The sequence below is a fragment of the Anguilla rostrata genome, chromosome 1 (assembly GCF_018555375.3).
Source record: "Anguilla rostrata isolate EN2019 chromosome 1, ASM1855537v3, whole genome shotgun sequence".
NCBI classification, from domain to species: domain Eukaryota; kingdom Metazoa; phylum Chordata; class Actinopteri; order Anguilliformes; family Anguillidae; genus Anguilla; species Anguilla rostrata.
This window is the reverse complement of record NC_057933.1, coordinates 83714281-83836004: the sequence shown is the minus strand read 5'-3', so window position 1 is coordinate 83836004 and position 121724 is coordinate 83714281. Positions and strand designations below refer to the sequence as shown.

At 47.6% G+C, this 121724-nt stretch overlaps 9 protein-coding genes across 25 annotated transcripts in view; 5 read left to right on the top strand and 4 right to left on the bottom strand.

Annotated features, from left to right (window-relative positions):
* The first annotated feature begins 7997 nt into the window (after positions 1-7997).
* On the top strand, positions 7998-26824 carry pabpc4 (poly(A) binding protein, cytoplasmic 4 (inducible form)). Its single transcript, XM_064323840.1, has 16 exons — positions 7998-8789; positions 13859-14052; positions 14285-14400; positions 16255-16394; positions 17001-17095; positions 17493-17540; positions 17871-17930; positions 18171-18266; positions 18697-18966; positions 21656-21746; positions 22055-22177; positions 23334-23464; positions 23928-24018; positions 24844-24974; positions 26231-26368; positions 26788-26824. The coding sequence occupies exons 1-15, from the start codon at positions 8594-8596 to the stop codon at positions 26330-26332; spliced, it is 1884 nt and encodes a 627-aa protein (XP_064179910.1). The 5' UTR covers positions 7998-8593; the 3' UTR covers positions 26333-26368; positions 26788-26824.
* Positions 26825-27693: 869 nt separating this feature from the next.
* LOC135241157 (homeobox-containing protein 1-like) lies at positions 27694-44169 on the bottom strand. Of its 4 annotated transcripts, none has more exons than XM_064311317.1 (10): positions 43687-43981; positions 43183-43293; positions 40059-40452; positions 39220-39305; positions 37841-37951; positions 37098-37284; positions 35518-35600; positions 34302-34397; positions 32230-32360; positions 27694-31789 (listed from the first exon to the last, which is right to left on the bottom strand). In XM_064311317.1, the coding sequence occupies exons 1-10, from the start codon at positions 43949-43951 to the stop codon at positions 31649-31651; spliced, it is 1605 nt and encodes a 534-aa protein (XP_064167387.1). In that variant the 5' UTR covers positions 43952-43981; the 3' UTR covers positions 27694-31648. The 4 variants fall into 4 exon arrangements, with proteins under 4 accessions (XP_064167387.1, XP_064167408.1, XP_064167394.1 ...); XM_064311338.1 differs by having other exon boundaries at positions 43183-43346; positions 43687-43965; XM_064311324.1 differs by lacking the exon at positions 43183-43293 and having other exon boundaries at positions 43687-43978.
* Positions 44170-44840: 671 nt separating this feature from the next.
* Positions 44841-48788, top strand: gjb10 (gap junction protein beta 10). Of its 2 annotated transcripts, none has more exons than XM_064311605.1 (2): positions 44841-45000; positions 46474-48788. In XM_064311605.1, exon 2 carries the CDS (start codon positions 46634-46636, stop codon positions 47480-47482), a length of 849 nt encoding a protein of 282 aa, XP_064167675.1. In that variant the 5' UTR covers positions 44841-45000; positions 46474-46633; the 3' UTR covers positions 47483-48788. The 2 variants fall into 2 exon arrangements, with proteins under 2 accessions (XP_064167675.1, XP_064167684.1); XM_064311614.1 differs by having other exon boundaries at positions 44870-45000; positions 46524-48788.
* A 6584-nt stretch (positions 48789-55372) lies between these two features.
* Positions 55373-63707, top strand: gjb3 (gap junction protein beta 3). 5 transcript variants are annotated; one of them, XM_064311663.1, is made up of 3 exons: positions 55373-55528; positions 61125-63304; positions 63440-63707. In XM_064311663.1, exon 2 carries the CDS (start codon positions 61231-61233, stop codon positions 62047-62049), a length of 819 nt encoding a protein of 272 aa, XP_064167733.1. In that variant the 5' UTR covers positions 55373-55528; positions 61125-61230; the 3' UTR covers positions 62050-63304; positions 63440-63707. The 5 variants fall into 5 exon arrangements, with proteins under 5 accessions (XP_064167733.1, XP_064167714.1, XP_064167695.1 ...); XM_064311644.1 differs by having other exon boundaries at positions 63436-63707; XM_064311625.1 differs by having other exon boundaries at positions 63428-63707.
* A 6251-nt stretch (positions 63708-69958) lies between these two features.
* Positions 69959-75320, bottom strand: zpcx (zona pellucida protein C). Of its 2 annotated transcripts, none has more exons than XM_064311267.1 (9): positions 74649-75320; positions 73848-73963; positions 73651-73685; positions 73381-73558; positions 72863-72971; positions 72503-72588; positions 71835-71920; positions 70461-71448; positions 69959-70099 (listed from the first exon to the last, which is right to left on the bottom strand). In XM_064311267.1, exons 1-9 carry the CDS (start codon positions 75210-75212, stop codon positions 70078-70080), a joined length of 2184 nt encoding a protein of 727 aa, XP_064167337.1. In that variant the 5' UTR covers positions 75213-75320; the 3' UTR covers positions 69959-70077. The 2 variants fall into 2 exon arrangements, with proteins under 2 accessions (XP_064167337.1, XP_064167335.1); XM_064311265.1 differs by having other exon boundaries at positions 73651-73757; positions 74649-75315.
* Positions 75321-76057: 737 nt separating this feature from the next.
* On the top strand, positions 76058-85866 carry LOC135241388 (keratinocyte-associated protein 3-like). Of its 2 annotated transcripts, none has more exons than XM_064311723.1 (6): positions 76058-76155; positions 79312-79508; positions 81168-81227; positions 82856-83047; positions 84183-84326; positions 84422-85866. In XM_064311723.1, exons 2-6 carry the CDS (start codon positions 79350-79352, stop codon positions 84554-84556), a joined length of 690 nt encoding a protein of 229 aa, XP_064167793.1. In that variant the 5' UTR covers positions 76058-76155; positions 79312-79349; the 3' UTR covers positions 84557-85866. The 2 variants fall into 2 exon arrangements, with proteins under 2 accessions (XP_064167793.1, XP_064167784.1); XM_064311714.1 differs by lacking the exon at positions 76058-76155 and adding an exon at positions 76168-76573.
* Positions 85867-87886: 2020 nt separating this feature from the next.
* On the bottom strand, positions 87887-98505 carry LOC135241402 (hippocalcin-like protein 1). 4 transcript variants are annotated; one of them, XM_064311756.1, is made up of 5 exons: positions 98410-98505; positions 90070-90185; positions 89598-89879; positions 89062-89167; positions 87887-88136 (listed from the first exon to the last, which is right to left on the bottom strand). In XM_064311756.1, exons 2-5 carry the CDS (start codon positions 90163-90165, stop codon positions 88039-88041), a joined length of 582 nt encoding a protein of 193 aa, XP_064167826.1. In that variant the 5' UTR covers positions 90166-90185; positions 98410-98505; the 3' UTR covers positions 87887-88038. The 4 variants fall into 4 exon arrangements, with proteins under 4 accessions (XP_064167826.1, XP_064167817.1, XP_064167837.1 ...); XM_064311747.1 differs by having other exon boundaries at positions 98230-98478; XM_064311767.1 differs by lacking the exon at positions 98410-98505 and adding an exon at positions 97349-97439.
* A 13001-nt stretch (positions 98506-111506) lies between these two features.
* Positions 111507-116644, bottom strand: LOC135241270 (ribonucleoside-diphosphate reductase subunit M2-like). The gene is made up of 10 exons (XM_064311508.1): positions 116085-116644; positions 115891-115974; positions 115712-115744; positions 115109-115249; positions 114536-114652; positions 114082-114215; positions 113654-113748; positions 113320-113453; positions 112520-112738; positions 111507-112230 (listed from the first exon to the last, which is right to left on the bottom strand). The coding sequence occupies exons 1-10, from the start codon at positions 116160-116162 to the stop codon at positions 112078-112080; spliced, it is 1188 nt and encodes a 395-aa protein (XP_064167578.1). The 5' UTR covers positions 116163-116644; the 3' UTR covers positions 111507-112077.
* Positions 116645-118307: 1663 nt separating this feature from the next.
* LOC135241247 (uncharacterized) overlaps positions 118308-121724 on the top strand; it is a 7575-nt gene continuing 4158 nt past the window's right edge. The window contains exons 1-4 of one of the 4 annotated variants that reach the window (XM_064311480.1): positions 118308-118527; positions 119321-119378; positions 119803-120174; positions 120698-120985. In XM_064311480.1, coding sequence (XP_064167550.1) covers positions 119327-119378; positions 119803-120174; positions 120698-120985 — 712 coding nt within the window. In that variant the 5' untranslated portion in view covers positions 118308-118527; positions 119321-119326. The other 3 variants (XM_064311496.1, XM_064311471.1, XM_064311488.1) reach the window with 3 other exon arrangements.

Below are 121724 nucleotides of genomic sequence, written 5' to 3'. Positions count from 1 at the left end.
GTTATTATAATGTACACATATATTTCTATGTATGTAAAAGTTATATTTAAAATAAATTTGAGATATCATGGCACAGTGCAGTCAGGTCACATTATGCACTCAAGAAGGTAATATGTTGCAGTTATACACCATGCCAGTTTAGTAAATGTCCATTTATCTATATTTTCATACACTCGCACATTAAACCACTGTAAAATGTTCACACTCATAGATGAAACCACTGTAAAGTTTTCATACACTTGTAGATTAAACCACTGTAAAGTTCTCATACACTCTTAACCACTGTAAAGTTTTCATACACTCGTAGATTAAACCACTGTAAAGTTCTCATACACTCTTAACCACTGTAAAGTTTTCATACACTCGTAGATTAAACCACTGTAAAGTTCTCATACACTCTTAACCACTGTAAAGTTTTCATACACCGTAGATTAAACCACTGTAAAGTTCTCATACACTCTTAACCACTGTAAAGTTTTCATACACACGGAGATTAAACCACTGTAAAGTTTTCATACACTCTTAGATTAAACCACTGTAAAGTTCTCATATACTCTTAACCATTGTAAAGTTTTCATACACTCTTAGAGTAAACCACGGTCACGTTCTCATACACTCATAGATTGAGTCATTGTAAATTTGTAAGTATGACTGAGCTAATTAAATAAAGGCCTTTGGGAGAAACAGATGGTTGGTGGGTGAGCAGATCGGTGGGCACACAGGAAGAAAGAAATGACCACAGATTTAACTTTGTGTTTTAACTGCATTTCTATACAGGAGCTCCACAGCAATGCACACACAAACACACAATCACAAATACACACACAGTCACACACACACACAAACACACAGTCACAAACACACACACAGGCACAAATACACACACAGTCACACACACATACACACAAACACAGTCACAAATACACACACAGTCACACACACACACACACACACAGTCAAAATACACACACACACACAAAAATACAACACAGTCACACACAAACACACACAGTCACACACACACACACACACACAGACACACAAACACACAATCACAAATACACACACACACACACACAGTCACAAATACACACACAGTCACACACACACACACAGTCAAAAATACACACACAGTCAAACACACACACACGCACACACACAAACACACAATCACAAATACACACACACACAAACACACAATCACAAATACACACAGTCACACACACACACACACAGTCACAAATACACACACAGTCACACACACACATACAGTCACAAATACACACACAGTCACACACACACACGCACACACACACACAAACACACAATCACAAATACACACACACAATCACAAATACACACACAGACACACACAGTCACAAACACAAACACACAATCACAAATACACACACACACAAACACACAATCACAAATACACACAGTCACACACACACACAGTCACAAATACACACAAACACACAATCACAAATACACACAGTCACACACACACACACAGTCACAAATACACACACACACACAAACATACTCATAAATACATACACTCACAAATACACAAACACATAGTCGTCAGACTTGAACTACAGGCCTAGCCTAGAGCAGCCACTATCCAGAGATGCCTAAAGGAAAATGTATTCATCAGTCAAACTGCACACAGTGAAACGCACATCAGAGGTGGGAGATCACACAGCTCTCCCAGGATCAGGGTACACCGAGCCAGAGAGTTCTCTGTAGAACAGCCACAGACACACCAGAGCTTCCACAGTCTGAGCAGCATGTAGTCACCGTGCACTTTCCAAACCCTGCACTCTCCTCCTCCGGCATCGACCAATCAGCTTACAGCAGAAAACCAGCCCAGAACAGCAGCCGGAGCCGGCTCATTGGGTGACTCCACTGCACTGCTTTACCCTAATTACAACCAATGGCCCTTCCTGATTATAGCCTAGCCACCATGCTAATCTGAAGGCTTGGATTTTACCCCCGAGTATGTGCTTAATTATAGAATAATTAGAGACCCTTTTCCTGCCTAGAGCTGCAATTTCGGTCGTTCCTGTGCTCTGTGCTCAACAACTTCCACCGAAAAAGAACCTGCAGTAAGTTTAACTCAAAGGCTACTTTTCTCATAACAGCATTGCCCCTGAAAGCCCCACAAGCTTTGTTTCATGGATAAGGTGCTTCAATCGGGTTCGAGGTGATGTGCAGTGGAATCAGTTTTACCCGCAACCTGTTCTTTAAAAGCAGTTCTGTGGGTGTTGTGGGCGAGTTCTGGACCCGTCCTGCTTTAAAAGCAGTTCAAAAAAGTTCTGGACTGGTTTCCGCAGCCCAAGAAAATGACCTGTTTCTCAGGTACAGGTGGATACACACCTGCTCCTCAGCACACCTGCCTGGCATCACCTGTGCCTGTTCCTGTTGGGTGGCAGTGTAGTGTAATGTTTTGGGAACCAGATTTGTGACTCATAATCCCAGATTCCCAGGTTGTACCCTTGAGCAAGGTACTTCACCTGCACTGCCTCAGTGCAGATCCAGCTGTATAATGTAAAAAATGCTGTGTGAGTTGGTTAAGAGCGTCTTCTGAATGCCTGTAATGTGATGTGTCTCAGGTACAGGTGCTTATACACCTGCCCCTCATCTCACCTGCTCCGTGCCTTCACACTGACACTTCTGCCTCCCTGAAGCTCAACCAACCCAATTTGATGCATCTAATGAATATTCATTAAGGGGGCGGGGTCAAAGACAATATAGCGCCAATGGATGTTCTGTGCTGTAATACAGCACTGGAAACTGGAATCCCAGCTGGGGCATGTCTGTGTGGAGCTTGCATGTTCTCCCTTATATATGAATACATGCTCATGGTAGATAGTACTGTCACTTCACAGCAAAAGGTCATGGGTTTGAATCGCATCCAGGGCTTGGTGGTGCGGAGATTGCATGTTCTCCCTGTGTCCACCTGGGTTTCCTCCCACAGTCCAAATACATGCAGGTTAGACTATTACACTTAATTACACTATAATACTATTAGACTATTAAACGGTAAATTACACTTAGGTGTGAGTGTGTGAGTGAGTGGTGTGTGCACCCTGTGATGGACTGGTGGGCAGTCTAGGGTGTATTCAGCCTCACTTAATACACTAGCCTCTGGAAACTAACATCGCCGTCTAAAGACCCTGCCTACAGCTGGCACATCCTTTTCTCTGCACCTCTGACCGTATCTGGAGACCTAAATGATGATTTAATGTAGACCGAACTATGCAAGCCAGTACGCTTCACAATGCGACCACCAGAGGGCAATAGATATACGAAAAGTTCTAAAACTGATCGTTTGAAACACAAGTTTTCTTAACTGCAATAATCAGCAGGCTACTTTTTCATGATGACTGTACTGAAGGGTGGCAGTGTAATTTTATGGTCAGGGAATATGATTTTATACTTCCAATCTTAGTTTGATTCCTGGCAGGGAACAGTGCTGTTGCACCCTTAAGAAAAGCACACAACCTGAAGTGCTTCAGTAAAAATACCCAGAGATACTGATTTTCTGTAGAAAGAATGTAAACTGTGCAAGTCACTTTGGGCAGGAACATCAGCTACATGCTGAAATATAAACGAGAAGAGCCTTATAGGAGCTTGATTAAGTTAATTAAATTAAATACAATTTACATGCAGTGCAGTCATTAGAGCAATGCAGTGACAACAAAAGAATATCAGCTCCACACACTTAAGCATACATACAGTATTTGTGAATGTGTCCATTTACAGTAAATTCAGCAAGCTTGCTGTACACGGTGTGATAGACTTACTGACCGCTGAGGAGCATCAGTTACAAAAAAAAATCTGGTGCGTTCCTATGTTCCTAACCTCCACCCGGGACCGGACTCTGTGCGCCGCTGCAGCCAGGCTCGGGGATGACGAGTGCATTCTAACGCCGTTAGCTCTTTTAAAACTCAGCTAAAAACCTGACTGCAAAGGACGGCCGAGAACATTGTTTGATTTAATAAAGAGTGGCTATGGTTTCTCTCTCCTGGTTCCCTGTAGATATTACATGTATTGCTTTGCTCGTGTTATTTTATTTATGTTGTGTTTGCTGTGTTCTGCATTGTTCATTTGAATGTATCGTACAGCGCTTTGAGCGTGGGAAAAACACTTCACACATAAATTGTGTTATTACCATTATCATTATGAATTATAGGTACCCTACTCTTATTTATTTATTTATTTGGTTGGGGGGGCTTAAACCGGAAGTTGTTAATGGTGCGTCAGTAACATTTGTCCGTTTCAAGGCGGCAATGTTAACGTTCAATCATTCGTACATAGGTGGTATGTTTACCAATAGCTAAAAGTATAAATAAATTGTCTAGAGTCTTCGTAATTTTTTTCTATTTTGGATTAATCTGATGCAAGCCATTGCTGGACACACAGAACACCCGTGGACGAGTTTGCTTTACATCGCTTCATTTTAGTTTTAGGTAAATTATGTTCCCGCTGGTCAGGTTGCTAACACTATGCTAGCTATAGACTATGTAAATGAATTACGTCAGTTTGGTTATTTGTGCGGTAACGAAAAAATTGCTTAAGAAGGAAATTACACGGCGGTGTAGTTCAGTTATTAGGATTATCGGTGTTAAAGGATAAGCGATGTCGTCTAGTACATTAGCTTATTTGTTGACTAGCTAGCCCGTTAGTGTCCCCCGAGTGTCGCAAAACGTTGCCAGTTGGAATATTGAATGATTTGCCTGAATTAGCTAATGTTCCGTAGTTATCTTCTGGTTGTTGCAGTGTGCAGTGCAGTGTTCCTGTCTGTATTCGGCGTGTCCTGGTATTTCGTTGTAGGGTTTGCTGATAATTCTCTTTCTGGATTTCCTTTAGGGATAATGATTAAGATATATCTGTGTAAAGAGAGAGTATTTCTATAGTGGTAGCTATTTGTTTTTGTTACAGTACTAATTCGTGATTTGATTATAAATTGGCCTACTGTGCCTTCTTGGAGATATCACACCTATGTATTCCTAAGAGTAACACCGATGTTCTCCACTTTTGTAAGTCACTCTGGATACAAAAGCAGGCATTTGAAAGAAGAATAAAACATTGGGATGACTGTCTCTCCCCTGTTTGCAGTTGAACATAAAACAGTTAGTATAACTTAACGCGCTGAAAGATGGAGATTAAAAGGCGGAATTGTGGTCTGTCCGGGATGAGGAGGGTGAAACCGCCGCATGCGCCGTTTACAAACAGGAAGCGCTGGGCTCGGGAAAATGTTTGTTTGTTTTTCGAGAGCAGTCCTTGGGTGCAGTCCGAGCTTCACACCGATAATTACAATCAGACAATTACAATCAATTACCCTTCAGAATGGGAGACTTTGGAACAGTGAGCCAGCAGTCCCATAATGCAACGCTCCACTGTGTTTGTAAACAACGGCTTCAGCCTTTGAAATGCAGTTAAAAATATTAAAGTAGTACTTAAGAAATTTTGAAACAGGGACTCTAAATAGATAGGTCCGCATGCCCTGTCTGCATTTGAGTTGATGTTTTTTTTTCAGAGTTGTTTCCCTCTAAGTCTTGGTTCATCGCCGACCCAGATATCCAACTCTGAGTGTCCTGGAGACGTGGCACGGAAACGGCGTCATTTTTCACATCTTTGTTTCACTGGTACAGGAGACGCTGGCAAGGTCTCTGAGTCTGAGGAGTGTGCCCCCCCCCCCCCCCCCCCCCCCCCCTTGTGATGAGGAGGAGTGGTACGGCCCCATAACCCAGGACCTGTCTGCATCTGCAGAAGACTCCAATGGCAGTGTGGAAGGATCCAACACCGGGGACGGGACGGGGGGTGTGGGGGGATCTGTGCGCTCACGATGGAATGGAGACCCGCCCCCTGCGTGGGGATGTGGGAAGCTCCGCCCAGGAAGGATGTGTCTCCACGTCTGCCTCCTGCGCGTGACGGATATTATCCAAGCTGACGGCTTGCTGCCGATGGATCCACTGCGGGAGCGGGGGCGGGGGGGGGTTAGGGTACTGATGGGCGCACGGGCTGGCGGGTCAACGGCGGGTCCATGCGGGTGAAACGCCGTACGCCTGCACTGACCTCGGTAAGGCCCTGCCGACTGCTTTGTTGCCCATGGCGACACAGCGGCGCATCCGCGCGGGAGGGAAAGGCTCACACCCGGAGCAAAGCGCTCAGCTGCACGGTGTTCAGCTGCGCAGTGTTGTGCACGCAGTTTTCAGCTGCGCAGTGTTGTGCACGCTGTGTTCAGCTGCACGGTGTTCAGCTGCGCAGTGTTGTGCACGCTGTGTTCAGCTGCACGGTGTTCAGCTGCGCAGTGTTGTGCACGCTGTGTTCAGCTGCACGGTGTTCAGCTGCGCAGTGTTGTGCACGCTGTGTTCAGCTGCACGGTGTTCAGCTGCGCAGTGTTGTGCACGCTGTGTTCAGCTGCACGGTGTTCAGCTGCGCAGTGTTGTGCACGCTGTGTTCAGCTGCGCAGTGTTCTGCACACTGTGTTCAGCTGCAGGGTGTTCAGCACGCTGTGTTCTGCTGCGTGGTGTGCACACGGTGTTCAGCTGCGCAGTGTTCAGCTGTGCGGTGCTCAGCATGCAGGGTTCAGCTGCGCAGTATTCAGCACGTGGTGTTCAGCATGCGGTGTTCAGCTGCGTAGTGTTGTGCACGCTGTGTTCAGCTGCGCGGTGTTCAGCTTCCCAGCCCTGTTCCTGGAGATCGTGGACCTCTTGTGTGATTGCTTCAGGTGAGATTTTAAAGGTGCTGTACAAAGTTTAAAGTTTATGAACTCATGAATGTGTAGGTGTCACATCAGAAAAAAACTGTAGGACAATTAGTGAGAGTGTAGATTTATTTGTTATGAATGATAAAATAAAAAAGGTTTTAATTGTTTTTCAATATCGGCATATTATGCCAGTGCTCCTCCCTTGTTGCTTTTGGCCATTATTTTGGCCGTTCATCTTCTTCATATCCGTGCGTTGAGTGTCTTTATTCCTCAGGAGAGACGCAGGGCGTTTCCAGGACACCCCTGTCTTCTGTGCGTGGAGAACGGGGCTGGGACAGGCTGTGGGGAGAGCCCCCCCCCCCCATGTGGTGGACGGGACATCCATGGGGTTTGCAGGGGGGTTTTGGACCAGCAGGAAAGTGTGTAGTGAGAAATGCTTTGTGAATTGGGCTGTTCAGATGAACCAGACTGGGTTTGATGTTTACAGTGAAACCCAGGCCGTGACAGGGGGAATAAACACGTTTAAAACATGTCATGGCTGCCCTTTTCCCTGTTTCCTTTATGTTCTTGGTATTTATTTTAAATCACGTTTTTCTCCCTTAACTTTGTTATTTCATTCTTGTCTTGGGAGTGAACGTGCTTGTTGAGTGTTTCTGTGTTTCCCGCTCTTTGGTAACGGATCTCGTTTGAATTCTGTGACGTCTCCGTTTCTCTCACAGTCAGGCTTCATTTATTCCCAGTCATCCTCTTTTTAATGTCCTACAAATAGGTTTTTACCCCATGTTCTTATTTTGGCCATTTATAAACTGGAAAATGACATTTTAAATGTAAGACCTTTTTTTAAAAAAAAGACAAATTAAGACATTGGTTGAATTAACTCAGAAAGTAGGCTACATAAATTGCTATATAAAATAACAACAGAAATAAGCCGATATAAATGAAACAACCAACAGTAATTACCTGTTTTAACGTAGTGTCTATGATGCCTTAACACACACACACACACATAGTATAAAATATGGCTGCGCACGATTATGGCTGACTACACCTATCATAATTAGTCTCGCGCTATTTCCCGTCGCACGGGTTACTTTCCCGGGACGCGTGTTTTAAAGCGCACCCAGATGTCGCTATAGCGGCTTCGGCAGGGTAGTTGTGACAGTACAGTGCTCGCTCTTCCCTTTTCTGCCGCGTGCTCCATGCTTTTTTTATCCCGAGTTTGACCCTAGTTACTGTTTCCTCTCTGGTCTGTGTATAAAGTCCCCATGCGTTCCCCATGCAGTCTCTTTCCCTTACCGCAAAACAGCAGTGAGTGCCTCACTCACCGTCCTTTCACAACTCAAAAAAAGAAAAAATAAATAAAAAAACACAAAATATACAAAAATCTTTATAAAAAATAATTAAGTAGCGGAACATCAACACGAGAAAACTACAAATTAAAAAAATATATATAAAAATCGTAAATACTGATTTTTTTTTATTTAAATTTTTCTTTTCTTTTTTAAGAAAACGGAAGGCCTCGGGCTTATCTAGCCTGAAGTTTTTTAAGACAAAATATAAAAACAAATATTAAAAAAAAGAAGAAAACTTGGAAAAACCAGGAGTTCTTGGAAACAATTGGGATTCCACATCACTTCCACGCTGTTACACTGGCTGTCAGTTGTCCTGCCATTTTAAGTTGACAGGTCCTGTAAAAGTTTTGCAGAATACCGGACCGTGTGGGCAGAGACGAATAATCTCTGTAATAACAGAGCGGCATACGTTACGTTATCTAAATACCCCATAAATTCGGAAGCTAGGTGATTGCGCTACTGGACATTTCGCAGCTCGTCGTTCACGACGCGTTTCGCCCATACGTTTCACGCCCGAGAAATGAACACAGCGACAGCGGGCAGTTATCCGATGGCTTCCCTCTACGTTGGCGACCTGCACCCCGATATAACCGAGGCAATGCTGTACGAGAAATTCAGCCCGGCCGGTCCCGTTCTGTCCATTCGGGTCTGTCGCGACATGATCACCCGACGATCCTTGGGTTACGCCTATGTTAACTTTCAGCAACCCGCCGACGGTAAGTCTCATAAAAACGAATTCCCGTTATGTGTGTGCGCACGTCTGGGACGGTATCAACGGGATTATTTAAATACCATTGCCGTGTCCGTGAACAGCGTTTCCCCCAAACGTGTCGTTCGTTGCAGTGCTTTGCAGTGTTTAGCCAGAGAGAATCCAGCACACCGGCTTTTTTTCCTCTCCAAAAGACCATGTGCCTCGCAAGCTGTAGGTAACGGTTTTTTCCGTACAGGACTGTTTCTAATGTCTATCGTCACCTGGGTCACGTTGATGAATCAGCAAGCCAGCTGATGGAATTGATTTTGAAACGAAAAGGCTCTTCACTTTTTGATAGTGCACCTCTGCTGCAACAGCTACACCCCTCCGAATGAGAATGACCTCATTCCGTAGCAGGCAGAATATATCGGGCTCGACGGTGGCTTAGATCAGGGTCAGTGTGGGGAACGAGTCCTGCGTTTTGAGAAGGGGACAGTTTTTTGGGGAATCTAGCCGTGTTCTTCCTGTTCAGTGCATTGCTCCTGGATTTTTCGCTGTGATTGGCTGAGAGTTCCAGCCTTAGCGAGGTTCCACACTCTCACCCTTGAAGTGTAGTAACACATGACTTGTGTGGCCATGTCTCTATCCGCCTGATATGATACTCACTAGCATGACAACCTCTCTCTCTCTCTCTCTCTCTCTCTCTCTCTCTCTCAGACACACTCATACACACACACACACTCATTCACTCTTCCACACAGTCGCACACACACAGTCTTAAACACACCTGCATGCACACACACTCTCTCTCACACACACACATACACGCGCGCACACACACACAGACACACAGGACAAGGCAGTGGACCTGTTCCCAAAGCAACATCTTACAGAAGTCACAGAAGCTAACAAAAAATTAATCTCGCTTCCACAGTCACGTAGCTTTTGTATTTGAAACAGACGTTTTGACGCAGTATGTCCGGCAGTCCTCCACACTGTCCACTCAGTTGGGCAGTGCGTGTGGATGCCTGAATCCTCAGTCGGGTGCGTTTGCAGCCCCTCTGTCTTCTCCCTCTCATAGGTAGGACTCCCCTCATTTGGATCCTCCCGAATATCAGCACCATGGGAGCGGGACGGGTTCTGCTCCACATTACTAACCCATAACCCAAACTGACCCATTTTCCACTTCTATTTTAAGGGGTACCAAGGGGACAGACTCTCAGCTTATTTCAGTCCCTCTGTCTGTCTCTCTGTCTCTCTATTCTTCTTTCTTTCATCTGTCTTTCATCCCTCCTCACTCTCTTCATCTCCCACAACACTTTACTCTTTCCCTCTCTCTCCTGCAACTCTCTCTCCCTGTTCATCAGAGTAAAACAGGAGAGGTGTCCTCCTTGCAAACACGAACACTGATCAAAGCACGGCTCGGTTCTCCCTGTTCCTTGCCCTGGTCCTCCTCGTGCTGATTCTTCCCCGGTGGTTTGACCCACTGACGCGATGGTGGTGACATCCTGTTATTGTAATGGCTGACTCATGCATAATCACCATCCTGGATGCACTTACCTCTTCCTATATAGAATCCATTGACAAAGTACGGAGAAGGGCAACTAATGGGGTTCCATGTGGGAAATGTAAAAGTTAAGTAGAAAATCTTTAACAAATGTTTAGCCAAAAAAGACTTGTATAGGGGGAGTTTTTTTTATTAATGAAAGAGGCAAAATGAAGAACAAAATATATTTATGAAACAAGGGGGTGTTGAACGGCCTGTTCTCCTCATTATGGATTCTTATGTTCTTGTGTTCTAGATGGGCTGAATGGCCTGTTCTCCTCAATATGTATTCTTATGTTCTTGTGTTCTAGATGGGCTGAATGGCATGTTCTTCCCCACTTAAATGTTCTTACAGTTATGTTACTTTTAATTGAAATTCGGATCAAGGGTGTGTAGACATAGTGGTTGAGCCATAGCTGCAAAATCTCCATATCTCCACTGTGCAGTGAATAACTGAACTGCATACGCACAGAGGGCACAAAGGCTCTGTTGTCTCTGTGGTAAAGAGCAACAACAGGTGTCAAAGCACCAGCGTGGCTGTTTCTCCAAGCGTGCAGCGTGCGGTCTCGCCTTCTGCCGGGCTAGGGGTGTCGGGTAAAAATCCCAGACAACTGTTGGGGGTCCTCGCAGGGTGATGGTGATATTGCAGCAGTGTGTAGTTATGTGACATCACAGCAGTAGAGCGCTGCCATAGCGACCGGGCTGGCTGGATCAGGTGACTGTGATGTCACCTCAGTTTGAGCCTCATTGTGTGGAGAGTCTCTTACGCACGTGGTTCCCAGAACTTTCCAGAATGTATCCTACTTTTCCAAGAATTTCCAAAGTGTTCAGAGTGTCCTAATGTTCCTTCCGACTCCCTGAGTATTCACATTAAGCGTATTTCCCTGTTCAGGATGACAAATTTTTCAGCGTACAAATTTTGTAACGTTCAATACATCTGGAACTCTAGGAGAGTTGGTGTCAATTAATGAATTTAATTTAATCAACTGAAAATAGCTCAGTAAAGTTGGTATAAGGATTGTCCTCTTCCTTTAATTGATTTAATTTCAATTTCTTATGAGAGTTCACTGAATTAAAATTGAATTCATCCCAACTGTGGTATCTTTTGGGACAGGATTTTATGTTATTGATGTGTCATATTGTTATTGAAGGGCAGGATCAAAAGCCATTTCCTCTCAGTTTCAGAGTTCAGTCACTTAATTTCCCACAATGTATCTAATTTCCCATGATGCTCCTCACTGACTTGTGACTGATGGTGAGCATGTGTATGAGAGGCTCTGCAGTACTGACATGCTGTGTGTGTGTGCGTGCGTGCGTGTGTGTGTGTGTAGTGGTGTGCGTGTGCGTGTGTGTGTGCGAGTGTGTGTGTGTGTGTGTGTGTGTGTGTGTGCTGTGTGTGTGTGTGGCGTGGGTCGTGCGGTGCGTGTGCGTGTGGTGTGTGGTGTGGTGTGCGTGTGCGTGTGTGTGTGTGAGTGTGTGTGTGTGTGTGTGTGTGTGTCTCCTCCCCGGCTTTGTAAACAGCGTGCCTTACGGAGTAAAACATTACCTGGCAGCTGCTCTAACTCTGGCCTGCCCTCGACCATGTGGCCTTGAGAACAGCCTGTGATTGGCTCCTGTGAGCTATCCTATTACAAATGTGACAGATCCTGGGAACACAGCCTCTGCACTGTGGTGTGAGTATGTGTGAGTGTGTGTGTGTGGGTGTGTGTGTGTGCATGTGTGTGTCTGTGTGTGTGTTTGTGTGTGTGAGTATATGTGTGCGTGAGTGTGTGTGTGCGTGTATGTTTACTGCATGCCACTCAGCTGCGCATCCCAGCTGCGCATTTGTAAACAGCTGCCGGTGCTCATCTGCTTGGTTCCTGTCCGAATGCATCCACCCCCCACACAGGCAGTGCAGAAATTTCAAACCACCACCCATGCCAGCACATACCTTTCAGGACCCCTCTCTGCTAAATATAGAACCCTGTCAGGGCTGGCCAGGGACTGCCTGTCCATAAAAAACTCTGCCTGCAGTTTTACTGCCGGTCACTGTTTTTGGATGAGCAGGGAGGCCCCAGAAATCTCCCTGATCGAGTTGCATCCCCGGATTTCACAGGACCTGCTTTGTGTTTTTATTTGTGTGGTGTGTGTTCGGTGGCCTGGAGAGAGGTCTGGTTTGTGAAACAGTCAGAGTGGTGAGGCAGACCGCCTCTCTGACAGAGAGGTCGTTCCTGTGCGCTCTCTGACAGAGAGATCGTGAGGACAGTCAGCGCCAGTGTGCTTTCTCTCCTGTTCTGTCCTCCCTAGCGCCCGTTCCAAACTCCCCCAGGTCCTCACACGACTCAGGCCCGGTCACCACCTGCAGGTCCCCCTCAGAACATTCTGGAAGGGACCGTGTGGGGTGATGGGGCACCCATTGTGCGCCCGTTTGTGAAGCACAATCGCCAAGCGCGAACACGCTGATGTCAGCAAACGGCCACACTCTCTGTTCTGTTTACTGTTCCCTTTGTGTGTGTGTGTGTGTGTGTGAGTGTGTGTGTATTTGTGAGTGTGTTTGTGAGTGTGACTGTGTGAATGTGTGTGTGTGTGAGTGTGTGTGTGTGTGAGATGCGTGATTCAATTTTTGCTTTTTTCAGATAACTAGCCATATCAGTCAGTACAAAAGTTAGATCAATAGAATTAAATCAGTGTTTAAATTCTGGGTCTGGATGATATTTTAAACTCAGTCCATTTACAGTAGGTAATTATAGTTCCAACCCAGAGGGTTGATAGGTGCAAATAAATATGGTAAGTAAATTCTTGATTCAATAAATAAATACATAAATAATGCTTATAAATCAGGGCTTGGATGATTTTCCTTAGTCAGTGGATCTATCGCTCCTACAATGAAATAGCACTGCAGGTTTATTGAATGTCTGTTTTGACTGCAGTTAGTTGTGAGACCCGGGACTTGGCATTTTCGCTGGTCTTTGCCTAAACATTCAGGTATGCACTTTTGTTGAATTACAGCCATACTGCTAATGTGGTATGTGCAGCAGTATCAGTCCAGAGAGAGTTCTGAGGGGTGCAAGACTTTCAGGAACATGGGTGGAGCCATCTGCCAAAGTTGTCCAATCAGCTGTCGCCTTGTATTTCTGTGTGTAATTTTCTCTGTGTGTGGGTGGTGCTCTGATCTGGGGGTGTGGGTCAGGTAGGCCCCGCACACCTGGCTGTCCCCTCTCCACTCATGGATTCTGCCTCCTGATTGGACAGTGAGGTTTCATGAGTGGTCATAACAGGGTGGAAGAAATTTTCACTTTCACTTTTTTTGTTGAAGAAATCAAAATGTTTCGCTCTCCACAGTAAAACATAAGGGTCTGTATTCATAAGAGCCTCAGAATGGAATGGCTGCTGATCTATTATCAGGGTTCCCACATCCAAACCTTGTCTATTATTAGCGAAAGGTCAACGTAGAAGTTCTAATCTGAGATTCTGTATCAATGCCGGCTGAATGCTGATTAGAATCTGTGAGTAATCCCTTGCTTATGGAAGACCCCCCTCATGTTCCAATCGCGAACTCTGCCTGCCAGCTGAACGAGCTCTGGACACCATGAATTTCGACGTGGTGAAGGGCAAGCCCATCCGGATCATGTGGTCCCAGAGGGACCCCTCGCTCAGGAAATCCGGGGTGGGGAACGTCTTCATCAAAAACCTGGACAAGTCCATCGACAACAAGGCCCTCTACGACACCTTCTCTGCCTTCGGGAACATCCTGTCCTGCAAGGTAGGGCTTTGAGTGTGTGTGTGTGTGTGTGTCTGTGTACACACACGTGTATGGATTTAGGGTGCAGAGGCAATAGGTGTATGGTGACTGTGATTTAGCAGAGGGGGTCAAAGGCTTTTTGCAGGTTTTTGTAACTTCCTGTGTCCCAATACAAGACATTCTTAACAATCTCACCTTCAGACCGATCTGTTGGGATGCTCTGGCCTAATCCCTCTCTCTCGCCCCGGGACAGGTGGTGTGTGACGAAAACGGGTCGAAGGGGTACGCCTTTGTGCACTTCGAGACACAGGATGCAGCGGACCGCGCCATCGAGAAGATGAACGGCATGCTGCTGAACGACCGCAAGGTGTGAGTGTCCTGGCACAGAGAAGCCCCGAGTCTGCGCTACTGCGGCTAACGTGCTCGCTAAGCACTAAGGGAGGCCTGAGTCTGCGCTACTGTGGCTAACGTGCTCGCTAAGCACTAAGGGAGGCCTGAGTCTGTGCTACTGCGGCTAACATACTCGCTAAGCACGAAGACAGGCCTGAGTCTGCGCTACTGCAGCTAACGTGTGCTAAGCGCTAAGACAGGCCAGGCTCTGTGTTACTGCAGCTAACGTGCCTGCTAAGCACTAAGGCAGGCCTGAGTCTGTGTTACTGCAGCTAACATGTGCTAAGCGCTAAGACAGGCCTGAGTCTGTGTTACTGCGGCTAACGTGTGCTAAGCGCTAAGACAGGCCTGAGTCTGCGCTACTGCAGCTAACATGCGCTATGCGCTAAGGCAAGCCTGAGTCTGCCCTACTGCAGCTAACGTGCGCTAAGCGCTACGACAGGCCTGAGTCTGCGCCACTGCAGCTAACGTGCGCTAGGCGCTAAGACAGGCCTGAGTCTGTGTTACTGCAGCTAACGTGCTCACGAAGCGCTAAGACAGGCCTGAGTCTGCCCTACTGCAGCTAACATGTTAGCTAACTGCTAAGGCAGGCCTAAGTCTGTGATATAGCTAACGTGCGCTAAGCACTAAGACAGGGCAGAGTATGTTCATTGTACTGGGGGTAATCCATCTGTTCATTTCTCTAAGAAAGATTGGGTTTGATCCTAAATGATGATGTTGAAGAATGATGATGGTGTTGGTGGTGATCGGGAGTCAGGCCAGGAAGAGAGGTTACAGTACTGACCAACAGTCAGGCCAGGGAGTGAGGTCATAGTACTGACTAGCAGTCAGGCCAGGGAGTGAGGTCATAGTACTGACCAGCAGTCAGGCCAGGGAGTGGGGTCATAGTACTGACCAGCAGTCAGGCCAGGGAGTGAGGTCATAGTACTGACCAGCAGTCAGGCCAGGGAGTGAGGTCATAGTACTGACCAGCAGTCATGCCAGGGAGTGAGGTCATAGTACTGACCAGCAGTCAGGCCAGGGAGTGAGGTCATAGTACTGACCAGCAGTCAGGCCAGGGAGTGAGGTCATAGTACTGACCAGCAGTCAGGCCAGGGAGTGAGGTCATAGTACTGACCAGCAGTCAGGCCAGGGAGTGAGGTCATAGTACTGACCAGCAGTCAGGCCAGGGAGTGAGGTCATAGTACTGACCAGCAGTCAGGCCAGGGAGTGGGGTTATAGTACTGACCAGCAGTCAGGCCAGGGAGTGAGGTTATAGTACTGACCAGCAGTCAGGCCAGGGAGTGAGGTCATAGTACTGACCAGCAGTCAGGCCAGGGAGTGAGGTCATAGTACTGACCAGCAGTGACGCAGTGCGCTAGTTGCTCGTTTTTGTGACTGAGCATGTGCAGTAATACGCTGGGTATGGTGTGTGTTTCCGTGCTGTTGTCACTATCTTCTGGTTCCTGATGTGGTGTTTTTGTTTGGTTTCGTTTTTTGGTGTTTGTAGACAGGCACTTTTCTGTTTACAATTATCTGTGCGTTTCATCCATACGGCCAAAGGTTTCTTTATTCCTCCTCGTCCTCCTCCTCCTCCCAGAAGTCTGTTCTTCCAACTGAATCAAATGTTTTTGTTTTTTTCCTGTGCTTAGATGCCATAGAAGGAGGTAGAGTATGGAGTCACTGTGTGATGTTTCCCTCGCTGTCACTCACTAGCATCTACATCCTGAATAAGACCCGCCCCCAGGTTTAAATTTAAGGACAAGGGGGAGACAGGTGCACAGTCCCCCCACTGTTCCTGCACTGGAACCTTTGAGATGAGTCACATGGGGTCCTCTGGTTCCTGAAACACAGGTTTGTGGGGCGTTTCAAATCTCGGAAGGAGCGGGAGGCTGAACTGGGAGCCAAAGCAAAGGAGTTCACCAACGTCTACATCAAGAACTTCGGCGAGGACATGGACGATGACAGGCTCAAGGAACTCTTTGACAAGTACGGTAAGGGCTCCAAAAACACCTCCCTCTCTTTCAAAAACACTGCTCTCTCTTTCAAAAACACCTCTCTCTCTCTTTCAGAAACACCTCTCTCTCTTTCAGAAACACCTCCCTCTCTTTCAAAATCACCTCTCTCTCTTCCAAAAACACCTCTGTCCTGTTAAATAAGCACCTCTCTCCTTTTTAGATACACTTCTGTCCCTTTGAATCAGTTCTTAGTCACTTTGGCTTAGGCGCATTTGCCTAATGATTACATTTTAAACTCACTTTATTTAATTTAATTGTTTAACCTTTATTTAAGCAGCAAGTCTGAAAATCTCTTTTCTGAGGGAGACCCGGCCAGGAAAGTGACCATGCAGTGCAGTTAAAACACGACTGGCCAGACATACACACTGTATCAAATCAAAATTCAGTGTGACACACATACAAGCAGCACAGCATGTTACAGAGATCATTGGCTGATCTGAGCTTTACTCTCACATAGGCACAGTGAAACGTGTGTTTCAGTGTGTGTGTGTGTGTTTTGAGTGTTGAATGTAATGTACTGCAGCGCCATTACCTGTGGGAAAAACTGGACTCTCTCCCCTCTCTGACCCCCCCCCCCCACAGGTAAAACTCTCAGCGTGAAAGTGATGACGGACCCCACGGGGAAGTCGCGCGGCTTCGGTTTCGTCAGCTATGAGAAGCACGAAGACGCCAACAAGGTGTGGCACCCAGAATGCATGAGGAAAGGATGTGGCACCTGTGATTGGTCAACGAGGCTTTAAAAATCATATGCTGTCAATCGCTAACATAGAAACCAAACAGGCTGATCCAGAGTGGTGATTGGTCCAAATCAGCGGGTCACACAGGGATGACACACAGCTAGCTCCACCCATTTCGCGGCTGGTGACACCTCAATTATCACTAAGCACACTCCAAACATTTAAAGGCCTGAGCCAGGTGTGTGAGCTAATCCAGGTGTGTGAGCAGAGCCAGGTGTGTGAGCTGATCCAGGTGTGTGAGCTGAGCCAGGTGTGTGTGTCTGTTATGAGAATTTACTCAATTGTTGGCCAATCCATGCTTGCATCTGTAATGGTGTGTGTGTGTGTGTGTGTACAGGCGGTGGAGAAGATGAACGGTACAGAGCTGACCCAGGTGTGTGTGTGTGTGTGTGTGTGTGCAGGCGGTGGAGGAGATGAACAGTACAGAGCTGACCCAGGTGTGTGTGTGTGTGTGTGTGTGTGTGTGCAGGCGGTGGAGGAGATGAACAGTGACAGTAGGCCCTCGATGACCCAGGTGTGTGTGTGTGTGTGTGTGTGTGTGTGTGTGGTGTGTGCAGAGGAGATAATACAGAGTGACCCAGGTGGTGTGGTGTGTTTTGGAGGCGGAGGAGATGACAGACAGAGTACGGGGGGGGGCAGGTGATGAACGGGAAGGTGGTGTGTGTGTCAGGGGAAGCCGCCCCCATCAGCGTAGAGCGAATAAATGGGCGGCGAGGCGGGAGGCATCAAGAGGAAGTTTGAGCAGCTCAAGCAGGAGCGAATCAGCAGATACCAGGTCAGCAAGCCCCGCCCACATTTTCATACCACTGCTCCTCATTGGTCCACGTAAACTGACACTGCATGCAGTTTAAGCACTGGTCATGTATGACATGACGATGCTTCCGTGTATTATAGTGTAGGGGGGCTTGAGATATGTGTGTGTGTGTGTGTGCACGTGTGTTTGTTCGTGTGTGAGTGTGAGTGCGCATGTGAGAGGACCATGTTGTTTTCTTATGCTTTTATATCCTGGACCCAGGGTGTGAATCTCTACATAAAGAACTTGGATGACACCATCGATGATGAAAAACTGCGCAAGGAATTCTCTCCTTTTGGCTCCATAACCAGTGCCAAAGTAAGACCATCTCACCAAATCACCAACCCTCCAACTCACTAACTTACCAAATTGACAAATCTCCAACTCACTAACTCACCAAATCACAAACTCTCCTACTCACTAGCTCACCAACTCACTAACTGAGCAAATCACCAAATCTCCATTCACTAACTCACCATCCCTCCAACTGACTAACTCACCAAATGAACAACTCTCCAACTCACTAACTCATCAACCCACCAACCTTCCAACTCAGTCACTCACCAAATCACCAACTCTCTCTAATTTTAAAACTCTTCAGCTCGCAGACTCATAAACTCGCGAGTTAATCAGGTCACCTTTAGAAATCCGAGGCAGTGTCTCCTCTCAGCAGCAGTGCCCGTACCCGCTGCAGGATAAATGCACTGACCGTAATGGGTGTGGCGCTGTGCGGTTTCCGTGGTGACAGGTGATGCTGGAGGAGGGCCGTTCGAAGGGCTTTGGCTTTGTGTGCTTCTCGTCGCCGGAGGAGGCCACCAAGGCGGTGACGGAGATGAACGGGCGCATCGTGGGCTCCAAGCCGCTGTACGTGGCGCTGGCGCAGCGCAAGGAGGAGCGCAAGGCCCACCTGACCAACCAGTACATGCAGCGCATCGCTGGCATGCGCGCAGTGCCCGCCAACGCCATCATCAACCAGTTCCAGCCGCCCGGCGGCTACTTCATGCCCGCCGTGCCACAGGTGAGCCGCAGGACAGGAGCCGAGCGTGCGCCAACTCACCGCCGCCAGCACTCACACGGTTCCAGCTCCACTGCTAGCGATGCTAATGTCTGTCTCAGCCTGAGTCACTGTTAGCGATGCTAATGTCTGTCTCAGCCTGAGTCACTGCTAGCGATGCTAATGTCTGTCTCAGCCTGAGTCACTGTTAGCGATGCTAATGTGTGTCTGTCTCAGCCTGAGTCACTGTTAGCGATGCTAATGTCTGTCTCAGCCTGAGTCACTGCTAGCGATGCTAATGTCTGTCTCAGCCTGAGTCACTGCTAGCAATGCTAATGTCTGTCTGTCTCAGCCTGAGTCACTGCTAGCGATGCTAATGTCTGTCTCAGCCTGCGTCACTGCTAGCGATGCTAATGTCTGTCTCAACCTGAGTCACTGCTAGCGATGCTAATGTCTGTCTCAGCCTGAGTCGCTGTTAGCGATGCTAATGTCTGTCTCAGCCTGAGTCACTGCTAGCGATGCTAATGTCTGTCTCAGTCTGAGTCACTGTTAGCGATGCTAATGTCTGTCTCAGCCTGAGTCACTGCTAGCAAAGCTAATGTGTGTCTGTCTCAGCCGGAGTCACTGCTAGCGATGCTAATGTCTGTCTGTCTCAGCCTGAGTCACTGCTAGCGATGCTAATGTCTGTCTGTCTCAGCCTGAGTCACTGCTAGCGATGCTAATGTCTGTCTGTCTCAGCCTGAGTCACTGCTAGCGATGCTAATGTCTGTCTCAGCCTGCGTCACTATTAGCGATGCTAATGTCTGTCTCAGCCTGAGTCACTATTAGCGATGCTAATGTGTGTCTGTCTCAGCCTGAGTCACTGCTAGCGATGCTAATGTCTGTCTCTGCCTGAGTCACTGTTAGCGATGCTAATGTCTGTCTCAGCCTGAGTCGTTGTTAGCGATGCTAATGTCTGTCTCAGCCTGAGTCACTGCTAGCGATGCTAATGTCTGTCTCAGCCTGAGTCACTGCTAGCGATGCTAATGTCTGTCTCAGCCTGAGTCACTGTTAGCGATGCTAATGTCTGTCTCAGCCTGAGTCACTGCTAGCGATGCTAATGTCTGTCTCAGCCTGAGTCACTGCTAGCGATGCTAATGTCTGTCTCAGCCTGAGTCACTGCTAGCGATGCTAATGTCTGTCTCAGCCTGAGTCACTGCTAGCGATGCTAATGTCTGTCTCAGCCTGAGTCACTGCTAGCGATGCTAATGTCTGTCTCAGCCTGAGTCACTGCTAGCAATGCTAATGTCTGTCTGTCTCAGCCTGAGTCACTGCTAGCGATGCTAATGTCTGTCTCAGCCTGCGTCACTGCTAGCGATGCTAATGTCTGTCTCAACCTGAGTCACTGCTAGCGATGCTAATGTCTGTCTCAGCCTGAGTCGCTGTTAGCGATGCTAATGTCTGTCTCAGCCTGAGTCACTGCTAGCGATGCTAATGTCTGTCTCAGCCTGAGTCACTGTTAGCGATGCTAATGTCTGTCTCAGCCTGAGTCACTGCTAGCAAAGCTAATGTGTGTCTGTCTCAGCCGGAGTCACTGCTAGCGATGCTAATGTCTGTCTCAGCCTGAGTCACTGCTAGCAAAGCTAATGTGTGTCTGTCTCAGCCGGAGTCACTGCTAGCGATGCTAATGTCTGTCTGTCTCAGCCTGAGTCACTGCTAGCGATGCTAATGTCTGTCTGTCTCAGCCTGAGTCACTGCTAGCGATGCTAATGTCTGTCTGTCTCAGCCTGAGTCACTGCTAGCGATGCTAATGTCTGTCTCAGCCTGCGTCACTATTAGCGATGCTAATGTCTGTCTCAGCCTGAGTCACTATTAGCGATGCTAATGTGTGTCTGTCTCAGCCTGAGTCACTGCTAGCGATGCTAATGTCTGTCTCTGCCTGAGTCACTGTTAGCGATGCTAATGTCTGTCTCAGCCTGAGTCGTTGTTAGCGATGCTAATGTCTGTCTCAGCCTGAGTCACTGCTAGCGATGCTAATGTCTGTCTCAGCCTGAGTCACTGCTAGCGATGCTAATGTCTGTCTCAGCCTGAGTCACTGTTAGCGATGCTAATGTCTGTCTCAGCCTGAGTCACTGCTAGCAATACTAATGTTTGTCTCAGCCTGAGTCACTGTTAGCGATGCTAATGTCTGTCTCAGCCTGAGTCGCTGTTAGCGATGCTAATGTCTGTCTCAGCCTGAGTCACTATTAGCGATGCTAATGTGTGTCTGTCTCAGCCTGAGTCACTGCTAGCGATGCTAATGTCTGTCTCAGCCTGAGTCACTGTTAGCGATGCTAATGTCTGTCTCAGCCTGAGGCGCTGTTAGCGATGCTAATGTGTGTCTCAGCCTGAGTCACTGCTAGCGATGCTGATGTCTGTCTCAGCCTGAGTCACTGCTAGCGATGCTAATGTCTGTCTCAGCCTGAGTCACTGCTAGCGATGCTAATGTGTGTCTGTCTCAGCCTGAATCACTGTTAGCAATGCTAATGTATGTCTGTCTCAGCCTGAGTCACTGTTAGTGATGCTAATGTGTGTCTGTCTCAGCCTGAGTTAGCGATGCTAACAGGGCTCTCAATCTGAGTCACAGTTTAATGATGCTAACAGATCTCTTTGGCTGAGCCACTGTTAGCAATGCTAACGAGGCTCTTTGCCTGAGTTTCTCCTCAGGATGCTAACTGGTGTTTCTCTTTGGCAGGCCCAGAACAGAACGACGTACTACGCACCGAACCAGCTGGCCCAGATGCGGCCAAACCCTCGCTGGCAGCAGCAAGGGGGTCGGGCACAAGGTGAGGAGTCTTTTTGATGGGGTTCCCATGGTCCCCAAAAATACTCAGACATTTTCAACCTGGATGGTCCAATGTCTTTATAAAGTCTTTGGAAATATCCCAGCTGATGTCTTGTATTCAATCAACATTTGTCCTTAATTTACAAGAAAACCCAATGAGTTTTCTTCACAAACTGGCTTTCGTGAGTTAGTTTTAGTGATGACTGAACTCACCAGTAAGTCTTGGTGATGGGGAAAACTTGGGCTTCTGTTCTGTTCAAGAGCACTGGCCTGTGAGCTCTTTCCCATCATGCACCACTCCCTCTCCAGGTGGGTTCCAGGGGATGCCCAACTCCCTGCGCCAGCCTGGTCCTCGTGCCAACCTGAGACACCTCGCCCCCAATGCCAACACACAAGGGCCCCGGGGCTTGACCTCGGGGGCGCAGAGAGTGGGTAAGAAAGTGGGGTACACAGAGTGGGTAAGGAAGTGGGGTACACAGAGTGGGTAAGGAAGTGGGGTACACAGAGTGGGTAAGGAAGTGGGGTACACAGAGTGGGTAAGGAAGTGGGGTACACAGAGTGGGTAAGAGTGGGATACAGAGAGAGAGTAAGGAAGTGGGGTACACGGAGTGGGTAAGGGAGTGGGGTACACGGAGTGGGTAAGGAAGTGAAGTACACAGAGTGGGTAAGGAAGTGGAGTACACAAAGTGGGTAAAACAGTGGGGTACACAACCTGGGTAAGGAGGTGGGGCACAGAGAGAGGATAAGAAAGTGGGGTACACAGAGTGGGTAGGAAATTGGGGCACAGAGAGGGGGTAAGGAGGTGGGGCACAGAGAGAGGGTAAGAAAGTGGGGTACAGAGTGGGTAAGAGTGGGATACAGAGAGTGGGTAAGAAAGTGGGGTACAGAGAGTGGGTAAGAAGGTGGGATATAGTGGGTATGTTGGAAAGATGGGTGCAGGACCATCTACCATTACTTTCTTCTGTAAATATCCGGTTGTGTAAATGGATGATACCTAAATGTGATCTCTCCTGACTTTGGAATTGAATGTCATGTACTATGTGTATAATACAGAGACCATTACATTACTTTTCATTTAAGCCTTAAATGCAAGTGGATGTTCTAATTATTGGAATCACTTGTGTTTTGGGTTAAGTATTTAGTGCGAGTGAATGTTGTAGCGTTGGGTTAGGGTTAGTTTTGACTTGTGTTTTGGGTTAAGTACTTAGTGTGAGTGAATGTTGTAGGTATAGCTTTGACTTGTGTTTTGGGTTAAGTACTCAGTGTGAGTGAATGTTGTAGCATTGGGTTAGGGTTAGAGTTAGTTTTGACTTGTGTTTTTGGTTAAGTACTCAGTGTGAGTGAACATTGCAGATATAGTTTTGACTTGTGTTTTGGGTTAAGTACTCAGTGAGAGTGAATGTTGTAGGTATAGCTTTGACTTGTGTTTTGGGTTAAGTACTCAGTGAGAGTGAATGTTGTAGGTATAGCTTTGACTTGTGTTTTGGGTTAAGTACTCAGTGAGAGTGAACGTTGTAGGTATAGGTTTGACTTGTGTTTTGGGTTAAGTGCTGAATGTGGGGGTACAGACTGCTCTTTCTGTTTGCAGGTGGCGGTCAGTCTCTGGGGCCACGCCCCTCCATGGGGGTCCCCACCCCCCGAGCTATGCCCCCCTACAAATACGCCACCACCGTGCGCAACACCCAGCCTCAGGTGGTGCAGCCAATCGCACTGCAGCAGGTAAACCGGCCCCCGCAAACCCACAAATACACCCAGCGCTGGCAGCCTGTGGCAGGCTTCAGTGTCAGAGTTAATTTTGACACAGTGTCAGTGTTAATATGGACTCTCAGTGTTAGTGTCAGTGTTGACTCTCAGTATCAGTGTTAATATTAACTCAGTGTCAGTGTTATATTGACTCTCTCAGTGTCAGTGTTATATTGAATCTCTCAGTGTCAGTGTTATATTGACTCTCTCAGTGTTATATTGACTCTCTCAGAGTCAGTGTTATATTGACTCTCTAAGTGCCAGTGTTATATTGATTGTCTCAGTGTCAGTGTTATATTGACTCTCAGAGTCAGTGTTATATTGACTCTCTAAGTGTCAGTGTTATATTGACTCTCTCAGAGTCAGTGTTATATTGACTCTCTCAGTGTCAGTGTTATATTGACTCTCTCAGTGTTAATACTGACGCTCTGTCTCTCAGGCCCAGCCTGCTGTCCATGTGCAGGGGCAGGAGCCCCTGACTGCCTCCATGCTGGCGGCAGCCCCGCCCCAGGAGCAGAAACAGATGCTCGGTGAGTGGAGGAACAGTCGGTGACAGACATGTTGAACAGCCAATCACAGATAGACGGGTGGAACCTATCATTTATTGATGGATGGAATCAGCCAATGAGAGATCTGTAGAATGGCACAAGGGAGCTGAGTGGAACGTTGTGGCTTACGTTAATGTGCAGTTATTTGCCTGCCACGAAACACACACTTTAACACAAAAGCAGTGTCCCCGCTTGGTTCTGGTTGTGAAAACCAAAGCATAAAATTTTAAATAAAAGGAGATGATTGGCTGCCTGTAGTACTGATCATAAATGCAGCCATATCCAATAGGCCATGACTCCATACATGGAGAACTGTTAAAAATAAATACAGACCCTGCTGCAGTCTCTGGGGAGGACAGGCCATCTCTGCCAAGTACACGGCTATGACTGAAGCCTGGGCTGCACTGAATGGAGAGCTCAGTAACAAACTACAATTACAGGTCACATGCTTGGACAAAAAGAGCAGACCTGGGTGGCAAATGCTTTATTTGAACAGCTTTAACCCTTTAGAGACACCAGTGTAATTCCTGCAGATTTCAGTGTTTTATTTGCATGATCTTACAGGGCAACCAAAACAAGGATGACAATTTTTTTTCACTTTCTGTCATTCTCCTCTCTCCCTCCTTCACTCTTCCTCCACCCCTCTCTCTCCCCCTCCCTCCCTCTCTCTCTCCCTCTCACCCCCCCTCCCTCTCCCTCTCTCCCTCACCCCCCCTCTCCCTCTCTCCCCCTCCCTCCCCCTCTCCCTCCCCCCCTCTCTGTCTCTCCCCCCCTCCCTCCTCCTCTCTCTCTCTCTCTCTCTCTCAGGGGAGCGTCTGTTCCCCCTGATTCAGGCCATGCACCCCAGCCTTGCAGGGAAGATCACCGGCATGCTGCTGGAGATCGACAACTCAGAGCTGCTGCACATGCTGGAGTCCCATGAGTCTCTGCGCTCCAAGGTCTGTGCGCTAACGTGCTGCGCCGCTGCTAACATGCTGCGGCTAACGGACTGCACCGCCGCTAACGTGCTCCAGCTAACGTGCTGCGCCACTGCTAATGTGCTGCAGCTAACATGCAGTGCCGCTGCTAATGTGCTGCACTGCCACTAACATGCTGCGGCTAACGTTCTGCGCCGCTGCTGACGTGCTCCAGCTAACGTGCTGCACCACCGCTAACGTGCTGCGGCTAATGTGCTGCACTGCTGCTAACGTGCTCCAGCTAATGGGCTGCACCGCCACTAACTGTGGGACCTGCACTGGTGTATTCGCCTCTTCACCGCCAATCAGTCAGGCTGACTGCTGTTATTGACATAGAGTATATAATATGTAGAGACAGCGACAATAGAAATCTATGGGGAGTACATCAGAACCAGAAAGTATAATTGTTTTACTCAACAGACATGCTCAGTTGTGTCCCCTAAATCACGTGTACAACGAGGATAGCGCAGACATTGGCTAAAATAAATAATCATTTAAAAATTTAATATCTTTGTGTGGTAGGAAAAAAATATTTTACCTCGTAAAAAACAATAAGTGATTTTTCTTTCTGTATAATGCACATTAATATTTAACTGGAAGTATTTTATTTCTGCTGTCAAAAATGAATGGAGCCCAATGGGGAAACTTGATTTTTGAGCAAAAACATAGATATCAGCAGGGGGCGACATTACATCTGGCGCTGAGGTTGAGAACTGAAAGCTAGGCCCTTCACCCCCTTCAACCCTGCCCTGACCTTTAACCCTCTCATCTCCTGTCCTGACTGTTCCCCTCTACCCTGACCTTTCACTGCCTGCCCTATCTCCTGACTTTTAACCTTTCACCTTTGACACTCCCCTGACCTTTAACCTCTGCCTCAGCCTTCAACCTCTGCCCCTCCCCTGATCTTTAACCCCCCCGTGCCCTGACCTTTAATCCTCTCCTCTGCTGTCCTGACTGTTCCCTCCTGCCCTGACCTTTAACCCTCTCCTCTGCTGTGCTGACTGTTCCCTCCTGCCCTGACCTTTAACCCTCTCCTCTGCTGTCCTGACTGTTCCCTCCTGCCCTGACCTTTAACCCTCTCCTCTGCTGTCCTGACTGTTCCCTCCTGCCCTGACCTTTAACCCTCTCCTCTGCTGTCCTGACTGTTCCCTCCTGCCCTGACCTTTAACCCCACCCCGTACTCACCCCTTTCACCCCCGCCCTGACCTTTAACCCCAGTCTGTGTGTGTGGTTTCCAGGTTGAGGAGGCCGTTGCCGTGCTACAGGCCCACCAGGCCAAGAAAGACGCCACTCAGAAAGTAGGGGTCATCGCCACAGCGACGGCCGCCGCCACGTCTTGACCTGAGCAGAGACCCTGACGACCTCAAAGAAAACAAGTAACTTTTACACCCACAGCTTATAACCACAGCTTATATCTGCTTTTACATCCACTCTGCTTATAACCACAGTTTATAACCACAGCTTATATCTGCTTTTACACCCACAGCTTATAACCACAGTTTATAACCACAGCTTATATCTGCTTTTACACCCACAGCTTATAACCACAGTTTATAACCACAGCTTATATCTGCTTTTACACCCACAGCTTATAACCACAGTTTATAACCACAGCTTATATCTGATTTTACACCCACAGCTTATAACCACAGCTTACATCTGCATTTACTAATTATAATTAGAGTTTTTTTTGTAGGCTGTGCTTATGTATGAGCTGTTTGTCGTGCATTCTCTTTCAAATACAAATGATATTGTTTTAGGGATTTGAATATTTTTTATTTTTGTGTGTGTTTAGGGTTGCAGGAGCTGAAGAGTCTGGAGAGAATCGCACCCAGCACGCCTCAGAGCCCTCTCGCAACCATGCAACACACACACAACACACACACACACACACACACACACACACACACACCACACACACACACACACACCTCACACACTGCACACACACACACACCACACACACACACACACACACACACACCACACACCACACACAACTACAGCACTGCACACACACACGCTCACACGCCACCTGCACACACAACACACACACACCACCAAGCACCACACACGCTCACAGGCACCTGCACAACACACACACACAACACACTACACACAGCACACACACACCACAGCACCACACACACACACACACACACCACAGCACACACAGCTCACAGGCACCTGCACACACAACACACACACACACTACACACATGCACACACACACGCTCACAGGCACCTGCACACACAACACACACACACACTACACACATGCACACACACACGCTCACAGGCACCTGCACACACAACACACACACACACACAGCAACACACAGCTCCGCATCACCACCACACACCACCGCTCACAGGCACCTACACAACCACACACACACACACACACCACACACACACATACACACAACACACACCACACCCTACACACCACAGCACTACACACGCACAGCACACACACACACACACTACGCACATGCACACACACACACACACAAGGCATACTTGAAAATAAATTTTTTAAAAGTATAATTACAGTTCTTTGAAATTATATTTTAGTACTGTAATAATTTATCAAAAATAATATATTGAAAACAGCACACAGAGATAGGGTTTATTTCACAATATGAGCTCTTCTTTGTGGTCAGGCCAGATCCTTTTTTTCTATTAGAAAATATAACTCTTCTCTTTTCATTTATTTTGTTTGGAAGTTGTGAGTGACTGGTGCTTTGATTGGGACTGTTGAATTCCTCCATCCAAAAAAATAACTTTGGGTGATGTGGCTCTCTCAATAAAGGAATAAAATAATTAAATCAATTATTTGTGTATTTATTTCCAATTCACATGTCACTTCAGCAGTCAACACACAACAGTGTGGAGTAGTGATCAGAGCAGCAGTGTGGAGCTGTGATCAGAGCAGCAGTGTGGAGCAGTGATCAGAGCAACAGTGTGGAGCAGTGATCAGAGCAGCAGTGTGAAGCAGTGATTGGAGCAGCAGTGTGGAGCAGTGATCAGAGCAGCAGTGATCGGAGCAGCAGTATGGAGCAGTGATCAGAGCAGCGGTGTGGAGCAGTGATCAGAGCAGCAGTGTGGAGCAGTGATCAGAGCAGCAGAGTGGAGCAGTGATTGGAGCAGCAGTGTGGAGCAGCGGTCACAGCAGCAGTGTGGAGCAGTGGTCAGAGCAGCAGTGTGGAGCAGTAGTCAAAGCAGCAGTGTGGAGCAATGATCAGAGCAGCAGTGTGGAGCAGTGATCAGAGCAACAGTGTGGAGCAGTGGTCAGAGCAGCAGTGTGGAGCAGTGATCAGAGCAGCAGTGTGGAACAGTGATCAGAGCAACAGTGTGGAGCAGTGGTCAGAGCAGCAGTGTGGAGCAGTGATCAGAGCAGCAGAGTGGAGCAGTGATTGGAGCAGCAGTATGGAGCAGTGATCAGAGCAGCAGAGTGGAGCAGTGATCAGAGCAGCAGTGTGGAGCAGTGATTGGAGCAGCAGTATGCAGCAGTGATCAGAGCAGCAGTGTGGAGCAGTGGTCAGAGCAGCAGTATGGAGCAGTGATCAGAGCAGCGGTGTGGAGCAGTGGTCAGAGCAGCAGTGTGGAGCAGTGATCAGAGTAGCAGTGTGAAGCAGTGGTCAGAGCAGCAGGGTGGTGGAGGTACATGAAATGGCTATGAAATATAACTTGGGTACTGACTGGGTAAGATGCACACCCAGTATGTGACTGAACACCAGTCAGCACACAGCACATGCGGTTAGCCTGCACAATCACAGTGCTAAAATACCAGTTGTAACGGTGACAGCAGTGGCTTGCATGGACAGTGCACGTAAAGGATGTATCTCAGGGACAGGAGCTGTACAGCTGGGACTGCACCCAGCACAGATGTGTAGTGGTGCAGATAATTAGAAGTGTTGTAATGTTAATTAAACTGCACTGTGACTAGATGACCTGGCACTGAGAGTGGGAATTAATTAGTCTACAAAAGCGGGCCAAGACTAAACAAGCAGGGTTGAAATTTTGATTATGTGACGTGGCGCACATTATTTACGCGATTAGGTTTACCATGACATGCACAATTTTACTGTAATCATTTACAATAAAACTCAGCACATATTCCATATATTTTTCTGTAGTTTCAGACTAAAATGGCCGTTCGCTGGTTAAGTAGCCTATGTTTTACAAGCAGTCCATTAGTTAAACTGGAAACTCATCCATTTACAAGCACGCGCATAACAACGGTAATGACTCGGCTGGAAATTATACAGAAACTTGTGCACTTTTTAAGACAAACCTAACAACTAAGTATAAACATATCCATTATGAACTGTAATTTTTCATCAGCTGTTTAAAACAATTCAAAAGATGTCTTCTTCCATGAGATTATTTTTTTGTTATTTGACACTTTGATGTGACACAAGGTTTATACGACCACATTTTCTTCAGATGAAAAGATGAAAAAAGACGGCCAAGTTACATTAAATAATTTAGGAAACATTTGGGTAGTATTGCTTTTTAGTAGCGTTTGTTTAATCTGTGTGAGCTAAGATAGCTGATATTGTTTATTGTAACTTGGTCTCATTTTGATATCAATATGTTCAACGGCAAGACTAGATTGTGCAAGTTTTAATTATAGACTTATAGACAGTGCTGTATGTGCGTTTGTAACTTAGAAACGTACGTTGAAAACGTTTTCGGCTGAGATCTAAAGAGAGCTGATGCGCATCATCGCAAATGTTTCGCAAGTTTAAATATTGTATGGCGTTTGTTTATCACTTAAAGTTTCGATGTCCTCATCCTCTGTCGCAACTCGCAACTTTTGAGTCCAGTACCGAAGGCGGATCTGGCCGGGAGTCAAACTCTATGAATCAAAAGCTAAAGGTAACGGGCAAAATGGCAGCTTCTACGACCGTGTTTCGGGATCCCGACGGCGATAGATCTGTCTCACAACAAGCTGGAGCCAACGTAGGTACTTAGTGTTGATAACGTGCACTGGGGACGCCGTGTTACTCTACATTAAAAATAAAACGTTCTTAGTACGCGGGTGCTTCGTTATTTTGTCGGTGTTGTAACAAGAAGCGCATTTAAATCATTCGCGTGAGCAGCTGCGTATCTAACATGTCAATTGGCTATTCAACAAAAAACACCGGCAATTTACCCTGTTACCTACAATTGTAATTTGGTTATAACGCTGTTGCCATTATTTGGTTATCGATACAGATGTGTAGGCTACGTAGTTAGGAAGCAAAGATGGTGGTAGTTGAGAGAAAATGTACACTATTTAGATTAGATTATTTAGACATAGATTCTAATAATACCCGATAGTTGTCTGTAATATGACGCGACCAAGGAGCGTTTAAATCCTGATTTAACATCGCCAGTCAATCCTGCTCATTGCATCGGTTAATTTGTTCTTTACCTGGTCATATTAGCCAGTGAAGCCGCCCAGCGAGCGAATTATAAAAAAAATGTTTCGGTAACTAATCCTGTAAACATAATTACAAGCATAAAAGTAAAATGCAATTAACACAATTATTTCGTGGGTATTTTACCAAAGGCACATACACGTTTTGTCCTAATTGTGGTTCTCTCAAGGTGGTAGCAAATGCCAATAGCTAACTTTAGCTAGCCAGTCATCTGCAACTTTAAAAAACGCTTGTTGTTTGAGTTAATGGCACCACCTAGCGGTGCTGCTCGGGATCGCACGTAGTATGGATTGTTGATTTGTTAATTAATTGAAGACTTCAGCGATGATGCGTTTGTTTCGCCGTCTAAAGTATTAATGCATGATTCATTTCAGACGGTCTTCTCATCTACTGACAAAAATGCGCATGCGCCTCGGTGTCTATCATAATTTCTGATAGATTGCAACCACAGTTACGGTTTTAACACAAATAGGCGTACCTAAGTCACTTATGCTAATTTTGTGGTCCAATCTTCAGCAGTCGTCCATCAACTAATGTTACCATTGGTAAATAGCAACGATAATAATTTATTCTGCTCTAGAGATTACCACAGTTTACCAGAGATTCAGTACTTTCTTCAAGTAGCGCTTACATTTATTGATAGTCGATCCATTTGACCACGATGTCCAGGTGTATATAGGAATGAGAACATAAAAGTTGCAGGGAGAAAAGTCCATTGCATATGATACATATTCTCTCAACTCTCACACCCACAAGAGAGAGAAAAACAACAACTTCATTTCGCTCCTTTTAAATCCTGTCCTGCAGGGTCATCTCTCCCAGAATGCATCACTTCAGTCATCTGGCCACGACCATGTTTGTCATGAATCAGTTAAATAAAGCTGTTAATGTAATAACAGGTCAAAATAAAAGTCTTTAGCTGAGGTAGGGGGAGGGAAATCTTCACTCTTCAATTTCAGGGCTTTAAGGGTGATTTTTCCATCCTTCCATCTGGAGTCATGTGTTACTATATCATCAGAGTGCACTAAATGTGGATTACTATGCAACAGTTGTCTATTGGGGTTACTATTATAAATATGTACAATTGCCTCCTTGCCACTAGGGGGCGCACCATAGGAATCCCTGGAGTAATTGTCCGTCCCACAGTCTTCTCCCTGGAGACGTCAGCATCACAGCCTCCGCCGGGCAGATTCATTCACGCCCCCGAGCCCCGCCCCCCATGCGTCACTCCTCGTCGGCAGCTTCCGTTTTCAGTTCGTCCGGCTTCTGATTGGCCAGGTGTGGGGTGGGGCTGGGGAGAGTCATCACCACGGCAGCCAGTGAGGTCACGTCCTGCTCAGGGTCTTTCCTGGTGCACACTTCCTCCTGCTCGCAATGGGGAAACATGTCCTGCTTCTAAATAATCACATATCTTTAACAATCTTAAAACACTGGAAGAACTCTGCAATGCCTGTGCACTCACACACGTGCACAGGCACACACACACACGCACACACACACATTCCTGTGCTGGCCTCATAACCTTCACAAACACACACACGGAACAGTTAACCATCAGAATGAATAATCGTGTAGATAAATACTTGTGTGTCTTCAGGGCTGTTGACAAGCATATAATTAACAGCATATAATTATATATATAATTATATATATTAAGAGCGTTAACAGCATATAATCCAGAATTCAGCCTGTTCATATCTCAACATAATCCCACCCCCCTGTGACTGACTATAATCCAGCATTCAGCCTGTTCATATCTCAACATAATCCCGCCCCCCTGTGATTGACATGTCAGCCAGTGTCACCTGATAGAGGGTGGTCTGGCGGAGATCTCCGCCCATCTGCTCCGTCAGCTCCGGAGGCTCCGCCTCCTCTCCGTTTGAGTGACAGCTGGGGCTCTGCACCTCAATCCCGTGGCTCTCCAGGATAGCAGCCTCTGAGGAAAGAGATCGAATCTGCACACACTCATCCCCCTTTCTACTCATCCCCTTTCCACTCATCCCCCTTTCTACTCATCCCCTTTCCACTCATCCCCTTTCCACTCATCCCCCTTTCCACTCATCCCCCTTTCTGCTTATCCCCCTCTTTACTCATCCCCTTTCCACTCATCCCCTCTCCACTCATCCCCTTTCCGCTCATCCCCCTTTCTTCTCATCCCCCTCTTTACTCATCCCCTTTCTGCTCATCCCCCTCTCCACTCATCCCCCTCTCCACTCATCTCCCTCTTTACTCACCCCCTCTTTACTCATCCCCTTTCCACTCATCCCTCTTCACTCTGTCTTTGTCTTTCTTCTCTAGATGGGGGAGACATAGCTCAGGAGGTAAGAGCGGTTGTCTGGCAGTCGGAGGGTTACCGGTTCGATCAATTGTAAAGCGCTTTGGATAAAAAATATAAATAAATGCAGTCCATTTACCATCTTATCTCCCCCCAGCACAGCCATCACACCTCACCACAGGAGCAGCACCTCAATACTTCATCTTCATCACTACCATTGCCATCATCATTACCATCATCAAGCTGTTATGAAAAAAATGCTCCTGCTCTTTGGCAAAATAGTTTCCTTCTGGAAGTTTTGAGGATGATCTGAAGTCATCTGACTTTTTCCCACCCCCTTATCAATTGTACCCAAACTGTTATTATTATTATTTCTTTTAATTTTCCAAACTTTTATTTTGATTGAACTGTCCCTCCATCCCCATCTCCATCCATCCACACCCCCTCCAATCAGAGTGAGCAGGTTAAAATACTCTACACCTCCTCCAAACCTCCTCCAATCAGAGCGAGCAGGTTAAGATTCTGCTGCTCCTGTTGTTCAGTTGACGCAGCGCGCACTGGTGGGGGAAGGGGGGGGGTTCCGGTACGTGCGCTGAGCAGCCCCCCCCCTGTCTGAATGCAGCGCTTACAGTTTGGCTGTTTCCTGTAAGGCGAGTTCTTCAATAACAACAACAGCCCTTAACTAATTACACTGCGTGCACTCAGTTATGTTGATAACAATCGCTCAGCGTTAGGAAGCGAACCGGGCCTGAATCCCTACCCCTCCCAAACACGCAGGTTTGCCTGCTTCCCGAGGCCTGTGGGCGCGGTCCCTGAGCGCACCTGGCTCAGTATGTTTCAACTGTAACCACACGAGGCTCCATTAAAATACAGTTCCTGACGTGACACAACTGACATTTTCACAGATATTCTCAACAGAACTCAACAAACTTGTTTCTTTTTTACTTTTTGTTGGGTAGCACGTTTTGAGATTTTACTGGCCATCTAAACATGTATTCGCCACAGACATAATGTATGTGTGCATGAATATACTTATGTCTGCATGCATGCATTTGTGTGTGTGTGTGTGTGTACTGTACATAGGTCAAAGTACAGGCCAAAAGTAGGCCACTTGTGGTTTTCTAAAAAACCTTAGGTAGAGAAGAATTCTGTTAATATATGTGCATTTTTTGAACAACAAACCAAAGGATAACATTTTTTCCCATTTCTACCTACAATAACACAAAAAGATGAGTTGTACTTTGAAATATTTCTTGCAACTTTAGTGCCTATTTTACTTGCACTTACTTACTAAAGGTATTAAGCTACCTGGGGTTTTTTTTAAAACTTACGGAAGGTAAGATTTCACGCTATTTAATTACCCCTCCACCTCCCTTCAACCACCCTTTTGCAAAATTATTGAATAGACTAATAATCAAATTGTCATGAAAGCCAAAACAGGCTATTTCGAGGAAAGCCATGTTCAAGATAACTTTTATGCAAAGCTCATCTTTCTGTGTTAGGTGGAAACTGAAGAAAATGTTTGTGCTTTTTGTCTGTTACTCGGTAAATGTGCAGATGTTACCTGAACTCTTCTCTAAGGTTTTTCAGGTGGGGTCTCACCTATGTTAGCCCGCCTTTTCATGTCCTTCCTGCGATTGGCGAACCAGTTGTACACCTTCAGTGCCGTGACACGCTCAAACTCGGACAGCTTGCACCCTAGAGCGACGTGACAACACACACCACGTCTGCATAACTGACAAACTGTGTCTGCATAACTGACACACTTTTCAACAGATCAGCATAACTCACATAACACACATTTATACAAACACAAATCAATCATCAGTGCTCTGCACAACAGTCAAGGGAACTCCCCTGGTTAGGAAACAAGCCTTGTAACTTGTAGGTTTGATTCCAAGGTGGGGCATTGCCGTTGCACCCTTGAGCAATTTACTCAACCTGAATCTCTTCCATAAATAGACTTGTTTATCACTTAACTCTGCTACGTCTAACACCATATGCTCAAACCCTTCTGCTACCTAACCCTGCAAGTGATTTCTTGGAATGCTTTTTCAAAATTCCAAGTAGAGTGCTTAAGAACTCCACCGCTTTCAGTTACCAGTAGTAAGGGTTTTTCACACTGCACTTAACCCTGGGCTAAATGCATTCCGGAACTGTTTTAACCCTGGGCTAAATGCATTCTGGAACTGTTTTAACCCTGGGCTAAATGCATTCTGGAACTGTTTTAACCCTGGGCTAAATGCATTCTGGAACTGTTTTAACCCTGGACTAAATGCATTCTGGAACTGTTTTAACCCTGGGCTAAATGCATTCTGGAACTGTTTTAACCCTGGGATAAATGCATTCTGGAACTGTTTTAACCCTGGGCTAAATGCATTCCGGAACTGTTTTAACCCTGGACTAAATGCATTCTGGAACTGTTTTAACACTGAGCTAAATGCATTCTGGAACTGTTTTAACCCTGGACTAAATGCATTCTGGAACTGTTTTAACCCTGGGGCTGACTGGGCTCTTAACCCTTTGTTACCAGACGTTGCACACAGGCAAGTTCCAAAGTGGGCTAACCCCGACATTAGCCTAGGGTTAGCGGGCCCTGCTCCAGGGCGGGGTTATCCCTGAATTTTCGGGGCCCCCCCTGTATGCAGGGGCTGACTGTTGACAGTGTGAATCGAGGTCCGAATAAACGATGAGCTCCAGCATCGTATTTCTGTACTACTCTAGTCACAGCGCTAATTCTGGTGAAATCGTTCCGTTTAAATAATGAAAACTAGTCAGCTAACGTTAGCTAAATAATAATAATAATAATAATAATAACCTGGCTTCTGGATCACGCAGTTGCAAGCGTTGGCGATCTCCTCCCGCTTGGCTTCGTCAGGATACTGGTTCTCCATGAAGAAGCTGAAACACGTTTAATGATGAGAGCAGATCAGCACCTCCACTAGGCCTGTCAATCACCCTGCTGACCAATGAGCACCCAGCCTGTCAATCACCCTGCTGTCCAATGAGCACCCAGCCTGTCAATCACCCTGCTGTCCAATGAGCACCCAGCCTGTCAATCACCCTGCTGTCCAATGAGCACCCAGCCTGTCAATCACCCTGCTGTCCAATGAGCACCCAGCCTGTCAATCACCCTGCTGTCCAATGAGCACCCAGCCTGTCAATCACCCTGCTGCCCAATGAGCACCCAGCCTGTCAATCACCCTGCTGTCCAATGAGCACCCAGCCTGTCAATCACCCTGCTGCCCAATGAGCACCCAGCCTGTCAATCACCCTGCTGTCCAATGAGCACCCAGCCTGTCAATCACCCTGCTGTCCAATGAGCACCCAGCCTGTCAATCACCCTGCTGTCCAATGAGCACCCAGCCTGTCAATCACCCTGCTGCCCAATGAGCACCCAGCCTGTCAATCACCCTGCTGTCCAATGAGCACCCAGCCTGTCAATCACCCTGCTGCCCAATGAGAACCCAGCCTGTCAATCACCCTGCTGCCCAATGAGCACCCAGCCTGTCAATCACCCTGCTGACCAATGAGCACCCAGCCTGTCAATCACCCTGCTGCCCAATGAGCACCCAGCCTGTCAATCACCCTGCTGACCAATGAGCACCCAGCCTGTCAATCACCCTGCTGCCCAATGAGCACCCAGCCTGTCAATCACCCTGCTGACCAATGAGCACCCAGCCTGTCAATCACCCTGCTGACCAATGAGCACCCAGCCTGTCAATCACCCTGCTGCCCAATGAGCACCCAACCTGTCAATCACCCTGCTGACCAATGAGCACCCAGCCTGTCAATCACCCTGCTGCCCAATGAGCACCCAGCCTGTCAATCACCCTGCTGCCCAATGAGCACCCAGCCTGTCAATCACCCTGCTGCCCAATGAGCACCCAGCCTGTCAATCACCCTGCTGCCCAATGAGCACCCAGCCTGTCAATCACCCTGCTGCCCTATGAGCACCCAGCCTGTCAATCACCCTGCTGCCCAATGAGAACCCAGCCTGTCAATCACCCTGCTGCCCAATGAGCACCCAGCCTGTCAATCACCCTGCTGCCGAATGAGCACCCAGCCTGTCAAGGACCCAGCACTGCATCCCTGGTCCTGATCAGTCTCTCTGCCACTTACTAATGGCTGCTAAACTCCAAACATCATTTACTCACATTCACACACAAAATCATTAAACTCCATTTATGAGGTCCACAGTTTACTGTACGGTAAATGTGTGGTTAATACAGTGCCTGTTACCCAACACTGTTGCAGAAAGGGCTATGATTGGCCTACACCATTGAGAGGAAGCTGTGATTGGCTTATACAGTTACAGAGAAGGATGTGATTGGCCTACCCGGTTGCACAGGTTGTGATTGGACAGCACAGTTGCAGGGAGGGCAGTGATTGGCTCACCCCTCCATGATTGACAGGCACTCCTTCCTCCAGGTGAAGCGGCTGCCTCTGCGCAGCCTCATAGCTCCGCCCCCAGGTGCCACTCCTGCCCCGCCCACAGGCAGCACGGCCCCGCCTCCCCCAGGGCTGATGCTGGCCCTCCAGTCCGGCTCCTCTTTCACAAGAGGCCGCAGTGACAACGTGGCTCCTGCAGGGGGCAGTAACGAGAAGGCTCCTTACACAATAAAGCTCAAAACATCCCCAACATGATCGCTTAGAGTGGGCTGCATTTTTTTACTGGCACTGTTATACCGATCTGATTAGAGACCACACATGAATGATTCTATATGCATTTAACCCCTGGACTACAAGTAAGCAAAAGCAATTTTCACAACATTCAGAGCAAGAATGTTCTTGGTTTTCTTTAAAAATTTCCCAGGATCTGCTGGACTGCTTTAAAATTTAGAAAATATGTAATATGTAATATGTCTGACCAAGGGCTGTTGGGCAACTTAATGGCTTATGACAAGAAGAGAACAAAAATCAGTATTTAAGTCGGGTCTAAACATTAGACTTAAGTCTGGATTTATCTTACGGAGCAGGTTCCCTCTCACTAGTGATAGTGAGTATGCCACAGACTCCCCTGTGTGGGCGGGGCCTGTAAAGCTCACCTGTTGGGGCGGGGCCTGTGTGAGAGCTCACCTGTGTGGGCGGGGCCTGTGTGAGGGCTCACCTGTGTGGGCGGGGCCTGTGTGAGGGCTCACCTGGGCTGCTCCGCTCCAGCAGGTACCAGCGGTAGAAGGCCCTGCGCTTGGAGTCGCTCATCTCCAGCCCCTGCTGCAGGAGCCACTGGGAGATGTAGCTCTGACTGATCCCTGGAGAAATCCCCCCCCCCCCCCAAAAAAAACACCAGGCCCCCGCAGGCAGGGGAGAGGCCAGGGGGTCAGGGGTCAGAGAAGAGGAGTAGAAAGGGGAGTAAAAAAACACACCTTAAGATTAGGATGTAAAGGGAGTATTGTTCTTGTTTTGGAAAATATATTCTGATCACTAAAATGCATTAAAACCCATTAAAATGCAAACATTAGTCAAGGTTCACACAAAAAGCCAATAACGAATCAGCAGCGTGTGCCGCAGACGTCCTCGTGCGTCTCCCTGAGCTCTTCAGAGCAGAAGAGCCTGAGAGACGGAGGCGTGCACAGGGGCAGCGCAGGGGGAGCGCAGGGGGAGCGCAGGGGCAGCGCAGGGGGAGCGCAGGGGGAGCGCAGGGGCAGCGCAGGGGAGCGCAGGGGCAGCGCAGGGGAGCGCAGGGCAGCGCAGGAGGGGAGCGCAGGGGAGCGCAGGGAGGCAGGGGAGCGCAGGGGAGCGCAGGGGCAGCGCAGGGGCGAGCGCAGGGGGAGCGCAGGGGGAGCGCAGGGGGCAGCGCAGGGGAGGCAGGGGAGCGCAGGGGAGCGCAGGGGGAGCGCAGGGGGCAGCGCAGGGGGAGTGCAGGGGGAGCGCAGGGGCAGCGCAGGAGCAGCGCAGGGGGCAGCGCAGGGGCAGCGCGAGGGGGGGGAGCGCAGGGGAGCGCAGGGGAGCGCAGGGGCAGCGCAGGGGCTGAGCGCAGGGGCAGCGCAGGGGAGCGCAGGGGGCAAGCGCAGGGGGAGCGCAGGGGGCAGCGCAGGGGGAGCGCAGGGGGACGCAGGGGGAGCGCAGGGGGAGCGCAGGGGAGCGCAGGGGAGCGCGGGGGAGCGCAGGGGAGCGCAGGGGAGCGCAGGGGGCAGGAGCGCAGGGGGAGCGCAGGGAGCGCAGGGGCGAGCGCAGGGAGCGCAGGGGAGCGCAGGGGGAGCGCAGGGGAGCGCAGGGGAGCGCAGGGGCAGCGCAGGGGAGCGCAGGGGCAGCGCAGGGGAGCGCAGGGGCAGCGCAGGGGCAGCGCAGGGGCAGCGCAGGGGAGCGCAGGGGGAGCGCAGGGGGAGCGCTGAGACGCTAGTGGAGGCGTGTGCAGGGGAGCGCTGAGACGCTAGTGGAGGCGTGTGCAGGGGAGCGCTGAGACGCTAGTGGAGGCGTGTGCAGGGGAGCGCTGAGACACTAGCGCAGACAGAGCGACGCCGCTACATTCCATCCGTGGGCGGAGCCGGCCCACACAGGTGTGTCACACACAGCTCACCTGTCACCTGCCCAACGATCGCCTGCGAGATCCTCCTGTTGTTCAGAAACACCTTGATCTCCTCCTTCACCATGTGGCTGTCCCGTCTGGAATCACACACACACGCACACACACACACAGACACGCACGCGCACACACACACACACACACGCAAGCACACGTTCACACACACACACGCGCGCGCACGCACACACAGACACGCACACACACGCGCACGCACGCACACACACACGCGAACACACACACACACACGCACACACACACATGCACACACACACACACACAGACACGCACACACGCACACACACATGCAAGCACACGTTCACACAGACATGCACGCACACACATACACACACACACAATCAGACAAAGTTACACACACAAAAACAGACAAGCATGCACACACATATAACCCCTCCCATTTCAAACACAGAAGCACACCTGTACACACCAGCACACGTGCATATTACTCAGTTCTGTGTTTATTTAAATTACTTGTGGTCTTTATGAGCACTTTCTAAGAGGCTTTTTGTGTGGTTGCTTTTCAACTTGTTTCATTTTTTACAGCTGTCTGTAATTTTTTGAATGAATATTTCTATGGTATGACCACATTGCTGGACCACAGAGAAGAGCCACCTTGGCGATTAATATTTCTATGGTATGACCACATTGCTGGACCACAGAGAAGAGCCACCTTGGCGATTAATATTTCTATGGTATGACGACATTGCTAGACCACAGAGAAGAGCCACCCTAGTGATGTATATTTCTATGGTATGACCACATTGCTGGACCACAGAGAACAGCCACTTTGGTGATTAATATTTCTATGGTATTACCTCATGTACTCCTCCACTTTCTCCTCCACGTCCCAGTCCTCCTCTGCCAGGTCATAACAGAACGACCTCTGACCTCCGCTGACGGGGTAGAGGGGCGGGGGGGAGGCCTCATAGCTGTTGCTAGGTGACGGCGAGGCGTCCAGGCTGGGGGTCTGAGTAGTGGCGGAGGTGAGGGACGAGGAGGAGGAGAGGGAGGAGGAGGACTGGGCGTTGGCGGGGGTGGGGGCGGGGCCCGTCGCGGGGGCGGGGCTTGGAATGGGGTCCAGCCTCTCCAGGGACTCGAGGGCGTGGACGATCTGCGGTTTGGACATCCCCGACAGACGCAGCCGCTGCAGCAGGTCGATCTGCTCGATGGTGTAGCGAGGCTCCACGTCACAGTACTCCATCCTGGCATCTGAAGTGTTAACACAGAGCTCAGGGGTCAGGGGTCAGGGGTGAACTCAACCACAGACTCTATAGAGCAGTAGGCCTCAGCTCTGGTCCTGGAGAGCCACAGGTTTTGCTGGCTCTGTATTTTCACTAGAGTGACCATATCCTGTTAGAAAGAGGACGGGGTGGGTGGGCATTATGAGGATAATACATATATATGGTCATATACAGTCTATGAAATGAGCAAAACCTAACTGGCCACTGGAATTTAGAAATCCCGCCTGGATGGATATTTTCAGTCCCAAAAATAAGAAATGGCCAGTAAAATGAGGACGCCTGCTCGGCCTAGCGTTCACCTGAAATTCTGCAACTAGATCAGAGAAAAAAAAAAAATAAGGAGTGAGGTAAATTTGTGAGGCTCGATCTGCTTTAATTGATCAACTAAGAGCTGAGTAAGAAGGGCTGCATCTGAATCAGCACACTTGCCTACTACTGAGTACACAAGTTTTTATACTTCTCGTGTGCCACTTGTGTACTCAATAGTAGGCGAGTGTGCTGATTGGGACCCGGCCCGGCCCCCTGCTGTAGGGTCCTGGGGGCGCCTCGGGCCTCCCGGGGCTGTAGCACAGTGCCGAACAGCCTCTGCCCCAGTACGGCACGGGCTCCCGCCCCTTCATCAAGAACTTCCTGAAAACGTAGCAGGCAGGAATGTTCTGGCCCCTGGCGAGAAGACAAAATTTAACGTTCAGCGCCTTTGGAATACAATGGCTCCAGCACAAGGAGTGTACGAGGCCAATCAAAAGATCAGCTTTGTAACCGTCGCTTTGCAGACGTTTACCGGTTCTGTCTCTCTACCACTGAAGCTGAAGCATTCTGATTGGACGTATTTATAAAATATTCATTAGAGATTAGCTCTACACACAGTCCAGAATGTTCCAGCTCCTACAGGCCTTCAGCAATAAAGACAAAAAGGGAGGAAGAGAACAAGTTTTACTTTTTTATCGGATGAGGTGGTTGTCCTTGAATCAGAATAAAAAACCAGCACCCACACCCGCCCTTTTCGGCGCTGGGCTAGAACCCCTGCACCAACACCGTCCCTCCTCAGATGAGACTGGGCACCCCTGCTCCATATGAATACTGACTGACTGCGATCACGCTCTGTAGGCTCTAAGGCACGCAGGCAGGCCTGAATCCTGTCCGTGGGGACACAGCCAGGGGACACACCCGTCCCGTCAAATGGACCATAACCACATCACGCCCGTTTTTATGAGGAGCAGACCGCCCCGGGGTGGGCGGGGCAGAGGCACAGTCGGGTCAAAAGGTCCCCCTCCCTAAAAGACGGTCCGTGGAGCTCTCATTTCCTCTACAGCCCTCCGGAACGCTGGAACATTCTGATGGAATTTCAGAGCCTTCCTGTGTTATTGCCCTGTTGCTATGGGTGTGGGAGTAAACAGCCCCCCCGAAAGCCCACGGAATGGAGAGCACGTTTTGAGGAGGATGTTCCTCTCTCGGCTTTTGGGCAGCTCGGGCGGCCTGAGAAGCTCGCTCCGCATGTGAAGGCCTGCCGCCCTTAGCCTCGCAGGTCTGGGAACGCCGGTTATCCTACTGAAACCTGCCAGAGAAGAAGTTTGAGTATTTTCATTTTAATTTTATGACATAACACAAGCGTCTTGGATGAGAAAAAAAACATGTCACAGTGAAAATATGAGCAGTAATATGATTGTTTTTATTTGTGTTGCACGTTGCTTGCAGTGCAGGTTTCAGCACGCTGCGGCAGAGCGTACGCTTCCTGAGATTAGGACCAGACTCGTGTTCCCAGCAGAGGACAAACGCGAATGGGCATTTCCTGGGAGGTTAATAACTCAGACGCACGCACACGTTCCACTCCACTGGAGATGATTCAGGATTAAAAGCCTCTGCTAACGGAGTGCCACAGCAGTGTAGCGGGACAGACTGGACTCTGCCACTGCAGGCTCAAGCCAAGACTCAGCGAAGCCCCCCCTGTGGCGGAACGCCATTGGTGGGGTCCCATCAGGTGGGGGGGGGGGATTTAAGTCACCCAGGGACTGGCAGGTAACAGTTGCTTTAGGTTCCCTCAATGCTACATGCCAGAGAACCTCTTCTCCAATCAGCACTAGATCTCTCCTGTAGTACTGTGTGTGGCATGTAGGGGGTAAAATAGTCACTGGGTCTCCGGTGGTATTGTGTGCGGCTTGTAGGGTGTAAAATAGTCACTGGCTCTCCTGCAGTACTGTGCATAGTCTGTAGGGAGTAAAACAGCCACAACATGTACAGTCTCAGGGTGTCACCCAGACCTGTGCCCTCTCAGGTGATGCTCTTGATTCACCTGAAGGACAGACAGTTGTGGCACTCGCTGTGAAATGTAACATGTGCATGATGGTAATCTTTCAATAAGAACCCATAGATTATGAATAGTAATATAGGTTTGATTTGGTTCTGAGTGTTCGTTCTCTCCTTGGGCTCTTTTAAGAAATGCATTCTGGGTATTCAGGAAAAACAGAGGCTTTTGGACCTAAATCACTGATGGGCCAAGGATGCCCAGAAAAAAACATTAATGAGAACCTTGATGAATGCGGAGAGGAACAGGGAGTTCTGTAGAAGCACCATCTGCAGATGCATGTCACAAAGTCTTTTAAGGACAACCATCCTCACACACACACAATAAATATATAACCAACGTGATAACCGCGTTAAACGTCTCACTGTAGCGCTATTTCACAAAGCAGATCAGTACCTAACGGCGCGCCAGGCAGCTGGGGAGACTGTACACCCGTCAGAAGAGGTTCCGAGCTGGGAGCTATGGGCGGAAGGCACCACTGTCGCATGGCTCGCGGAGGCTGAGGAGCTTAATGACACACAGGGAGAGCATCCTAAGAGAGCGCGACGGTGCAGATAATTCTGAAAAATATAATTAAACACAAAACATTAAAAACAAGCATAGCTTACTCTGCCAAATGCAGTATGCCAATAAACGCCACTATGCTAAAAATAAATTTAAAATGTCGCGGAGGATTTTTATCAATATTATTCGGAGACACGTTCCTATCGTAATCAGATAGACCACGCGCCTACCCCCTCCCTTCTGCAGTGGCAACAATACCCAGCAGCTGCTGTCCGCGCACGCGACGGGAGATAGGAAGCCTTGTCCACCCCTAGTAACGTGCACACAGCCGTCAGTCTTCTCGGCTCGCTTAATGATCAAGCGAGGGGAAATAACGGGACTGTCGCCTTCGCTTACCTCCCAGTGCGGTAGCCGCAGATTGACTGACAGAGTGCGGCAGACGAGGTGATGCGAGCGTCGCTCTCCCCCCGTCTCGCCCGCCCGTGCACGGCGCGCTGCCTCGCGGTGATGCGGGCGTCGCCGCGGACGTCCCCGGGCTTCCTCGCAGCCAAGTGAAGGTGACAGCGGGGTCACTGTCTGCCGCGATGCTGGCGCGCGCAGGAAATGGTACCGAAACGGTACTGGAGCCGATCTCTGGCATCGACCTCTGACCCCATCGCATCGCGGGTTGATGCAGGAAGTAATCGTTATTAGACCAAGAGGGAAAATCAAACGCGGTACTCAGAACTACTGCCAAATAAATAATGTAGTATTTTTTTAATGGTTCAGCGTGGGAATTAATAAAGAGGTTTATAATTATATGTTGTGTGAATAACAATGCAAACAATACTTCTAATAATTACAAAACCAATACTTAATGACTTTATTATTATTATTATTATTATTATTATTATTATTATTATTATTATTATTATTATTATTATTATTATTATCCAATATCTACACACGTATGACCTGTACATTTTCATTGTTTGATGTAATATTGCAATTACTACAATGTCTGCTTAGCAATTAAATGGCTTTTCCACAGTAACATTTACCCTGTTTACCATGGTGTTCTGTGTACTTTTTAGCCTCTGTGAAACTTGTTAGCCTGGGTGAAATATACCCAGGACATTATTGGGATTTTAAAGTAATATGGAAATGAAATGTATACAAAAATACTTAATATATAGCTATTATTTGTATCTTAATTATAAACATGTAAGTAATACATCTGGTTAATGGTTGCCATTGCTTGATGATATTTAACAATAAAAGGGTCATTCATTTTTATAAGAAACACAAATACAATCACAAAACAAGAACCAAATTTACACTGGTTTAGTCACTGGTTATGAAATACATCTCTCAGAAATGTCAATGTTCTTCCTTTATTAAAACTAGAACGGGTCAGTTCGACCCAACCCAAACAAGGGTTAAGCTATTTTGATACAGGACAGGTTGTGCGGCAGTGGCACAGTAAGAACGGTGCCACCTCCCTGACACACCTTTCGGCAGGTTGCACAGTTCCGATTCGCATGATTATCCAAACAGAGGGGCGTGCGAACCAGCCTTGCCCTCCCCCTTCCCCGCGGTTCAGAAAAAAAAACAGCACTGTTCGCCAATCTGGAAAAAGGAATGGAGCTTTTCTCTCTCTCCCGGAGCTACGAACGCATTCACTTCTAGCAACATCGCTGCGCTCTCGCAAAGTAATAAACATCTGTATTCGTAAGTGTTTCAATATAATATATAATAGAATTGTATCTTATTTTATGTGTAATGTATATAAATAAAAGAATGTAAAGAGATCTAAAAGTTCATCCAGAGCGTGCGTGAACGTAGCGATCATGTCTGTATTCAGCACGGACTTATTTCGTACAGTACGGGTGTATTCTTGTGATGAATGTATAACGAATGCACACTGGTTGTAGATAATCGTTGATTGCACAGGTACACGTTATTTTTCGCGTAGTGTGAATTAAGTTGAAGCGTACCGTGCTATAGCCACTTGCTTCCATTTATGATCTCTTCATACCGCAGAAATTACATAAACAAGTTTTGTAATTAAATACACGCGTGGCGAACAGGTTTGCTTGTGACACAAAAACGTATTGCTGAAAATTACTTCTGTTATTTGAGTTATTTCAGTGTGTTTACTTTAACGTTATTGTAAGTATTTTGAAATAACCCCAAAGTCATTTGGAAAACAAGAAATAAGATTACCTTGTTAATTCAACATAATGTACTTTTAAAATATAAACATCGCTTGTACTATATTAATCTAATCTTAATAGAAACTCTAACCTTATCGTGGTACATTCGGAATGCGTGTTGACTCCGCTTATAACATAAGATAATATACAATGGCATGTGCAAACCGGCTTTGTGCAGTGTAAGTGTTGGATTTACGTTATAGCGAGAATGTCGTATTTCCGCGATAGTTGCGACAGAACCTCCTGAACCTGTTCAGATGTGTTGGTATTTTGTAACGCTTCTTTTGTGTGTGATTTTGTGATTGCGCACGAAACTGCCGTCCACATGCCCGTAGCCTGGCTCAGCTTTTAGAAACGTCTGCCGTGAAACCATTTTGACCTAAAACCCAGCTGAATTTTTATATTGTCTAGGTAACATCAGTAACGTGAGTTAGCTTCTATTCCAACCCGATTAACCCCGGTGAAATGAGTAATGGTTTCTTGTAATTTCCTTAAATAATGTAATGACAAAAATAACCGAAATTGGTGCTAATTGTATGGTATAAAAACGAGTAGGAACAATTTTTCCTGGTAGAATCGTTGTTTTGATAGCATTAACGACCAGAGGTTTTTGCTTAACAACAGCGCAAATAGAACTACCAAACAGAGTTTTGCCTGACAACGATAAAATGATATGCCCAAACAGCCGCGGAAGAATGTTTTAATTTCAGCTGATTAAGTCGATGGTATATGTACTTAGGAACCTGTGATTCGATCTTGGGGGTTGCAGGTTTGACTCCCAGATGGGGCACTGCATTTAACCCATGACATCTTCAGAGAATAGATAGCATGTCCGGCATTCTGGAAAATCTATGCTAAGCAAACATTTTCCCCATGTACATTATGGCCTGTACTGTACACTCAGCAGAGCTGTGAGTTTGTTTTGTGAACTGTGCTTCATGGAAATAAAAAGAGCTGATTGATGGAGTCATTTCTCTCGCCCTGACAGATCACTGAACCTGCTGGAGACATTTTTTCCCCCGATTCTGTTTCTCCCAGAGCTGCAGCCAGTGGACCTTTTTCTACCGGGAGGACAGGTGTCACCTGCTGTCACCAGGTGGTGAGTTTTCGGCAGGAAGTTCGGCTGCGCTAACAGCGCGCTCTCCAGGATGAACTGGGCCTTCCTCCAGGGCCTCCTCAGCGGGGTCAACAAGTACTCGACGGCGTTCGGGCGGGTGTGGCTGTCCATCGTCTTCCTGTTCCGGGTGATGGTGTTCGTGGTGGCGGCGGAGAAGGTGTGGGGGGACGAGCAGAAGGACTTCAAGTGCAACACGGCACAGCCGGGCTGCCACAACGTCTGCTACGACCACTTCTTCCCCGTGTCCCACGTGCGGCTGTGGGCACTGCAGCTCATCTTCGTCACCTGCCCGTCGCTGCTGGTGGTGATGCACGTGTCGTACCGCGAGGAGCGCGAGAAGAAGAACCAGCTGAAGCACGGCGAGGGCTGCCGCCGGCTCTACAAGGACACGGGCAAGAAGCGCGGCGGCCTGTGGTGGACCTACGTCCTCACGCTGGTCTTCAAGATGGTGGTGGACGCCGTCTTCGTCTATCTCCTCTACTACATCTACGAGGGCTACGACTTCCCGTCGCTGGTCAAGTGCACGCAGGTGCCCTGCCCCAACACGGTGGACTGCTTCATCTCCAGGCCCACGGAGAAGCGCATCTTCACGCTCTTCATGGTGGTCACCAGCCTGGTCTGCATCCTGCTCACCTTCTTCGAGATCGTCTACCTGGTGGGCAAGCGCTGTCGGGAGTGCTTCTCCTCCCTCGGGCACTCCCGCCACCTGGTGCCCGTCCACACCTCGCTGATCAACGGCAAAGACGGCCTCTCCGTGGTGGAGACCCGGTCCGCCAAGCTGAGTAACCACGACAACAACCGGGGCAAGGCTCCACCCTACAGCGATGTCCAGTTCGCGTCGACTCTGTGTAAGGAATTTGAACGCAATGGAGGCCTGTGATATCTGAATTAATTCAGTGATTACTGCCACTACTACGACTATTAATTAGCACCCTGGATTAGATACCAGACTGTGGGACCCCTCTATGCACTAGAACAGGACAGGCCACCCAGCTGCCCCAAGGTCTGTTTAGATGTGTTTATCCTTTAAGAACAAAAATGTGTTGGTGTTTCAGCTTCAGAAGAGGGTGCACGCTTGCCTGTTTCCATTGACTACCTGAATTGACTGAATTGTATTGAAATGGACCACAGCTGTGGTTTTCACCCATCTAAAAGGCCCACGTTAAAAAATGGGTAAAAAATGTATGTATGACAGTGCAGAGTGAGCGTTTACATTTATGCCGTCTGGATTTACATTCTTTTTGAATAGGCTCAGAGCTGGGCATCCCCCCAGCCACAAGCCCCGCTCAAAAACAAGGATTAACTGCCGCTCACAACCTGCAGCCTGGTCATTTATCCACGGTGTTTTACAGGAAGAGTGTTCGGATACAGCGAGCGAGATCGCAGAAAACTGCAGCTGCAGGAAGAACTCGTTTCGGAACTTGTCACAGATCCAAAACTTTGCCTCTACCCGAAAAACACATACAAGGAGGCAACCCTAACCCCTAACCCTTTACCCTATCGTTTTATCTCTGTATCTTAAACCAAATGTACCGTCGATGAAAATCGGCTTGCGTAAAAAACTAAAATAAGGGCCGCCTCGTTTGCGCAGTCCTGCTCGTGAGCGGCGGGGGTGTCGAGTTTCGGCTGAACGGGTGCGGAGCCGGAGCAGAGCTGGCTGTGCTGTGCGTGCGGCGGCGTTTGGGTGCGGCCTGGGCCCGCCGGCGCGCTGCCCGAGGCGACCGTCCGCCTCAGACAGTTTAAGGGCGGGTCGCTTCGTGCGTCATCGCTCTACAGCTACAGGAAAAACGCGCTCGAACCTTTCATTTTGGCCTGGTTTGGCCTGCTCCGATCTCCTATGCTCTGTTAATTTTATTGTTTTTTTAAAGTACTGGTCTATGTTTTGAAACACTGCACAGTCTTCTTTGTTGTTGGTGGCCACTCTGTTTTCTTCAGTTTTGATGTTTAAATGTTTTTACTTGAGTTCAGAGTTTAAAGCTACTCTGTGAACAAACACTGCCCTTGCTCATTTACTTAAGTGTACGTTTATGCTATTACTACAGAACTGTCTATTAATTCCTGTGTTTACAGTGTGTTCCCATCTGTACGATGTTCATTTTGTTTGCAGTTTTATACAAACAAACCTCATGCATGCCATGATTTGAAACAAATGCAACAAGTAAATAAATAAAAATGTATTTTTCATACTTCTGTTTGAGTTTCATTACTCCCATAGCATGGATATTAATTCAGGTTATGGCATTAATGGTTATACGTACATTTTTAATGTTTTTAGTTTTCTGTTTTTATTCTACGTAATTTGAGTGCATTCAGCAGCCAGGGTCTGGGCGAAGCACAGGTCATTTGCATATTTGCAGGTAGTCGCTGGCCTGGGAATGCTGTTGGCCTGGGAATGCTGCTGGCCTGGGAATGCTGCTGGCCTGGTCTGGCCGAGCCAGAAACAGGTCAACAGGTCACCTGATGACCATTTCACATTCACATTTACACACTGTCCTTGTGATATACCTGCCGGTGATCTGGGTCCTTCTCAGTGAACACCGGTGCAAAACGTCTGCTTTAGCCACTGAACACTAACGATGACTAATCTCTGGGAATTAACTGGTTAATAAATGTTTATACATTTGTACAGTTTTATACACACTTTTCACATTGTTCTGTGAATATTCAGAAGTATCAGGTGCTGACAGGTAAAACTAATCACAATTAAAATCCATCCAGTAATGGCCTGAATGCAGAATTAATTTGAAAACAACCTCAGAAACATAGCATTTCTAAAAAAAATCTTTTGAGAACCTTGCTATCTCTGTCCAGTACACAGTAATGCCTGTGTACAGGCAGATGTGTATCAACAATTTCAGCAGTTGATCTTCATCATTCTCAGGAGAAAGTACTTACAGACATAATCTCTTCACCAGGGACCAAAAAAGCCACAGGTCTTTTGGAGACTGTAGAGAAGCCAAACCCAAAGCAGGATCCAGGAAGTTACGGAAAAAAAAATTTGACAGGGTTTTTGGCCAAGCAAGAATTTCCCACAGAAGCAAGAATTTCAAAAGAACACAATTTCCGTAATGCTAGACATGGTGGCATTGTTACTGTTCTTGATTACGGTGCTTACATTACTAATTTAGACGTTTATTTAAAAAAATACTGGCTGTTTAAACAGAAAAGAATGTAATAATGATTGAGGTATGTACACTACTTACCAAGGAAACACTCTTGGGCAGCCCTGCACTTGTCTGAAAAATAAATGTAAAAGCAAAAACAGTCAATGCATTCCCAATACAATCCCATTCTCATTCACAATTACAATCACATTCACAATCACATTCACAACCATAATCCCATTCACAATCACAATCACATTCACAACACACATCATCACACCAATCCATTCACATCACAATCATCAACATCAATTCACATCCATTCACAACACATTCACACCAATCAATCCATCACCATTCACACATCCATTCACAACCACAATCATATTCACCATCCCATTCACCATCCCATTCACAATCACATTCACAACTACAAACATATTCACCATCCCATTCACAATCAAAATCATATTCACAATCACATTCACAATCCCATTCACAATCACATTCACCATCCCATTCACATCCATCACAATCATATTCACCATCCCATTCACAATTCCATTCACAATCATATTCACCATCCCATTCACAACCACAATCATATTCACCATCCCATTCACAATCACATTCACAACCACAATCATATTCACCATCCCATTCACAATCAAAATCATATTCACAATCACATTCACAATCACATTCACAATCACAATCACATTCACAATCCCATTCACCATCCCATTCACATTCACAATCACAATCACATTCACAAACACAGTGTGTTCTGACTGTTTCTTCTTTCTCTGTGGTTGGTTTCTCTCTTCCTTCATTTATCTGTGGACTGGGCCTAAGAGGATACCTATTGCACAACACCTCCCACAATGCACCTGGCTCATCAGAGAGGGCTGGAATCCCATAACGCACTTGGCTTTCGAGTGGTTGATGCAGGTGGGGCTGGAATTCCATAATGCAACAGGCTTTTTGGTTGTTGATGCAGGTGGGTTGGAATCCCATAATGCAACGGGCTATTGGGTGGTTGATTCAGGTGGGGCTGGTGCATTTTGTTGAGATGGGATTCATTGTTCTACTGGGTGTTAGCTTGGGGCGATCTCTCTCTCTCTCCTACACACACACACACACACACACACACATATTCACTACATAATCCAGATACACCTGAAGCCAGTATGCTCCTTCCTTTCTCATTGTCTTGTGAATTGCTCATGTCAGGTCTTGTCTTGCCCCAAGACTGGAGAGGCTCTTGTTTTGAGGGTGGATTTTGAAAACAGAAAAAAGAATGCCTCACAGTCAATATAAGATATTAACAGGGTCACAAAACCTTCACCCACCCTCACCCAGTACTGTGTGTGTGTGCGTGTGTGTGTGTGTGTCTGTGCATGTGTGTGTGTGTGTCTGTGTCTGTCTGTGTGTCTGTGCATGTATGTGTGTGTGTGTGTGTCTTTGTCTTTGTGTCTCTGCGTATTTTCTTCCCTGTTACCGTAGAGACAGTAGGGAATTAATTAATTATTTTGCCAAATTATTTTTTGAAGCTACATGTTCGGCAAGAACATACGGCAAGCCCAATGCTGGTATGGTGAAGAGAGCGGGCAGTGCCCAATGCTGGTATGGTGAAGAGAGCGGGCAGTGCCCAATTCTGGTATGGTGAAGAGAGCGGGCAGTGCCCAATGCTGCTATGGTGAAGAGAGTGGGCAGTGCCCAATGCTGGTATGGTGAAGAGAGCGGGCAGTGCCCGATGCTGCTATGGTGATGAGAGTGGGCAGTGCCCAATGCTGGTATGGTGATGAGAGCGGGCAGTGCCCGGTGCTGCTATGGCGATGAGAGCGGGCAGTGCCCGATGCTGCTATGGTGAAGAGTGGAGTGAGCAGTGGAGAGCAGAGGAGCGTAGATGTAGCAAGTGTGTGGCAGGCTGTGGGGGCAGAGCGAGCAGTTGGGAGTGAGAGCAGTGGGAGTAGGAGGACGCGTAGTGTAGCAGCAAAGGTGGGAAGGCTGTGGGAGCAGAGAGGAGCAGAGAGGAGTAGTGAGGAGCAGAGAGGGCAGTGGGGCAGGCGTTAGATGTGCAGCAGAGTGTGAGCAGCGTGGGGAGTAGAAGGAGCAGAGAGGAGAGTGAGGAACAGAGCAGTTAGATGTAGCAGCAACGTGTTGGGGAAGGCTGTGGGGAGCAGAGAGGAGCAGAGAGGAGCAGTGGGGAGCAGAGAGGAGCAGTGAGGAGCAGAGCGGTTAGATGTAGCAGCAGCGTGTTGAGGCAGGCTGTGGGGAGCAGTGAGGAGCAGTGGGGAGTAGTGAGGAACAGAGCAGTTAGATGTAGCAGCAACGTGTTGGGGCATGCTATGGGGAGCAGTGAGGAGCAGTGAGAAGCAGAGCGGTTAGATGTAGCAGCAGTGTGTTGGGGCAGGCTGTGGGGAGCAGAGAGGAGCAGTGGGGAGTAGTGAGGAGCAGAGAGGAGCAGTGAAGAGCAGAGCGGTTAGATGTAGCAGCAGCGTGTCGGGGCAGGCTGTGGGGAGGCTCTGAGTCACAGTCGCATTCCTACACTGTGTCTCACAGACAGAGCGAGAGCCAGCTCTGCGGCTGGACTGAGCGTTCAGTGGAAAAACAGAGCAAGCAGGCTCCTCACACCCATCTGCTGTCAGCACTCTGTCCCCAGCTCACTCTAACCGCTTCCTTCCTCCGCCTTCCTAACAATCAGCTGGCGAACAGGAGAAACCCGAACTGGACGCGACGGTAATTTCCTGGTGTTTGCTTCCCTGTGTACTCTCTGTGCCAGCACTTCCTGTTCCACTTCATACATTCGCTGTCACCTTTAAATTAATCACACAAATGCAATATGGGAATATACACAAAGATCATATTCACCCTTACCGAGTTTTAATGTGTCAGATTGGAATGTTTCAACTTCAAAGAAACAGAACGTTCAGTATTCCGGAGTTGAGTGTCTGGTTGGTCTATAGAATCTGTTCTAGAAGCCCTCAGAAGCCAGGCCTTAGATGCTATGATGTCACAATGCATTAACAGTTCAGAGCAGAGTACCTGGTAGGCCCATGGAATACGCGCTAGAGCAAGGCTTGAGAGGATATGATGTCACAATCTATTTAGCATTAAGATGGGGTACGAGGTGGGTCTACGGGACCTCCGGCAGAATGACGAGGAGGGACAGGACGGTGAGGCTGGAGGTTCTCTGGCACGCGAGCATTCCATCGCAGGTGATGAATATGAGCCGCGCGGGGGCGGGGGCGGGGGCGGGGCGGTTTGGGGACGCCTGGCGGGCGGAAAAGTTCAGACGAGCGAGAGAGCAAGTTCAGACACGGAGGCCGCAAAATTTCCCGCGCCTGATGTCAATCTCCGCCCCGTGCATGATGGGACACGCTCGGGCACGGCGGGTTCTGCACAGTCACTCAGCGACAACAGCGGCCTATCCGCTCCCAACGACCTCTGACCTCTCTGCTGATGTCACACTGAAGAGATCAGAAACATACACACACAAACTTTTAGCTTCTGATGCAATTTCACATCATACTGTGGTACCAGGTTAGGCAGTATACTGAAAGATTGCAGAGCATACTGGAAGTGGCTTATTTACACACTCTGAAAGCTGCAACAGTGTACATAGCCACTCTGGCCAGAGAGGCCAGTATATCTATGTCTTGTAAACCTCCTTGCTTTGACATATTATAAAACCTCACCAGGTGTTCATATAAATATTTAATACATTCCTTTTTTCATTGTTTGGGCATCCTGGCCATACTGAAGAGCAAGCTAGAGAGGAATCAGCCTTCTTGTTGGGCGGACACGGTGGCACAGTGGTTAGCACTGTCGCCTCACAGCAAGAAGGTCGTGGGTTTGAATCTTGGCTTGGGGCCTTTCTGTGCAGAGTTTGCATGTTCTCCCCGTGTTCGCGTGGGTTTACTCCGGGTACTCCAGTTTCCTCCCACACTCAAAGACATGCATGTTAAGTTCACTCCTGCAGTTGCCCTTGACCAAGGCACTGGCCTCAGAACTGGAGTTGGTCCCCAGGCACTGCACTGTGGCTAGTAATTAGGATGGGTCAAATGCAGAGGACAAATTACCCCACGGAGTTCAGTAAAGTATATCTTTGTTCCTTTGCGATAAACAGCTGTGGGTACTGTCCGTAGGTAAAGTGTACCAGAACATTGGCTTCACAGAAGGCATGATGGGAGATGAAGTCCAAAGCAGGTTTGCAAGAAGTCAAGATTGCAGTCCGGAAGTTCCCATGCTCACTGTTCAATGTTCCCATGGTGCACCATCCCTGTGCACCCGTTCACTGTGAGTGTGAAGAGTGTACATCAGTGTGCGTCAATTCCTTTCCAGCTCACTCAGTTGGGGTAATTATTTGAAGTTTATTTTTGTCATTGTTTGAAATATTACCACCATTTTTCAAATCATCGACTGAATGTCAATCCATTTCCATGAACTGATTGATTTGGCATGCACTTGATCTGGTGTAGGTGTGTGTCAAATGAGCCAGTTTCAGTGTGAGTGATGGCTGCAGGTTGTGTATTGCAGGAAGGTCTTCTGTTAAATAGGCAAAACGGTATTTTATAATGTCAATTAAATCAAAAGCGTGACACATGGCTTAGCTTCTAGCATCCTCTTCTTACTGCAGGCCTTCTGAGCTGGGTGGACTCTTATCTCCTTCCGCACAAAAGCACAGGTACACAATTAATCTGGGAGACGAGCTTAATATGAATGCACACTAGAGAGGAAACAGGATCAGGGACATTCAGGAATGGTAACCAGATCCAAAGCAGGGGTGTGAAAAGATCTCTTATTTTTTTCAGGAAAGGAGCCCTCTTGTTCGTATAAAGTGCCCACTCCCCCACACCGACAATGGAAGAAGTTCAACATCACGCTCTGAGGCAATCTCCACCAATCAGGGGTGGGCATACGGAGCACAAACGCTCCTATTCACCGCGGGGTGCGGCTGAGTTTTTGTCTTCGCTACGCAGAATTCTGACAGGTACAAACAGGACTGGTAGGAAATGCCACGACTCGACAAAGGAATGAAAAACACACACCGATAAAATTATATGACCAGCGAAGAAAACAGACTTTAAAGTACCCCAGGATGACGACTGTACGCGGGTGTTCGGAGAAATCCTACCCAGAAATCAGAGGGGGAAAGTGTCATTCCCGCCCCTGTCTCCCTCCCATTCTCTGAGAACGAAGGGTGCTTTTTGAACTTGACCAAAATTGAAAGGATAGTAAATAAGACTCTGCTGAGTTATTTCGTGGTTATGTGAGAGCTAGGCCTGTATTCATTTCGCTCGAAGCTGTGAGCAGCCTGATTTCTTGCCTTGAGCAGCAGAATAAAATTGTACAATTACCTGGGCACCTCTGTATTCATCATTACCGTGGAAACATATAAACAGACTGCTCCTTTTCTCTTTTTGTGCCTGTGTGCAATGTAATGAACAATTATTTATTTATTTTAATTGACATTAATATATTTTGTTTTGTTTTATTTTTATTGAACGCGTTTGCTCCCAGGCGCTCGTGTGATTCGTCCAGACTCCACTGCGGAGTCACGGAACGATGCATGCGAAGAGAAAAACAACGGATCCAGCCCGTTTCGCTCTTTTCTTTTTTTTTTTACTTTAACCACACCCCTAGACAAAAACCAAGAACATTTTTTGTAACTCAGGACATCAGCGTTGGCAGTGACGAATCCTGAGTGTTGAGGTATTTGGCAAAAATACCGACGGGCGATAGAAGCACGCGAAACAAACGAATAAGCCTCGTATTTTAATACGCAGAAATGGACTGAGAGAACGCACACACTTTCAGTAAGTATATGATTAACTGATCTCTCCCTGAGTTCTGTTTTTATTTAAGTTGGAGAGGGATTAAGACCCCGAATTTAATTTGCCCGAATTCGATAGACACAATCAGTTGTGTAGGTGCTGAATATAATAAACATATATTGATTTACAACCATTAAACGATACTGTTGACCATTTTGAAATGAAACATGATTTTTACCGCTCGTTGAAATGTTAATGAAATGTCAAATTGTCAACCTCATCGGAATTAGTTGTCCTGAATAACCCACCTGTTAGTTGACTATAAATCATAGAAAGTTGATTTATCGCGTAGATTTCGTTTGGGCTCCCTGTTAATTTTTAGAATCGTTTACTTAATAAAAGCGCCGCGTGTGTTAGATCTAGAATATTCGTGTCTTCATTCTTGATCTTCTGTCTTCCGCTTTCCTTGCGATACGTTCACCTGCGTTGCGATCTTCTGTGGCAGTAAGGCTATCGGTCCATTACCTAACCTTGTTACAGCAGGAAAGAGGCCGGAATCTTGGGGGAAAGTGAAAGGTTGCACCTGAACGCTTACATATTCCTGACTTGAAATCGGGATTTGGGAATCGTAGGAATTCTAGAAATCAACAGCAGACACATGGTTAGTTGGATGCTAGTCTTTCAGAAACAACATGATTGCTTCCCATTTAGTAAAAAAAAAATGCTACTAGTTTTCGTTACATTTTTCATGTTTCAAATAGTTATTTTGATTAGCAGCACCAATAGCTGCATAAGCGGGTGAATATAATAACTACTAATGTGTGCTGTTGCTCAAAGTTGGTGTGCATTCTTTCCAAACTAGATTTTGTTCAAACTTGTTTTCCTTTGTTTCGTGTTTTAATGTGAGTATATTTTGTCGAATACAGAGCAGCACATTTGTTTGCGATTTGCCTGAACTGACCTGCTGTTTTGGACTGTGCTGGAGGCTCTTGCAGTCCACAAGGTGTCAGCAGGTCACATGACTCATTTTGGTGGGGGGCCACACATGGGAAAACTCCATGATCTCTGTGATCATTTGCCTAGGCATGAGATCTAAAATAATGCAAACTGCCAAAACAGGACAGCCGATGTTATGACGGAGATAAGTGGGTTTCCTGCTTCCTGGTAACTTCACGCTTCAGACTGTTAACAGACTGGGAGAGGGAGATGGGAGATGGGAGGCTGTGGTCTGGGGAGATCTTCTCTGTGTTGGCCAGTTCACACACTCTAACTACACACATTGCACAGCCACCTGAATCTTACCTCCACCTCCACCAGCACCTGCACCTCCACCTCACCTGTCCTTGTGGATTCCAAACCCACTGATCAGATCAGACAGACCCCCGTTTCTCCATCTTAATCTGAATCGGCCCAGAGGCTATCTGTTTACATTCCTGTCACTTTTGGACGGGAGGGAGACCTGGCTCTGTCTGTAGGTCTGTCCTGGGCTCCATCAGTCCAGAATCACCTCCCTCACAGTGAGAGAGCCTTGGCCCACTAGAGACAGCTGGTGCAGTTAGCAATAGATGTTTCAGCGCTTTCAAAATGGAGGCACCATTCTATTGAATTAATTTTTTTATCATGAATTGTGAAAATGTGTTTACTTGCCTTTTTTTTATCTTCCTTTTATATTTTTAATCACTTTGGATTACAATTGTGTAAGAAAGGTGCTATGTAACACAGACACACACAGATTAGTTTTGTTGTTATCATTTATTTTTTAATACATAGTACCTGAGGGTCAATGGCAGTGTGCTTAGCTGGACTTTAAAGCTCTAAACCCCAGAACTGCATTATGCCTGTAACAACAAACCCTTATTTCACGGATTTAGATAATTGTTCCAGTTCAGTCAATCGATCAATCAAACTTTATTTATATAGAACCTTTCGTACAAGTAAATGCAGTTCAAACTCCTTTCCAAATACCGATATGATTGACAAGAAACAATGTAAAACAAGAATAAAAAAGTTAAACAATAAAATAAGGTAGCCTAGCATACACAAAATTTTTTCTTCAAAATTTAAGAATAAAATGCTAAAATAAATACATGGATAAATAAAAATGTAAAAAAAATAATAATAGAAAATAAGTAAATAAAAGTTCCCAGGTAAAAAATAGAAAATCTGATATAAACCAGGTTAAAAAGGTAAGTTTTGAACTTACAAATTGTAATCAGTTTCTGTCTTAGAGATTAAAACTGAGGCTTAAACTCCAGCTAAGCATGCTGCAGTTCACTCTTTGTTTTTCCTGTGTCCCAGACACTTTCTGTGCCTGCACTGGGTTTATCACACTTTCTGTGCCTGCACTGGGTTTATTACTCACCGGTTGAGGAAGTTTCTCTGAAAAAGAGAATGTTCTCGGTGAGCAGGTGTGTGTGTTTCACCTGGAATTCAGGAGTGGCTGTTAAGAGAGATTTTTGCGAAGATTTTTGCATCGTTTGTCCGGATCACACACTACCACCACGCTGGCGTCTTAAATGGCGACTGTCCCTTAAAACTCCGCCCATATCCTGTAAGGTTCACAGCTCATCCATTCCTCTGGAAGGCTGAATACAGGGCATCCCAGCTGACACAATGCGTTCTCACAATGTTACTAGAATGTTGTGTCAATGTTATTACATTGGACTACATGGCAGCAACATTGTAAGGACATTTTGTGTTAGCTGGGATGGTGGTAAGTGGGTACAAGGGCATGTGTCACCAGCTATTGTCACTTGTGCCAGCACCTCTCCTACAGGTGCTAGCTCTCCTGTAGTACTGCGTGGCCTGTAGGGTGTAAAATAGTCACTGGTTCTCCTGTGGTACTGTGGCCTGTAGGGTGTAAAATAGTCACTTGTTCTCCTGTAGTACTGTGTGTGATAACGAACTGACCCTGCATTGTGTTAAAAACATCATACAGGGGTCCTCAGGACTAAGTTTGAGATCCACTGCTTGTTGTGAGTGTTGGAGAAAATCACAGTCTATAGCTGTAGTGTTCTTTCTCTCTGCAAGGGAGTGGGAGACAGATCACGCTGACATGGCTAAAATACATCTGAAATACTTTCTGTGGGTTCCAGAAAAACCCGTCAGTGAATGGACTGCATTTATATAGAGCTTTTATCCAAAGCGCTTTACAATTGATGCCTCTCATTCGCCAGAGCAGTTAGGGGTTAGGTGTCTTGCTCAAGGACACTTTGACACGCCCAGGGCGGGGTTTGAACCGGCAACCCTCCTGTCTTACCTCCTGAGCTATGTCGCCATACTCACCCGTCAGTGAGTATGGAAAAGAACCGTTAGAAAAGATGGAGAACTGGTTGTACAATACAGACTTTATTTGAACAAAAGAATTCTCCCAAATGATTCGGCCAGATACACAAATGTAAACCATAACCCCCACCTCTGGTTTACCAAATCCTTTTTACATGGGATTCAACAGTACACACGTCAGCACGGCTAAATATTTATGGACATATTATTTACAAGTTACTGTTACCGAGGCCGTATCATCGGTCAGTTGAAAAGTTCAAATGGAGAGTCTTCTGATTCAAATAGACTGTGCCCTCAGAGAGTGGGTCTTGGTGATCGATGGCTTTGTTATGCAGATGTTGTTGGAGAGATTGGGTCATGCTACAGTGGATTATCAGTTGAGAAGGTATAGCCGCGTTTCCACCAAAATTACCCGGAACTTTCAGTCCCAGGAACTACTTTACCAGGAACTAAAAGGTTCCTTCAGCCAATGGTTGTCTGCGTTTCCACCGGGGTCTAAAGTACCGCGAAGATTAGGCAAATTAGCCCACTGACGTTGTCGTCGGTCCTTCTGTCATATGATTTCTTCTGTAACCCCATATTACCACCGAAGTAGCCTACATTATTTTCTAATAACCGGGACAGCCCGGAGGGGTTTATTCCACTTATATACAACGGATTACCAACAATGACTATATATGGTTACTTTTGTATTTATTGATTTTCATATATCCTCTCAAACACATTCATTAACAGCAGAAAACATGCACACGTTGTAAACAATTTGCTGTTTTATTACTTTCTCGTCGTCAATTCCATATAGGCTAATCGCAAAATGACAAGAATAGAACGAAAACTCGGACTTGCGTGAAAATGTAAATTAGTAGTGGTACAGCCACCGTTTGCTTTCCTTCGAAGTTAGGCTACTGCTAGCCGAGCAGCGAAGTGTGCCCTCCAGATGCGAACCATGCACCATAAACGAGTCCATAGTCTTCCTGGTCTTTTCGTGCAATTGAAAAATGGCAGTAAAATTGAGTAAAATTACGGCAGTCTGAAAAAGCTAAAGGGAAGATTACTAGAATTAACCTGTTATTTTACCCGGATAAAAAGTGCGGAAGGTGATTTCCAGTTTGCTTGTACTGTATCACCAATGTTAATTATGCAGAACTACCGCATACCTCACATAACTGTATCAAACGTTTTGAGTCAATTACAACGGGCTAACAAAGAAAATCCGGAAGAAAATATTCAGCAACCGAATTAATCCGTTTGAATGTTTTGGTAGCCTACGTAATATGCTGTCCCAGCACGAATGCTTAGCATTTTATAAAAGGAATACTAAAGCAAGAAAAGAACAGAAGAGCACACGTTATAATTCCAAGACGTTGACAGGCTATAACCAAAAGTAGGCTACTGCGCCGCATAACATACAAGTTTGATTTGAAGTTATTATGAAAATAAATTGGTTTGCCGCTGCATATTTTCAAACATGGCGGGTAATGGCGGAAAATAAATACAACACAAATGCTACGAGTACTCGACCAATCAGAAATGTTCAGCGCTGCAAGCTCCACCCAAAAGGTTCCTGTACTTTCGGAAAGTACTACCCCCCGAGCAGGAACGTTTTGGGGGGTAAAACAAAGCCCCCAGAACTAAATTTAGACCCTAGTTCCTGCGGTGGAAACGCACTGAGTTCCTCAAAAGGTTCCTAGTTCCGGGGTATAGTTCCTGCGGTGGAAACGCGGCTTATGTACCACAGGGCAGAGTGGAGGTTATCCTGGCCTAAGAAACACATTTGCTTCTGCCAAGAATGGAAACCTGGTACATTGCCCATGAATAGTCATGCACCTTTGGGGCAAATACCCTGGGATTTTTACCTTTTATTATTTGTTTTTATAAATCAATCTACTGTGGTTTGCACCTGGTCCACCATGTATCAGTACCTGAGCAGGTGTGTCATGTGCTCTTTCTTCCTGTTGTCTACCTGTGTGTTGATGCAGTCCATGTTGGTGACAGTCATTTACACCATGGAGGACTAATAAGGTCTCTTTTTCAATCTGTCCTTATTTTACTATTGTGACTTTCAATTTCATCTGTCCGTCAATCATCCATTGCTGGAGTGTCCTGTCTTCTCCAGAAAGGGTTGGTGTGGGTGCAGATTTTAGTTTTAGCCCAGCATCAAGACACCTGCTTTTACTTATCAAGGTCTTGATTGAAGATCACAATCAGGTGTCTTAGGTGCTGGGCTACCAGAAAAACTTCAGCTCCAGCCCTTTCCAGGTAAGACTAGACACCCCTGATCTACTGTCTGTACCATCTAATTCAAGAGTTCTATGCTAATCTTTTTTTGTGCTGTGTTTTTGTGTGTTTCCAGGCTTACTGAATAACACTTATGAAAAACTAGAGGAATCCAGAGAAAGGAGGGTTTCAGAAGGAACAGTTTTTGGAGAAGGAGGAGGAGAGTACCTGAAGCTGCCAAGATGGACTGGAAGATGTTCCAAGCGCTCCTTAGCGGGGTGAACAAGTACTCGACGGCGTTCGGGCGGATCTGGCTGTCGGTGGTGTTCGTGTTCCGGGTGCTGGTGTACGTCGTCGCGGCAGAGCGCGTCTGGGGGGACGAGCAGAAGGACTTTGACTGCAACACCAAGCAGCCGGGCTGCCCCAACGTGTGCTACGACCACTTCTTCCCCATCTCCCACATCCGCCTGTGGGCGCTGCAGCTCATCTTCGTCACCTGCCCCTCGCTCATGGTGGTGATGCACGTGGCGTACCGTGACGACCGGGAGCGCAAGCACCGGGCCAAGTTCGGCGAGGACAGCAAGCTCTACGACAACACGGGCAGGAAGCACGGCGGCCTGTGGTGGACCTACCTGCTGAGCCTCTTCTTCAAGACGGGCATCGAGATCGTCTTCCTCTACCTGCTGCACATGATCTACGACAGCTTCTACCTTCCCCGGGTGGTCAAGTGCGAAGTCAAACCCTGCCCCAACCAGGTGGACTGCTACATCGGCCACCCCACGGAGAAGAAGGTCTTCACCTACTTCATGGTGGGCGCCTCGGCCCTGTGCATCGTTCTGAGCGTGTGCGAGATCATCTACCTGATCGCCAAGCGCATCGCGCGCGTCGTCCGCAAGATGAAGAGCCGCGACCGCCTGGTGGCGCTGCAGCACCAGAGGTACAAGGACGAGGACCGGGGAAGCTACCAGCAGCTGCCCATGAAGCGCCTCGACCTCAAGCCCACCTTCAGGGTCAACGACGAGATGCGGGCGTCCGCCCCCAACCTGTCCACTGCCGCCTGAGGGCCCCAGGGGGCCCCTCGACTTCTTCCAGACTCTTCCGGAACCTTCCACTGCCGCCTGTTTTTTTAAATAATAATTATTATTATTATTTTTTTACGATTTCATTATTTTAAAGGGTGAAGTTAAAATGAGGCTGAAACATTGACTCGTTCCCTTTGTCAGCGAAACGGGGTTGTGTGTAGGTGGCCGTCTTCCGAGGAGCCACAGCAGGTGCTCAAAGCTCAGAGAGGATCGACCAATCTCAGAGTCTCAGTTTCCTGGACCGCCTCCTGCCCATGACCCACCTACACATGGAACCCCCCCCCCCCCACCCACCCAAAATGTGGGCCCCCAACCAGTCCTCCACTGCCTGAGATTCTCTTTGACTTCTTCCAGAGACTTCTAGAACCTTCCACTGCCTCCTGTGTTTGATCTGTATTATTTCATTTTCTAAGAGAGGAAACGTGTACACACACACGTTGCACACACAAACATACACACTCTGATTCCTCACTGACGTCCTGAGTCTCTGGCGGTGAACGAGGTGGAGTGGGGTAGAGCAGGGCAGGGGGTTGCCAGTGCTCTCTAGTAAAACACTGTACCCGAATATGGATACCATGGTTACAGCAGAGAGCACAAACCCCCCACCCAAAAACAGCTCTCCGCACCTGACAGGTGCCGAGCATTCATGAAAGAGCAACAGAAAAGAGGAGTTTGGGGGGGGGGGTAGGTTGCATGTCAGGTATATGTGTATGCAAAACATGTATTTAATCACTGGATTATAGCAGTCATGTTTGAACCCTCTTCCTCTGGGCCCTGATTCTGCTGAAGCAAATATCCTTTGATGATGATGATGATGATGATGATGATGATGATATTCTGATTACAGTATAGCTCCTGAGGGACTTTTTTTGTCCTGTTCAGCAGCTTTTTGGATGCACTGATTCACTGCCTACTCAGAGGGCCAAATAAGTCGCTTGCAGGTTTTTTTTTTAAGGGGGGGGGGGGGGTTACCACAGAGTCAGTCTCCCAGACACGACAGCACAATGTTTACATATCTTTAACACATTATATATTTGTCTGCCAGTTTGTAGGAACTTGCGAGTTTGTTTGGGGTTTGATGTCCCTTTGTTTTGACATGTTTGTACACAGGAGCTCGATCGCCCCGAGTCTCCCCTCTGCAGCCGAGCGCTCCTCAGCCAGGAGAGCAGGATGCTGAAGCACAAACACGTTTGTGTTCTTTAAACCGCTACATACGTCAAAATGATCCACTCCTGTAAACTCTGAAAATGAGAATGAGAGAATGAGAGAGAGAGAGAGGGGGGAGGAGAGAGATGAGAGACTCTGAGAAGCGAAAAAGAATAGAGAATGAGAGAGAGAGAGAGAGAGAGAGAGAGAGAGAGAGAGAGAGAGAGAGAGAGAGAGAGAGAGAGAGAGAGAGAGAGAGAGAGAGAGAGCATTAATCCCTTCACAAACTGTGTGAAAGCTAGGGGAGGGTTTAAATGAATGCTGTTCTAAACTGGACCGACTGGCTTCTGCAAGAGGACAAAGCCTCCAGTTGGATTGAAATCTCTCCACACCCTTCAGGAACAAACACGCTTTAAAGTGGCTTTAAATATGAAATATTCCTGCTTTTTTGTACATTATTTTGATAAATAAATGACATTGAGTCAGCCATGCATCTGTGCCATCGCTGTTCATGTTTACGAGCACTAAAAACATATTTATGAAAAATTAACATATCACATCTCATCTACAATCACCTATCAGCGACCAGGAAAGACACAGGCACAGATTCATCAACACACGTATACCATTGTTACCTGACACATTCATTGAACGTTGCCATAGGAATTCAACGCCAAACTTCAGAAAAAAGATTTTATTTCCCCCGCCGCCCACATATGAACTATTGCGTCAGACATGATTGCAAAATGCAGTTGTATTGTTTGATGTTGTGTAACCTTCTTTATACACGTGGGGGAAGATGTTACACAATTCAGTATCCTAAAGAAAGAAATCAGTGTTTCTCCTAACTGAGAAACCTGCTGAATATGACCTGAGAGACCAGCGATGTAAAATGAGCGAACATTTTATGGAAAAAATTGGTCTAAATGGTCAAAGAAATATCTGCAGTCCACCTGTAGGCTGGGGACCTCCAACTGAAGGTGCACTATCTGCTACTTCATCATATTAGCAAAAGGTGAATTCCACACAGATGTTAGGAAGTATTTTGCTGCTGGAGACTATCTAGTCTATAAATAATCAGAGCACTAGGTACAACTTAGCAGTAGGAAAGTGGTGAGCATTGTTGAGCTGAATAGCCTGCTCTCGTAGTTATGTTGCGTTATGTTCTACACAACTACAAAATGCATCGTTTTTGTTTGATGACCATCATAACCATCTTTTTACATGTGGGAAGATGTTTCACAGTTCAGTCAAGTAACATAACGTCATAATGATGAGAACAGACCAAACTATATTGTATTTAGTGCTCTGATTACCTTCAGACTAGATGGTATCTAACACTGTATCAAGCCTAGTCTTGAAAATCCCCAGAGTTTCTGCCTCTACTACGTGACCTGGCAGGCTATTCCACACATTGACTACTCTCTGCATGATAAAGTTCTTCCTTATGTCTACAGAATTTACCTTTTGCTCATTTACATTTATGTTCCCTCCTTCTACTAACAGGACCTGAAGAATCACTTGTAGTTCACTTTGTTAACCACCTTTATGAATTTAAAAGCCTCAGTCAAATCACCCCTAAATCTCCTTTTATTAAGCTTGAAGAGATTAAGCATCTCAAGTATTTCCGCATAGCCTTTGTCTTTAATACAAGGAAACAATTTGGTTGCCCTTCTTTGAACATTTTCCAGAGCTTCTACATCTTTTTCTTGCTTGGATTTCTTCTTCAGGAAACTTGACTGGGCAGGTCTGCCTGGCCAATTGTGTTTCCCCTCCCACTGGATAGGAAAACATCACACTGCACACAAACATCCTGATCAGCCGCACCTGCTGGATATGTCCCGAGACACCGGTGATGCAAAATGAGCGAAGATTTTAGGGATAAAATTGGTCTAAATGGTCAAGGAAAACTCTGCAGTCCAACTGTAGGCTGGGGACCTCCAGCTGAAGGTGCACTATCTGCTACTTCATCTTATTAGCAAAAGGTGAATTTCACACAGATGTTAGGAAGTATTATTTTCCCCACAGGGAGTAGTCACTGTGTGGAATAGTTTACCAGGTCATGTAGTAGAAGCAAAAATTCTGGGGATTTTCCAGACCAAGCTTGATATGGTGTTAGATTGGGATGGCAGGTATGCCATCCCGCCAAGTTACGCCTTGGCGGGGGCATGCCCCATACCTATACAGCACCCAGAGTTTGGCACTTTTCAGGGTTCCCCACAGAAATAACCACAACAGCCACAGACACTCAGCCCTTAAAAACATTAAATTCTGTACATTCTGACCCCATTTCAACAGACAGATTTCATAAACAACTTCACATGTCCACACAATAAAGCCCCAAACTAAGGGGATTTTGCGTTTTCTCCTTCTTCTTCTTCTTCTCATTCTTATTTTTCCTGCCGCCTATCCCACTAATAACATGTCTCCCCATTGGACACCAGCCAAATCTTCACCTACACGAGCCGATCAAAAACTTGCATACACACACAAAATACCCATACCTTTTTACTCTGAAACATTTTCAGGACAAACGGCTAGTCCGCCTGTGGCCTAGTGGGCAAGGTTACAGGTTTGGGAACACAGGGTTGTAGGTTCAAGCCCAGATAGGAGTGTGTTTCTTTAACTTGCTTTTACCCTCACTAATAATTGTCTACTACTTCTCAATTATTGCTTTTGCTACCCGCCGTTCACCGAACGTATACACTGCATTATGACGTACCGTCTGCACGTTCAATTATTAACCGGCTACAATATTGCAAAGCCATATGGATTCAACGGTAGCTCTTCTGTGCTTACTCGCCTGTGTTCTTTTTTAAAACCACGGACAGGTTTGCTAATGATATTTCACGCATTGCATAGCTATGTCATGGTGCTGCCCTAACAAAGTCACAGACTGGTAAACCTCCGGTTGAAGGATTGAATCCCGCCTCGCCCTCAGGCAGATAATTTCCTCTTTTACACTAACATTTTCTTACGCTTATATTTTCTTTACCAAAACTCACTCACGGCCACCCATATGCATTTCATGACGGCAAATGTATTCATTTTATTAAAAAGTTACACCAGTTCACCGCTGTGCCATTTCTACTAACTATTTCTTCACTTGGCTACCATACAAAACCTTCTTATCAGCAAACGCCACATTTCTACATTCAGGTTACCTCGCCCTGTTCTCCATCTAGCCACATACAATTGTATGTATGTCCTGCAACTCCCCAATAAAACATTACGTTACATTCCACACGTTACTTAACCACCCACTTTAATAATGAGTATTTTATAGCGACTGTTACATATACCGTTCGATAAGGAAAATAAGCTCGCTCATGGTCACTCCATTTACTTCGCACTATAGTCTGTGATCATGTCAACCTTCACCTACATGCCCATTCTGCTAAAAACAGATTGTTTCAACTACGCAATTTCATAATTTCATCCTAATTTCTCTCACACTGTTGTTATTTTCTCTTAAGCAAAGCCTGCTGGGATATATGCGTCTGCTCCGATTCTCCACTATCAACTTTTCCGGTTCTAGCTTAGCAAAACAGCGAAGAGGATTCCCACCTGCAGATAAGCCTATCAAAATGCCTTATAAACCTTACAAACACAAAGTGCATCTCCACGAAATAACAGACAACGGAGGAGGACAGCAGGGTACACAAGTTGCGACCTAGGGAGCTTTATACCAACAAACATACAATCATTCAGGCAACAGAAATGCTGGGCAGCGAAATACATACATACCAATACAAATTGGACATATAGACGCCTTTTCAATCAATCTTGACTGTGAGAAAGCCATCCACACATATCTTTGGCCTGTCCATGTAGTGCATGCTTATACACACAGGACCAAGTGACTTGAAATAATAGAGGAAATATTGGGTAGCATTGCTTTGGAATACATCTTATTTAATTTCGATGAGGCAAGATAGCCTATATTGTTTGTAGTACCGTAACTTGGCGTCATTTTGATATCAATACTTTTAATGGCAGGCCTGGATGTTGACAGTCTGAATGAATGAGTTATAGACGGTGTATGTCTTGTACGTGTGAGTAACTTGGCATTTTTGTACGTTGAAAACGTGTTTTTGATGAGATACTATCTACAGCTGAACACTAGGTACGCTTTAGTGGTAGAGGATTGTTTGGCTGAATGGCCTGTTCTCATCATTATGTTACGTTATGTTCAACTACAAAATGCATCTTTATGGCCATCATAACCCTCTTTTTTTACATGTGGGAAGATGTTGCACGGTTCAGTCAAGCGTTTGGATTCCTTCTCCAAACCAAACCATCTGCTAGCCTTCACAGTGTTTCAGTACATAGATGCGGATTGATTGGGTAAAGATTCATTATTTCCAAGAACTCTGAAAAGAAGCCAAAAAAAATGTGCAAACATTGTGGCTTTCGAGGAGCAGAGACTAGGATTCCTTTTGTGGGCGTGGCAGTGATTAAAAAAAAAGAAAGGCAGGAATCTTGTCTGGGCAGGTCTGCCTGGCAAATCGAGTTTCCCCTCCCACTGGGTAGAAACACATCACACTGCACAAAAACACCCAACAAACAAATGCTCTGAGTTACAATATTTTTGTTTGGGATTAAAATCAAATGCGGTCAATAGTTCTTGAAATAATATAAAAAGTTAGTTCTTACACAGACACATGCCCATACACTGTGAAACTGATCGTTTGATGTGGTCTCAGTCTTTTCCCTTTACATAAAGAACCAAGCGCTCGAAACCCTCATGCACAAACGTCAGTTCAGAGCAGGTGTGGCCCTGGAACAATAGATCCGTGAATCTGTGGAGATTTGAGCATGAATAGACGGATACACAGGGGTGTGTGTAAGGCACAGAGGAGAGTGTGTGTGTGTGTGTGTGTGTAAGACACAGAGGAGTGAGTGTGTGTGTGTGTGTGTGTGTAAGACAGAGGTGTGTGTAAGGCTAAGCAGATCAGAGTAGAAGCAGTGATGCTCTCCCTCAGCTCACAGTGAGTCAGAGGAGCCATTGCACCCACAGCTTTAGCACCACAGAAACAAGGCCTCCTCTCCAAAGACCCGGGCAAGCCAAGGCTGTGCCAAACGTCTGGTTTCATGCAGTCTGTGAAAACGAAGAGAGTTCACCCTTTCATAAAGAATCACACCGAGTAAACACATCGGGCACGTTTGAGATTTCTACTCCATGAACACCGTGTTCACTCCGAACAAATTGCAACATTCTGAAACCAACGCCAAAAGAGCCGGGCGAGTCAGAGCAGGACGTCCCGCCAGCAGCAGAGGCGCCAGCGCCCTGCTCCTCCACGTCCACCGCAGGCCCGCTCGTTTATTCAACGCACTGCAGCGCTCATCGTGACTGCAGCCCAGACAGCGCGGCCCACCTGGACAAGACAACAGCAGCTCCAGCTCAGACCTTCCACATGCAGTGAGTCATTGGACCCAGGCACCCATCCATCCCACAAACCATAGAGAAACAAACCCCCCTGCTTTACCACCAAAGAAGTCCTCTGCAGTTACACATCTGCATGCATGAGGATCTGCCAAACACCCTGTTTATGGAGACGTGCAATCATCCCTGATGAGGCCTTGAAGGTTAACTCCATCGCAGTTTCAGCCATGCCTTGGATCTCTTCCCAAGCCTCTGTCCAATCAGCAGAGTTCATTAACCATGGTTGCCATGAAAACAAAACTAGCTTAGATTGACAGGTCTGGAAACTTGTTACCAGAACTTTATGGCCCACTCTGCCTCACCCCCCCCAGCTTTTTTTTTTCTGGCGAGTAATCTAGCACAAAATGGCTGCCATGTACTACAGAGGAAGCCACAATTGAGGGGTTTGCTCCTATCATTAACATGCTTTAAGAGCTTGTGACTGAATAAACACACACACAAAATGAGACCCTTTGTTCAGCAATGTTGAACACCAACACTAGAAAAGGTTGGTACAACAAAACTAAAGACTACTCTTTGGTCCCCACCAGCAACTCAAGCTGGCATGCTCTTAAATTTGAGAGATCAGAAAATCCCTTCATTTCAGAGGCCCGAAAGCAAGGGCAAACTCAGATGAACCAACGCCTCTTCCGCACGACTTAAACCTGCAAGCACAAGACTGAGGCCACACAGTTTAAAAATGTTGTTCTGGCAAACTAATGGAACATGCGACTCCATTAAGACCAAATGTGGGTGGGGCGATGCACAAGGCCAAAATAGCATCAATAGAAACCAAATGCAGATTAGGACTTGAGATGAGGCTGCCCCCTTGTGGCCACAGTACTGAACTCAGACCTGGCAGCTCAGTAATGTTCAAATCCACTGCAAACCAAATTTGTTTAGATGCTGATGAGGAAGACAAGTTGTCGTCAAACTCAAATGCAAATGCAATCAAGTTAGTGACCTCCAAGCACCATGAAGCCCCATCACAGCCCTGGTAACGGGACTGTAAATGAGCCCCAGAGGTGATGGTGCACTGCAGTGCCTGCACAGGTTTACAATTAAAATTAGATTACAGGCACTTGGCAGATGCTCTGGACAAGAGCGATTTACACAACTTTCACACAGCATCCATTTATAAAGCTGGATACATACTGAAGCACCCTTGAGCAAGGTTCTTAACCTGCATTGCTTAAGACCAGTTCCTTACCCACCATACTACACTGCTGCCCACTTGAATTACACAGAAGGCTTGGCCACTCAAACCCCAAGCCCATCCCCTCCAAACAGTCATTAAAAGGAGAAGACTACTTCAGATGCATTTCAGTAACCCCATTTATTTCCAATAAGAGGCAGGCCAAACCCAGTGTGAAGATGCAGACTTCTTTATTCATTTGTGTGCTCAGCCACCATTGGAAAGAGTCTGGGTGAGGGAATCACTCCACCTTGTACATTCTCCTAAAAAGGGAGAGGCATCATTAGACAGGTCACTGAATTTCAGCATCCACCCACCCAAAAAGGAAATCACAGGATGCTACAGCTAGTATTGGGACAGCAAGTTCAGGAATGCTATGATGGGAGCCATTAAGTTGACAATCGACTTGGCTGAATAAAATCACCCTCTACTGTAAACTATGCTTGTGTTCAGCACTACTGCATACTCGGTCTAAACAGCTCACTTGCATACTGTCAAGTAGCTATAAATGCACACTCATTTGGTGAACAAGCAGTTTAAGACAAGGCCACAAACTCCCTGCATGTTCTCACCATTCCTGGAATACACCCGACCTTTGACCCTTGACCCAGACATTGCCCTCACCTCAGCACAGCCCGCAGGGATGAAGGCTGGACATTGTCCTCCTCCAGCAGGACCCTCCTCTTCATCGCTCGGGCCTCCTCAGCCATCCCCTCCTCCTCTTCCTCGTAGCGCAGCTTCTGGGCGGCACCTTTGGTCCGGGTCAGCGCCAGACTGGATCGGAACGCGGACAGCACCGCCGCGTCAGTTTGGCCCCGCCCCTTGTGCATCACCACCTCCGTCCTCTGCACCAGGAGGCCCTCGTCCTCCACGCCAACCCCGCCCAGAGGGTCCTTTTCACCATGACGAGTCGGATCCCCTTTCCGATCGGCCGGTTCTGGCTGCTGCTGGTTCTGCACCAGTGCTCCCAGACCGCCGCCCCACCGCTTCCGCCTGGACTCATCCAGAACCGGGTCAGAGACGGGCGGCGACAGGAGTCCAGAAGAGTCCCGCCTCCAGGCCTCCAGGGCAGAGGGGTCGTCACGGTGATACTGCCGTATGACGTCACTGTCGTCGTTTTGTAGTGACACAAGGGAGTCCTCCCCCTTCCCAAAAGCCTCATTCTGCCAACCCACAGGCTCTACAGGAACATGCCCCACCAACACATCCATACCAGGCTCCTCAGGGACATGCCTGACTATCAGCACCCCGCCGTCAGCCACCACTGGGGGGTATAGCCATGTGACGCTTGAAGAGCCTGAACCAGCAGCCAGCCACCCCTGGGGGGCGCCCTGGGGCTGCCCCCAGACCCCTTCCTGCACCGGCATCCCATCCAGGTAGGCCACTCCGTCTGCGGCAATTAGCTCCGCCCAACCCTGGGGTGGGACGTCGGGGTATCCTGGACGAGACTCTTCTGGGAATGCAGTTGGAACAGACACAGGTGGAAAGGGTGTGGTTTCCACAGCGACCCGTGGTTCACTCCGCGGGGGGGCAGAAAGCTCGGGTTCGACGTTCCCCGCTGCGGTGCCGTTCACAACAATGAGGGGGCCAACGCTCACGAGCGCCTGGGGACCTGCAGGGAGAAGCACAGCATGCTGGGAAATACAGGAGTGACAACCAAGGACCCTCAAGGGGGAACAGATTACAGCACGGTGTCAGAGGGTAAAAGCAGAAGCGTGAAATAAGCAGCCTTAACATCTTTAATTCAGACTGATCTGATGCAGGTTAGACATCCCCCTCACCTCCTCCACACCAAAAACTCTGATTCTGCAACCAAGGTGTCAATTTTCAATATTCAGTACAGCCTGAAAGCAAGAAAACCAGCAAGAATTCACCAACAGCCAAGTCATCTAGTTTCTGGGGTCTGACCTGGTTGCCAGTGTAAAGATGAAGACAAACCGGCAGAACCTGCAGGTCAGGGGGAGCCCCTGGGGAGCCCCCGGGGTTAGTCGTACTTACCTGGGGGGGCACTGCTCGGGGCGGCGTCATTGCACTCAGTCCTACAGCAGCTGCACACAGCAAGATCACCGCTGAGCTCCTCCCACCTAGCAGAGCAAGACCATCCAGTCAGCCGTCACCACCACCACAACCACACAGTCAATCACCCTGTCAGGCCTCAACACTGCCACAGCATGGCCTTTTGCACACAAATCTATGAAACCCTCACAAGGCAGGTCAGGTGCACAAACTGGATTGAAAAGCAAACAGACCGGCTTTAACAAGCCCCACCTACCTCTGCAGCCTTAAAAGCAGAGATCAGAAAATGGGGTTTAATAAAGCAGAGTTTTCGTATTTTACAGACATTCAGCAGATGCTCTCATGCACAAAATTAGTAACAGATTTTCATTTTTACATAGTAACCGTGTGTACATGCTGAAACTCATACTTTGCTCAAGGGCACAGCAGTGTCCTACTTGGGAATAAAACCTGCAACCTTTGTTCCAATCCCAGTTCAACTATACTACACCACCCATGTTGAATCAGTGATGCACCCATTTAAACCAATCAGTGCTCCCAAACAGAACAAAAAGCCTTTTGATTAGTTAGGTTCCAGCTCTGCTCGTGGAACTTGTCAGAGCATTATTGAACAGCGCCCCCAGCAGGCCACTGCAAAGCAGGACACCCACCTTTGCTGCTTCTGGTTGTAGTTGCAGAATTTGCTGGCAGAGGTCATTTCCTGCTCTAGAACAGCCAGTTCACAGTGGATGTAGATCTGTGGAAAAATCACTGGTATCAGAAGCAGAGTCCCACTGTGGAGCAGCTTCAAGTACAATCATTAGTATGTATAACAGTTCAGAGGCTAGCAGCACACAAACATCAATTATTGAAAACCTTGCCCCTAACAGGTAGTAAAGTATGATCAGTTTCCCTGGCTGTAGAACTCAAGCTTGGTCTTTAAGCCCAATATTATCCCATGCAAACACATCATTAGAAACAGACCAAACGCAAAGTTTCAGTTACCAAAATGCCACAGAGGCCCAGCATACCTCAGGAGGGCCAAAATGGAAGGCAGCGAACTTTATATTGACCACATTGGATCTCTCGGACACCACGAACCTGGCGTGGCCTCGCTTGGACACCACGTACGCCACACACCTACAGGACAGGTAAACCCATGGGGGGGGGGGGGGGGGGGGGGGTTGCGTCAGACCAGTTATCCTATGGGTGGTGAATAGCTTCAGTTTTGTTCCGCAGCCATATAAACAGCAGTTTGCTTCTCAGACCAAACATTTACCAGATGTAAATCAGCAACATGGACATCTAATGTACAAGAGATGCTCAACTGCCCAGAGCAGAGTCATGCCCATAGTGGGAGGAGCTAACCAAAGGAGTTACAGTAAGTTTGTGTTCAAGCCACTTTGAACCGTTGGCTGCAAACGCACAATACAAATAGTTTGTTGCTCCCTGAAACTTTGTTCATAAAGTTGGATGTTCAAAAGCAAAGTAGTACAAGTCTGAAATTTGTGGCAGGGGCCCAGCTCGCAGTGGGCCCAGCGGCACGCACCCCTTTTTCACGATAAGGCGTACTCTGGGGCGGGACCTCGGGTCAGGGGACGCGGTGGCGTGACAGGACTGAACGTACAGCTGCTCCTCCTCCTCCTCCAGCCGCCCAACGGCAGCCTGCAGGTGGACCGCCTGCCCCCGCCGGTACACGTTGGTCTCCATGGCACCGGTCCAGGAACCTTCAACAGCGCAAACCCAAGCGGTGACCGACGGCACGAGGGGTTAGGGTTAGGCACAGGCCTCAGCACGCCAGATCACCGGAGGGACTCACGGTTCATAGCCCTCAGCGAGAAGCCAGGGTCGGGGCTGGGCGTGGAAACAGGAAGTGACATCAGAACAGGAAGTGACATCAAAACGGGACTCGCAATATCTTGGCGTCTGAAATGCAGAGACGGCAGAATTGCGCAACGCCAGAGGCAATGCAGTGACACACAGCCGCAGGTACAGCTCTGCAGTTAGGGCGCTCACCTGTCCGGAGTACAGTGCACAGGTAGAGAAAAGGCCTCAACCTGTTTGAGGGACGGGTTGATGGGGCCTGGGGTGTACTGGATGACGTTGCTGTACACCACATCGCCGTTGAGCACCTGTAAGGACCGACCATGAGCTCACATCTTTACCACTGCACAACACAGTGCGCCAATTTAAACCCGCATTTTAAAGACCATGTACCATCGTGCAATTTACATGCCCATGAAAGGTTCATTTATATTCAAACTTTATTCAAAAGTCATGAATACACTACACTTCTGAATCTGGGCCATAGAACTGAAAGTAATGCCAATTCAACAGTAAAAGTTTTTCCCACCAAACACCCTGTGAGATTTACATTTACATTACATTTATTTGGCAGACACTTATCCAAAGCGACGTACAGTGCATTTCATGGTCATAGACAACTGCTAAACACAGGTTCAGTAAGGTACAATACTTATTTTGTACAGCTATTTCTAGCCAAGAACACAGTTTAGTTCACACAGTGAACACTATTCAGACATAACCTCTGCAAAGCCAACTAGGCAGAAGAATAAGCTACAGTATTAGGACAAATACAAATTACCAAAAAGTGCTGGGATGGGGCAACGTGTCATGAAGGGGGGGGGGGGGGGAGATTTAGAGTGAAATATACAGCGTGGTGGTGGTTAGTCTAGGTATAGTCTGAAGAGATGAGTCTTCAGGCCACGGCGGAAGATGGGTAGTGAGGGGGATGTTGATAGCAGTAACTACCAGAGGGTAGCTTGAAGAGAGAAACCCACCCCCATATCCCCTCACCGATTCTCTGGTAGCGCACTGGGACAGGTCGTAGGTAAACCACAGGTAGCCCGCGGACAGCCCGTTGCCCTTGCAGCCATCTCCCAGGGTGAGCGCTTCCGGGTTCAACTCAGCGCCGTTCAGCTTCATTCCGACACCCAGGGTCAGCTGGTCACCGATACACCAGATCTCCAGCTCCAAATCCGCACTCTCGCGCTTCCCGCCTGCAGCACCCGAGCCCGACGTCAGCCGATTGGAAGAGTGTCCGTCAACGGCGCCCAGCAGAGAGACACCGGGGTACCACGCATTTTGCGCTACGCCCCCCGGCTCTGGGGAATGATCGGCCAGTGAACCATCGGCGTTTCTAACCGAAATAGCGGACGATATACCGCCTACAAAAAGCCAGAAGCACAGCGTTAGTCGCCACATTTCTGCGGCACTAATGATGCCAAACATGAAGAAAGACCAACAATCTGGAGCGGTTAAAAGTATTAGAACGTTTCTGCCATCACAATAGCGAGATTGGCAACGTGCGCCATTCGTTTCAGTTGTATTTATTGAGTTAATTGATCGGGCTTCGTCCATCGAATAGCGTTCTGCTTCAGGTGTTCGTTATTATTAACTGTTTATATGACGTTCTGTCAATCAAGCTCGAAGCGACGCTTAACAAAGAATCAACTTGAACAGAGGTTCCCTGTCTGGGTTCAGGGCTGCACCTGTGCATGCTGGTTTTTGTTCCAACCGCAATTGCAATCTCAGAACTTTAACAAACTGTTAGTTGTTCTTAATTCTGTTCTTTTCCTGTTCACAGGGATTATTTGCCCTCTTAAACTACATTACATCAGAAATAGCTATGCATGCGGCGTATAACAAACTTCCCATGTTCTGCTATATTGAATAGAATGTCATTAAAAGAGGAAGCAAAATTTTTACCTGATCAAATTAAAGACCGACATAATAGGCTCCTAATTAGTGAACGTGTGAACACATGTCGACTAAAATTAACCATTTGGTAGATAATGACGATTCAGAGACAAAGAAAATAACGACCCAAACCTGTATTGTGTAAAGAAAAAAAAGTTATGAAAGATTACGTGTTCAGGAACCTAATTGGGAACATTTACTGATTCAGCTTTAAACAAAGTTTTTGTCACATCTTTATGTAATTGCAATAAAAGCACAATAAGAACAATGTAAACAATTTATTTTTTTTATTCTTCAAAGCATGAAAAACACCGAATTAAGAAAAATGAACATCTCTGTAAATTTCAGTGATTGCAATTGTGGTTGGAACGAAAATCAGCATACCCCGGGGGTCCTCGTGACCGAGGTTGGGAACCACCGCACGAGAACACTGAATACAGGTGTGGCTGTTCAGGCGAACTGATTAATTGATCATTGACTGATTAGATTCTGATTGACTAAGCCTCCCTGACAGGTCAGTGAATCGGGGATAAATTGTTACAATTTACAAGTTACTATAATTCACCATGAGGTTTCAAATTCAATCTGACGTAAAAAGTTGTAGGTTCGTAAGTTATATTTATTACTCGATGCATTTCCGTGTTTGTGAGTGAGGGCTTTATTTAACAAACCACCAATCAGGTGAAGCAGCATTGATACCAACAAAGGTTTGATACTTCGCGAGTTTAACCAAATACACCGCCATTCGTTTGACGAAAGGTAGCCGCTGAAGGCAAATCTTCCGCACACCTGCATAGGTATCTGTCGAACCGGACAGAGGCGCTTCTGTCGCTTTAAGGAGGTGGTCGGGGGCGTGGCCTGCGCGAAGTGTGCACCTGTGTTTACGAGCTGCTCTCTCTGGTGCACTGGGGAAGAGACGAGTTCGCCCGCCGAACGCGCCTTCGAGCGAAGAGTTTAAAATATGACGAAAACGGATTTGTAATGATTTGAAAACAAAGATACATTCAACATGGTAAATCTTGGTGAGTTACTTCGGTTCCGATAGACTTCGCTTACCGAGGAGACGTTGCTAAACGGACATGCATAAAGTACTAGTTTCAAAACCAGCCGTAGTCGTTTTTTTCGGGTGGGGTTGGGTTAGGTTACAGTCATAAAGGAAGTACGACGTCTTTCCGGCAATGGTATTGTGTATCTCTCGTCTTTTTTGTAAGGGCGGAACAACTGCCTTCCCAGTTTTAAAAAATGGGCGTGATAAACAAAACTGTGTTGAGTTTTACGCGTATTAGGAATATCATTGAATGTATTTTAATAGTTTTGAAGCTGAACGCTGATAATCTGATATTTATGTGGAGAAATAAGCTGCTGTACTGAGGAAGGGTTATGGATTTTTAGGCTTCTCTTTTTTTTTTTTTTTTTGTGGGGGGGGGGGGTGGTGGTCCTCTGACTGATATTCTAAAACATTTCCAGAGAGACTGAAATGGGTGTGAACTGTGGGCAGTGGGTGTGTAACGCACTGACCTGTTGGAAGCACTCAATGGAATGTGTCGAAGTCGGGGGTGGGACGAGGAGATTGGGTGGAGTCTAGACTTGTCTCTTTGACCCTGGGTGTGTTTAGGCTGTCAATACCCCTAGGGGCTAGGCGGGGTGCCAACACTAGCACTTTTGGCCTAACTACCCCGGGTTTGGAAGGGGGGCCATGTTGATATCGTGGAGTCTTAGACCCCACGGTTAGTGGACAAGCCCTCAATGTGCCTATCCTCTCTCTCTTTCCCTCTCTGTCTCTCTCTCTGTTTGTCTCTCTCTCTGGAACCACACTTCTGCCCCCCCCCCCCCCCCCCTCCCCTTAGAAACTGAATTATTTGCATTCAGTTGAAATTCCCCAGGGCTCAGAGAAAGGCCACCCTGTGTTCTCCTGCCCTGTTCTGTTTCCAATACTGAACACAGACAACTCCCACCTGAACACATCCCCCCCCCACCCCTCTCATTAAGCCCTTATGAAGATGTTAAGGCTCCGGAGTGTAAGTGCAGGTAGGGCTTCTGAGGATCATCTGGAAGCGCTTGTGTCAGTGCTGTGTGCCCCGCCCTCTTCCTCCTCCACCCTGCGCTCTTCCTCCTCTGCCCCGCCCTCTTCCTCCTCTGCTCCAGCCTCTTCCTCCTCTGCCCCGCCCTCTTCCTCCTCTGCTCCAGCCTCTTCCTCCTCTGCCCCGCCCTCTTCCTCCTCTGCTCCAGCCTCTTCCTCCTCTGCCTCAGCCTCTTCCAATCAATCAATCAAATTTTATTTGTATTCCTCCTCTGCCCCCGGCCTCTTCCTCCTCTTCCCCCACCCTCTTCCTCCTCTGCCCCTGCCCTCTTCCTCCTCTGGTCTGATGTCATCATTACAAGCCAGCCGGTTGTAACCGGTTCATCTTCCTCAGTCACTCTCCGTGTGTCTCTCGCAGTCTCTTTCATGTTTTTGAAGAAGCGTGACTCACCCTTGGGGGGGGGTGGGTGGGGGAGCAGGCTTATGCAAAGGTAACACAGCACCTGAATAGGACTGTGCGATGCACCGCAACAGTAATTATCCAATGACATAGGTCTTCACCACCATGTGGTGCATTACCTTTCATTTCCTCTTTTTCTTTTAAATTGTATCTCAAGCATTTGGTAAACAGCCAAACTAAAGAGGCTGCACAAAATGCTTCCAGATAAAATAAAATAAAAACGTAGCCAAGGTCGTACAGGTTCTGTGTGATCATGCGATGTGTTTTTGTCAATCACGTGAAAGTGGCTGATTGGCTGTCTTATGGTCACCCAATAGATATCACTGATGTTTTTCACACGGCCTCTGAAGCTTGGTTGTTTACCTCTGCATCAGGTGTAATTACAGAGAAAAAAGACTGAAAGAAAAGCAGTGCACCACAGAGTGGCGACAACCGTTACTGCATTTGATAATTATCACCGTATTTCACCCAGCTCTACACTTGAAACAACCATGCTCTCAGCAGTTAGAACACCTTCACTGTGGCTGAGTTACTGTCTCTGTGCAGGGCTGTGTTACTGTGGCCATGCAGGGCTGTGTTACTGTGGCCATGCAGGGCTGTGTTACTGTGGCTGTGCAGTGCTGTGTTACTCTGGCCATGCAGGGCTGTGTTACTGTCGCTGTGCAGGGCTGTGTTACTGTGGCCATGCAGGGCTGTGTTACTGTCGCTGTGCAGGGCTGTGTTACTGTGGCCATGCAGGGCTGTGTTACTGTGGCTGTGCAGGGCTGTGTTACTGTGGCTGTGCAGGGCAGTGTTACTGTGGCTGTGCAGGGCTGTGTTACTCTGGCTGTGCAGGGCTGTGTTACTCTGGCTGTGCAGGGCTGTGTTACTGTGGCTGTGCATGCTGTTGGCTTGATGGTATTACTGCTGAGACTTCAGGGTGCTTTAGACGTTGGTACTGTGTCATCACTCTGCACCGCGTGTCATCACTCTGCGCCCTGCCCGCCTGTCATCACTCTGCGCCCGCCGTGTCATCACTCTGCGCCCGCCGTGTCATCACTCTGCGCCCGCCGTGTCATCACTCTGCGCCCGCCGTGTCATCACTCTGCGCCCGCCGTGTCATCACTCTGCGCCTGCCGTGTCATCACTCTGCGCCTGCCGTGTCATCACTCTGCCCCCCCGTGTCATCACTCTGCCCCGCCGTGTCATCACTCTGCGCCCGCCGTGTCATCACTCTGCGCCCGCCGTGTCATCACTCTGCGCCCGCTGAGTAACGGTGGTTCCCGGTTTCCCTGCTCCAGGTGTGTGCTGTGCCAGCCTGAAGGACAGCAAGGCCCTGATGAAGATGGGTTTGGGCCTGGTGCTGGTCGGGCACGTGAACTTCCTCCTGGGGGCGCTGGTGCACGGCGCGGTGCTGCGCCGGATCAACCTGCACGTCCAGGCCCGCGCCATGGAGTACGCCATCTCCAACGTCATCGCGCTGGTCGCCGGGCTGGTGGTGAGACTGGCCCCGCTGGGACACCGTAGCTCCCCGACCCTGTAAATACACCGGGCTCCGACTGCAGAGTCGGGCGGTGGGGGAAATAAACCAGGGTTGGAAATCACTCTTATTTTTAATATCACCTTTATTTTGCCGGGACATCCTGCTGGCCCTCAGTGTTCTCTCTTCCCCGGGAGACCTGGGCAAGGGGCGAGCTAAGATTTAAAACCGAAGTGGGAAGGCCAGGCAGTGGGGAATGATGGGACATTTGCAGACCTGAGACATATAGGTTATTTTAAATGCTTAAACCTGGTCATAGGTGTAGTATGGTTCCTAAAACTGAATTTTAAAAACCACCAACTTTTCTTACTTACAGAACAAGGTTGTCCTTTCATACGATAGCACGTTTTGGTTTGGTTGTAGTGTTTTGTTGAAATTTCTCAGGGATCATCTCAGGGAAGTTTTCACATTTTTACAAGCATTTAAAGACAATTTCAGATATGTATCTGAGCCGGAGTGATGTCAGCATGTCAGATGACCCATGATGTCACAAATGTGTGAGTGTGTGTGTGTAGTTAAGTCCTCTGTGCCTCTGTGCCGGCTGTTGCACTAAACATTATACCCTGGCCCACACAGGCCTTCGATTACCCAGTGCGCTGATCAGGCTAATGAGCATGCTGCACATACTGAGTCAGTGTGTGTGCGCTGTGCAGGCTAATGAGCATGCTGCATATACTGAGTCAGTGTGTGTGCGCTATGCAGGCTAATGAACATGCTACATACACTGAGTCAGTGTGTGCGCGGTGCAGGCTAATGAACGTGCTGCACATACTGAGTCAGTGTGTGTGCGCTGTGCAGGCTAATGAACATGCTGCATATACTGAGTCAGTGTGTGTGAGCTGTGCAGGCTAATGAACGTGCTGCATATACTGAGTCAGTGTGTGTGCGCTGTGCAGGCTAATGAACATGCTGCACATACTGAGTCAGTGTGTGTGAGCTGTGCAGGCTAATGAACATGCTGCATATACTGAGTCAGTGTGTGTGAGCTGTGCAGGCTAATGAACATGCTGCACATACTGAGTCAGTGTGTGTGAGCTGTGCAGGCTAATGAACGTGCTGCATACACTGAGTCAGTGTGTGTGCGCTGTGCAGGCTAATGAACATGCTGCATATACTGAGTCAGTGTGTGTGCGCTGTGCAGGCTAATGAGCATGCTGCATATACTGAGTCAGTGTGTGTGCGCTGTGCAGGCTAATGAGCATGCTGCATATACTGAGTCAGTGTGTGTGCGCTGTGCAGGCTAATGAACGTGCTGCATATACTGAGTCAGTGTGTGTGCGCTGTGCAGGCTAATGAACATGCTGCATATACTGAGTCAGTGTGTGTGCGCTGTGCAGAGAGGCCTGGCAGAGCCAGTGTTTCATTTCTTTAGCCTGCGTCGCTACTGGTGCTAATCTGCGGGCCTTCCAGAGACCCGTGATATGTAACGTTGGGTCAGTTTGGCCTGTCCGTCACGAGCGTCTGCCTGTGCTCACGGGGAGCTCCGCTGAAACCCAGCTCTTAAGCTGTCGGCATGGAAACGGCAGTGTCGGTGCCGAGTGAGGCGGGTTTGGGTTTGGCTGTAACCCCTGCCATCTGCCCTTTGACCTCTGACCTTTGTGTGTGTTGCACCTGCAGGCGGTCATCGCGGGAATCTCTGCCATCGTCCTGTCCAAGAATAAGAGGAGTCTACCGGTGGTACAGTACTGCCATCTGCCCTCTCTGTCTTTCTGTCTCTCCCTCTCTCTCCCTCTCTCTCTATCTCTCTCTCTCGCTGGTACAGTTCTGTCTGTCTGTCTGTCTCTCTCCCTCTCTCTGTGTCTCTCTCTCCCTATTGGCATGAAATACAAATGTAATTATTGCCAAAGCATACATATATAATATGTAAAATAATAATAATATTAAAATAATGATAAGTGTAACAATATATAACAATAACAGCAATGACAGCAACAGAAGTAAATCAATAAATATGTACAATGTTTATATGGGGTGGGTGGTGACTCACTGTCCCTCAGGTTATGGCAGGCTGAAATGAACTGTGCCGCAATTGGGGCTGTTGATCCTTCCCCTAAAATAATTGCACATTTTTCTTCTTTTGATTTGAAATTGAAGTTATTTATAATTTGGGATAATTTTTGGAAATATTTTTTTCTAATTTGTAAATATTTTGTGCAACTGACACTCTCTCTCCCTCCCTCTCTCTCTCTGCCTCTCTCTCTCTCCTGCTCTCTCTCCCTGCCTCTCTACTTTTCCTCCCCCTCCCCTCCCCCTTCTCTCTCTTTCACTCTCTCTCTCACACTGGTTCAGTCCTGCCCTGTGTCTGTCTGTCTCTCTCTCTCTCTCACTGTTACAGTACTGCCCTGTGTCTATGTCTATGTCTGTGTCTCTGTGTCTTTCATTCACGCACACACATGCACGCACACACACACGCACAATACATGTATTCGTCCTGACAGCACCATTGATCAGTAACCCGATTCCTGTAGACCTGCCCTCACACACATTCCAGAGCGGCGTTTCTGACGGCTGTCTCTGTAGATAATGCCCTGATAAAGCAGGCCTTTGCAGCGCTGCCTGAGGGCGCAGCAGCGCGGCTCTGTGTGTTTACACAGCCCACCGCCTTCGGGCGTGAAAGGTTAAGTTTGGCGTTCGGCTGATTGCCTCACGCGGTTCATTTCAGCGTGTTCTCGTTCGCACACTTTCCACTTCTGTGGGAAGCCGAACAGGCGACGGAACGTGTGCATGGACCCTTCAGTGAAGCTCTTTAGCTGCCGGTTTAATAGCCCCTGGCTATAATCTGCGCGGCTGTCTTGTCTGTTTGCTCCTGTAGATTTCACGTTGCCTTTCCGCTTTCCTTTATCGAGCCTGTAGCTGTTGATGCTGGGCCAGTTGATCACTATTCAGGCTTTTCTGGAGATTTCTTCCCACTGGGGCATTTTAGGGAATTTAGGCGGTTCAGGTTTAGTCTTGCTACACACACACACACACTTTACACCAGTGGTGCCCAATCCTGTTCCTGGAGATCTACCGTCCTCTGGGTTTTCGCTCCAACCTGAACAATGCACACCTCATTCAACAGCTAGAGATCTCGTTGAGCTGCTAATTAGTAGAATCAGGTGTGCCAAATTAGGGTTGAAATGAAAACCTACTGGACGGTCGATCTCCAGGAACACCCCTGGGCACCCCTGCTCTACACAGACAGCGTACACTTTAAATACACAGCACACACTCTCCACACACTCTTTACACACACAGCGGCCTCTCTCTGTTTGCTGAATGTGGGTGTGGTCTGAGTGTGTTAACCCCTCCCCTCTTCTTTTCAGTTATGGCTGCTGCTGGTGTTCAGCCTGCTGGCCGGTCTCCTAGCAACCGCTGCCACCGTGGGGTTGACCGTTTCCATGGTGACTGCCATCCTCCAAGGTGGGCGGAGTCTGCTGACCCACTGCAAGTTCCCCGATGCCATTGGCTACTCCAGCATCACCAACGAGTGCCCCTTTGACCCCACCCGTATCTATGTGAGTGAAAGTGGGCATGGTTGGGGTGGCAGGGCGTGGCCTCTGTGAATGTGACCACAAAAAACAACAAGTTCTGCTCTCTTGCATTTGTGTAAATGTACACACACACACACACACACACACAGTCACACATTCTCAATGTAGATGGGCGGCTTCATGTGCTTCACTTTGAATTCACTTGGAATTCACTTCCAGAAGCTTATACTGACTAATAATGATGATGATGATGGTGATAATGATGATGGTGGTGATAATGATAGTGATGGAGATGATGATGATGAGAAGGAGGATGATGATGGTGATGATGATAGTGATGATGGTGGTTACGACAGTGATGATGATGCTGGTGATGATAGTGATGATGATGATAATGATGGCGGCGGTGATGATAGTGATGATGGTGGTTACAATAGTGATGGTGGTGATGATGATGATGATGATGATGATGATGGCGGTGGTGGTGATGATGATGGCGGTGGTGATGATAGTGATGATGGTGGTTATGACCGTGATGGTGATGATAGTGATGATGGTTACAATAGTGATGGTGATGATGATGATGATGATGGTGGTGATGATGATGATGGTGGTGGTGATGATGTTGATGGTGGTGATGATGATGGTGGTGATGATGATGATGATGATAATGATGATGATGGTGGTGGTGATGATAGTGATGGTGATGATGATGGTGGTGGTGATGATGATAATGATGATGGTGGTGGTGATGATAGTGATGATGATGATGGTGGTGGTGATGATGTTGATGGTGGTGATGATGATGGTGGTTACGATAGTGATGATGATGATGGTGGTGGTGGTGGTGGTGGTGGTGATGATGGCGGTGGTGATGATAGTGATGATGGTGGTTATGACAGTGATGGTGATGATAGTGATGATGATGGTTACGATAGTGATGGTGATGATGATGATGATGACGATGATGATGGCAGTGATGATGATGATGATGGTGGTGATGATGATGATGATGATGGTTACGATAGTGATGGTGGTGATGATGATGGTTACGATAGTGATGGTGATGATGATGATGATGATGATGATGATGGCACTGATGATGATGATGATGATGGCGCTGATGATAATGGTGCTGCGTTCCCCCCCCCCCCCCCAGGGCACCACCATCATCCTGTGGGTCCCTCTGATTCTCATGAGCGCGGTGGAGCTGGTGTTTTCCGGGCGCTGTTTCGCTGCGTGCCTGTCCTTCATGTGCGGCCGAAACCCCTGCCGCCGTAGGAGGATCGTCAACGCCCGCAGGGTAGGCCCCACCCACTTCATGACCTCATGACCTCATTTTATCCCAGCAGATCAGTCCGTATGACCCACTGCTTTACGCTCACGCTTTTGCTTCAGGTGCGTATGCAAATTCCAGAGGAAATGACATCACCACCTCGGACCCCGGTGCGGGATGTGGGACAGGAAGCTGTGCCGGGAGAGCAGCACGAGCTGCTGAACCGGGCCGCCCAGTCAGGCACAGAGTGGGCCTGAGTCTGGGCGTCTGATTGGATGGCACATCCGGGTCGAAGGTGAAATCTGGCGGCTGATTGGACAGCACATCCGGGTCAAAGGTGAAAGATGCATCCAAAAATGCATTCTTTCCATTACTGGGGAAAAAAAATTTTAAACGCCCCCCCCGAAGATCTCTGGGAATTTTGGTACGAAACCTAAACACAAGCAGTCATGTATTAAAGAGGGAGTTTGGTTCTGAACATTGGTGGAAATGGATGCATTTTCTTTTTTTAAAAAAAGGAAAAAAAAGATCCAAGTACAAGAACATTTACTGGTGTCTTAGTGGTTCTAATATTTCTGAGTATCAGATCCAGGTCTGCCTGCATCAGTACTCCTCACGGTAGGATGGGGGGACCCCAGCACCCTTCTGGGGGTACCTGAGGGTCACTCTGGTTTTGTCTTTTCCTTTCAATCTTAGCTTTGTTTTCCCTGTTAATAGTTAAGTCTCCTGTAAAAATAAAGCCTTTTAAAGGAGGCACCTGCTGGCCCTACGGCAGAGCTTCATAAATCTGTGCCTCATAGCGTGTATGTGTCATCCATTCATGTTTTTAATACTCCATATCAGAAGAGTGTCCTGATTGGCCACGATATGGTGATGTCACAATATTGATGGTGACATACAATCCACCCTATGACCACTGATATAAAGTTTTTTATGAATGGTTATGTAGAGCCTATGAAAGCTCAACTTAACTTTTTTACTGGAGAACTCTCTGTAGACAGTCTTTTTAAAAAGTTTTTATTTAAGTTTGAATTTCGGTCACTGAGGTGTCTGAAACTCTAAAAATGTCCAGGTCCAGGCAGGTACTGAGTTAGTCTGCTGGCACACCATCATTCCCCTGCTCACACACGCAGACCCACCGCCAGGCAACCATTGCCAGGCAACCATCGCCGAGCAACCATCGCCAGGCAACCACCTGGGCAGCTCGGTGCAGCTCGGTGCAGCAGTCCTGCTCAACTGACACGCAGAAGGGTCATATATGTGCGTGTGTGTGTGTGTGCTGGGTCCATCGCTCAGGGACCACCATCATCTTCACACAAGCTAAACCCTAAACTTGTGATATTTCAAACTTTAATGTCCTTGCAGTAACTTACCAGCTGATTCTGACACAAGCAAAAAGTCCTGAAGTGTTTTTTTTTTCTTTTCTTTTGTGTGTTTTTTTTTCCTCTCCCACTGCCAGGAAAGCCTGTGGTTTTACTTATCCGCAGAAACGCTGTATTAGGGACGTTTTACACAGTATGCTACCATATTTATATTTTCTAAATAAATCTCTCCCATTAATACTGAATATGCGAATGTGATGGGTGTTTCATATCGCATCTGAGTACATCTCTGTTCCTTCAGTGTGAGGAGGTGGTCTCTGAGGGCTGAGTAAGGCCATAGATCTTATTGGTTGACACCATGCTATGGTTCAGGTGATGTCTATGTGCCAATGACTCGTTTAAACCAATGAAAACACACTTATTTGTTGCTGTGTGAGATGTCCACGCTAGAGAAGCTCCAGAATGGTCTATTATTAGCTGTACGCTGAATTCGCCAAGCATTAATGTACGAGCACATCAATCACACCTAAGTGCTACAGCAGAAAACCACAACAGCCACATAAAGGTTTCTTTCTGAATTTTTTTTTCATGCTTTACAGCTGAAATTTTAAAACCTTCACATATTCACAAATCAATTTAGGACATGCACTCACTGAAATGAACATGATTAGTGCTTTATGTAGCCTTATGACACCAGTGCAGGACTTATTAAGCTTCGTATCTGCATTATGAAGCTGCATATAATGTAAAGCACTAATGACTCTCCTTCATCCTTCTGTTCTTTTTGTGAACGGCCAACATTTCTCTTCACACAGATATGGGGAAAAATTTAATAAAAACAAATCAGCCGGTTTTCAAACAATCGAGTATATTCCTGATTGAGTCTGACAAAAGTGGACACACCATACATGACGTCCTAGTTTATCATGCACCAAAAAAATACACACATGCACATACAACACATATGCACACTCTCACACACATGCTCACACACGCACACACACTGACAGTCACATTCTCTCACATACATACACACGCGCACTCACGCGCACACTCACTCACACACACACAGTATTTCAGACACACTCTCACACGCGCGCACACACACGCACACACACACACTCACACATGCACACACACACACACACTGCTATCTTATAAGCTGAAGCAGGCTGTTTTTGGACGCACCTGTTCAGTTTGAGGACAGAAATCAAAGCAGCTTTCTCCCTTCTCTGTTCTAGAAACAGCACAACTGCCTCAGCGCATGGAGAGAATGGCAGAGTTGCATAAATAATACTTCAGTATAATCTGAATTTTGCACACTGTAGTTTTACTCCTAATGCCATTAAAGAAGCAAAGCACACGCTACCTCTTAAACATGCTATGTCATGTGCTAGTGACCACGTGGGGACATTGCTGCTTTAGTATTTATCTTAAAATGAATGCTTGGATCCATATGCTGTCATCAGAAATTGCAAAGAAAGATCACACTATGTGGTACCATTAACCTTAACACACACTGTTATGTCCTAGACAGGCTTGTCTCACTCAATCTGATCAACACACACACACACACACACGTGCACACACCCTCCAGTATTGTATCTGCTCCATCTGTCATTTTTTCTTTTTCAGTGTAAAAAAATGTTTTAAATGTCCCTGCTTAGAGAAACATTTCCCATGATGCAGTGCAAAGACCTGGAACTCACAACATTCTGCCCTGAGGGCGATTCGGGCCTTGGAAACATGTCATTTCAAAAGACCCCCCCCACCCCCACACACAAAATACACCCCTTAAAAACAGCCAAAAGTCTGATTGGATATTAAGCGTCCCGCCCCGTAGGCTGTAAGCTCCAATCAGGGAACATTCCCAGAAATTCCAGTCAATCACAGGCCCTCGTGTTACCTGGGTCTACTGGCTCAGGGAGCTAAGCAGCACATTAATACAAAGCTCAGTCACGCAGCCTGTTAAATGCACATACACTTGCATCCTCATGCACACCCACACTCAGGACATACAGACAGACTGATAGACAGACAGACAGATGGACAGACCCTTAGAAACGAGTATAAAACGTGGAAGTAAATCTGTGCTCTCGGGAAGAAAACGATCGGAAACACGCAGAACGCCAAGCACCGCCTGCCGCGCCCTGTTTGAGCTGGGAGCTCAGAACACAACGGCAGGCCGCTCCAGGGCCTTCCATGACATCACCGGGGAGTGATGCATGATGGACTACCGGCAGTTCAAGCTCCCACCCACCCCACCCCCCCCCCCCTTTACCACTACCTCCTTTCCTTTCTTTAAATGATTATGCTTTTTACAAATTAAATGATAAGGATTCCCCTTCCCTCCGATACACAAAAAGACAGGAACTTTCATGCAGTGTGTGTTTGTTTCCCTCGGGAGAGGGGGATCTTCAGAACTGCGACGCGCTGCTGGGATCACACTGAAGTAGTCGCACGATGGAGGGATCGCTTTTGGCACCTCTGATGAATTCCTCCAGAGAGAGCTTGCCTGGAGAAGGGAGAGAGAGCGAGGGAGCGAGAGAGAGAGGGAGAGAGAGGGAGCGAGAGAGAGAGGGAGAGAGAGGGAGCGGGAGAGAGAGGGACAGAGAGAGAGAGAGGGAGAGAGAGGGAGAGAGGGAGGGAGAGAGGGACAGAGAGGGAGGAGAGGAGAGGGGAGAGGGAGAGGAGGAGAGAGGAGGGGAGAGAGAGGGAAGAGAGGATGGGAAGAGAGGGAGAGAGAGGCAGAGAGAGGAGAGAGAGGAGAAGAGAGGGAGGGAGAGAGGAGAGGGAAGAGAGAGAGGGACAGAGAGAGAGAGGGAGAGAGAGGGACAGAGAGGGAGAGAGGGAGCAGAAGACAGAGGGAAAGAGAGGGAGCGAGATAAGGAATGACAGATGGAGAAGAGGAACAGTGAAATAGAGTGGTTAGGAGGACAGAGACTATCGTTAATTGCATCACATATGAACTTGCTGGTCATCACCACTCTGCCTTAATTCCTCCAAGACTTCAGAAAGACTGTAAGGCAGTAAGATTTCAGAAAGACTGTAAGGTAGTAAGATTTCAGAAAGACTGTAAGGCAGTAAGATTTCAGAAAGACTGTAAGGTAATAAGATTTCAGAAAGACTGTAAGGCAGTAAGATTTCAGAAAGACAGTAAGGCAGTAAGATTTCAGAAAGTCTGTAAGGTAGTAAGATTTCAGAAAGACCATAAGGTAGTAAGATTTCAGAAAGACTGTAAGGTAGTAAGACTTCAGGAAGACAGTAAGGTCGTAAGATTTCAGACAAGACTGTAAGGCAGTAAGATTTCAGACAAGACTGTAAGGTTGAAACTGCTGTAACTCTCTCTCTCTCTCATATGGCCTTGTCTTATCCTGCTGGCCTCTGTTAATCCCCCCCCCCACCCCAAAGCAATGTTACCCCCCCCCCCCCCGACTCACCGTCATTGTTCAGGTCCATCTGCCTGAAGATCTTATCTGTCCTCTTCTCAGGAGTAGCCTCGTCATCTGGCATCTTCATCACTGTGGAGACCATCTTATAGATCGCCTGGGGGACAGAGAGGGAGAGAGGGAGGGAAGGAGTGAGTGAGACAAAACAGAAGGAGAAAGAGAGAAACAGAGAGACAATTTCCAAATGGTAACACAGCCAAAACGATACCACCGCCACATTTGCATTACAAATAATGATTGCATGACAAATAATGATGAACCCAGTAAAATTTAACTCTGTAATCCATGGGCACCTGAAACACCACCCCTACTCCCCCCCTCACTCCCCCCCCCAACTCATCAAATCTCAGCAAAACTATCTGTATGGACCAGTAGCATTAAGGTAAGTGGAAATCCAGCTTAATTGTATTTTTGGGTGAACTGCCCCTTTAAGTAAGACATTTAAAAAAGGTCTGACCCCTGCAAAGAATGAGGACAGTGTGAATGAACTACAGCTCCCAGCATGCCCTCCTCCTCCTCTGACCCACCTCCACGATCTCCAGCATCTCATCGCGGCTGATGTAGCCGTTGCCGTCCAGGTCGTACATGCTGAAGGCCCACTTGAGCTTCTCCTCCAGCTTGCCGCGTGACGTGACGCTCAGTGCGATGATGAACTCCCGGAAGTCGATGGTGCCGTCGCCGTTGGTGTCGAAGGTGCGGAAGACGTGCTCGGCGAACTTGGAGGCGTCGCCGTACGGAAAGAAGTTGGCGTAGATCTTCTTGAACTCCTCCACGTTGAGGTTCCCGCTGGGACAGTCCTTCAGGAAGCCCTGCAGAAGAAAGTGTGAAAAATGATTTAGGAATAATAGTTTATGAATTATGTTTTATGAATAATGATTTATGAATAGTGGTTTATGAATTGCACTCCCGTCTCGCAGCTTTTCTCTGCAGCCTGTCTGTGCTGAAATGAAAGATGGTACACTAGTGTGTCCTCCAGCCTGATGGAGGCGCTGTGCTCACCTTGTACCACTCCTGTAGCTCGTGGTCGGAGAATTCGGTGTTGTTCCGCAGGTCCTGGAGCGCCTCAGGCCTGAGCTTGCTGTTCTGTTTCCCCATGGCGACAAGTCTCTCTCCCCCTGATCAAATCAGAGCCACCCACAGTCAACAACCAACCAATCACAGAGCCTGGGTCCAAACCAGAGACAGTAAAAAAATATGGACAAAGCTACTGTGACGTCACCCATTGACTCTCCGTGGGTCTCTAAAACACGTTTTGAAGCTCAATGGCGGGCGCGGCCATTTTCTCGATTTGGAGCCAAAACCATAGAGTTAAGCGGTCTTGTGATTTTTACAATTTGATTGACAGTCCGGTGCGGAAAAGCCCATCAACCTGAACGAGGCTAGCTGACTGTCTGCCGTTATGTTTTAAAATATATTATCAGATGTTTACGGAGTTTAATTTCCATCCGTGACTGTACTGTGTCATGTAATCACGTTATATGTATGACATTAAAAATACAATTAGGCTATGTTCAGTTATCTTCAATTTATGTTTCTTAGCAAAACGAATATGCTTAGCTAGCATATCAGCTTGCCAGTGAGCTAGGTAGGCTATCCGTGGTTAGCTCACGCATTAGCAATATGAACCACAGGGGAAGAACATCGACTGCACTGATGGTCAATCAATCAGAGATGTGTAGACTACTGGTGATTTGACTAGGCTAATTTTAATATAACTGTCTGGTAGACCTGCTGTTAACCAAGCTACGTCGTAGGTTTTCGCCACAGTCAGTTAATGAGCCATTAACTGCTGCTACTACTCCATCGCCGTTTGTGGTGTTACTTGCTGGGTGACGCTAGCTGACCAATCGTTCGCAAGTCACTTTTTACCGAAAAACACTGTCAGCGGTGATTAACAAATCTACCAAGTATTTTAATAACTGATCTACAGGCGTGTAAATATGACAACGCACTTTGAAGAGCAAGTTTTCCACCTGTTGCATAAAGACAAAAATAATGTACATTGAATTTCTAATTATTATTATTTTCTTGCTAGCTTCTAGCTTTGTCACATTCGTGCAGCATAGCCCAGGTAGACATTTACGGAATGTACACGACTGACAAGCCGTCAAACACGTTTGACAGATGGAATATTTGCCGGTTAGGGTTAGCTAGCTAGTCAAATGGCTTGGTAGCCGAAGTTGCGAACTGTTTTAGCATAGGCTACTGGACTACCACATATAGCAAATAAGCGTTAGGTGATTACGCTTTCTGCCAACTAATTATTTGGTTAAGTGGGCTAAAGGAAATAGTAAAAATGACTCGGCTACCGCAAAACTTCAGAGGAGGATTATTTCATGGTCGTCTAGTGCAGCTGTAAATAGCACACGCTATAATGAAACCACTACAAAACGGGATGCCTGCATTTTCTGACTTCGCAGAGGTGGACCGTGGTCGGAGCCGCAATGTCAAGGCCAAGAGACGCCACCTCCCACCCCAGTGACCACAGATTGTAGCCCCTACTGTAGCTTAGTCCTCCGCAGTAATCCGGAAGTGACGCAAGCTGTACCTCATTGGTCCAGAACAAATATTGGCACTGTGCCCAAATGACGCAATAAATCATGAAATCGACCCATGGACAGTCATAAGACGAATAAAATACACCTATTATGACTATTTGTTCTTGTGAGAAAAAATTATTGACTTTGTATTTTTATCGCATTTGTACCGTAGACTTACATGGAAACCGGATATGAAAACACCTATACTGGAGCCATCCGTAGTGGCGCTAGTGAGCAACCAGGAACTACAACACCAGGAAATGAGCTTCAAAAACGAAGTCTGGTTTTGGCCGCTTGGTCCAAACATTCCCACCCCAACCAGCCAAGTTAGTTTAGGGTCACAACCAATCACATTGCCTTTCCAGACAACTTCAGACAACTTAACTGAACATTCTAATGCTGAAGTAACAATCACTGCTGGTGACTGAAAGCAGTGGAGTTCTGGAACACTGACTTAGAATTCAGCAAAAAACAAAAACAAAGAAACATTCCAAAAAAGCCTACAACACTTCAGAGGGTTAATGGCCTTCAACTGCAACACCAGCCAGAGGTTGAAAACCCCCCCACCCTCCCGATGTCAACACCTGCACTCCTGACTTAACCTGCCATAAACGTGGCCCACCCCCGCCGACAGCTGCCTCACAGGGGTGCCCCACCCCCACCACTGACAGCTGCGTCACGGGGGCAAAATCACAAGAATTAATTCTGAAATTAGATTACTGGATGCAAATCCATGGACTTGACCTCATTAACAAACCCCCCCATGCGTTTCCCCCCGGAGCCAGAGAGGAGCAGGGGGGTGCGGGGGTGCGGGGTGAGGGGTACACCCTTACAACCACAGTGAGGGGAGCTGCATCTGTTCACTGCTTGGAAACACAGCCAATAATAATTTTGTTGCGTGTGCACAAACTGCTTTCCAGACATTTCACTTTACAGACACATTTTACTGATTTCTGTATTTTACTCTCTACCCACAGTTCTGCCACTAGAGGGTGGTATTTTACTCTCTACTTATTGTTCTGTCACTAGAGGGAAGGCAGGCTAACACTGTGCAGATGCTGACTTGGACAAAGGCGCAATTCTTACTGCAACTGAATAAAACCTTTTTTTATTCCTTCTCAATGATCCAGTGGTAACAGAGTATGTCTAGGGAAGGCCATATTACATTTCACTGGCCTTCCATAGACATACCAAAAACTGTCCTAGTCTCTCTACCATATACTGTCCTAGACTCTGCCATATACTGTCCTAGTCTCTATACCAAAAACTGTCCTAGTCTCTATACCATACACTGTCCTAGTCTCTATACCAAAAACTGTCCTAGTCTCTATACCGTACACTGTCCTAGACTCTGCCATACACTGTCCTAGTCTCTATACCAATACTGTCCTCGTCTCTATACCATAAACTGTAAGGGACTCTGCCACATTGTCCTCGTCTCTGCCATATTCTGCCCCAGTCTATATGACACATATTATCCTTGGAGAACACAAACTGTCCAAGATTCTACAGCACACGTTTCCCTAGTCTCTATTTCACAAACTCTATGGTACACACTGTCGTATGCCACATACTCTATGGTACAAAATGTTCTAATCTTTATAGTACATACTCTATGGTACACACTGTCGTATGCCACATACTCTATGGTACACACTGTCGTAATCTTTATGGTACATACTCTATGGTACACACTGTCCTAATCTCTATGGTACATACTCTATGGTACACATTATCCTAGTCCCTATGGTACATACTCTATGGTACAACTCTGTTCTAATCTTTATGGTACATACTCTATGGTACACACTGTTGTATGCCACACACTCTATGGTACACACTGTCGTAATCTTTATGGTACATACTCTATGGTACACACTGTCCTAATCTTTATTGTACATATTCTATGGTACACACTGTCGTATGCCACATACTCTATGGTACACACTGTCGTAATCTTTATTGTACATACTCTATGGTACACACTGTCGTAATCTTTATGGCGTACTCTATGGTAGACACCGTCCGAATCTCTATGGTACATACTCTATGGTACACACTGTCCTAATCTCTATGGCACATACGACCACATGTTGGCCCAACAGGAAGTGCATTCATAAATGGCTGTGTGATCTCTCCCTTTCCTCCCGCTCCAAGATCTCTGATACGTCCCGAGTTTCAGATTTTTCCTGATTCTCCTTGAGCTGGTAGAACAGGCAGGGTGGGGCGGGGAGGGGGGCAAGTTCGGGGCAGGTTTTTACTAAAGATACCACGCGGGGTCAAGTCCTGACCCAGATCAGCAAGGAGATTCTGTGAGTGCCCCTCCAGGGAAATCAGATAATCGCGGCGGTAAAAATAAGATCCAGGCTGTGTCCTTGGTGGCGGTGAGTCCCCCGGTCCGATGGCGAAGGGCGAACTGCAAACGGCGCGGAATTAAATATAAAACGCAATTTCCAAAATTAGGCCCCCAGCGGAGATGGCTGACACACTCTCTGAAACCCCGCCCCCATATCCCTCGAGGAACATCACACAGTCACTCCTCTGAGCGTAGCTGCACACTCGCCAATTATCACAGTTACGAAGTCAAAATAATCGTAGCTGTGCCAAATTACCTAATTACGCTCACCGTAGTGACTGTGACAAGAGAGCGGGGTTTCGGTGAGGTAATTTCACTCCTGTGTTCTGTGTGTGTGTGTATGTGTGTGTGCACGCTCGTGTGTGCATGTGTGTGTGCGCGTGTGTGTGTGTGTGTGCGCGCTCGTGTGTGCATGTGTGTGTGCGTCTGTGTGTGTGCACGTGTGTGTGTGCGCACGTGTGTGTATGCGCTTGTGTGTGCATGTGTGTGTGCGTGTGCATGTGTGTGCGCTCGTGTGTGCATGTGTGCGTGTGTGTGTGTGCGCCACAGCACTAACTGTTCCCCAATATGCCACAGCACTAATTGTACTCCAGTACTCCACACTATTCACTGTACTCCTATACCACACACCACTAAATGTACCCCTATACTCACACCACTCACGGTACTCCAAAAGCCTACACTATTCACTGCACCCCAATACTCCACACCTCTAACTGTTCCCCAATATGCCACAGGACTAACTGTACCCCGATATGCCACAGCACTAACTGCACCCCAAACCCCCACACTGTGCATGGAGCTGCTCCTCTGTCAGAGCAGAGAGCAGACAGGCTGCTAACTCCCAGCGCCTGTGGTCACGCTGGAGTGGGTCATTACAGCATTACTGCCACAGGACGCACAAATTAGCCTTCTTCCTTTCTCCCACACCCGCCAATCCCATCTTCCCCCGTTCCATTTGTGGTTTCCCGCAGAAGCGATCCTGCTGATGCAATCAGGACTGAACGCGCATGACCGCGCATGACCGAGTCTTTCATGCGATCTCTGCCCTGTGGCACCAAACGCACAGAGATTACAGCACCTGCACCGTCTTACCTTCGCACAAAAAACAGCCACGGCCAGGGGAGAGAGCTGATCCCGTCAGAGCTGAGGCACAACCAATCAGCGCACGCACAAATCCTGGTCCTCACCAGCACTGGGCTTCAGAACCAGGCCTGAAGGTATCACCAGACCGACTGCTGGACCGTCAAAGGCCTGAATATGGCGTCATAGAAAGCACATGATATTCACCTCTGTGACATCACAATAGGATGGTGTCAATGCTCCATTCAGGTGGGGCGGGGCTGACATCACAGATTCTATACACTCAGCAGACTGACAGTCAGCTCCTGTTTTCTCCCCACCCCACCTACCTCTCAAAAACAGGAAGTCCCAGCAGGGAGCCGGAAATTCTGCTGCTCTATCACATGCACGAAACGTCCACCGCCACAGTGCTATCCTTGAGCAGACCCCTTACCTTTCAGAATGAAATTCTAATTATGATGCTTCAGCTTTGACGGCAGGGAGTATCAGGTGTGTCTACAGCACTGACACGCAGAGCTACAGAGAGGTCATGACCCCTAAGGCCCTGAATACAGGAGCTTTGCGTTACGAGCAGAGATCATAGTCCTGCTGCTAGTCCTGTGCTCATAAACACATACAGGGACCACCGTGAGCAGCTATGACCTCCCCGATCTCTTTCCATCCCAGCGAACGTCTGCCCCCTCACGACTACAGTCTGACTTCCACACAAACTCCATGAAAGAGGGGACTGTCTGAAAAGAAGACACAGAGGAGGAGGCCAGAGAAAAGAGGAAGAAGGAGAAGGGGCAGAGAGATAGGAGAAGGGGAGAGGAAGTGAGGAAGAAGGAAAGAGAGAGAGGTGAGGGAGAGAGGAAGTGAGGGAGAGAAGGAAGAAGGAGAAGGGGAGAGGAGGTGGGAGGAAAGGAGGAAGAAGGATAAAGGGAGAGAAGGGGTTAGGGAGAGGAGAGAGGAAAGAGGAGAAGAGAAAGGAGAGAGAGGGTGAGGAGAAGGAGGAGGAAAGTGAGGAGAGGTAAGGAGGTGAGGAGAAGGAGAGAGGGGAGAGAAGAGGAGGGAAAGGATAGAAAAGGAAAAAGAGAAGGTGAGGAGAAAGAGGGAGGGAAAGAGAGGAAGAAGGAGAAAGGGAGAGAGAGGGTGAGGGAGAGAGGAAAAGTGAGGAAGACGGATAAAGGGAGAAAGGGGGTGAGGGAGAAAGGAGGGAGGGAAAGTGAGGGAGAAGGGGAAGGAGGTGAGAGAGAAACAGTGAAGAGGTTTTGAATGGGTAGGAGGGTTGCGATAAAGGATTTATGGATAAAAAAGGAAAAAATAACACTTTTGTAACAGCCAATCACAGTGCTGCACAAGCCTGACACTGGGAGGGGCAGTGTGCCCTTTGTTCACTAATACAGGACAGAGGAACGCCCCCTTTCACAAACCCCGCCCATTTGTGAAACTCCACCCCCTTTCACAGCCACCGCCGTCCCCCCAGATCCTCCCAACTAGTTGTCCTTTTCACCAATAAAATCAGAACCTGAATTTAGGCCTGAGAAAGCAAGATTGAGTGGAGTTAACGGGGTAATCACCAGCTTTAATTAATCAATTAAGCGTGAGTACATTACCATACACCCCAATTAGCGGTCACTCTTATCCAGAGCAAACGGGCTCAAGCGCGAAGATCGGGGGTGGAAGCACAGTAATTTCCTAATGTGGAAAGTATCATTAGAGAACAGCAAGGGCCAGGACTGTAAACTTACCAAACTGCGTATCAGCTACCCTACTGATCTGCGTTAAACTGCTTCACACAAACAAGAAACAAGGGCAGGCGCAGTGACAGTAAATAGTTACACTCTGTCCGGCGTTCGGGCGGGTAAAAATGCTAGAGGGGGGGTCAGGGTGGAGGTGTCGATGTTCAGTCTGAAAAAGCGGGTCTTTGAGTAACGGTGAGACAGTGCGGTCTGCAGCAATTAGCAGGATTCGGGTTCTGTTCGACGCTGTCTGTTAAATATACGCATACATAGGCCCTACCTAACTCTCCCGCAGACCTGCACACATGCTGTCATACCGCGAGCAACACACGCTCCACAGTACATTAATTCCGCCCCGCTGCACGACCACAACCTCGCCGGGACTCGGAAATCACCGCTAATGTCTCTAAATTACTGCACTTCCTGAGGCTACCGCAAGCACCTCCGAACCATTTTAACACACAAATGTCAATGCATGGAGTTTTCCTCACGCTCATGCGCAGTAAAAAGGCCTAACAGTGCACGAGTATGAACGATATCGCATTCTGTAAGAGTCGATTTAACACTGAACATTTTACCGTGTAAAGAAGCGACGCGTGTAAGCGTAACTTCCCCACATCTACAGGCCGTTCGTGTTGAATATATTCAAACGCATGCTGCCACCAGAGCGATTTTGAATGATTGGTTGACTTAAATACCATCGTGACGCCAGTCTACCGAGCAGTAAACATTTGCGTTTATCCGAAATACCGCTAGAGGAATTCAACTAAAGACCATTTGAGCACAGCTATCGTGCGTTCATTTAATTGCTTGAATTAGCAAACTTAATGATGCTTTATTTTGTACTGGAAATAAATCACGAAAATTACACCGCAATAAAAGCGCGCAGGGAAGGGAACCCCTCTCCCACGACGCTCTCTCTATTAAAAATGGATTTAAACAGGCCCCAGCATTCGGGTGTGCGACGAGCCTCATCACGCGCCCAGCCCAGGTCCGGCTGTCACTTTAAGCTCCGCGCTGCACGCGGTACTGGGACGGGGGGGAGGCGACACGCAACACAATCGGAGAAGAGACAATATGCCGGGCTACACTGCGCCGAGCATCGCAGTGAAACGAATAATGTCAGTTACTCCAGTGTATCCATCTCGTAAGAGTACATGAGATCACAGCACAGGGAGTGTATTTTTTTTTTTTGTATTGACGACAGCTAACAGTAACGATGCACCCATTCCGCTGTTTTGCAGCTAAATGTAGGCCTATGTAATGTTTATGTGAATAGAAACATACTGGAGACACTGGAAATGTAATCAACCGTTTACACGGGAATAAATACTGATTCGGCCATGCGACGGCCACCAAGACTTCATTCAAAACGCTGGCAAAGCTACTCACTCATTGCTACGACGCGTTTCATATTCTAACCAGATGAAGGATAATGACATACGATCGTTCATCTTACCGTGTGATACTGGCCCGGCTCCCCGTCAGCGTGGAAAATATGGTTATATTTGCGTGAGGACAGAGAGAGAGAGTGAGAGACAGAGAAAGAGAGAGAGCGAGAGAGGGAGAATACGTGTTGCCACAGGAGATCTACTGCTCCGCTTTGCAAACCATGCTGTGGTGTCCCGCGGAAACGAACCTTTGTGAGTGTTTCCACGGGGAATGATGCGAGGAGGAGAGGAGGAACTCTTATCCTCAGATCCAGTGGATGAAACGGGGAGGGGGGGGGAGGGGGGAGTTGTGTGATGCTGGCAAGATTACGTCGTGGCGTTTCCAGACAGCTGCCGCTTCGCAGGTGGGCGTCACTGTGCCGTGAAGGCGCGCGGAGGCAGTATCTCCCTTTCTGCCAGTGCTTGTGTTCCAGGCTATTCAGGATCAGTCGCGTGGTATGCATGAAAGATAAATTCTTTTAAAAACTTGTCTGTGGTACTATCACACCACCACAGTTTTTAGAGATATTAGGTCAAAAATGTATTATTATTATTATTATTATTATTAGTTGCAGTAGTAATAATGTTGCTGTTGTTATAATATTGCTAATAATAATAACAATAATAATATAACAATAATAACTATAATAATACATGTTTTTATTGTTATTATTAGAAGTTGTGGTATTGTTGTTATAATAATAATAATAATAATAATAAATATTTATATTTTTGTTATTATTATTATTAGTAGTAGTAGTAGCAGCAAGAGGATTATTATTGTTCTATCCCTGTACGTATTACTTTTGTTGTTTAAATACAATAATAATGTTTTGTGATAAAATGTTCTGATGCATAAAATGCGGATTAAGCTATAAGCCATAATAAGCTATAAGTGTCTTGATTATGATGAAATATGAAGTGCCGACGTCCCTCTCACACCCAGGGCCCGGAGCAGGCTGAGTACGCACATTATTAATATCAGAACATTACAGTCCAGCTAGTTACAGCTACTGTGAGTCTGTGATGATGATGATGGTGATGGTGATGGTGATGGTGATAATGATGATTGTGAGCCCTGTTAGAGCTGATTATTATTGTGTAGTGTTTATGAATGCGCGCTGTTAGATTGTGACGCCTCCCCACGCCATTATGCCACTAAATATCGGATTGCTATCCTTGGGGCTGTCCCCCCCCCCCCTCTCTCTCTCTCTCTCTCTCTCCCTCTCCCCCCTCTCTCCCCATCTCTCTCTCTCCCCCGTCCCTCTCTCTCTCTCCCTCTCCCCCCTATCTCCCCATCTCTCTCTCTCCCTCTCTCCCCCTCTCTCTCTCCACCCCTCTCTCTCCCTCCTCTCCCTCTCCCCCCTCTCTCCCCATCCCTCTCTCTCTCCCCCGTCCCTCTCTCTCTCTCTCCCCCTCTCCCCCTCTCTCCCCCTTGTCTCTCATCCCTCTGGGAGACGCAGGGAAGTTAAGTATGTACCTGAGCGGTCACATTAGGACCTGAGCGGTCACATTAGGACCTGAGCGGTCACATTAGGACCTGGGTGGTCACATTAGGACCTGAGCGGTCACATTAGGACCTGAGCGGTCACATTAGGACCTGGGCGGTCACATTAGGTCCTGGGCGGTCACATTAGGACCTGAGCGGTCACATTAGGTCCTGAGCGGTCACATTAGGACCTGAGCGGTCACATTAGGACCTGGGCGGTCACATTAGGACCTGAGCGGACACATTAGGTCCTGAGCGGTCACATTAGGACCTGGGCGGTCACATTAGGTCCTGAGCGGTCACATTAGGACCTGAGCGGTCACATTAGGTCCTGAGCGGTCACATTAGGTCCTGAGCGGTCACATTAGGACCTGGGCGGTCACATTAGGACCTGGGTGGTCACATTAGGACCTGAGCGGTCACATTAGGTCCTGAGCGGTCACATTAGGTCCTGAGCGGTCACATTAGGACCTGGGCGGTCACATTAGGTCCTGGGCGGTCACATTAGGACCTGAGCAGTCACATTAGGTCCTGAGCGGTCACATCAGGTCCTGAGCGGTCACATTAGGACCTGGGCGGTCACATTAGGACCTGAGTGGTCACATTAGGTCCTGAGCGGTCACATTAGGACCTGAGCGGTCACATTAGGACCTGAGCGGTCACATTAGGACCTGGGTGGTCACATTAGGACCTGAGCAGTCACATTAGGTCCTGAGCGGTCACATCAGGACCTGAGCGGTCACATTAGGTCCTGAGCGGTCACATTAGGTCCTGAGCGGTCACATTAGGACCTGGGCGGTCACATTAGGACCTGAGCGGTCACATTAGGTCCTGAGCGGTCACATTAGGCCGGTAGGTCATCTGAAACGATCGTCTCGGGGATCCTTAAGCGGTTCTCTCCGGCGGGGCTGCCGCGCAGGATTGGGCCCAGAGAACTCGCGGGCGGAGGGAGCCCCGCTCGCGTACAGGCACCCGGGAAACTTTAATCGAAACCCCGGGACGTCGTAGCACAGCGCGGCTTGCGCCCTGGCGTAGATGAAGAGCCCGGGACGCCGGCGGCCTGCTGGTTATCCCGAGCCCACGGGCAGCATCGGCAGCGTTGGGTCCTGCAGCGGCTGAAGAGCCGCGCTCCGCACGCGGATACTACAGCCTCACCGCCTGCGCTCCTCTGAGCTACTCAACCCGATTTTTACTCGGGAAGATGCCCCCCCTGGACGGACAGCGCGTAAAATGTAGGTGTGAGAGGGGCTGATGCTCGTGCTGACGGAACGGGGGCTGTGGTGAAAGAGATGGCCGAGCCCGAGGTGTTGCGTAACGCGCGGGACTGCCATTTTAAAATGAGTTAATTTCCCCTCCCATCAATCAGTGCCACTGCAGGCCCTTAAAAATAGTGTTTTATTTGAGGTCTGTGGGGGAATGAATTCATCAGGTTTTCTGACACTCTTGGCTCTGTTTTTCAGAGCAGGGCATGGGCGTGGTGAAGTGGGAGCGTCTGGTGAATGTTGGTATATTCAGAACCAGAGGCACACCTGGGAACTGGGCTGGATTATTCTGAATGTGTTATCAGTGGGGGGGGTCATGCGGCTGGTTTTATCAAGACATTCTTTTGCAGGAGGTACAGATTTGGCCTTCATTTCATTTCAGCCATAATTTGGCACACCTGATTCTACTAATTAGCAGCTCAAAGAGATCTCTAGATGTTGAACGAGGTGTGCTTTGTTAGGTTTGGAGTGAAACCCTACAGGACGGTAGATTTCTAGGTGTTGAATGAGGTGTGCTTTGTTAGGTTTGGAGTGAAACCCTACAGGACGGTAGATCTCTAGGTGTTGAATGAGGTGTGCTTTGTTAGGTTTGGAGTGAAAACCTACAGGACGGTAGATCTCCAGGAACATGATTGGTCACGTATACGCCATTGAGAGTTGCAAATCCTGGGGGTGACATAGCTCAGGAGGTAAGACCGATTGTCTGGCAGTCGGAGGGTTGCCGGTTCAAACCCCGCCCTCGGCGTGTTGAAGTGTCCTTGAGCGAGACACCTAACCCCTAACTGCTCTGGCGAATGAGAGGCATCAATTGTAAAGCGCTTTGGATAAAAGCGCTATATAAATGCAGTCCCTTTACCATCCATTTACCATCCAGGCAATACTTCCTAATAGCAGTTCAATGCAAACAGGCAGTGCATTGAGCTCACCAAACGCAAGCACGGTGACGCGGCTAAAAACTGCATGCCTCCCCAATCAGCAACAGCTGACTTCCTGTTGCTCAATACACCCCCAATGTTAAAGGTAAAAATGACATGTAAAAGTGAATGATATCAAAATACACTAGATTCATAAAATGGCAAATATGTATGACATGTAAATGGCTCCAGAACTCATGTTTGATGCAGGCTGCCTGTTACAGTCAAACCAGTGGCGCAAGAGTCACCACAAAAGACCATCAGTGACGATGGTCCGAGGGCGGCAGCGTAGCACAGTGGGTAAGGAAGTGGACTTGTAACCGAAAGGTCATAGGTTCAATTCCTGGGTAGGACACTGCCGTTGTAACCTGAATTGCTTCAGTATGTATCCAGCTGTATAAATGGATACAGTGTAAAATGCTGTGTAAAAGTTGTGTAAGTCGCTCTGGATAAGAGCGTTTGCTAAATGCCTGTAATGCACATTATGACTGGGTTCCAGGCTGTTGGTCTCATGGCGATGGGCTGAGATCGGTGTTTGTTTGCTTCTGTCTGTGACCATACACTCCCTCCGTACAGTCTGCCATGCTAACAGAACAAAAAACCCATTTCCTCCCCTCCCCAGACGGGATGTGAGGAATGCTCAGAGCTCAGTTCTCGGCTCGGTTTTCGCCGGGCTCACCGTTAATCTAAACCATTCACACTTCCATGCAAATTTGCAGATTAGTCTTCATCTTCGCAAAAATTCCCTGAGCGCTGACTTCTCCCAATTACGGAGGACCCCCGGATTCTCCGCAAATCCATTTTTCCCTCTCCGGGGATCCAAATTCGCAAGTCAAACGCAGGCGTGTGGAAAATGTGCTTTTTTGTTTGTGGGATTCGGGAGAGAGGGAGGAAGGGAGGGGACAGCCAGATGGATGCTCTGCACTCTTCCCCAGGTCAGGAAGTCCAGCCTGGGCGCAGAGTGCCCGGAGGCGGGTCACTGATGAGCACCTCAGGCTCCGTCAGGCGCTGTCTCCTGGGCTGGCAGCGGGACGGTGTGGCTTCCAGAGATGGGTGACTGGACCGGGATAAGAAAGAGACTCATTTTGTCTTTCCATTTTTGGGAAAACTGCCATTATTATTATTATTATTATTATTATTATTATTATTAATAATAAACTGACGCACAACAGCCTGATTTGCCTGACAAAGCTTTGGACTGCAGTCCAGCAGATTAACTCCCCCCTCCCCGGAATCCCACAAAGGCCGTTTGGAAGGAGCTCCTCTCATTGGTGGAATGTAATTGATTGCGCTGAGCAGTAATTGAGCTTCGAGGAGCAGACCCCAGCACAGGGAAAGCGTTCACAGTACTTCATAATTCACAGTCTCATAATTACAGAAATGTGTTAAAATAACTGATGACCCAGTTTACAAAATATTTAATCTTTAATGTTACAAGTGTGAGAGATGTGTCTGAAATACTCAGGGCTATCGTTGAGTATGTGTGTGTGTGTGTGTGTGTGTGCCATGTAAGGTGTAAAATAGTCACTGGCTCTTCTGTAGTACTTTTTTGGCCTGTATGGTTTAAAATAGTCACAGGCCCTCTTGTAGTACTGTGTGTGGCCTGTAGGGTGTAAAATATGGATGGGCTGGATAAAATACTCACTGGATCCCCTGTAGTAGTACTGTGTGTGGGTTGTAGGGTGTAAGATACTCACTGGCTTGTGGGTCAGTGAATTGATGTTCAGTACACAGATGCAGGTGGCATGTCACAGTCTCTGGAGCCAGTTGCCTGAAGGGGGGGGGGGGTTGGGCTCGGGGGGTGTGAGGGTTCTCACGGGGGATTCTGATGTTGTGGCGCGGCGTGTGGGTCCAGCTGCTGACTGGTGCTCAGGCCTGCTAACTGTAAATGAGTGAATCTGCCTCAGCATGACACACTGATAATTAAGCTCATAAATACTGCCTGTCAGGTGTTCGTCTTAGCGTTGCCCTGGGAGACGATTGTGCATCTCAAGGCCGGGAAATGCAAAAATCTATGTCTGTCTCCTGAATATTAACGATACTGTCCGACACAGTGTTTTATAGAGGCAGTAGCAGATGAGAAGGAGAAGGGCTCAACAAGAGCAACAAAAGCGGAATAACTCTCCCTTGAAGCACGGACATTTTTTGTGTACAGAAAAATCCCAAATATCAGTGTGGAATTGTGTCATCTCTAATAATTCTGCCTTGTCCAGCTTCTTACAGAATTAATTGAACAACAAAAAAAAATCACCCTTTTTACATGTTCAGTCTGTGCTTGTAACACCAGCAGTCTACACCCTACGCACAGAGTCACACGTTGTCTGTGCCCCATCTGTTAGCATTAGCTGGCCTGTGAACTGCAGCATGTTAGCTGTAGTGAACCTGTTAGCTTTAGCATGTTAGCTTTAGCTTGCCTGTTAGCTGTAGTGAACCTGTTAGCTTTAGCATGTTAGCTTTAGCTCGTATGTTAGCTGTAGTGAACCTGTTAGCTTTAGCATGTTAGCTTTAGCTTGCCTGTTAGCTGTAGTGAACCTGTTAACTTTAGCATGTTAGCTTTAGCGCGTATGTTAGCTGTAGCGCACCCGTTCGCTTTAGCATGTTAGCTTTAGCCTGCCTGTTAGCTGTAGTGCACCTGTTAGCTGTAGCATGTTAGCTTTAGCTCATATGTTGGCTATAGTGCACCTGTTAACTTTAGCATGTTAGCTGCAGCGCACCTGTTAGCTGTAGCATGTTAAATTTTGCCTGTCTGTAGACTGAGCTTGGGCTATGAATAATGGATGCTACAGTGGTGCTGGGCTATTAAAAATGAAAACAGACTTTTGGGGATTCATTCCCTGACAGGAATGCCAAACTGGGCCAGCCAGGCATGATGCTCCTGCCGTCTCTCTCACTCAAAACACACCACACGGAGCATATCACATCCGGACATGTGCAGTGAGGATAATAATAATAATAATAATAATAATACTCACCTCAGACACACCATGCCATGCAGACAGACAGCACTCAATAGAGACAACAAGCTCCATCGAGCCCCTCCTATGAGCTTCATTGAAAATACCAACTTTATTATGTTTTGCTTGGGCTCAAAGTTTATTAGGTTTGCCCGCTACAATGAAACCAACCTCACCAGGAATAGCTATTCCTATGAATAGGAATAACTTTTCATAAGGACACCACTGTCATGTGACCTTTCTCAAAATTACAGTTATTGCTCCCCTAAGTTTGGAAGCACCGGTTGTTTACAGTGATTTTCAGAGATGAGTTCACTTGTCACACCTCTTAGTGACAAGAACAAAATGTTTTCAGTTTCATCGCACTGACCAACCTTGAACATTATATTGAATTTGGAATAACAATGTGATTCAGAGAAAGAGCTGGTTAGCTTTTAAGCAGCATAAAATAGTTTTAAATAAGCAATTAGTCTGATACTAACGTACAGTATAACACAGATTCTGGGCCAGGGTAACACACACAGGCACACACACATCCGGTTTCTCAATCACAGGATACCTTCCTGTCTCATTCGTAAAGAAATTGTTTACTCACTCACACACACACACACACGCACACACACACACACACACACACACACACTCACTCACACACGCAAACACACACACACACATGTGCATGAATGAAATTTGCTGCACAGGAATTGGAGAGCTCCTCAACTCATGCTCGGTTGACATGGTGAAGGGGATTGACTGCCTAACGGAAACCTGGTTTATGAGGACGAAGCGGGGAGGAGAGCAGGGTGGGAGGACGGGCAGAGGGCGGGGTGGGACGTGGGGCACGGTGGGGAGGAGCAGGGCAGCGGGCAGGGTGGGGCAGGGTGGGGCACGGTGGGGAGGAGCAGGGCAGGACGGGCCAGGGTGGGGCACGGTGGGAGGAGCAGGGCAGGACGGGGCAGGGTGGGGAGGAGCAGGGCAGACGGGCCAGGGTGGGGAGGAGCAGGGCAGGACGGGCAGGTGGGGAGGAGCAGGGCAGGACGGGCAGGGTGGGGAGGAGCAGGGCAGGGCGGGGCAGGGTGGGGAGGAGCAGGGCAGGGCAGGGTGGGGAGGAGCAGGGCAGGAGCGGGGCAGGGTGGGGAGGAGCAGAGCAGGGCGGGGCAGGGTAGGGAGGAGCAGGGCAGGGCGGGGCAGGGTGGGCACGGTGGGGAGGAGCAGGACGGGCAGGGTGGGGCAGGGTGGGGAGGAGCAGGGCAGGACGGGGCAGGGTGGGGAGGAGCAGGGCAGGACGGGGCAGGTGGGGAGGAGCAGGGCAGGACGGGGCAGGGTGGGGAGGAGCAGGGCAGGGTGGGGCACGGTGGGGAGGAGCAGGGCAGGACGGGGCAGGGTGGGGAGGAGCAGGGCAGGGGGGCAGGGTGGGGAGGAGCAGGGCAGGGCAGAGCAGGGTGGGGAGGAACAGGGCGGGGAGGAGCAGGACAGAGCAGGGTGGGGAGGAGCAGGGCAGGAAGAGCAGGGTGGGAGGAGCAGGGTGGGGAGGAGCAGGGCAGGGCAGGGCAGGGTGGGTAGGAGCAGGGCAGGGCAGAGCAGGGTGGGGAGGAGCAGGGCAGGGTGGGGCAGGGTGGGGAAGAGCAGGGCGGGGAGGAGCAGGACAGAGCAGGGTGGGGAGGAGCAGGGTGGGGCACGGTGGGGAGGAGCAGGGCAGGGTGGGGCAGGGTGGGGAGGAGCAGGACAGAGCAGGGTGGGGAGGAGCAGGGCAGGGTGGGGCACGGTGGGGAGGAGCAGGGCAGGGTGGGGCAGGGTGGGGAGGAGTAGGGCGGGGAGGAGCAGGGTCGTGTGGGCCCTGGCTCTACAGCATCATATAACTTCCACTGTAAGCAGGGAGAGAGTGGAGAGAGGGGGAAGGAGACAGAGAGAGAGAGGGAGGATGAAAGAGAGAGGGGGAGAGGTACTCAGGGAAAGTAATGAAGGAGACAGAGATGAGAGGAGGAATAAGAGGGAGGGTAAGAGCGCAGGATGAAAGGCACACAGATGAGAGAAGACAATCATACAGAGGAAGAGAAGTGAAGGAAGGAAAGAGGGGGAGGGGAGGGAGAGGCAGAGATGTTAGACTGTCAGCTCAGTGTGCTGAAGCAGCTCTGCAGAAGCGGCAGTCCGTTCCCAGAGGTACCTGATCCGTTTCTGGATTTCATGCAAGCTACAAAATTTGATCAGCCCCCCGTCATACATGTGATCTTCAAAATATCTCTACCAGCATTTACTGATGAGCTCATAGAGCAGAGCTGAAGACTGTAACCCGTGGGGTGGGGGGGTGGGGGGGTAAGGGTCTCGCTTTCCAGCAGACTCCTGGAACCCTGAGGGGTTATCTTTGGGGGGGGGGGCATTCCAGTTGCCATAGGAACCGTATCAAGATGCTTCCAACCTGATAAATCCTGTGAAATGCACAGAACCCCCCCCCTCCCCCTCCATCTCCCACCCACCGATGGGCCACCCTCAGCAGCCTGTCACCATGGAGACGGCTTTCCCAAAAGCTGCAAGCCAGTTTTTTTTGTAATAATAATTTTAGACAAACATGGAAGGTGGTGTGGTATTAGTTATATTTTTATTCTTTAATAACACTTGGTTAGATAACATGTACATTAAATATATAAATGGATGAATAATATACATTTACGGAGAAATATTGGATTTATTGTGACACAGCACTGATCTCCCCTCAGCACTGATCTCTCTACAGCACTGATCTCCCGCACAGCACTGATCTCTCGCACAGCACTGATCTCTCCACAGCACTGATCTCCCCTCAGCACTGATCTCCCCCACAGCACTGATCTCTATACAGCACTGATCTCCCCACAGCACTGATCTCCCCACAGCACTGATCTCCCCCACAGCACTGATATCCCCACAGCACTGATCTCCCCCACAGCACTGATATCTCCACAGCACTGATCTCCCCCACAGCACTGATCCCTCCACAGCACTGATCTCCCCACAGCACTGGTAGAGTTTGACCGTGTGATGGCATTTATGCTCTTCAGTGTGAGAGCGGTTCTGGTTCTGGATCAGCGGGCATTTAGCACTGCTGAGATTTTAACATCACGCAGTTCTGTGCAGTAAAAGGGTGAAGCCTCCAGTCTTCAGTCTTAAGCGACATATTCTCTCCTGCTTTAAGTCCTTCCTGAAAAAACTCTCTTTTTACACATGCTGTTATTGGGCCTCAATCACAAAACATTTCTTAAATTATTACTTTTGTTCTTAAAAATGTTCCAACGAAAAACCAATATGGGATGCATGACACATGTGCAGGTCGTGCATTGGGTAGCACTGTCGCCTCACGGCAAGAAGGTTGTGGGTTTGAATCTCGGCTTGGGGCCTTTCTGTGGAGTTTGCGTGTTCTCCCCGTGTCCGCATGGGTTTCCTCCCACAGTCCAAAGACATGCAGATAGGTTAAAATTTTCTGTAATGTCCGCTAGAGGAGGTGTAAAAGAAGGCCACGTCTCTGATTAGTTGAAAGACCTGCAGATGAAATCAGTCCTCAATGCTGAACGCGTGGACAGCTAGCCACTGAAACTACACCAGTTGTGGAAAATTAACAGTCCAGAGATAAAGCAAACCATAATGCTTTATCTTCCCTCTTTGCACCTGCACTTCCAGAACACGTCTCCTGTCTGTTCTGGCCCCATGATGGTGGAATGACCTCCCTGTGGAGGTCAGAACAGCTGAGACACTGACCCATTTCAAACGACGACTGAAGACTCACCTCTTCAGGCTGCACCTCTCCCCATGCACCTCAACCCTACCCCCCTGTAAATGACTGTAAGCTTACGGTTGTAACTAGGCAGCTGTTTCGTAGGTGACTTAGGTGCATTAACTGTCTTAACTACTACTTGTACTTTTTCCATAGACTGCGTTGTTGCCGTTCTCGTTGTTAGTGTTAATCAGTTTAACCTTCTGGTACTTCTCTCTAGGGGTTTTGTCATACTTGTTCCTGGTTATGGTTATACACTTTGTTGTACGTCGCTCTGGATAAGAGCGTCTGCCAAATGCCTGTAATGTAATGTAATGTAATGTAATGAGCAAATCTGCATTGTCCAACTATGAAGAAACTTGCAAAATTATACGAACACTTAAACATGGGTTTTCACCAAAACTGATCAACAGCCCGACTAGAAGGAAAACCAGCAAACCTCGGGGTTTGAACGGCACACAAAAACCAGGAACTGAAACCAGGACCTTTCAGAAGTGTTTCTGGAACATTCTTTCACTTGATTGCAGTCCACGCCTCATGAAACCATGGCTATTTATAGAGTGAAACTCCACAGGTGGGACTGGGGCTAAATGGCGATGATGACTTGCTGCTGGAGGACAGGACGGCTAAATCGGGCGCAGGACAGCTTGCGACTCTCCAGTGGCAGAGCATCCGGCCCAGTTCCGTGACGGAGACAGGATGTGGCTGCCACCTAGTGGATCAAAGGGGCATTGCACATGGGGCAGCAGCGCCTGCAGGTTTAGCTCCAGTCCTGGAGGGTCGCAGCGTCTGCAGGTTTAACTCCAGTCCTGGAGGGCTGCAGTGCCTGCAGGTTTAACTGCAGTCCTGGAGGGGGCGCTGTGTCTGCAGGTTTAGCTCCAGTCCAGGAGGGCCACAGCGTCTACAGGTTTAGCTCCAGTCCTGGAGGGTCGCAGTGTCTGCAGGTTTAGCTCCAGTCCTGGAGGGCCGCAGCGTCTGCAGGTTTAGCTCCAGTCCTGGAGGGCCGCAGCGTCTGCAGGTTTAACTCCAGTCCTGGAGGGCCGCAGCGTCTGCAGGTTTAGCTCCAGTCCTGGAGGGTCGCAGTGTCTGCAGGTTTAACTCCAGTCCTGGAGGGCCGCAGTGTCTGCAGGTTTAGCTCCAGTCCTGGAGGGTCGCAGTGTCTGCAGGTTTAACCCATCCGGAGGCTGCAGTGCCTGAGGTTTAAACTGCATTGTTGAGGTCGCATGCCTGCAGGTTTAACTCCAGTCCTGGGGGTCACAGTGTCTGCAGGTTAACTCCGTACTGGAGGGGGCGCTGTGTCTGCAGGTTTAACTCCCGTCCTGGAGGGTCGCAGTGCCTGCAGGTTAAGCTGCAGCCTGGGAGGGTCCAGGGTCCTGCAGGTTTAACTGCAGTCCTGGAGGGGGCGCTGTGTCTGCAGGTTTAACTGCAGTCCTGGAGGGGGCGCTGTGTCTGCAGGTTTAACTCCAGTCCTGGAAGGTCGCAGTGCCTGCAGGTTTAACTCCAGTCCTGGAGGGCCGCAGTGTCTGCAGGTTTAGCTCCAGTCCTGGAGGGCCACAGTGCCTGCAGGTTTAACTCCAGTCCTGGAGGGTCGCAGCGTCTGCAGGTTTAACTCCAGTCCTGGGGGGTCACAGTGTCTGCAGGTTTAACTCCAGTACTGGAGGGGGCGCTGTGTCTGCAGGTTTAACTCCAGTCCTGGGGGGTCGCAGTGTCTGCAGGTTTAACTCCAGTTCTGGAGGGCCGCAGTTCTATACATTTTTCTAGTTTCCGTCAGTAACCAATTTTCAGGCTAATGACTTAAGTACTTCAGAGTTGAAACGCACATTTTATCTGAAAAAGCCAGTATGGGTACAGACCATTGATCTATCCCAGAACCTAAAACACCTGATTGAACTGATTGACCCCTGACTGAAGACAATAATTAGTTGATTAATTGAATCAGTCTACATTACGTTACAGGCATTTCCCACACCCTCAGCTGTCCTATTTTCATTGTTGATGTAAGTACCTTGACCAAGGGTACAACAGCAGTGAGCAGTGTCCCACCTGGGAGTTAGGTTGCAAGTCCAGCTCCCTAACTGTTATAGCACACACCGGCAGTGTGGGGAAAGCCTCACACCTGCAGACGCCTGTGCCTGACCTCAGACACCCTGGGATTGAAGCTACCATGCAGACCGACACCAGAACCGCACGGCATGACGAGTTCAGGAGCGGCCGCAGTGCGACGGCGGGGGCGAGGAGACCTTTGACCTTGAGGGGGTGGGGAGGGGGGTGTCCTCAGGGGATCATGGAGTTTTTTGGCGTGAATCTGGGGCAGGTCATTGCAGTTGTGCCCTTGAGGCGAGTTTCAAACTTCTGAGCAAAACTAAGTTTAGTGTGAGTTACAGAGAGCCTGGAGAGGGAGGAGACTCTGACTCTGGGGGCGTGGCCACTGCCGGATAATAAGACTCTGGGGGCGTGGCCACTGACGGGGAGTCTGGACTAAATCAGGACCAGTACCAGTAGTACTTCTGATTTTTGCTATTCCCTTCAAATCGGGGACTGATTTAGACTCTGGACACCAGGTGAGTGAGATCTTTGGCCAGTTGGAGACATTCATCATTAACCATCAACCATCAGGTAGGAAAGAACTCTGGCAGAGTATTCCTGTGCTAGGAGGTTCTCACCCTGACCAATACTCACAATTGTGTTTCACTTAAACCTAAACCCACTTCTCAAAACCACATCCTTACCCACCGGAAACCACCCCCAATCAAATCCTCACTGCCCTTCAACCAATCATGCCCACCTTCCACCCAAAACCACCTCCTCCACCCAAACCCATAACCACTGAAATCCACACCCTCCTCCACCCAACCCATAACTACTCAAAACCACATTCTCCTCCACCCAACCCATAACTACTCAAAACCACACTCCTCCACTAGATCACTAAAAGCAACCTTTTTCACTCAGTGTTATTTATTATAAATATTTTCTATACAAAATATTAAAACTACATTTACAAGATATGTACATTTAAAAAGACTGAATTCCAATGCATTTGGCATCAACTTTCTTACACTAAATGCTTAATGAAATATTTAAAAAACCCCCAGAATAAACAGCATCAAAGGATTTGATTGCTCCTGCAAGAGATCAGACGAACTATAAGCAGAGATACTTTTGGCAGAGGATAGACCGGGAGTTGAAGTCAGGAAGACAGGTTGAACACTGACCGCTTGTGGCCTACATCTCCCATCAAGCCCTTTGTGAACATTAGTAGTGCTTATCTGAGCAAGCTGAGCACTGGTGGAAAGGTATATAGCAAATATTAAGATTTCTTTACAAATCCAGTCCATACAACCTAAATATTTACAAACATATCCTCTTAAAATACTAGGGGGCTATACAACCTGCAAAAAGCTATTTTCATTTATCTACATAGTAAAAAAAAAACATAGTTCTTAAGAGAAATGGCATTTAAAAAGCATGGGAGGTTAGAGGGCAGTTAACTGGGTCCTCTGGCGCAGGTTTTTAGAAGTCAGCTTCCAGAGTGAAGGTGTTGTCCACAGCCTTGGACATGACCCCCATCTTCTGGTACTCCCCCACACGCTTCTCAAAGAAGTTGGTCTTCCCCTCCAGGGAGATGTTCTCCATGAAGTCGAAGGGGTTCTCCACATTGTACATCTGCACCACACACACACACACACATACACACAAACAAACATCAAATCAAATATTTTGAATACACATAACACACTTCAATGATAAGCAAAAAGGAGCAGTTCACCTACACAGGTGAGAGCGGGGGGAGGGGCCTGGTTCACCTGCACAGGTGAGAGTTGGGGGCAGGGGTCTGGTTCACCTGCACAGGTGAGAGCAAGGGGAGAGGGGCCTGGCTCACCTGCACAGGTGTGAGGGGGGGAGGGGCCTGGCTCACCTGCACAGGTGAGGGGGGGGGAGGGGCCTGGCTCACCTTGCTGAAGCCCAGCTCGAGCAGCAGGCGGTCGGCCACAAACTGGATGTAGCTCTTCATGAGCGCGCAGTTCATCCCGATCAGGCTGACGGGCAGCGCCCCGGTCAGGAACTCCTGCTCGATGGCCACGGCGTCCATGATCACCTCCTTCACCCGCGTCTCCGACGGGCGCTGCCGCAGGTGGCTGAACATGAGGCAGGCAAAGTCACAGTGCAGGCCCTGGGGGAAGCAGACACAGGGAAAATTAGTCCAAGGTTACTGCAGAACTGTGTGTGTGTGTGTGAGAGAGAGTGAGAGTATGTGTGTGAGTATGTGAGAGAGTGTGTGTGTGTGTGTGTCGTGCTAGAGTGTGTGTGTGAGTATGTGTGTGAGTGCGTGTATTTGTGAGAGCATGTGTGTGAGAGTATGTGAGTGTGTGTGAGAGAGAGTGTGTGAGAGTATGTGAGAGAGTGTGTGAGAGTATGTGTGTGTGTGTGTGTGTGAGAGTGTGAGAGTGTCTGTGTGAGTGTTTGTGTGTCGTGGGAGGTGTGAGTATGTGTGTGGTGGAGGTGTTGGTGTGTGTGTGAGTGTGTTTGTGAGTGTGCGTGCGTGTGCGTGTGAGTGTATGTGAGTGTGTGTGAGAGTGTGTGTTTGTTTGTGTGAGTGTGCGTGTGAGTGTGTTGGTTTGTGTGTGAGTGTTTGTTTGTGAGTGTGTGCGTGTGTGTGCGTGTGTGAGTGTGAGAGTGTGTGTGTGAGTGAGTGTGTGTGTGTGTGTGTGCGCGCATGTGTGAGTGTGTGTGTGTGTGTGTGTGTGTGAGTACCTCGTCTCGGCTGATGAGCTCGTTGGAGAAGGTCAGGCCCGGCATGAGGCCTCGTTTCTTCAGCCAGAAGATGGCGGCAAACGAACCGGAGAAAAAGATCCCTTCCACAGCCGCGAACGCCACCACACGCTCGCCTGAGAGAGAGAGAGAGAGAGAGAAATCAGTCACACAGAACACAACCACAAACTCACCTCAGAGAACGGTCACAGAATGATGCACTCGGGAGTATGCATTTACACACTACAACCACAAAAGAACCACAGCACACGCCTAGCAACAAATCGACCAATAACCTGCAACATCCCATAAAAAACAAGACGAAAGTCAGGCCCACCGAAAGAGGCATCGCTGTCACCGATCCAGCGCATGGCCCAATCAGCTTTCTTCCTCACACAGGGCAGCGTCTCGATGGCGTTGAACAGGAACTCCCTGAGGACACACGGACGGACGGACACACGGACGCGTTCGGTCAGAAACCCTTTCGCAAACTCAGCAGATTTAAATCCCAGCGCTGATTTTTACGCATGTTTACGCACAAGCGTGTTCCTCAGGCAGAAATCACAAACAGCACAACAGTGCGGGCCAGGGTGAGGGTTAATGCTAGCCCACACTGTCCTGTAAAGGAGAAACCAGGGACAAAAAGACTCTTCATAAAATAAATGCACTTAAAAATGAGCAAGCTCTGCATGTGTCTTAATCACTAGTGACTAAATTTCACAAACACGCACGCACGCACACAGACGGACAGATGGACAGACGGACCTCTCAGCAGAGTCCTTGATGTAGGTGTCGATCAGCAGGCTGTACATCTCAGAGTGTATGTTCTCCATGGCGATCTGGAAACCGTAGAAACAGCGGGCTTCCGTCACCTGCACCTCCTTGCTGAAGCGCTCCACCTGTACACAGGTGAGAGAGGAGTCAGAAGGAGCCAATCCAATGTGCCGCCATTCGGCACACAGCAAATATGTAACCATTACACCCATCACAGTACTGCAAAGGACGGGAAAGATGCAACTGATAAAATCTGAAAACGTAAACATCATTTTAATTAAATTTTTGTTGTGGAGCCCACAGGCACTCCTGGGGGGTTGGGGGTACTCCAGTTTAAGAGATCCCCAGCTTACACAGATCTAGCCAATGTGTGGACAAATTACACCCATTTTGTGCAGGCTGGTGCCGCCTGCCCCCTCTGGTCAGTCATGGCAACTGCACCCACCAGGTTCTCGTTGACGATGCCGTCGCTGGCGGCGAAGAAGGCCAGCACGTGGGAGATGAAGAAGCGCTCCTCCTGCTTCAGACCCTCCCAATGCTGCATGTCCTTGGACAGGTCAACCTGCAGGGGACAAGCAAAGTCAGCCACCACCGGAGCAGAGTATCTCCACAGGGACCCTACAGTCAGCTCCCCTGTTTCTTTTGCCTACTGAAGTCCCTACTCTTTGAGTGGCGGATTGAGAAATCATTTTTGAGCAGATCACCTATTAGTTTGGTCTTTCCAGAACACACGTCTGTGGCTTCTTAAAAATGTGACCATCATTTGGCCAGGTTCACTGCTAGAACCACCCAGCCCATTCACACAAGCAGGTGCTATCCACACAACTTAGAGGGCAATTCACAAGAAAATATTAATAACATTGGCATACAGAGCTTATCATTAAATCACATACTTACAACCCAAATTAAATTTATAAAACGTGGTCAATGTTCATTCGTACAAGTAAAATAAGCGCATGACTGAATATTTAATTATCAGTTGTGAAACACGACCGGAAATGGAGGGAACTGACGGTACCTCTTCCGCGGTCCAGAAGGAAGCTTCCGCCTTCTTGTACATTTGCCATATGTCGTGATATTGGATGGGGAAGATGACAAACCGTCTGGGGTTGTCACGAAGTAAGGGTTCGTCCTTTATGTCGACAAGACGTTTCAGTTTCTAAAGCAGCACAATAGCACAAAGCTTATCAAACAGGGACTTACAGATGCTCGATGCATAACTTGTGGGCACTTAAATATTCTGTGCATGTCGGCAAATTAACGCAACCTGCCATATCGTAAATTATTCATTATAATCGTTAGCCAGCAGCTCCCAGCTTTCAGGTGATATGCTTCTATTTCCGTTCGATATTCATTGGTATTAATCTAGCAACGTGGACTATTTGTTAAATAAATAAGATGTACCTCAATTAAAAACTACATTTCAAAGAGTGCTAAAGACTGATGCCTACGTGGCTGGCTGGCTAGTTAATGCTAGCTACCTAGCCAAGTGTCTATCCCGCCAAATCTGGAAAAGGAACTCAATGACGAGATGGCAATCTACCAAATTGAATAACTTAAATGCAATTTTAAAAGTTAAACGTGTTTGTCATGAAGTTACCAGGCTTGTTGTTCGTCTTACCTCTGTGCGACTGGATGATAGACTCTTCTGGTTCTGTAACAATACAGACAAGCGCGTAAGTTCAAAGACAGCATACTGCTGGCATTTAATTTAGGCGAATAGTTAACTTACTAACGTTAGATTTCTAGCCACTCGTTCTGCAATGGAGACTGACTGATATTTAGCATTAACCGCCTTACCTTAGTGTTAGTGTTGCTCGCATCCGCCAAAATCTTGCGAGCCGTTTGAGAGGCCAGTATCCGCGTTTTGCTGAACGTAGGTGGCTGAGGAGAATCGGACTGTGTTAACAGCAGCTGAAAAGAAATCTAAGACCTACGGATTCTATGGCAGATCAATTTGCAACTTGTTGGCAATATCGGTCATTTCAACTTACGGTGTTTTCGTCGTTGATACGTTGGTTTTCTTTTTTTGGTGAGAGTGGTGTCCGGTTTGCAGGGTTTGAAGACAGCATCTTTGTTTTCTCACTCGTAGTTTAAAATAATAATGATGGATAATGCAGTGACTCGGCCCCTTGGTAGCTTGATAGCTGTATAAAGATAAAGTGCAGATAAAAAGTAAGAAACTTAAAATAAGAAGTAATATTGGTACCGCTAAATAGACACTAGCTACTAACTACTGGGACTGTATTGAATGAATGACTGTTCTGGCGCATTTTGCCGGCAATTATAGTTTTTGTATTTTTCGCGCTGTTCTACTCCAGCCAATCGGTTCCAACGGCATTTTCATCTAACATGCAGTACGTCACATATCTTAAGGTGGTCCCTCTCCACGTCCTATTTGAGTTTTCATAGGGGTATCTTTGTTAATTTGGCTTCACGAAATTCAATAATTTTGAGTGTATTCAATAAGCTGCTCTTAGATGAGGAACATATAGGATGTTCACAGAAAGGTTTTTTGCGCAAAGACAGAGGCGAGCAACAACTTTTTTACTTTGTAAAATAATACTGCACGCCCTTAAAATTCTCAGCGCCATGCACAACAGATGGAGGTATTTAAATTCAATTCCGCGAACTCGAAAACAGGCGGGTAAATTATAGGCTGTGTCCGAAATGGCTCCATGAACTGTGGTATGCCGATTCAATTTGCAGGAAAAAGGATTTAAATGTTTCTTTCTGTTGGTGAACACAGCTGTCGGTCCGGAAGTCATTGTCGGCCGTGACGTGGTGGAGTCAAACTGGTGGCGGTTATAAGCACACGAATTCTGCTTGAGGAAGCCTTTTTCCTGCTTGTTTCCCACCGTCCACGTTTTTAAAAACATATTTATTAATATTCTGAATAATAAAGAAAAGGTAAAAAAATACAAACTATGAATTGAAAGCGGAGAAGAGACGGAAGTGCACGTTACGTTTCCGTTTCATCCGAAAGCTTTTCTCATTTGTATTCTAGATAGAGGTCATGGTCTGTTATAACCGGGGGTCTACCACAGTAGGTGAAGACTTAACCTCTTCAGTCTCCATCTGGGTTCTGGTCATATTCACAGCCCTACTGCTCTATTTTACTTCAGGTCAACTGTACAGTTTTATGGGGATGATTATTTATGATTTAATAATATGCTTCTGGATTGGAATACATACAAGTTTACTTGTATGTATTGATTTATTGACTAACTGGTCTGGGAATGTTGTTATCCAGTTCCTGCAGTGTTGCTCGCGTACGTAACTCTGGTGAATGCTCCTCATGTTCTCTCTCTGAAAGCTGCTCCAGATAGCCGCTTCTGCTGAGATAATGTGATGGAGGTCCAGGTGTGTGTGCTCATCATGTAAACATGGTTGGCATAGTCAGCCTGCACCCATTCTTTAGTGCTGGTGGTACGTCTCCCTCGCTGGTCTGGGAATGTGGCTCGTGCTTCAGTTTCTCCTTCACTGTCGGTCTTTCTGCCGCGATTCCATTCGGGCATTTGCCAGAGCCAGTTACCTGTCTGCAGGTTTGACTCCAGTCATGTCAGTGACTTGACAGGGTGGTGCAGTGCTGCGGTCTCGTCCGGCGGTGCAGGTTTGACCATCCAGTCGCGTGACGGGTTGCGTTGGGTGCCAGGCGCGGTTGCTCGTGCAGGATGGTATATTGACTTGATTTAAATCTGGAGGCCCAAATCATAAATGTGACACAGTTATCCTTTTACCATCTGAGAAATATTGCAAAGGTCCGACCGTTTCTCTCTCAGGCTGATGCGGAAAAATTAGTGCATGGCTTGATTATTGCAGTGCTCTCCTGTCTGGTCTACAGAAAAAAGTAATTAGTTACAACGTGTACAGAATGCAGCAGCACGCAGATGGAGGCCACCCACCCCCCAGGGCCAGTGTGGCCATGGGCTCTATTCCCAACCATGTACCTTTTTGTTTTTTGTACTGTGATCCCATCTCTCCCTGACTGTAACCCTCTCAACAGATTGTTTTTGTTTTTTTTAATATTTGTATTTTTTATTTTTTATTAAAAAATATAAACACTGAAAATATATTTTAAAATAATAATCTTGAACCTTTCCCCCTGAGTCTCAGGAGAATAAAGCATAGTTGTTGAAATCTTTTTTAAAATACCCTCAAATTGTAGATCGTCCTCTTTTCCTTGCGGGTTACATCCCCGCACATGTCCCAGATTATTAAAGCGCTCGCGTGACGAGTGGGATCAGTGACACTAACTGGCTGATCATACAGAGCCTTCGGAGAATTAAACAAGCAGGTGACACAGTGGCTTCATGCAAGAGTCTGATACGGTGGTTTTTTATGGGAAGATATATTATTTCTTCGGTCAAATACAGTGTCTGACCGCTCCTTCGGTTTTTTTTTTTTTTTTAAATAGCCAAAACAGTCCGCGTACAGGTAAGAATATGCAGCTACGTACTTCGCTGTTGGCTGTTTTGTATGCAATGTAACTTAATGTTTTGTTTTTTTCAACTACACTGTTATTTGTGGAGACGGTTAGAAATGAAGGCTCTGTTGCTATTTCTGCATTAATGTACCCGTACATTAATTAATTTTATAGAATGATTTGCACAAAGCATACACAAACATATTTACAGTGAAAGTGAAACCTGTTCATTAGTGACGCAGTTTTTTTTATCTAGTAGCTAGCTACCATGAGCATACCTAGTTATCATCTTATTCAGCTTACATTTTCCGAGGAAGTATAGGTTACTGAAAAGTTACTATAAATAATTTTAATTTCGCTATCGCCTTTACCATATCAAAGCAAATCTCTTTTTACTGTGATAAAAAAAGAAAAAGTTGTCGTATTCTGAAATTCGACGCACTTCCGGGCTACAGTTCACCTTCCCAGGTGCCTCCATTTCTTAGACTTCATAATACTCACTTAGCAGTATCGACTCATTGTAACCAAGTTTATTCATAAGTACATAAATCTGTGCGTGAAGGTTCCTTTGATGTCATTCGTTTATACTGGGCGGGAGTGTAATATAAAAGGGTAAGGAATTGGTCTTGTAAACTAAGGGTCGCAATTTAGTTTCCTGGGTAGGGCAGTGCCGTTGTACCTTTGAGCAAGGTACTGCTAAATCTAATATGTTGCATTTACAACTTGGAAAGAGACTGTTTTAATTTTTTACAACCAATTTGCTGTCAATTTTAATCCTTGAATTGTTTTTTATATCTTTTACAGTCACCAATGAGCTTAAGGAAGTGTTTGCTGTTTGTCCTCTTGGCAATATTCTTTCGCTGTAAGTGAAAACCTGTTTAAACTGGTATTTTTACTGACACAAGATAATGTTCATAAGTGTGATTAAGCTCAACGATTGCTCATCATAAATGTGCAAATGTTTGGTTGTGACTATTTAAGGATGAAGGGTAAGGTTACTTGGAATGAATGTTTTAATTTTGACCTTAAGGGAGTATGGTGCACTGGGCACATTACTATCCGGTATTTCCAGCGTTACGGATCTGGTGAAGATATGTTGTGGTCGGGGTGCTGGGTGGCATTACAACAGAGTTGCGAAATTAAGGGGCAACCTGTGAGTGAGAAGGTGTGAGAGAAAGGTTGCAGCAAAAGTATGAAATAAGATTTTTTTTTTAGGATGGTGATAACTTGCAGATGGTGAGAACTTTTAAAAACCCGTTTTCATTCTAATAACCATGTGTCCGTAGTGGTAGGAAACCAGGCCGAGCATGGACAGCCCGTGCAGCGGGTGCAGGTGAAGGTGAAGGTGGGGGACACGGCTGTTTTGCCCTGCAATGTCTCGGCGCACATGAACGGTGAAACAGAGGACAACTTGTACATCCGGTGGGTCACTAATGATCTGAGTTCTAATTATGTCTGTGAGTTCACCAAGGGAAAATCCCACCCTCATGATGACTACCGCAACCGAACTGAGATATCCAAGGAGAAGAACTCAAAGCATCTGTACCACCTCATCATTAACAAAACCAGATTATCGGATGAGGGAGAGTACCATTGTAAATTGGGAAAGCCAGGGAAACCTGGTGAAGATGCCGCAAGTGTTCAGCTTATCGTTCAAGGTGAGAATATTTGGAAATCTGTACCCTCATTTAAAAACCAAAAATGCTTTTTTTTATTTTTTATTTCAAAATGTAAAATTACGAGGGGCTATTAAGGCTCTGTTCCAGTGTGTGGATGGGCCCCATGGCCTGGTATCTGTTAAGGCTCTGTTCCTGTCTGTGGATGGGCCCCATGATCTGGTACCTGTTAAGGCTTTGATCCAGAGTGTGTATTGGCCCCACAGTCTGGTATCTCTTAAGGCTCTGTTCCAGTGTATGGATGGGCCCCATGGTCTGGTATCTGTTAAGGCTCTGTTCCAGTGTGTGGATGGGCCCCACGGTCTGGTATCTGTTAAGACTCTGTTCCAGTGTGTGTATGGGCCCCACGGTCTGGTATCTGTTTAGGCTCTGTCTGTATTTATGGGTAGTGCGTCTGGTTGGCCGATAATGTCAATGTCTATGTTGGGTGGTACTTGTACTGTTTAATGTTTCAATGTCAACAGGAGATCCAAATTCTGTGTGGAATTCTATTTTCTGTGTGCAGGCCGTGAAGAAAATGTTTCCGTTGTTTTCGGGGAAACGTTGGCGATACGCCTGCCTGTGACGGGAAACGCGAGAGTCCGGTTCGCGCCGGCGTCAAGCTCCACCGAGGCCGACGTGTGCACTGTGCGGCAGAACACGCTAACACCAGCCAATGCGTACGCATCGCGCGCGGCGCTCGAGAACAACGCGCTACGGCTGGATCGTGTCACGTTCGCAGATGAAGGCAGCTACTCCGTCATCGACGTTGCCACGGGACGCGTCATGAAGACCGCTGTGCTGGCGGTGGAAGGTGAGTTCCTGCCAGGAGGCTGATGAGGACTGACGCGGACTGGCGGACGTCGTTTGCGTTTTAATGTTGATTTTAAGTTCCATGGCTCTGAGTCGCAGGGAAAGTCACTAGCGTTTGTTTCTTCATTAATGTTTCAGCAATGAACTGGACTAAAATGCACTTTGGAAGAAAAGGGAAAATGGTGACAAAATGATTGTGTTTTTTAAATCCCTATTTTAATGTTAACTTTTCTCTCATTTTTGTTTTGGCCTTTCCTTCAAGACTGTTGTTTTGACAGTTTGAAGTGTGAAATCAGCCAAAGACAGTGCAGCAATGCAGTGGGTCCCAACCTCAGTCCTGAAGTACCCCTGTGTATGCTGGTTTTCGTTCCAACCACAAATGCAATTCCAGAATTATTACTAGTTGTTAATTTTTCTTAATTAGGTGCTCTTCATGCTTAGAGGGATTATTTACCCTCTTCAACCACATTATGTCAGGAATAGCTAAGCATTCCATGAAGAATAAAATTCCCATGTCCATACTGTGCTTATTGTGCTACATTGCAAAAAAATTAAATTAAAATGTTAATTATTTTTAACAGATCAAATTAAAGACTGAGGTGAGTCAATAGGCTTCTAGTTGGTCAAAGTGTGGACACCTGGCCACTAAAACTAACCATCTGGAAGATAATGAAGAATTCAAAGACAAAGCAAATTATAACGAGCCAATCCTGCATTGTGTTAATACATTTCAGGGAATT

What these genes read in the sequence shown, in the direction of transcription:
- pabpc4 (XM_064323840.1), top strand. Translation starts at nt 8,594, where the DNA reads ATGAACACAGCGACAGCGGGCAGTTATCCGATGGCTTCCCTCTACGTT. An exon ending in GGAACATCCTGTCCTGCAAG is followed by an intron (nt 14,053 to 14,284) that starts GTAGGGCTTTGA and finishes GCCCCGGGACAG; the next exon opens with GTGGTGTGTGACGAAAACGG. An exon ending in GGAACTCTTTGACAAGTACG is followed by an intron (nt 16,395 to 17,000) that starts GTAAGGGCTCCA and finishes CCCCCCCCACAG; the next exon opens with GTAAAACTCTCAGCGTGAAA.
- LOC135241157 (XM_064311317.1), bottom strand. Translation starts at nt 43,951, where the DNA reads ATGCGATGGGGTCAGAGGTCGATGCCAGAGATCGGCTCCAGTACCGTT. An exon ending in GCTGCCTGGCGCGCCGTTAG is followed by an intron (nt 40,453 to 43,182) that starts GTACTGATCTGC and finishes TTAACACTTCAG; the next exon opens with ATGCCAGGATGGAGTACTGT. An exon ending in AAAGTGGAGGAGTACATGAG is followed by an intron (nt 39,306 to 40,058) that starts GTAATACCATAG and finishes GTGTGATTCCAG; the next exon opens with ACGGGACAGCCACATGGTGA.
- gjb10 (XM_064311605.1), top strand. Translation starts at nt 46,634, where the DNA reads ATGAACTGGGCCTTCCTCCAGGGCCTCCTCAGCGGGGTCAACAAGTAC.
- gjb3 (XM_064311663.1), top strand. Translation starts at nt 61,231, where the DNA reads ATGGACTGGAAGATGTTCCAAGCGCTCCTTAGCGGGGTGAACAAGTAC.
- zpcx (XM_064311265.1), bottom strand. Translation starts at nt 75,212, where the DNA reads ATGGACGAAGCCCGATCAATTAACTCAATAAATACAACTGAAACGAAT. An exon ending in CGCCTTATCGTGAAAAAGGG is followed by an intron (nt 72,972 to 73,380) that starts GTGCGTGCCGCT and finishes CCTGTCCTGTAG; the next exon opens with GTGTGTGGCGTACGTGGTGT. An exon ending in CCCGAGCAGTGCCCCCCCAG is followed by an intron (nt 71,449 to 71,834) that starts GTAAGTACGACT and finishes TTCTCCCTGCAG; the next exon opens with GTCCCCAGGCGCTCGTGAGC.
- LOC135241388 (XM_064311714.1), top strand. An exon ending in CGCTGGTCGCCGGGCTGGTG is followed by an intron (nt 79,509 to 81,167) that starts GTGAGACTGGCC and finishes TTGCACCTGCAG; the next exon opens with GCGGTCATCGCGGGAATCTC. An exon ending in GGATCGTCAACGCCCGCAGG is followed by an intron (nt 84,327 to 84,421) that starts GTAGGCCCCACC and finishes CTTTTGCTTCAG; the next exon opens with GTGCGTATGCAAATTCCAGA.
- LOC135241402 (XM_064311756.1), bottom strand. Translation starts at nt 90,165, where the DNA reads ATGGGGAAACAGAACAGCAAGCTCAGGCCTGAGGCGCTCCAGGACCTG. An exon ending in AGCTACAGGAGTGGTACAAG is followed by an intron (nt 89,880 to 90,069) that starts GTGAGCACAGCG and finishes TTTCTTCTGCAG; the next exon opens with GGCTTCCTGAAGGACTGTCC. An exon ending in AGATGCTGGAGATCGTGGAG is followed by an intron (nt 89,168 to 89,597) that starts GTGGGTCAGAGG and finishes TCTGTCCCCCAG; the next exon opens with GCGATCTATAAGATGGTCTC.
- LOC135241270 (XM_064311508.1), bottom strand. Translation starts at nt 116,162, where the DNA reads ATGCTGTCTTCAAACCCTGCAAACCGGACACCACTCTCACCAAAAAAA. An exon ending in CGAGCAACACTAACACTAAG is followed by an intron (nt 115,745 to 115,890) that starts GTAAGGCGGTTA and finishes GTATTGTTACAG; the next exon opens with AACCAGAAGAGTCTATCATC. An exon ending in CCTTCTGGACCGCGGAAGAG is followed by an intron (nt 114,653 to 115,108) that starts GTACCGTCAGTT and finishes TGTCCCCTGCAG; the next exon opens with GTTGACCTGTCCAAGGACAT.